Here is a 144,179-nt window from a genome sequence, read left to right on the forward strand (position 1 = left end):
TTCTTGGCGCATTACCCATACGCACCGTTGCCGTTACGCACCACTTAATATGCAAAGTGTTCTGTTGCTCTGGGCAATTGCTCTCATTTTACTTTCCCAACTTGTTTCTCCTCTTGCATATCATTAACAGGATCAATGGCTGCCAATAAGCCAGGACTACAAAATAAAAACATGTCAGCCAGTCATCCCGAAAGAAGACACGCAAGATTAACTTAAATATTCACCAACACGCTTAGTAAGAGATAAGTAAACAATAAAGTGAAACTTAAGCGCAGCAGAAAGTGCTTGTTTATTTATTTTTTATTTAATTTATTTTATAACGATACAAAACGTTTTTATGAAGCCTTGCCACCTAAATAACCCTTAATAGGAAACATCTAGTAGACCTTATAGACATACAAGCAAAAACTTAAAAACTCAAATTTTCTAATAAAAACGTTATTGAAAAAATGTTATTTACAATTAAATAATTGTACATACTAGAGTGGAAAAAGGCGGCACGATAGAAAGGAGTTCATTTATAAAGAGAGTGAATAGTTAACAGCTAAGACCTAGGTACTTGTAGAAGTATAAAGGAATTCCAGCTGAACAATACCCTATAACTTATATGTACAAGTTTGTAATTTGTTTTTAAGCAATTCGAAGGTAGCTCCGTAGACCCAGATGCCCTAGATCAGTAAGCCAATGTGATTAAAATTATATAGGTACGTCTGTTTCAAGAGCTAAGCTTTATAGAATTGAAGATTGCTTCTGTTGCCTGTTACATGAACATTATATAGTTTACGTCTATAGTTGTAATTTAATTGTTGTTACAATAATTTTCTCATAACTTTTCCAATATTCATGAGACAAACTTAAGCAAAATGTTATGCGAACTTCCAGAAATTTGTGTAACATTTTCACTTGCCATTATACAATATTAAGTAATGCTAATAGTATGTTAGATATCGACAGCTGAGACATTCCCGATGCCTTGGCCCTTTTGCAATTTGGTGCACAGATGTTGGCAATCAATTTCATATTCAGACAACTGATACTCGTAGTGAGCAAATTTCTAAAGAAAAGTTCGGAATTTTAGCTTGAAAGTATTTTAATATTGAGAAACAGACGAACCAAACCCAATCAAAGCAATGTTGATAACAATGGATGCTAGTTGCCTGGAGAAAAGGCTGACGCAATGCTGGGGTTAAGTCAAGTCCATGATGCGATTAGACTGGCCAGCTCTCAAGTTGATGCATTCAACTGAACCAAGCTGTCAACGTAGACAATATTGAAGACAACATTGTAGAAAGGGCGAAAGATTGCAGGCATGCCATTGCCAACAAAGAATGCAGCACAATTGGGCATCAATCATGCGTAAAATTGATTAGTTCTACTTTGAAATGTGCCAGTTGCTGCTGTTTTTCTGTAGCTGCTGTGGGCGTCTACAAAATATTGCAGCCAGCGTCGAAATGCTGAAATAATTCTGTGCGGCCTCCAACAACAAACTTTATAACGAAAAACACACATGTCATGTGCACAGTTGACATACCTCATTGTTATTAATGATACCGAAGAGCAGCAGCTTATGCAATCGCACCGACACGGCACTCGTGTGCTGGTCAACCACAGCCATTGCTTATGTGGATGTGCCATGATGGTTGACGCATCCCACAAATGTCAACTCATGCATTGCGTTCTGTTAAATGATGGCATGGCTATGAACACTAATGGAGCGTGCACCCAAATGCAAGTCATGCCTCCAGCAAAACGGGAATTGTGCACGGAAAGCCACTATTCTATATGAATGAGTATATATTGTCAACGGGCACTTAATTGGCTGTATATTCAAAGTTTTTATAAATCTTCGTCTCTTTCGTAAATTGTGATCGATCCTTTTTGTTTTAGTTTTACAAAACATGATGTTTTCTTTGAAGCAAACATTTCTATGGGAAGAGTCTGTAGTACGTACTGGAAGAAAACTACCAACCAAATCAACTACAGTTATAGTTGACAAAGGAAAAGGTATAAAAATATAAAAATCTATACAGGCTGCAAGCCTTTTGTTTGGTGTCCGGGGTAAAGAAACAAAGAAACACTTTTATGTAGCATACTTCCTATATAATATTCGATTTATTATATTGAAACCTTCCTAGAAAACTTCGTATATAATATTCGATTTATTATATTGAAACCTTCCCAGAAAACTTCGTATATAATATTCAATTTATTATATTGAAACCTTCCTAGAAAACTTCGTATATAATATTCGATTTATTATATTGAAACCTTGCTAGAAAACTTCGTATCTAATATTCGATTTATTATATTGAAACCTTCCTACAAAACTTCGTATATAATATTCGATTTATTATATTGAAATAGCTTCAAGAGAGGTGCTGGCGAGTACTACACTAGCATCCAATTGCAATTAATTAGTCCTCGCAACAACCTTGAGGCTTAAATGCTAAAAGGGTGTTGTTTTTTAACAAATAAAAAAAGGTTCATTAAAAACTGAGTATGTTACAAGATTATAGCAATCAGTGGTCATCCATTCGGATGATTAAAGATTAAAGAGCACCGATTCCAAGTGGCACAGCATGGCTTTGTGCCGCCAGCTCCAACAGCTTAGCAGCAACTTGCTGACAGGATGCATTAACTTGGCTAATTGCCGCAAGTTTACAACACTAAGCTGGCAGGCAAAGCAACGTCGGCTTTTGAAATCAAGGCGCCAATGAAGAGAGTGTTTTGTGCAACTGCCAAGTTGCCATTTGTTTGTATATACACGTGTGTTTATATATCTTCTTGACACTTTCTGCAAGGTTGCACTTTGACAATCCATTGCCAGCAACAACAACAGCAATAGGAAGCACTCGTACTTGAATGTACGTGAAGTAGCAATTTCCGCGATAGCATCCCTTTGGTATTGCACTAAAACTGGCATTTCTATATTGTGCCGCCTAGAATGCGTTGACTGTGCGGCAACTTGGCTGCAAGGGAACATTCTCGAAAGAGCTGCAGCTGCCGTTCCAGGTTCTGATGTGAAAAATATAGTCAAATGGCGCCGCGAGCGACATCGAGTGCTTGTCGTAGTCGCTGGGCGGAAATGCACTTGAAAATGTGCACGGATTTCCGGCGTGACAATTTCTGCCACCGTTGCCAAACACGTATACGCTCTCCGTCTCACTCCCCTTCCCCCCTCTCTCTATATCTATCTCTCTCTATCTCTTATCTATCTATCTGTTTATCGCTTTCCCCATCACACTGAGACGCCATTATTGCACAAACTATTGCTAATGGCATTTGCATCAGCGCATTGAGTGCATTGAGTGGCCCTTCCGTCAAACGAATGTTGCATTTCCTGGCTAATTCAATTCGGTTCAAAGGAAGACTTTAATTCCTTGCCTCTGACAGGACATGGCTTAACGACGACACATAGCCATAGCAGAAGTGGCAGCTACATCCAGCTATATCCCACATATTTCAACACCTGCTTGTCTCTTTATGGCTTTGTTTACACCAGCAAAATGACAGGCTGCTCCAGTTATGTAATTTATGTCCATGAACAACCAACACACCCACAAACACACATACATGCTATACACACATTCGCCATCCGCGTGGGCGTTGCGTTAAAACCAAAAATTGCGCACAAAAGCATGCATTAAAGTTTTATGTGTCGCTCATACGACATGTTGCACTTCCGAGTCGCCGTTGCTGCTGCTGCTGCTACTGCTGCTCCAGCCCTCTTGCTTTCCAAGTGTTGAAGTGTGGACATCGTATGCATACGATACTAACGTTTTACACCACTATTTGTGACTCCTCGGAGATTGCCAAGCAACAGGGCAACAGAGTCCCACCAGCGCCGACAACCACAACTGTGGCGGTAGCTGTAACAGTTTTTATGCCATTTTTTATAATTTGGCTGACAAAGTGCCTGCAAAAGTATGTCAGCCACTTGACAACGTCTGCGTGCATATTGAAAAACTTATTTCTTTAATTTAGTGGAAAATTACATGTGAGTATGCGGTGGGGTAGAGCTAGGATATCTGCGTGAAAGCAATACAAAAACTTTATCGCCAGCCTTAGTCGGCTAGTTAGTTGGAAGGTTGGCTTCCTACATTAATGTCTCATCAAAATGCATGGTTGATGGGTTTCTGAGCAATTATGAGGATTTGGTATTCCTGTTGCAGTACACACATATAAGCCTGAAGCGGCAATAAAGCCACATCAACTATAGAATTTTGCACAGACACATGACGTGGTACAAAAAGTGGGATTAAAAATAGGCATTGTATGAAAGCTAGGAAAGAAAATATTAGTGGAATGCATAAACCGATCATGCATTCCCACTCTCAAAAACTCTGTACCCAATTCAAAACAACGAAAAAGAGTTCGAAACATATTTTATATCAAAATATCTTCAAAATTGGTTTTTAATTAAAAAAATAAAATGTAAATAGTAAAACAGACAATATATAGTACATATAGCATAAACTTAGTATCATATCTTTACATTCTTAAGAGTTATGTCCATAGCGTTTTATCAATGCACTAAAGACAAAGAATTGCTAGCTCGGAATAGGCAGATATTATGTACATTTTAAACTACATATAACTTTATAGTAAACCTATCATATTTCACATGAGGACAGAAGAGTATGTACTAGCAGAATTTAATTGTGAAAGTTGGGTAAATAGTTGGAAAAAATACGGGAGCTGTGAAATAGTGCATGTGTAAAGCACATAGATCTAAATACCGACTTTAGTTAATATAGCTTTTATGCTTTCCGAGATTGTTGCGATCATACAGACTGGTGAACAAACCGAATGAAGTGTTCTCATACTAGTACAGGATACTAATACAATTGTGTTATAGTTATAGTATCTCACTGGCTTTCACTGTATATACTAGGAGCTTTAGAGGAATGACATTTAATTGTTTAAAAGGAAGGATATAGGAATCAGATTGCCAATGAGAATGTTGTTGTTTTACCCATAGTTGTGTTATGAGCCACTATGATGAAAATTCATTTCCTTGTACTATCGAGCTTGCGTGAGTCCCAGTGATAGAAAAAAAGACCAGCCATTAATCACTAAGCCATCATTGTGAACTAAACCCATTAATAGGCCGCACAAATGCCCATACGCCTGCATCTTGTATGGTATCGTTTACCTTATTCAAATGAAATCATCTGAGTATGAGGTCGTCTAGACACTTTTGATTACGTTTGGGGCTCTGAAAACTCTTTCTCACAATTGTTACGTAACGTGATTATTGTTGTTTAACTTCTGAACATACTGACTATACCATTTGTGCATCTAAGTATGTATATCTCTCAATCATTCTTCTTAACATAACCTTTGCCTAAAATTATACAATGGGCAGAACGCTGGCCTGTTTCAACAATTGTATCCATCTTTTTAGTCGCCTGTCTGTCATTTTATCAAAAAAATCTACCACAGAAGCCACAAATGCCTATTATCAATACACAAAAAATGCTGCAGGGCAAAATGTGAGGCAAGGTCTGCTAAACATAAATACATATTTAGCGTGTCAATGGGCCAAAAACCACAAAATCAACAACAGGCGTCGCTAAAACAACACCAACACAGCTACTTAAAGCGACAATACTGAGAAACTCCGCCACGCATATAAAAATGACTGGAATATACAAATATTGATTATATAGATTCTTCCCTCTTCCCGTAAAAATGAACAGTGCGACTTTTCGACCATTAAAATAATAACAATTAAAGCACATTGGAGAAACATCGTCTCAAATCCCGTTTAGGCATAAAGAGTTCTCATAAAATGTCATTAAATTAATATTTCTCCCACATTAGTGCACTGCTTCTAGAACAATCTCTCTATATCAGGAAGTACAAAATCATTGAAATCTAAACTTTTTTTGGTAGAAACAATTGCTTAGTTGTCACTCCAAAATGGTATTTGTGGAGATTTTCACATTTCTGTGCATTTCTTATTTCTGCTATCAATTTGTATTATTTGTTGTTATGTACTATAAGAGTATCTGTTAGCAAAAAGGTGCTGAGGATTCCAGGGACGTTGCTTTTGTTTTTCGTTTACCCTCGACATCTCGTTTACTCTCGTTTACATGTGATTATGGGCACAAATGTCGTGTGTTTGTCAGCCTGGTTAGCTGCTAACGTCACACAAGCATTTCCACGCCCTTTCCCCAACCTTCCTCCTCAGATGCAACCACACACAAGTGACAATCGCTTGCTTCTGATGCTGAGGCTGATGCTGACGTTCGAACGCGTCGTCGCTGCCACTTGACTCACGTGCGTGCCACAAAGTTTTCCGCTTTTTGTTTTTTATAATTTTATTTCTCCCAGCGCCGCGTGTTTCATGCAACTTTTTACACGTGCTATTGTATATCACGTTTAGCCGTCGTTGATGCTTGACGCACGCATACGGATGCATACAAAAAAATACTCACATATACGTACGTGTATGTATATAGTATATATATTTGTATAAATACGGAAAAAGCCGCCACAAATAAAAAGCAATGAAAAGTAATGTGCATATTTTCATGACAGCAAATAATTTGCATATCAAGTACGGCCGACATGCGAACATTTTTTGCCAACGGCAACGGCAACGACAATGACTACGACAATAACAATAGCAATAGATCTAGCAAAAATGTATTGTTGAAGTGTGCTTGGACGAAAATTTATACAAATACGGAGAAATCAAATAAAATATTTTTATTGTTGCCTTGTGAGTGTGGAGGAGCGAATTTTTGTTTGCAGAATGTGTGCAGAGTTGACTAAAGTTTACGAGGCAACATGAAATATTTAACATTTAGCCAATTATATAAAAGTTTCACTAAATGTACCTCCATTGTACCTCCTTCATTCCTTTACTAATTTTTCTAATTTGCATTGCAATACTTTCATTATACAAATTTGACCTATTTACATACGCTTTTAAGATTTGACTTGTTGTATTTATTAGCCATGAATACATATTATTATCCTCTTACTTTTAGGAGCGAAACAAGAGTGCAATGCTTTAGCTGTGCTCCCCCAGCACTGAATAATCATACTTTTAAAATGTTGTAAAACAAATAATATGTACTTTCTACTTACACTTTCTCCACTTTGCCCAACGGCCTGATGTTTGTGCCTTTTCGTGCTGTACAGAGTTCAAGCAAAGCAGCAACAACAACTGCTTGTGTAGAGCACGGATATAGGCTTTATTTATGGCTTTAACTCACTTTACAATTGACATATCACGTTGCTTCTGGACACACAGGTACTAACAGAAAAAATTGATAAGATATGAGTAACATATTCCAAAAATTAAGGAAGCCATCACTAATAATGGGGAATTGGGAACAACTATCTCTAGTTTGTAATCACTGGATAGAAAAAGGGTGGCAAGTCATTTGAATACTGTTTATTGTAAACTTAACATATTTAAAAACATGTTAGTTTGGCTGAAAGTAATTAAAAATACTTCCCACATTGTTCAATGTAGAAACCAGTCCCAACTGTTTAGTGTCTCACAACAGCTGTCCAACCTCGTTCACATCAATTGACAGCTTAGAATTTTACTCGTACACACACATTTTTAGTTCTAATTTTAGAAACTTGCCCTACCTACCTACTGGTTAGCTAAATATATAAAACATACAAACAAGCGGCAGGTAATTAATAAATTAAAAATAAATACCGCGAACGTTAATTTGATTACAACTTTAATGTTGCCTGCCTCACGTGTGCCCACTCATAATTCCCAACAGACCTCAGCCGCAAAACCAACAATAACCGCCAGTAAAAAGCACAAGAACGGCAAAAAGTTAGGCCAAAGTCGGGTCACAGCCCAAATATTTCCTGTACGCACTTGAGGGAATGTGAAGAGAAATGCTGCAAAAATATATATAAGAGTACGAGCAGAATAAAATCCACAAGCACCGAACAAAAATACGCCTGCAGTCATGCAAAAATTTACTGGCTTGTTGGTTGGTTGGATGGCTAGATGGTCGGATGGTCGGATGGCTTGTTGGCTTGCTGCCTCGCAGGTTGACTTCTTGAATATTTTTGTGTTTTGCGTAGTCGCCACTGAAGAGTGCGCCGACCGAGTTAAGGCCAGCCAGCAGGCACACACTGTTCGTGAAACTTTGTTTATTTGACATATACTTTTAGCACCACCAGTAGCAGAGGTAGCTACAACAACAAAAAGAATAACAGCTGCAGTAACAACAAAAAACCATAAAATAATAACCGCTACAGTTGGTATAACTAACTTTGCCTTAACAACAATCAAGCGGGACGCACCTTCCCCCACTCTGCCTGTCCCCATACCTAATAGTTTTTTGTTGCATAATTTCAAGCATATTGTGCAGCCAAATCAAGTTACAGTCACTTGCTATATACTAAGTTTTAGTCAAAGGGCGTCCCAATGGATCGCAAACAGGAGGAAGAAAAGTGTTCCACTAGTCTTTACCCTGTAACTATTTCATTACAACGAAAGGGAGTCATTGGAATTTGTTATTGAAATGTTCATTTATTTAAATTAAATTAATTACAAAATTACAAAATAAATTAAATTATTAAATAGCATTTCCATTAAAAATAGCTTGAAAGTAAAACGGAATATTTAAAATTAAAATGGTAATCCAACGGACAACATTTTCTTTCAAAATGATTCTTTACAGAAAGTCGAATTAACTTTCGCAGTATAACAGTAATTTAATGTGACTTGTTATCACAATTAAAGCTTCCTTTTGGAACGTATTATTTAGTTGGCTTTATTGGTTGAAATTTGATATTCCAAGCTCGGGTTAAATACCTGTTGGTAGTAATACACTTATTCTCTTTCAAGTGTAAATATTTTTAAGGAGCATACTCTTTTAGGTTCAGCAGTTTAGTGTACTTTTAGAGCCTCTTGTATACGGGTTATAAAATATATGCAACATTGTTGAAAAGGCTTTAATTTGCTTTTGCCAACAAAGCTGGTAGGAATGTGTATGCCCCTTGGGTCACAGCTGCACAAGAAGTTTTTTTCTTAACCATAATGAGATGGGAAGCTGTAAAGAACAGATTCTCACACACTCACATGGCCTGCTTCCATTTAATTTAAACAACGTATGCGTCGGCTTGTATAATAAAAAAAATTGTAGTATTCTTTTTGTGCTGCTCTTGGTTGCATATAATCCAGTATATAAGCACTTCAGCCCTTGAGCCAGACTCAGAATTGTGTAAGCGCAATTGCCTTAACAGAAAACCTTGAAAGTTTCAGTTCCTTTTTAAATTGCGTATTGGGCTTGCTATTTGGAAATAAGCTCGAAAGCTAATCAAATATAAATTTATCTATAAAAGTATAAAAATTCAATCATTATAGTCTTAACATCAGTTAGCAACGAGATAAGAGCTATTATGTTTTAAGTATAAATAATATTAAGTTATAAAATGTTTTAAACTTGAACAAGTATAGTCAAATTCTGTATAATTATTTATGTGAAAAGCAATTGTTATTAAATTAGTTGCGGAGATAAATATCATGCAAAAACATTTCCCTTTGGTTTAACCGTTTATTAATGTACATAAAGCAACCTTTGTGGTTCAATATCTCTGTAGCTCAACTGAAAATCGCAGTACCATGAATACCTTTTCAATACCCCAGTTTTAGGAAGCAAATATGTTGCATCCGACTAAAGGGCAATTTGCACGTCACTTGCAAAAATATTTTTAAAAGGCACAAGCGACAATTCGGGGCGAGTAAGGAAGGAAAACATTACCACAGCAAAGTGTGTGACCATAATGCTTTTATATATGCATGGCCCCAATGCTAGTAGCAAATGCAATTCACACGACATACAAAAAGAAAAAACCTTCAGTGTCGTAGCTTTTGTAATGTCCCTGTCCCCAGACATCGTCGGCATTTATGCTGTTGTTGCTGTTGCTCTCTCTGTAGTTGTTATCTTTGTGTCAGCACAAAGGCATTTCGTTGAGTGTGCGGCAGTAGCATATTTTGTTTTAGTAGCAGTTTATTTAAAAAGTGTTGCCATACCCACACACACGCACATGCGCACGCATATCAACACACAGAGCGCACACACTGTAGCGAATACTTTTCACCTTCACTGCGCACAAATGTATGCTATGAAAAATACCAACGCTGTGTAAGACGAAAACGATGATGGCTTAGCTCAAGAAACTTAAAGTAAAAAGGTTTAAGATGAGCTCCATTCTCCATGACCGTTCCCTAGATTCAAAGAAAGAACGTCCAAGTCCTTGCCTTCATGCAAATTAATTCGTATTCCATTACCATAAAAAAAAACAAAATACTAATACAACCAGACAAATAAAGAACTCTAGCTGATAACGCAGCCATACAGTCACCAGCTCGAGTAATGTCACTGTCCAATACTTTTAATGCAATCGGGCCTGACATTGAGCGCCGTCCTGGTGCTTGTGCACATGACAGCCATTTACTATCTTGCAGATAATTGCATTTGAACGTCGCCATCGCCACAGCTGCCTTGAGAAGACACCGCTGGGCGCTCCACACTTCATCAAATGGAAGCGTAGCAAATGTCACTGAACCTTGAAAGCTCTGCGCAATTATTTGTTTTGCTTGCTACCAGTTGTCGCACTATTTAAATGTGTTTGTATCTGCGTTTGTGTACAAGTAAAAGTGGGTGGGTCCAAGTACAACAGCAAGCTTATGAAGTGAACTTGATGATTGCCAAGCCAGGGCAGTACACTCGCATTTGGCTTTGGACGCTCACAAAACGCGACAACATCACGTACACAATTGCGGCAACCAAACACAGAATTGCTAGTGAAAGTGCCACAACGACCCCAAACAGCCCACACCATCCTGTCTATCCGCAAGGCACCACTTTCAATGTTGGCTAGTAATTTCTCCCTTAGCTCACTGTACTGCACTCTAATGAACTAGTTTCATTGTTCCAATTCTACAACGGTCAACTGTTTGTTAAGATATAACTTGGCATTAAGTAAAGATCGTTCATACTCTTCCTATATCATATCAATTTGTCCTTTCAAAAATGATGAAGAATATTTTAAAATTTTAACATGTTTATTTTGTTTACCTCGTTAATATATTTCAATATATTCATTTCAATACGTAATTAGAACGTACACTACAATAGAAGTTTTGAGAGCTGCCATTTTATTAAATAATATAATTAGATCTGACATAATATGAAGAGAATTACGCCGAGAACACCACAAAAAAAAAAATAAATAAAAAAAAACCATTTCAATTTAAACAATTTCACGTAAATTACACAACTCTATCAGCAAGGGGGTGTTTATTCAGGTGGCAACACTGAATGTAATTGCATGACTCGAGCACGCTTGCCCTTTTTCCCTGAAGTTCCTGCAACTTGGCTGCTGTGTCACGCTTAAAAATTTACATTTTATGTGCATTGCCAGCGCTTCCTGCTGCTGGATGGCCAGACCATAAAGTAATTTCTTTAATTCCATTAGTGTGCCGGCTACGTGCGTAGCATTTGAAATACTAACCTTAGCTCCACAGTAGAGTGAGTGCTGTGGACGAGACTGGCCATGATGATGATCACAGCATGGCTCGGCTGTTGCAAATTTGTGCCAATTAGAAACGTCTTGTCTCCATGGGAGGATTCCCTGTTGCGTAGTACTGGCAATGAGCACCGTCAACATAGCTGTTGCCAAAGCAAATCAAATGTTTTCCAGTCTCAGATGGCTTTTTGCTGTCTTCTTCTTTCCCTTTCCGTTGCGTACATATGTTTGACATGCATAAACTATGTATATTTAATGTAAGGTCTGGACTAATAATACTAGTTAGTTTTAAATGCGTTTTAGGGCTTGCACATCAGCCTCATATTCGACTGCTGGTGTAACTTGAGTTGGACTTCTCCTACAATTCAGATTTGTGTTGCGAATGTGTTGTGTAAGTTATAAACGTATTAATCAACAACATTGGAATATATTTTGGAATATTTTTGCATGTAGTAGTGACTAAAAACGTGTCTAATAAAACACAAAGATATGCCCAAGAACACTTGAATTTTTAAAGCTGAGCAAAATATGTGTAATAGCCAACAAGTCTTCGTTAATGTTATATATTTCCTGTCCTTATAGCTTTATGCAATAAATCAGCATTGAAAATACTCGTATATTATGATTATATTTTGTGCACTCCTAGTAGTCAGTGCATACGTCTCAGCCTTCTTTGAAAGGCCGGTAACTCGTGTTAAATGACAGGACTGCAAAGAATACGCTATTGCATTATATTTTCAAAATGGCGTTGCTTTTGAATAAACAGAGCAAAAGTAAAAACCGCTTGTTAGTGACAACAAAGTTCATTACATAAATAATTTAACGCTTCATAGCTGCTGCGGACAACGCAAAGTTTTCATGAGTGCAACGCTTGTGGTTACCAAACCACCATCCCCACAGCATGTGCACACCGCCTGCATTAACTGTTTCCCACCGGCCCGCTCTTTATTACCACTGGCAAGCTTTTGTGCATTTTATTTTTGCCATCGCGTGCAGCTAAAGTGTCAGACAATTGCGGAGAGCGGCCGCATTGGCAAACCAATTTGGTTGTGGTTGCCAATGTAAACGCCAACCGCCCACAGTTTTGTGCCAAGCATTGGACCGGTCTGTTTTGAGAGCCCACACCACACGCCACACACCACTGGCCACCACTCCCCCAACATAGCACACGTAGTTACATGGATGGGTTATATCATCAGAATTACTCACATCAAGCGGTTCATTTATTTTATGTTTTAGCACGCAGCGATACGCAAATATGCATACAAATTGCATACATTCCCACAGTCATAATAATAATAAAGAAAATAATAATAATGTCGTCATATATGCTATGTTTCTGTCATACTTGTATTTCCGATATTTTCCATTACTCGACCTTCACTTTTCTTGTGCGCTAACAATAACAAATGACTTTCTGTGCAGCGTCCTGTTTGTAGAGTCATTTCTGTGCTGGCCTGCAGCTTATCAATTTTACTTTTAACGTCTTCTGCGTTTTACTTTAGCCGTCGAAAGCCAGCAGGTGAGTCCCCTCTATCGATTTTTCTGTTAAACCGCCATTTTTAATGGCTTTTCATTACTTGCGTCTGCCTGGCGCTCTGTCTTGCCTTTGCGTTGTATGTTTTTTTTCGCTCGTTGCTCTTGTTGTTGCTATTGCTGTGTTATGTGTCCATTCATCAGTCTGAGGAGGCGATACGCTGAAGGGGAGCATCGAGCTCCGCGAGTTGATTAAGAGACACACAGTAAAGACTTTGGCTTTAAGCAGACTTTGACGTCGTCGCGTCAACTTCAATTTCTCACGAATTTAATTATGAGTGCGCGCACATAATTTTTGCTAATTGTTAGGCTAAATTATTAAATATGTCACGTTTTGCCGTGAAAAAGAGGCCTCTGGGCATAGACAGCTTAAAAGCTTAAAAGCTGCGAAATATTAAAACTCTTTCACCAAACGCCTGTGCACCTCAAATATCATTATCCATAGGCTACGTGTTAACGGATATCTAATTTAATTTGGAATCAGCTGGCTATAACCAGTGCGTACTGCATTTAAAAAATGAGCAACATAGTGGCACAAAAACAGCACATACTTACACACACACACACGCAGAAGGTGCGAATCTTCACGATGCGAAACATTTATGGCTTTATTTTGAACTTATTGGGCAACTATATTTTAAAAATAAACATTTCTCCATTGATTTAAAGATCTCAAATATAATAGCGCTAATTTAAAAGGTTTCAAAGCTAAAAAGAATACCTGTTGGACATCGTGAATGCGAACTACATTTGCGAAAAATGAACAACAACAAAAGTTTTGCAATAATGCGATTAATACTCGTGATAAATTATCGATTACAGCATCTTAGAGTGGCTTCTTGCGTAAAATCTATTTGCTTTTAATCTTGACAAAACATATAAACAAACAACTTAATTCACAGATTTATATTAGAAAGAAAGCTTTTTCTTAGTTTTTATTAACTATTAACTAACATACTCTCCTTGTTCTTTGCCGCTGAAGAATCGAAAGGATAAGATCGAAACCCGTAAAAAAGGAAATAAATATGTAATAGCAAGCCAGTACAGAAGTACAAGTATATACCGCTTAGGTACACACTTGGGATAGAAGAGCCAAGATAGAGCTGCTAACTAAGCCTACTGTGGAAAAACAAAAGGCACATTGCCGATATAAATAATGCAGACTAACATTTTGCATGTTAGAAAGCCTCAAGCACACATTACACATACGCAGCGTAAGCCGTGTGGCAGCCCATAACAATAAACCCCATAACCGGCCACAAAAACGCAAACGGAAGTCCACAGTGCGTTAAAAATGTAGGTAGGAGCCTAGAGAAGGCGTCCAGGAGGGTGATGGCAACTTGCAGTCAAAGGCGACGTTGACGCTGACGTACTTGTAGACGCTCATGTCGAAGCCGCCTCGGATCCAAAGCATTCATCATTAAATATTTACACTTTCATAAATGTGTGAGTGCATTCAGACTGTTAAATATTTTATGATGATTTTGACTTTGTAGCCGCGGCACACTCATACACACACACACAAACACAACCATTACAAACAGGCAGCAGGTACAAGGCACAGTTCGACAACTACAGTCGACGTCTCTTTAAAAGCGTGCAGAGGTGGAAGCAGCTCTGCTTTGCTCGTACCCGAGGGCGAGGCGGCAACCATGCAAGCGTGAAAATCGCAGCAACAAGCTGCAATGAAACGTTGTTTTTGAAAGAGTGTGAGGTTGTGAGTGTGATTATGTAGGTGTAAGCTTTATATACTTGTCAACGATTTGGGCGTCGCTCCGTTTGCTGCCCATGCTAGAATTTTAAGATACGAGCATTTGGTGCGTAATTCTAACATTTCCTTTTATATGCTGTGCCGAATGTTTGCTTTTGTTTCTTTTAAATATGCGCTAGCTGATTTAATAACTATTTATTTAATAATACGTATACAGTGTTGGTGTTGTAATAGAAGTATGTAACAATGCGTGTGTGTGTGCGTATTGTACTGTTGGTGCAGCGATCGCTGTGTAGTGCGATGTGAATGCGCTGACCGATGCGAACTGACTGACTAACAGGGCGTGGGAGACCAAACAGTGTTGCCCTCCGATTGACATACATAACACCCCTTAACACCCAGATGCGTCGTAGTACTGCGGGGGTTGTCTGTTGCGTCGGGACCGGCGCGGCGTAGGTGGCAATGCCGGTGAATCCGCTGGGTTTGATTCATCCTCTGGGGTTTGTTGGCTGGCGTGTCCAGTGCCACTGAGCTGATGTCTCAGGGAACTCGGTGAAACATCTTCTTCACGATCATTGATTGAGATTTCATCATCTCCAGAATTATGAACTGATCCTAATAGCTCTCGGCTGCGTATCTGGTCTTGATGTCGGCGAACAACTCGTGCATCATTTAGGCGAACGTTATATGAAATGGGCCCAGTTTGTTCGGTAACCATTCCTGTAATCCACTTGGGCCCAGAAGAGTAGTTTCTGGCCCAGACTGGGCTGCCTGTAACAAAATGCTTAGTATTGTTGAGGCCACAAGTCTTACCGTAAGCTATTTCTTGTGGTTGTATTTTATCGAAGTATGTCTTGATTTGTCGATTAAACAGTAATTCCGCTGGAGAACGATTCGTTGTTGAATGTGGGGTAGTATGCTGGTTAAACAAATATTGAGCCAACGCAAGGTCAATGTTCATGTTACGGTCGCATTTCTTGAGGTAGTTCTTCGTACTCTGCACCATGCGCTCAGCTTGACCGTTTGTCGCAGGATGAAATGGTGCTGATCTAATGTGTCGGATTAAGTTATTATCCATGAAAAACTTAAATTCTTCGGAAGTGAATGCCGTGCCATTGTCCGAAACTATTTCGTCTGGAACTCCGTGAGTTGCGAAGAGTTGGCGAAGGAACTTAATTGCAGCAGCAGTAGATGTAGACTTAACCACAGTAACCTCAAGCCACTTAGTGTATGAATCGACCACCAAGAAAAAGGTGTTGCCTCGGAATGGCCCAGCGAAGTCGATGTGGAGGCGGGACCATGGACGCTTGGCAGATTCCCAGTGATGCGTAGTTGTTTTTGTTGGCTCGTTCCTGTGTTGCTGGCACGGTATGCAGCGTTTAACCAACAACTCGATTTCGGCATCGATGTTAGGCCACCACACGTAGCTACGTGCTAAGGCCTTCATTTTAACAATCCCTGGATGAGGGGCATGCAAGGCGTTTAAGATGGCTTCCCTACACGACGACGGTACTACCACACGGTTTCCCCAGACCAGGACTCCTCTATTAGCTGTAAGCTCGTTTTGGCGACTGCTAAATGGGTACAATTTGTCGGAGCTCGGAAATTTGGTATTCGGCCATCCCCTTAACACCCAGTTGAGAACTTTTGATAGTTGCGGGTCTTTAGCAGTTTGTTCTGCAAGTGTATGAGCGCTAACGATAGGTGTGGTAGTCCACTCAATCATCATAATTTCTTCAGTACTCTCAGGCTCGTGTCGACAAGGCATTGGACAGCGGCTTAGAAAATCTGCGTTGCTAATTCTGGTTCCAGGGCGATGAATAAAGGTAAAATCATAGGCGTGCAAGAAAATTGCTCGGCGTAGCATCTGATTCGAAATTACGTTTGGAACTGATTTTGCAGTTGTGAAAATCCCTAGTAGCGGACGGTGATCCGTAATTAATATAAATGAACGGCCGTAGACGTAGTTGTGAAATTTTTTGACTCCAGCGACAAGTGCGACCGCTTCTTTATCAATTTGTGCATAATTTCTTTCCGCCTTAGAGAGTGTTCTTGAATAAAATGCAATCGGTTTCTCTGCTCCGTCTGGCAAGCGGTGACTTAGAACAGCTCCGATTCCATAGGGCGATGCATCACATGTCAATAACAGTGGCAGGGTGCCATCATAGTGTATTAGCACATCTTCAGACGTTACCAACTGTTTGAGTGTAGTAAAAGCGTCTTCGTGTAGGCGTTTCCATTGCCATGGCGATGACTTATCCAGCAAACGATGCAACGGCTCTGCGATGGTAGCCTTATGCGGCAAAAATGCGTGGTAAAAGTTAAGAAGACCTAAGAAAGCCTGTAACTGTTTTTTATCCTTTGGTGCGGGAGCGTTGTGGATTGCCTTTACTTTCTCAGCTGATGGTCTTATACCGAAAGCGTCGATTTTAAATCCCAAAAACTCGACTGAAGGTACTCCAAATTGGCATTTGTCCTTACGAAGGCGTAGGCCTGCTCTGTCGAAACGTGCTAAGACTTCCTGCAGTCTTTCCGCTAATTGTTCTTCCGATTTACCCATGACGACAATGTCATCGAAAGAAGGCAATACTCCAGGAATATTTTGTAGAATGTTTTCTATGCAGCTTTGAAAGATTCCCGGTGCTGATGATATGCCGAATTGTAGTCTCGTTACTTTGAATGCACCCTTGTGCGTAGATATGGTTTGCAGCAGAGCCGACTGGTCATCGACGGCTAATTGTTGATATGCCTGCGCCAGATCAATTTTGGCAAACATTGAACCACCTTCGATCGACGCCAACAGCGTGTTAATTGCAGGAATTTGGTGGCAATGGGGCTTTATGGCTCTATTAAGCGTGGATTTGTAGTCGCCGCAAATGCGAATAGACCCATCCTTCTTTATGACGGGTACCGTGGGTGTAGCCCATTCCGAATATTCCACAGGCACCAGGATTCCTTGGGAGCAAAGGCGATCAAGTTCTTCTTCGTACAAACTCTTGATTGCAAATGGAATGCGTCGTGGTGGCAGTCGTAGTGGCGTTACGCTAGCATCAACTTGTAAGGTGACTGGCGGTCCGGTGTAACAACCAAGGTCAGATGAAAATAGATGCTCGAATTTGCGCAATATTGATTGGATGCTGACTCCACTACCGATAGTATGAATTCCTTCGATTCGGATGCCTAGTGGCTCGAACCAATTGCATCCCAGTAGGTTTGAGCCGCCACCCGATACAACAATTAGTGGCAAATTATCTATTTTTCTGCAGTCGTAATGGATCGACGTGTCAACGACCCCTTTTACCGGTATCGAGTTGCGCTGGTAGTCGCTGAGATCCACATCACATTTGACGAGGTTGGGGCAACCTCTAGGCCAGATGTACCTGTATGTAGCTTCTTTAATGATTGTCACTGGTGATCCTGAATCCACCTCAAATAGACAAGTTCGACCATTAATGACGACAGATGCAGATTTCTTTTGGCTGATTAACGGACGTATTTGGTGAACGCCAGACCTTTGGCTTTTTGCTTGGCGTGATGTCCGTGCGCGTGTTGACTGGTCGCTTGGAGTTGGGGATACTGTTCCCGATGACTTCGACGAAGTCCTGCGTGTGCTTCTGCAGACACGTCGTATGTGGCCCGTTCGACCGCAAGAATGGCAGACAGTGTCGCGATGGGGACACTGTTTCCGGAAATGTCGACCGCCGCACCCAAGGCAAGGCTGGCGGGCCCCTGAGGTACCTTGACGAGCTTTGGGTCGACCAGTTTGAATACCATGGACATCGTTACATGGTAGGTCGTCGCGGCTGGAATCGCCCTGATTCTTCATGGCCATAGCGCTAATTGCTGCAGCCTCGCTGGTTACCGCACGCTCCATCACACGTTGCAATGTGAGGTCGGTCTCCGCCAGCAGGCTTTTTTGAAGATTGTCGTCCTTCATTCCGCAAACAAAACGGTCCCGCAGCATGCGGTCTAAAGCAGCTCCAAAATTGCAGTCTACTGCAAGCGTTCGCAACGCTGCCATGTACTTGCCAACAGACTCGTCCAGTTGTTGGTCGCGTTTATGGAAATGGAAAAACGCAGCGATTTCCGATTTGCGGGGAGATAAATGATCTGTCAGTACTTTGTAAATTTCCACTAGCGTTAAGGTACTGACCTGTTTGGGGGCTGCCAATGACGTCAGGAGTTCGTACAACGGTGCGCCCGCTAAGGTAAGGAACGCCGCCTTTTTGCGCGTCTCCTCCGTGACATCATTGGCCAGCAGGTATAACTCGAAACGTTGCATATATGTGGCCCACTTGTCGGGTTGACTCAGATCAAATGGCTCCAGATTTCCTACAGCTGACATTGTAGTGCGTTTCGCATTCCTCTCTTCTGAATTGGAAGTAGCAGTTTCCACCTTTTTAATTACCGCAGAAACACCAGCGACACGTGGATGTGTGGCTGCTCTCAGTTCGTCTTCTTCGTTTTTTATTTCAGTGTCGGCGCTTGTGTCTGAAGCTTGGGCGACATAACCTTTGTTTTCCATGTGCTCACAGTCGTAGTGAGAGAAAACAACAATTGATATATCAACGAATAACGGAACGTGTAGATGCGTTGTTGTTGCTAACTCCTACCGCATACACACGCTGTTTGCAATTTCCTTTTGTGCTGCCGTAACGGAATCTAGCAGCGGCGTTTGCGACAGCAGAAATGTATGTATACGCAATTCAACTAGCACACTTTAATAATTAAATTTTTTGGGAGTATCCCATCCTCGTCGCCAGTTTTAAATATGCGCTAGCTGATTTAATAACTATTTATTTAATAATACGTATACAGTGTTGGTGTTGTAATAGAAGTATGTAACAATGCGTGTGTGTGTGCGTATTGTACTGTTGGTGCAGCGATCGCTGTGTAGTGCGATGTGAATGCGCTGACCGATGCGAACTGACTGACTAACAGGGCGTGGGAGACCAAACAGTGTTGCCCTCCGATTGACATACATAACAGTTTCATTACTCGAAGAATAAAAAAAAGCCGCAGCAGCAGAATTCACTGAACCATTCAAAAAGGTATGCATAATTGTTTGAGTCTCGGACGGAAAAAAGAAAACAATTACGATTAAACTGGACTTTATTTGCACCTAAAATATGCAGCCCGTTCAATAGAAAACTTGATTCTGGCAATGAATTCGCAAGTTTTCAATGCAAAGCACCTTTATTGCTTGTCATTTCAAAGAGAAACATTTCAAATTAAGCTATATTGAAAGTGCAATATAAATCAAGTTAAGATACATTTTAAATATCAAATTCAAAACTATCAGAAATACTCTTTAATTTATCAGCTTCCATTATCTAAAACGCATTTATTAAATTTTTTACTTTTCAAAACGGAGAATTTGAGCCGTTAAACTCGTTTATGTTTTGAAAATAGTCATAAACTTGTAAATGAATTTAAACGAGCAATATTGTGTTAAGAATCAATCGTTTCTTCCTGAAATCATTTTTATTGCAAGCGTCGATGTCCCAGAAACGTTTTCATGGTCGCTTATATAAATATGGAATATATATATATTATAAGTTCATAAAATTGACTTAAATACTTTTTAAGGTTCTCTTTTCCTCATGGCATGTAACTAACTAAGACAAATTAAAAATAGTAAAGCAAATGTCTTTACTCTGCCTTACAGTTAAAACTTAATTGTCTGAGCTTGGTGCCCGGACTATCAAGTCATTCAATGAAAACATTTTGTATTTAATTCACATCTCGCGGGAAATACAACGTCTTCTGCAAAAATAATAACATGCCCACCATCTTTATCTATAAAAAAAAAATTTTTTTTTTTTAAATTGTGACACGAGAGGTGATTATTTATTTATTTATTTATAAAAATCAACAAATTTACTGTCAATAAATAATTGGTAATATTAGAAAGTAAAATAAAAATATTTATAGTATTACATTATAAGTTAAACTTAAAAGATAAGAAAGCCTAAGGGAGAGCTATACAATGACGTCTATTAATGCCTCCGACACGTTGGGGGAATTTTATTTGCCAGTTGGCCAGCTATGCCCCGATTCACAGCCAAATGTGGTCAGAGACATTATAGACCTAACAAACTAAACAAATAGCAAGTAGAAGAGAAGAATTAATTCTACTTAAGAACTAATTAGAAAAAGTAAGGTGTAGAAAGAGGAAGAGGAAAAAGAAAAAATAAGAGGGAAAGAGAGATACAAAGACAGAGAAAGAGAAAGAGGTAAAGAGGTAAATCTCCAACCCGGTGGGGGAAAATTTAAATGCCAGTCCGGCTAGCTATGCCCCGACTCACAGCAGAAGTGGTCAGAGATTTTCCCGAAGATAATTATAAAGAATAATCTTTACCGAACAGAGAGAGAGTTCTGTCGAAAGTAAGTGTGAAAGATCATTATAATTACTGCAAATGACCCGAAAACGATTGTGCAAAGCGTAATCGGTTGTGCATCTAGCCAATATGAACGGCAAATAATTCCTTGTTGGTCTACAAGGAACTGAAAAATTAAGGCGACCTAAGAGGGCAGAGGAGTCAACCTCACCGATAACTAACTTGTGGAGAAAAACTATTCCAAGAACAGTCCTACGATTTTCTAAAGATGGAAGGTTTATAAGTAATAGTCTACTTGAATACGATGGCATCAAAACATTAGGATCCCAGTTAAGTCCGCGTAAAGCAAACAGCAAGAATTGCTTCTGAACAGATTCAATACGCTCCTGATACTTTCTATACTGTGGACACCAGACACAAGAGCAGTATTCAAGCACAGGGCGTACTAGAGACGTGTACAGAAGTTTGGTAGTATAAGGATCAGTAAATTCCTTGGACCATCGTTTAATGAATCCAAGTACACCCTTAGCTTTATTTACAATGCTAGAAATGTGAAGATTGAAGTTCAATTTGGAGTCAAAAAGAACCCCAAGGTCTTCAACAGTCGATATACGCTGCAATGGCACATTGTCAATCGTATATGTGACTAAGAGGGGCAAAGTTCGATGAAAGGTCATGAACTTACATTTAGAGCAATTGAGGTACAAGCGGTTTACTATGCACCAAGATTGCATGCAGTTCAGATCATCCTGCAGGCGTTGAAAATGAAGAGGGTTTTTGTAAGATAGAATAAGTTTCACATCATCAGCATACATAAGTATATAAGAGTGTGACAAGATAGAGGGGAGGTCATTAATAAATAATGTAAAAAGTAAAGGGCCAAGATGACTACCTTGAGGCACACCTGATGATGCATAAACGGGCTTAGAGATATGACAACAGACAGACAGGTGGACAGAGTGTCAAAGATCCCTACAATTTTAAGAGAGGGAATAATCAGAATATCCGCAGATAAAGACTTAATTACTTACTTACTAAACACGAGCAAGTTGGTCAGATAGTATGGTTCTACACAACCAATGAGGTAAGCTTATAAAGCTATAAAATTATTATTTTTAAAATCAAGTTAACCTATTCCCCATACATTTGAAAACACAATAAATTCTCAGCGAATATAAATCATAATGCTAATGGTTAACCAAATTGAATTTCTTGATATTTATGAAGTTTTCGCTTATGAAATACTCAAGTAGTAATTAAATTCCTCATAAATTTTGTACCTGTCCACAATTTGTCATTATAATGTTTCCATTTCCACTCATCTAACCAGCAACTGCAATAATAATGACAATAATAATAATGGTGGTAAGCAGAGCCAGCGAAAAGGCAATAAAAAATTCACATCAACATTTTGTTCATTCCTTGCTTCCTTTCTTCCTTCCGTTTGTTCTTCCGAGATACGCATGGCAGTCAAAATGTCAGGCAAACCGAAACCGTATTGTATTGTCACATGGGCTGATTAAAATAAACCACCACCCATACACCCACATAAACACACCTGGACGCACCCGCACGCACCCGCACGCAATGAGTCAACTGACGCACCAACATACACATATTTACGTAATCCTTATAGTATACAATTAAACACACATTGCGACGACAAAGGCAGTGACGCAGTCGATTAATGTCAATGGCTGACTGACTTGAAGTGCAGCCGCGGACTCCTTTCCTATCTCTACTATCCTTTCATGTACCATTATTTTATAGGGAAATGTGTATGTCCTGGGCGCTCGTGCGCTTCCCTAATTGAATATAAGGAAACCAATAAAACTACGTTCAAAGGCAGCATTAAACAGCAGGCCAGGTCAAATTGCCTTGCTTCGCAAATCTTTGGAATTGCTCCATAGACGGTAGAAAGATCGAGGCAGATGTCGTCCGCTGCTGGGAAATTGCGCAATAAAATTGCATTGTCTTTATTTTTAGTTCCAGGCCCCAACACACACACACACACACACATACGCACTAACCACCGCACATAATGTTTGACTTAGAAAAAGACACACACACATATCCATACGTATAGTAGAAACATGGAGCAGAATGTGAAATTAAAATTTCATGTCTGCAAAAGCAATTCTCGTATAAAAGACGATACCACTGCGATAATCAAATCACTGTCTCTTGTGTGGGCAGGCGCCATTCATTCTTGATTTCTGGAAGCAGAGTGCACGGCGCAAATCTTTGGGAAATCTTTTGCCACGCACTGAACTTAAATGTGGGGCACCGTCCCATATCGGGTAACAAGTTGAAGTTTTCTTTTAGAATGTCGGCTTGTAGCCAGGAATTTCTCTTTGAATGTTAGGAGAAAGGCGAGCTCAAAATTAAATTGAAAGTTTTCAATTTCCCTTAAAGTATTGAGATACTACGAAAAAGACCCGGACGGGTTTAGTACAACTGAGTATGCTGAGTTACTTGAAACTGGCTTACAACTACGATAATATTTTATATTGATACCCGCACTAATTTAAGAAGGACTTTGATTACCATGAACAAGACGAGTGAGCCATTTTTTTAAGTATAAGCATACATGATACTGTACCTAACAGTTTTTTAATCTAGACTCAACATAATAAGCAGTTGCGTAGTATTTGTTGCCAATTAGCTGAGTTAATGATAACGTGCATATTTCCCAGATTCCTATTTCCGGAACAACTTTTATTTATAGATATACTTGTGTAATACATCCAGCTTAAATGTTTGGATTTCTGAATGTGCGGGGCTTAGATCACAGAGCTGGTAACGTATTTTCTCCATCATCACTAAGCTGTGTAGGATGAGTCACCCGCAGTGAACCTTTGCCAATAATAATGACATTAAATATCACTATCAACTTATTATTATGTGTGCTTGTTTTTTATTTAATTTCTATATCAAATACCAATTTACCTTCTTACGAGAGGCAAAAAAATAAATTGATATAATAATATAAAATAAACTCGCAATTAAACACTACCAAGAACTAATTCGAAGTTGTTACGATATTAGAGTCATTCTAGATAAGCCCAAGTGAGGGTTATATAACTACTTGTGTAATATATGTAAAAGCTGAAAATTTAACGAGCATATTAAAAGTCGAAAAATACATGCACGAGAAATTGGTTGCGGTAGAACAACCTGTTCCCAGGGTTGTCAATCGACCTAGTGCTATGAATTATTTTAGCCTGTACCCAAAGGGTAAAAGGCTATACTAATTTTGTGCGAATGTATGTAACACACAGAAGGAGGCGTGGCAGACCCCACAAAATAATATATTTTTGATCAGGGTGACAAGCCGAGTCGATATAGCCATGTCCGTCTGTCCGTCTGTCTGTCTGTATGAACGCAAGGATCTCAGAAGGTACAAGAGCTAGAATAACCATACTCGGTATCCATATTCCCATAAGCCCTAGGCAGGTCCAGTTTAATTTTTTATTTTGATACACACCCCACTCCCCCGCAATTCATATTTTTTCCATAACTCCCGTAGTTCTTGGAATTTCAAAATTTGGTAACTACATCCCATTAGTGATTATGTGTCTGTGTGCCAAGTTTCATCATGATAGGTTTATTCTGAAGAAAGTTATAGCCGTAAATAAAATCGCTGCCCATGCGCATTATTAAAAAATTTTTTTTTCATTTTTTCCTTTTTGGTGGGAGGTACGGGGTATTTAAGAGTTGAGCTTGCTCGACTTTAGCATTCTTTTCTTGTTTTCTTTGATTTATATGGGCCTGTTACTATGTAATAATAATAGTTTTATGAATAATAATATTTGTAATAGATCCAGGGACCGCAAATAATGATTATTTTGTTTTTTTTTTAAACGAAAAAATCATTCACTTATAGTAACTTTGAGAACGCGAGGAATTCACAGATATCATTTTTTAAGGATTATCTATGCATTTTTACTATGATTTATAAATTTTAATTTTTATTCATTCGCTCACAATTTAATGATTAATTTTGAGTTTTACTTTAAAACTTAACCAATAATCATTATTGATGAGCAAGAAAATAAAAAAAATTAATTAATTCAAAATGTTCGCCCTGACTCACTGATTAAGGATATGTATAAATGATGTCCTTAATCCTCATGGAATAGACACAATTTCAGCTTGAGTTTTATTTTTGATCAACAAAATAAAACTCAAAGAATAATCATTATTTTATAAGTTTTATTTTTTTGCTCATCAATAATGATGATTGGTTAAGTTTTAAAGTAAAACTCAAAATTAATCATTAAATTGTGAGCGAATGAATAAAATTAAAAAATAATCATTACTTTGTAATTTTTTTAATAACACTTATAATGATTACAGTCCCTAAATTGATCACATCCAGCTTTCAATCTTAGAATATATACATACATATATATTGACATTTAGATGAAAACTAATTCCACAATCCATCCGCTTTTGGGTAAACATAATCAGCTGTAAAATGTTTGCCAATCGAAACTGACACCAAATGTTCAATTTCTGTTGTAAAAAATGCATGTGCTATTGAGCTTTGCAGCTGTTCGGAATGTGAGTCCAGCTTTTTACTGCACTGCTCATAATTACGCTATACTCTGCCCTTAAACAACCTCATTACCATTATTAAACATATCGACCACTATACTATATGCATGGATTGTATCTGAATGAAGACAACCCTATAATAATGGAGAAAGAATTTGTTGATAATCCAAATACATCTTCCAGTATCGAACTTTAGGCTCTGTGATGTAATATCCTCGATTTTAATTAAACATTAAAATATATGTATGAGGATTAAAAATAGTGGCATGATTTATGAAAGAAGAATATGAATATAAATCAAGAAGGGAATGCTAGTATCGAGCGAGCTAAACTCTAACTCTGAAATACCGAGCGCCCTTTTTTTTAGCTTAGTTGTTTTAGAATAACATGGATGCCAGGTTTGATTATTCTAGCTATAATAGTTTCTGAGATACGTCGACTCATACATATATTGTATGTATAATTCATACAAATCTATAGTAATGCTATTCGTTATTAGTCTTTCCAAACGACTCTTGCTTTTCAAGACACTATTTACCACATATTGAAAATATGAAACAAATACTATAGCAGACTTCCCAAATTAAACTTGCTTCTCAACACAGTAGGTACCACATTTTGATTAGATGGAAAAAAACTGGCAAAAACCACAATAATTTTATGAATAGAAACTTTTAATAAAATTAGTTTATGCCATTGCATGCAGAAAACTCTTTATCAATTAGCTCGAATAGAAGCTAAAGTTTGAATGAATTCAAATCTAACTTTCGGCCGAAACCCGAAACACAAACTGAGAATAGATTTCATTGCGCTCAGAAGAGCAAATTAAATTGTCACGGTCGCACGGTTAAAAACAAAAACAAGCTAATTAATTATTGCAGTATTAAACATGATACTGACTCACCTTCAGGATTGACACAAAATCAAAAAATCAAAAAAAAAAAAACACCAAAATGTTGTGTTTGTCAAAAAAGCGCAATAATTGAGAAAAATCGCGACAATTGACAACTCGTTATCGAAGCGAACTAAATTAATTTTCACACGGCGTGTTAATTGATCTTTCGCTAATTATGCAGTTTAAATGCGCTTGTTATTTGTTTTCTTCAATTGTTTATTATTTATTTGGTGATGTCGGCTTCGAAAACTTTATATGCAAATCACACAACAAGTCGGCGGCGACTGATTCGAAACATTGGCAGCCGTAACTTCAAAACTGGCGAGAACGACTGCAACGCAACGCCTGCCACAATCGACATCGGGCCGTAGCCGAACACGCCAGACCGACGACGACGACGACGACGACGGCGCCGAGAAACGAAACGATGCGACGGCGGACGAGGACGAGGACAAGGCAGGACATGCCATGGCAGGAAACCGCTGCCAGTCTGCGTGCTCGGTGTGCGACGTTGCGCATGAAACTGTTTTTTCTGGCAGCTTTGGCTGCAGTCAATACTCAAAGGCGGTTCGCTCGTAACTTCCTGCGCACAAGTTCGAGTTGCAAGTTGGTCGAGTTCGTCGTCGAGGGTGCCTCCTTCGTCATGGCTGGGTGGTAAACACAACATGAACGCAAAGAAAATGACGTAAGTTTTGTTTGTCGGCGACACTTGTTGGCATTTTGTTGTTGTGCCTCGCACTGAGGGTGAATGGGTGTGCATCGCATTGCTGGAAACGGGCTCGATTCGGATCAATGAATGCGCAAAAGAGTGTTAGAGGTAAACGGCTTAAAGATGGCTTTCCCCACCACTGCTCTGCAGTTAACCGAGAAAGGTTGCAGATTGTCGCCCAAAAAATGAGCAGGCCAATCACCAAATGAAAGAAAATTACGAATGCAATGTGTAGTCTTAGTCTTCCCTCATTCGGCAGATGACAACATCAATCTGATTAAGTAGAAAAGACTTAGTCTTAACTGTCGTATTAGTTCACTCGCTCTCTTCATTTCATCTCTATTCAAGAAAACATAAGCTCTTTCAATTACCGGTGAAGGGTATCAAGCAAAAGTTATTTTAGAAATTTTAAATATTAAATTAGTTAGGAATTGGCTGTTGGCATTCATTTTAAATTTTCAACAACACAAAAGAGAAGAAATACAAGTAGCTACGTTCGATGAAGCTGTTGGACTATCGACTCCAAATCCTGACCTCCTCATTTATAAGCAACGCTCACAAATATGTTTACTTCGACATACTTTAAGCCACCTTTCTCCACCTTCATAGTTACACTTTCTCTCTTGGTCTTCCATTGTGGCAACAACAAAGAACCCTTTGAACCCACTTTCTCGGCCACCCACCACCTTCGAACTTACCAACACCCGCCCATCACACACTTGCCATTTCATTTCCACGTGGCGCGCCCTAAAAAAACCGAAGACTACCGCAATCCCAAAAACGTGTGTAGTCTCAGCAGCAGGACAACACAACCAAATTGTTGGTGGTGCGGGGCAGTCCAACAAGTTCGGCGTCGGCCGTAACCCAGTAGAGACACTTGGGTTTTGTGGCTATCTTAAAGCTTGGCAGCCAGTGGATGCGGGCACATGTTAGGTAACCAGGCGCCCCTCGCCCAGCCAGTAAGTCGGAAAGTGCAGCAGTATTAATTAAACAGCCGCAGCAGCAGTGGCAGCAATTTGTAGTGCAATCGTGTGGGGACGAAAAGTGCCGCTTTACCTCACCTTTAATATTTTGGGGTGGGGTTACGGCAATTAGTGACCATTTCAGAGTGCAAAGTTGACTGCAGATTGGATTAACATGCCGATATCGTGTGTCAAATAAACTCCCCTGCGCTGAACCGAAAGCTGAAAGCGCGGTCATTAGCACTTGTTTTCTGGCCAAATCCTATGAGTATGCATGGCTTGGTAACAATTACCTGTTGCTTAAAATCTAGGACATTCGGATCAGAGTGCAAACTAGTTGCAATGTCTTTAATATCATTATTTAGATTACTCGCAGCTTAGCTTTTTCTACTTAATTAAGCAAATTAAGGTATTTTTTGAAAATACACATATCAATTTCATGAATTAAATCGTAAGCAGAATCTTTTCTTTTAGCATTGGTCTATCGTATTGCTCATTAGATCAGTGGCTATATTTAGTTTAAAGGTATACAATTATTTTGGCTTCTCCTGTTGGAATTTCTCACATAAAGAAGGTTTACCAAAAAACAAATCAAATATATTCTAATCGCTTATTGTAATTGCAAAAACTATTTTTATTTACACTTTTCAATTTCTTTAATTATTAATTTATTAATATTGCTTATAGTCGTATAAAGCATCATGGCATGAACCACTTGCCATACAGCAACCAGATTAATAATCAACTTTTGTCAAAAATAAATTTTTTCTTCTCTTTTTCTGTTTTTTGCTCTTAGTTTCGTTCTCTTCCACAAGTTTTTTAGATTTTAGTTTTTATAGGGGGACATGAGTACAGACTCCGGTCAAGCACCTCGGAGATGAGTGAAGGATATCAGCTTGCACGCTGCTGGACAAGTTGTTAACCTCAACATATGTCATGGCCTGCGTCAAAGGATATCGATGGTACAATTAAGCAGTCAAACAATGTAAAGTATTTCAACTACTATTTGTTGTTAATTTTGGACACAAATTGTAGATTAAAATTCCCTTTTTTTGCACCTTTAACTGAGGTGGCAAATACGAGGAACTGGCTGTCACTATGCAATCCAAAATCGGAACACCCACAAATGTGAAAAAACGGCTAAGAAACTCTAAACTGCCAAGCCGACTTCCACGTTGCATTACGTAGGCCCTACTGTAACTCAAGATTAAAGGAAGACCATTATACTGATCAGTGGTCACTGCCCTCGAACTGTCTAAAGCCGTCACATCTTTGCTTCCGATCTGTCTGCGTCCTGCTCTTGAATGATGTTTTTTTTAGCTTCCTGAACACTGCCAGGAAGAATCAATTACACCGACTCCAAACTCCTGCCTCTTGTATCTTAAAGATCTACCTGCTTGCAACAGATGTGCAGACTGAGATCACTAACCATCTCAAGTTACACCAGACGACTCATCACTTCTTAATGCCTTAGCTTTTTTGGCCCTGTGTTGTTATTCTGGTTAAACATCTTCAATAAAATGCGAGGCAAAAAGTTTGCTCAGGGTGTGACTGGTGTTGTTACTATTGCCACAAAACTTGCAGTTGTTGCCATGCTCGGTCAGAAATACAGAGGCCAGCAAAAAGAATATCAAATTTTCACAACAAAGCACTCGCCTCAGCAGATAAGAAAGAAATATTGCTTTTCAGGCTAGCTGTGGGGCAACTTGTAGATGAAACTACGATTTCTTACATAAAACGAAATTCCAATTTTATGGAAATAGTATTTTCCAATGGGTTTTTTTCTATTTGTTATGTTTTGCTATATTATTGTCTGAAGTTGTTGCCAATTGATATAAACGTAAGTATAACCGTGAAGTACGCGGTTACAAATTTGTATTTGTATGCAAAGCGAGTCACTGGAACGCTTTAACACAAGAATGCATGAATTTTAGTTTGTTCAATCGCAATTGTTATGGATACAGTTCTACTATACAAAACAACAATTTGGTAACCTCGAAAAGTTAGATTACAACGCAGTTGACTAAATAAATTTGTTTATTAAAAATAGCTCTCTTCTTAGTTGAAAATGTTAGTAGTTACCCTGTTCATAACTAATTATTTGTTATTTGCAACAATAGTTTCCTCCTCAATTATATTATAACTTGTCGGAAGTAAATAAGATTAACTAATTAAACCCTGTACTCAAAGTGGTAGACCCCACAAAGTATATATATTCTTGATCAGCATGACAAGCCGAGTCGATATAGCCATGTCCGTCTGTCTGTCCGTCTGTCTGTCCGTCTGTCTGTCCGTCTGTCTGTATAAACGCAAGGATCTCAGAAAGTATAAGAGCTAGAATAACCAAACTTGGTATACAGATTCTCCTGAGCCCGAGAAAGGACGAGTTTGTTCATTATTTCTGATCCACTCCTCCATTCCCCCCTATTCGTGATTTTTTATAACTCCCGTAATTCTTGGAATAAAATTTGGTAGTCACATTAAGTTAGTGATTATATATCCGTAACCAAGTTTCATTATGATAGAATGATCGGAAAGAAAGTTATAGCCATATAACCTGGCCCAATGCACACATACATAAATATGTACAAGTACACAAACACACATAGGCACGATTCTGATGTAAATGTAAATGTATATATGCATGTATTGAATATTTTATATTTAATTTAGTTAACTAATTAAATTAATTTAGTTAATTAATTAAATTAATTTAGTTGATTAATTAAATTAATTTAGTTAATTAATTAAATTAATGTAGTTAATTAACTAAACTAATTTAGTTAATTAATTTAAATAAATTAATTTACAAACTAAACTAAATTAGTTAATTAATTTAAATTAATTAATTTAGTTAATTAATTAATTAATTAATTTAGTTAATTAATTTAAATAAATTAATTTAGTTAATTAATTTAAATAAATAAATTAATTAATTAATTTAATTTTTTTTTGTGGGGTGGTACAGGGTATTTAAGAGTTGAGTCTGCTCGACTTTAGAATTTCTATCTTGTTTTTTTTTATAAATCTGTTAGTTTAACTGGTCCTTATCCTTTTTGAGTGGAGAGCAAGTCGTAATAAAGAGTTTCACACCTAGTTCGAGTCTCATTGTTATTGTGTTCTATTTTTATTTATCAGCTAATTTCGGTCAAAACGTTTTGAAAGTGTCTCACGGTTTCAGTTTCTTCTGAATATCCATAAAAATGGAAAAATCTCAATAACAACAAAAACCAAAAACTCCATTTTGTTTGAAGAAAACCAGCCACTTATCTTACATTAGTCTGGATTTAAGTTTTTAGCCATACTATAAATGATTTGTTTTGAAATTGTTAAAACGACTCTTAAAAACGTTAAACATTTAAAATGGTAAATAATAATTATTATAATATAATATTAATTATTATAATAAAATTAACTGATATATGCTTTAATTATAAAGAGAAACCATTTTTAAATAGGGTCAATATCAATAATAAGTAATAATGTATGCCACAAATTTATCAGATATCAACAGTAATGGAAAAGATGTAAAGCCGGTAAAAAGTCTAAGATAAATATATTTATTAGCTATAGATTGACTATAACTACAAATGTAACCTTTTGAAGGACTACTTCTAAAATAAGACAAATTGTTGTCCAAATTTTGTAACATTGACAAACCTATGGGGCCTTTGGCTGTTTTCTAATATTGGTAAGGTATATTAGAAACCCAATTTACAGGTTTGAAGCATTTCGGTGGCATTCTTAGGGTTAACAAAGCAAAGTGTCTTGGTTTGCCGAATTAGGCGAGTGGATTATGCGGAAAGCAGGGCGCGCACGCGCTATTGCCTCATTCGGTATGCAACAGAGAAGCGCAGAAAAATTAATATGCACGACTAGTATGTGACTAAGGGGACGGTGGGCGAGGCGTGGGCGTGCGAACCGCTTCAAAGCACATTGGGCATTTCAATCGCGATAACACAGATGCCTATGGCAATGGCCGGTGATGACGATTATGATAGACAGTAAAAAGTACTCCCCCCGAACGGCCGGCATTGATCGCTTACCAATTACAGAGCTGACGCCAATCCAGTCCACTCAGAAATTGGTGTACGTGAGGTAAGGCAGGTGCGCACATTCTGGACATTGACATTGAGGAAAGAGCTCGATCGGAACGCCTTGCAGACCCAACGCAATTGAAAGTGCTTTATATAAGTGGGCTGATTCTTAGCCTGGTACTACTATTTGTGTAAGCAAACGAAAGCACCGCTATCCCTCGGCTTAGTCCCCCACACACAATTGCATAATTAAACATTGGTGACGGAAATTAAAGTCTACCTCAATCGATTGGAAAAATAATAGTAAGGACACATGCAATCATGTAACAGCCAGAACTGTACAGAGCTCTAAAATACCTTTAAAGGAAAAATAAATACCATTCTAAAACCAATGTATTCTATTTTATTTAGAAGATTACACAATTAATACTTGTAATAGTTACAGGTTATTATATGTTAAGCAATCCAGCAAGCCCGACTGAGACTCTTCACTGAGAAGAGTCAAAAGAAGAAGAAGAGGGAACACCTTTCTGCAGCTTATGGGCTTAGTGCTGGAGTCAAAGCATCATCAATCTGCATAATAATTCCTCGCATGTTTCCAGGCTGAATACTCGCCCGCTTTGCTATTAAATGGTGATAGCAGTTCATCGTAAGTTGTATGCGACTCTACTCACTATAAATACCTTTCAAGACGTTTTCTTTATAATCAAATGAGCGTAACCGATTTACAGCTTTCAGTAGTTCCGCACGAATAGATAGTCCATTAATATTTTACCAAGCTTTTTACAATCATAATACTTGTATAACGATGCAAATCTGCGTCCTACATGGATTCTTCTATTCTAACACAAACACCATCGTTTAACTTTTTAAGAATTGACTGAAACTTGATATGGTTTGAATACTTGTATGAACCGGATCGGTAACTGTATGTATGTCCGGTCGACAAAAGTGTGAGCACCTAGCACTATGAAGTGTACGACCGATTATTGTACCTGCCAAATATATCTATATAATAACTTTCATAAAAGTCGGTCGAACGCACCACAAACACCATAATACGAGATGCTTATATACAAGTGTATATATAAATAACGTGGCTTTAGAAATGTGGACAGTATTGACTGAATTCTGTAGAGGGGAGAAGGAAACAAAGATCGCAAAAATAAATTTAAATAAAAAATGAATGCTTCCTTCTCCCGGCAAATCTAAAATACCCTTGTTAACCTTCAGAAACGAGGTATATAAATAAAATTGTTGATCAGATGCGGGAAGTAATTCACTGAAAAAGATATGATATTGGAGACAACTTCGCACTAACAATCGCTTACAACTTTTAGGTTGCATAAAACTTAATTTTAATATTTGAAATTTTTAGCATTCTTTTCCCTCCCTGTATGCAGCTTAAATCAAATTCTAAGCAACTTGATTTACAATTTTTTCTTTTCGTTTCCAAGCTCAGCCTAATCCGACTCTAACATTCCTATTTATCTTTATTTATTAAATACGAACTATTCCTGCCACCTCCCTTGTACAAATCGGAAAATTGCTGCTTCAAATTATATTAAATGGTATTCGGCACAGTTACGAAAAGAAACAGTTGTAGAGAATTGTACCCAAATAAATGAAATCAATTCGTATGAGACATGGCGTGGCGTCTGATGAGCCTTCTGCTAGCCCTCCAGCTTTCAGGGCACAGCGGAAAAGTCTACAAGAGCCGAATAACCATATTTACGGAGCGACAGGATCGCGAATGGCAAGGCGTGAATAGTAACACGGGGGATAACCATGGTGGCTGGTTGGTGCGCATCATGAACGGCAATGGGTTCTTTGCATGTGGCGGAGCCTACTATGCACCCCTAATGGTGCTGACCTCGGGTACCTGTATACACGACTACCGGTACGCTTTAGATGGAGCCAGTGCCGACACGCCGGCAGTTGCAGATCATGAGACGGAGAACTTCTCCCTCCTGGATACGGTGCACACGCCCGACGACTTCAGGCATACTGAGAACTTCATGGACATTGCGGTGGTCCAGTTGGGAGCGCCCATACGAGGGGTGCTTACGGAGTTCATAAAGCTATGCACTAAGCCAACTAAGGTGGGAATGAACATGTCGTCCTATGCATGGGGGTATGGCAACTTAGACGTACAGCTGCCAACAATAAATCCAAAAAAGACATATGTGCCCGTCGAAGATCTAGGGGAGTGTCAAAAAAAATTCTGGGAACTGAGGCGGAAGCCAACGGCAACATCATTGTGTGTTACGCAACCTAAGGACAAGATGAAGTGCCGCTACGATCCTGGTGCACCTTTAACTTGGAGAAATGAACTTTGTGGAGTAGTGTCGAGAGGTTCGAGGTGCTGGAACACATCCTACCCGGGCATCTACACCGATATCTATAAAGTCAGGAAGTTCATTGAGGATATTGAGGAAGGGATCGAAAATGGCGATATTGTACGACGACGAAGGAGAGCAGCCAAAGTCACACAATTGACTACAATGAAACGACTAAACAGAAGAAAAAGGGCAACCTTAAATAGGGCCCTAAAACCGTATTATTGATTTCTAAACAAGAGGGAACGCTACGGTCGAGCAAGCCCGACAGCAAAATAGCCTGTAATCTCCACAAAAAAGGGAAAATTCAAAAATATTTATTTAAACAAAAATTAAATTATTTACAAAAAATGCAATGAGTTCATTAAATATAATAAAATATATTTAATACACACATACATATCTACAAAAGTGAAGACATGTTTATGTACAGATTCAAGACCATATATTTACATTATCGTGTCTATGCGTGTTTATATGCGTCAAGGCAGAGCTTCGGCAGAGAAAATACTTATTTATTTATGGCTATAACTTTCGTCATAATTAACCTATCGTAATGAAAGTTGGCATACGGACTCATAATCACTAACTGGAGGTATTTGAGTAGAAAATACCAATACGCGGGTTATGGAAAACACACGAATTGCAGGGGAGTGTGAGGGGGGGTGTATCAGAAAAAAACACAAACTTGTCCTTTCTCAAACTTTGGAGAATCTGGTTACCAAGTTTGGGTATTCTAGCTCTTGTAATTGCTGAGATCCTTGCGGTCGTACAGACGGACAGATGGTCAGACGGACAGACAGACAGATGGTCAGACGGACAGACAGATATGGCTATATCGACTCGACTTGTCATGCTGATCAATAATATATATGCTTTGTGGCGTCTGCCACGCCCCCTTCTGTGTGTTACATACATTTGCACAAAACTAATATACCCTTTTACCCTTTGGGTACAGGCTATAAAAAGTACGACCACTTTGGAAAGAATATGTTGCTCGTTCTATTTCTGGTCATACATTTCCTAAGCCATATAAATAATGTAGTGATCAGGCTTAGTGATTGATGCAGATACATATATAGATAGGCGGATGGATGAACTTCGTGGCGTTATGATGATTATACATTCATGTACATTAGTATATATGCATCGATGTTTCAAGCTTACGCATCAAAATAAATATACCCTTACAACTACTACCTGTGAATGGTATACAATTTAAGATCACTAAGTTCCACCAGATGTCCGATTTGTTACAGTTCATGCTAATATATGCATTAAATAGCATTGTAACGTGTTCATTATTCCAGCAGTTGCGAAATATTTTTAAAAATCTGCAGCTATTTCCCAATGGAGCTTCGTTACAACTTGCTGATCTGTTTGCTCGGCGCCCTTACTGCCAGCGGCAAAAAGGAGCTATCCAGTCACCTACGAATCCAACCACCCATTCGATCAGAGAATGTCAACGGCTACCTAAAAACCAGTGGAGCCCAGGTGGGCCCTTGGGTGCTACGCATCATGAAAGGCAACAAGTTTGCCTGCGGGGCGTCCTACTACAGCAGTCTCTACGTGCTGACCTCCGCGAGCTGCCTGCATCGGTACAGGAAGAAGCTAGACGTTTTGAGGGTCGAGTTCGCCATGCCCGAGCCGGACAGTTCCGAAGGTGTGGCGCTCATCGACGAAGTCACTGTACCCAAGCAGTATAGATGGCCCGAAAACTACATGGACGTGGCAATGGTCAAGCTAGTCGAACCCCTGACTTCCCATCAATTTCAATTCGTAAAGCTCTGCCAAAAACCACTTCGTGGCTATAAGAAGCTAACGGCTGTTGGCTGCGAGGCGAATCCCGATCAGAGAATGCAAGTGGAGGAAGTATCCGTGAGGACGAGATCAGAGTGCCTTTCTGACTACGAGACAATGCGCTTGTCCGGAACCGTAACATGCGCCGAAAAACACCAACAACCAACCAACACCAAGCACTCCAATTACGGTTTTGGCTGCCCTCTCACATCCGGAGACGATCTTTGCGGCATTTCTCTCATGGGTCCCCGATACAAAAATACCCTTTTCACCGACATAACTCAGGTGAAGAGCTTCATTTCGAAAGTTGCTCACCAAAAGCGCCGACCTAGGACTCATAAAAAACGAACTAAGGAAATTAATATTTGGCGAAAATGAAATAAGTACTGGATGTTGTAAATAGATCGATCTATGTATATTTTTTTGAGAGAAATAACTGAATAAAATATCAATACCTGGGGTTGACCGCAGATTGTGTGGATATTATGGCCTCTATGTAACACAAGTTGCATTTTAGCGAGTTATTGATAAATGTGCGAGTATGCATTAAATAAATACATATTATAAAATAGAAATAGAACCTATTCATAGTAGTCGGAGCTATTAGAGATAGCTGCACCAAGTCATACATTTATTTAGAAATGACTTAATAAGTGATTCCAGATTCAGTTTAAATAAATAGTGTTAAATTGTGATGAGAAGATACATAAGCACATATACTAAGCAAGGTTTTAACATTTCCAAAAGTGGAGTTTATGAAAAGTGCTTCAATACTCACTTGGAGTTTTTCACTCTCCAGTGAAAGCGTAAAATAATTTTTAAAAAACAATTAGAAACCCGTATCTTAAAAAAAATCTTAATAAACCTATTCTTATTAATGTAAGACTATTAATAGACTGTTGAAAGAAATTCCAACGTTATGGCGGCCTGTCTTTATCGCCAACTATATACTATAATTATTAAACAGCGATGAGTTTTTCTGTAATATAGTATTCTCTGATATCAGATTCTGCGCCGGACTCAAAGCATTTGAGCGATGCAAAATGGTAATAGCGCTCTGAAAACTTGACAAAAGTTAATCCAGTAAATATAAAGAATAAATACTTGCTTGCAAGCAAGTTTTGTACGCTTTGTATGTTTTATACAGTAAAGATGTTTTAAATATAGAATATCTACAGCATCTATATTATTTTTGAAATAGCATTTAAAAATCAATTTAGATTCAGAAAATGATAATATTAACTCTTTCCTCATACATATTGTCATCGTTGGGATTTTACAGTATACGGGGAGAAGAACTTCTTAATATGATTCTCGGATGTGAGATAACAGCACACAGCAGTCAGTCAGTCAGTGTCTTAACTAATTAGCATAACCTCGACGCAGTTGCCAGGAAGTGCTCAGAGTGTGATGAGTTCAGCGGCCAGCTTTTGCACTTGAAACCCAAATTGCGTAGTTCCAGTTCCCGAAATACTCGCGAGTGGACTCAGTTTAACCTGAAGCTATATTTGCGAAATGCCGAGAGTACCGCTAGGTGCGCAGGTGCGCGTGTGAGGGTCGAGAAAACGGGTAAGCCCGCTAGTGACGTCACATGCCGAAACAAGTTTTGTAAGCACCGTTTTGCCGAATGATTAAGAATGATTTAAATTGTATTGTTTATATAAGCGAGTGAGTTAAATGAATACAAGTATGCATGTAAAGTAAGATATTATGAAACTAATGGCATTGGACACAGCAGCAAACTCAGCCCTGGGCTGTGGCAGCAGCCCAGCAGAATGAGTTCGCATACACCATGGCCGATTTGGGACTGCGGCTAGTTCTGGTGTTGCTGCTGATGCAGCTGACAAGACTAAATGGGAGAATCTATCCGGATCGCATTAGCACGGACACCAAGAAGGAGACACGTCAATGGGGCGGCATGATGGCCAATACAGGCACCAACCTGGGCGGCTGGCTTTTGCGCATCACGAGCGGTTTTGGAAATTTTGCTTGCGGCGCTGCCTACTACTCCCCTCTGATAATGCTGACCTCAGCCAATTGCATACAGCCAATTCGATATAGCTTAGAAGCTGCCATTGTCGACGTCACTGCCATGTGCGAGCGAGAGGACACCTACGCGGTCATTGACACTTTCTATTCGCCACCCACCTTTCGAGTTAGACAGACCGAAATGGACATCGCTGTGGTAACGCTGCAGGAGCCCTTGGGAGGCAGACTCACGGAAATCATCAAGTTGTGCTCTACACCCATTAAAGAAGGCATGTCTGTGGATGCCGTTGGTTGGGGTTTCCTTGGCTTGAACTATTGGCCCCGTCTCCAATTCGCAAATACGAGCTCTGTGGTGGTTGGGAATTTGGATAGTTGCCGGGAACAATATAAGGACATTCGCAATATAACTGATAGTTCGTTCTGTGTTACTCTGCCTGCAGATAAAAACGACTGCATCCACGACAATGGATGCCCTTTAATTAAGGAAAACGAACTCTGTGGAATTGTATCGTATGGCGGCAGTTGCCTAAACACCACTTATCCAGGCATTTATACAGATATCAATGCGGTTTCTGATTACATAGAACGAATTGAAAATGATGTCGTAGCGGGTGTATTGTCACGTCGTAGAAGAAGAAGACGGCGATCAATCCACCAAAAAAAAATGTACCATCAAATATTAAAATATGCAAAGCAAAATACACACAATCAGTGCAAGTGTGTTGAAAGATCAGCACACCTTTTGTACATAATATAATTAACTTATACCTACACAATCAGTTTTTTTTTTTTAAATTTGGTTTTCTTTCCCGTACGATAATACAGATGGACTGACGAATATACGGGCTTGATGGTATCAACTCCTCTTGTTCTGCTAAACAATCCTCCTTCTAGCGCTAATATATCCGTTCTCCCATTTGGTACAGAGTATAATGTATTTGATAAACACATTTAAGGGTTAAAGGAAAAAATTCGAAGCTATCATTACTTTTTCTAAATTTGAAACACGCAAATATTGAAGGGTGTATCTACTACCTAGACCTGCATAACTTCATCTTTGAGACCATTACTACTTAAGTAAACTTAAATTTTAAGCAAACCTGGTTTCAATATTTACAGTGCAGGATACTGACATATCACTGCAGTGAACTACAAATTGTTTCAATTCTTACACAACTAGTATCTGCAATGTTCCACAACAGTGACTTGCACGTACTCGATACTGAATAAAACAATATAGCCAGAAATAGCCAGAAGTAAATCAAATAGTTTTGTTTACTACACGTGGTTTGCGGAATTGCTTTATTTAAACATATCTCCATTGATCTGACTTAATGAATATATAAGCAAATCTATTCCAGCGAAGAGTATACATAAGTATATTAAATATATTCAAAAATATTTTAAATAACCATATTTAAAATATATGAAAAAAAAAAACTTGTACGTGTACAACTGATTACGAACATATGTTTGAATTGCATACATCCGGACGAATCTAGTTTAAGTTTTAAATTATATATATTGAATATACTTTTCGAAATTCGGTTACTTTTGTCGTGCACTCGGAACTGGCTGCTATGAAACTTGACGAGGATGTTAAAGCATAGAGCTTGTGAGCGTTGTAGTACAAGTAAGAACTAGTTCCAATCAACCACGCAGTGAACTAAAAAACCATTTGAACAACAGCTGTTACGGAACTACCAAAAAACCATCTCTCGCGAACGCACTGTTTAATGCACATGTTGCTTTAAGAAATTAAAACACAACAATAACAATTTAAAACACAATGGAGACGGTTAAAGAACTAATACAGTTTATGCAACCCAATCAGAGGCTCGATTTAAAGGCCGTGGCACTGACGCATGTGCTAGGTAAGAAAGGGAAATGAAAAGTCTAATTACTACCAACTATACACGTGTGGTTTGTTTACATTTTTCGCAAAGGTCTGACTGGCAGCGCCGAAGGAAAAGCGGCGATACTCTCGCTGGATGACATGCTGATTGCCATTTTCGGCTTGACCCACGACAGCAACCAGACTGTGGCTAAGGATGCCGTACTCAGTTTGATAAATTTAACAGCCGAGGAAGCAGGCGCCATCAAAATATTTGATTTGGCCAAGCAAACAAAACCCGTAAGTAACCTAACAAGACAGGAAGGACCTTTAAAACTGTGAAGATATACTCCTGCAGATATTTCCCTTAATCAATGAGGCAATTCAACACATATGCGACGAGCAGGCTGAACTTGCTGACGCTTGGTCCATGGTGCTGAGCAATATGACGCGGGTAGAGTCGCTGGTGCACGAAATACTGGATACGCTGGAGCGCGACGAACAAACACTTCCCAAGCTAGCCAAGGTATTTGCCCAGTTAGATTACAATAAGAAGAAGTCTAAGCTGCACTATCTCGGGCCCATCTTCTGCAATCTCACGCAAACCCCACGCGGTAGGGAGCTTTGCTGTCACTCGAAATATCAGTTGCTAGAGAAACTGTTACCATTTGCATCCTATGAGGAGAATGTTGTGCGACGTGGTGGCACGATTGGTATCATTAAAAACATTTGCTTCGATCCAGTTTACCACGACATAATCCTGAACGATAACGATGAGATCTTGTGTGCTATACTGAATCCGTTGTGTGGACCTGAGGAATTCAGTGATGAGGAGAACGATAAGATGCCTATTGCACTACAGGTGAGAGATTTAAAGACAGAAAAATTTGCAACAAGATACTTTCGACCTTAGAGACCCGTCGTTCAATAGTATACAAAGCCATAGTTTCTGTTAAATCAACATCGTGACAGTAGTCCGATCTGCCATAAAGTTGTCTTTTTGGTTCCTAGGTAAATTTTCCAAAACATTTGCAATGGCAAACTCGCCTCTTTCAAGTAAAACCCCTTTATTTGTACTATCGTCTGTATTCCCGAAATATTATACTTACGCAATAATCCTTTTTAAAGACTTCAAGCTTTTACTTGTTAGTATTGTTAACTAATGTCACAATGTAATGTTTTAATTTAGCATAGAAAATGATATTTTTCTAAAAGTCATCGGTTATTGCAAGTATATCTGAAGAAACAACGTTGTATAATTTGATCAACCAAATTACTTTTCTTATATTTCAGTATCTGTCAGAGAGTAAAACACGGGAAACAGATCCTGATCTGCGCCAAATGTTGCTGGAGTGCCTTCTACAGCTTTGTGCGACGCGACGTTTCCGGGAACATCTTCGCTCTAAGGGGGTCTATGAGATACTGCGGGAGTATCACAAGTGGGAAGCAAAAATTGGTCGCTGCAGCGAGTGCCTGCAGGCTTGCGAGAATGTGGTGGACATTTTAATCAAGTGAGTTCGTAAATTTTTTAAAAACATTTATCTTTTCAACTCACACGCTTTGAATACTTTTGTAGAAATGAGGAGGAAATCGGACTGGACAACTATAAAGCCCTCGAAGTTCCGGCTGACCACACAGAAAAGTTCTTGCAAGAGGATGCTGATTATGTTAAGAGTTTAATGGATTGATGTTTATATCGTAATTATTTTGTATATTGTAAATATATTGCTGTAGCCTAAACAAAAACTCTGTTTGCTTTTTAATATATAGTATGTATGCAGTTTTATTCAGAAATGTTTCAATGCTTTGTGAGTTTTGCTCTTCACATACCCCTATCCTAAAGTAAAACACACAGTTGTATGCTCGCATTTAAATGCAAAATAAACAATTTGATTAGTTTTTAGTAGCATTTTGCTCAGTAAAGAGTTTATCTAGTGGTTTGCGCTTAAAGTTTTAGATATTTGTATATATATATAAGGTTTACTTATCAGCTAAGTACATTTGCATTCAAAAATTTTTAGCAATTTTTTATTAATATGAAACTTTTATGTTTTTTCACTTTGTTTGGTCATTTGTTCTCATTTGTGATGAAAACAGCATGTGTTAATAAACGAATATTTCATTAGTTATTTGAGTTCTGCGAAGATGTAGTAAATGTCGCTCTAAAATTTAAATCGCCTTCTTACATACGATTATTCAAAATGAAGAAAAGCGCGCGTCAGTAATAATATAAAATTAATATAAACGATTGCATCAAATAGTTAAACTATTAATATATTGTATGAAAAGTTAAAAAAATAGAAGCGCCGTGGACAGTAGTAAATTATATCTTACTACTGTTTTTCGTATTGAGCGCAATTTCAAAAGTTACATATATTTTGAATTTGGGATTTTTAGAACAATGTCTGGGCTGTGAAAAACAGTTGCAGCTACAATTGAATGAAGATCTACATTTTGTTTGAGTTTAAGCCAATAGGGTGCGGGTTCCTTCAATTTTTGTTTGGTTTGGACATGCCAGCACTTCAATTTATGTAATTTAGTTTTAAACATTAGCTTAAGTGTGTGTTGCTATGTGTGTTTAATATTACAAGCAAGCGACTTCAGCAAATTCTTGAACTTGTTTTGGAGTGGAAAACCTTTCATTACGCATACGTTTTTAATTTGCATACAAACATTTTGAAGTACAAATATATTTTTGTTTAGCTTTTTGGTTTTGTGCTGCGGAAACCATTGCAAGCTCGCTCAGTGTGTGCAGAAAGAATCGAATCTAAATGAAATCAATTGTTATTAAAATACATGGTTTCATTAACAACAACTATCGTATATTAAATGCTATGGTGTTTTGAATTACTGTTGTTGTTCTTAACTTGCTCAGTAAGCGATTTGCACGTCGATTTAGTATTTTGATTTGGTCCTATTGGTTTTCGTTATGCTCGGTTCATGTTATTGCAGTTAATGGATTCGTTTATGCTTAAATTTATAATTAAGCGTTAATGCTACATACATACATTTAATTTCCAGTAACTCGCATGTTGAACTTAATTGTTAATAAATAGCTTGTTTTCTTGTTAACTTATAACTGCTTTTCGTTTTAAATTCCTGCGTGAAATTTAATTTATTTTTACACAATTTCCTATCAAGTTAGCCTAAAAATTCAGCGTCTTCTAATAAATAATTATTTACAATAGTCGTCGGTGTCGTCGACGTCGACGTTGGCGACATCCTGAAGGCGAAAACGTATTTAAAACTATCAATTAGGTGTGGGCAGAAAACAGTTTGCGCATCTTAGCCGAGGCCCGCACACACATGCGATGTGTGCGCGGCCACGCTTATTCTGGACACAAACCAACCAGCTAGTGCACCGTGGTACTTAAGAGCTAAACATAATTTAATTTAATTAAATTTAATTGCAATTGAACTTGAATGTGTTTTACTTTGATTTGATTCCGACTCGGCTCCCAGTTTCTTAGCAACGCTTAGGATTAGCATAATCATGGTAAATAGTTTTAATTTAGTTGTTGCTTTCGCCTAAATTTAATTCATCAATTATTGTTAAATAATTTTTAGATATTCATTTATAAATCACATAATTGCTTGACGAATTCCATAAAAATACGTTTGGATTAGCTTTTATTGCAGAGTGTTGTGTGAACTGTAGATTGTAGGGTGTACAGCCTCGTATGTGCTATGAGTATAGTACAAGTATATGTACGTGTAGAGTGTGTGTACGTGTCTGTTCGTGTGACATTTTTAACGGTGCACTTTTTAGACACAGAGACATCAAGATACTGGTAGAGAGTGAGAGCGAGTGCGGTCTATGTACGAGTATGGGTTTTGTAAACTTTTGCTGCGCAGCAGTATAATTAAATGCTTTTGCTGATTACTTTGACTTTAGTCGAATCCATTCGGAGTTCTTCGGAGTTTTCTGCTTATTAGTGCCCTCCAATCCGCACACAGTGCTACCTGGCGGTCAAGTCAAGGCGATTCCGCGCAGCCAGCAGCAGCAGAGCAGCAGTGAGCATATGTCGCAACAGGGATTCCGCACTTGCCACGCGATGTTGCTGTTGGGGGGAGGCTGCGTTGCACGCGTCCGCGTCGCTGCAGCTCTGTAGGCAACCGTGTACGTATCTGTGCGAAAAAATTATGCAAATTATTATTATTATCATTCTTTATTGAGTCGGAAAATGTCATTATTAGATCAAGCATGCATAATGAACGTTTTCTCATTATCCGCACAGATAGTATTCCTAGCAGAGAACTTCTTAACAGACGCAAAGTTGATAGCGACTTGTCTAATACTGTTTTGATTATCCTCTTTAAAAGCCTTTTTGTTGCTCTGGGAGAGTCTCTGACTAGCCTAACGTATTTGGAAATGAACCTTCTTCGCACCGGTTCATAGAGTTTAGTCTATAAACAATTACTTAGCTTAATTATGTGATTGATAATTAAGTAAGTTCTTTTCTTAAATATTTTATTTCTAATTTATACCTTTTAAGTGTTACTCGTAGGTCGAAAAGGGCGTCTGATTTCATTTGGGTATGAATCGAAGTTAATGAATTGAACGCTGACCAAAGGAATGATTTATCCATACATATTATTTTTATTCATTGGAAAAAAGTATGCACGATCAACTTGGGCTCAGTGGTCCAAAGCTAGCCCAGTACATCTTCAAATGGTAATGGAATCTATTTGAAAATGTCCTGAAAATTCACTAAAATAAATTCTCAGGTTTCCTTCACTTGATTAGACCTGACGATAAGGAAGACTATAAACCATAAGCGAATGAAAATTTCTCACTATATAATGTACTTCATTTATAGTATGAACATACGATATATCAGTAACTGAAAACCTCAATAAGCTCGAACGTTAAGATAGAAAGTCTGACCTATTTCGAATATTGCACTTTATTTGCTTGACTATTGCGTCGACCTACCTATTATCATAGTAGAATTTGCCACAATGTGACATTCTTATAATTTCGGTATCTGTCGTCAATGTGCCGCTATCCAAGGCACATCCGCGCACTGTTATCGTCTCGCCGGTATCATCTGCACAAAGGAAGAAAAAAAGGTGAATCCATAGCTGATATTTCGAGTCCAAGCCCACGCTTACCATAGTAGCCGGCAATCTTAATGCAGGCTGTGGCCGGAAACAGTCCGTCCCGACCCTTCCGGCCGCCCATACACGGCGATTCGAGTATGGCCGTGGAGTAGTTGTTATGAAAGGGATCGTCGCACTCCTTATTGGCGCCATTATAGGAAACACACTTGAAACAGTCTATGCAGAAACCTAAATAAAGGGATACTTTTAACAGAGCTGCATATGAATAAGATTTAACCTGGTAGCCAGGTAGAACTTACCACTGCTGAAAAGCAGGCAGAGCAACAGCACTATGCCACTCACGATTTCCATTGGCGCGGGCGCTGCCATTCCTCCGTCGTTGGCTCAGATTATAGAACAGAACTCACGTTTGACTCACGATATGACATTTTAGGCGCTCCAACATTCTGTGCTGCAAAGAAAGAGACACAAAACCACATTAGGGCTGATTGATGACAGGCACCATTATGCATGTATGCATATACACACACACACACACATATATATATAAGCATACAAATGAGTGTTGCTTTTGTGTTGAAGAACAGGACAAAAAAGAAAAATCTTGCAACGCAAAATTAGCAAATCAATGAGGATGCCAGTCCCATCAGTATGAGTATGGGACCTGCTGATGATTTTTCATTTTCAATGAATACATCACAGTCTATTCATAACAAGAAGCCAAGAATGGCAACTCATACATACATATCTGCCTGTCAGTAATGGATTTGCGAGCTCAACGCCTGAACGAGTTGCAGACAGCTTGTGCTCGTAAAAATCAAAAGCCCATTGGGCCTCTCCATAGCCGAATCCGCAGACCTGCCGCGAATAAAAACCGTTCACATTCGAGCAGCCCATAAAAATGCTTTTCACACTCGGATGCCCCCCTCTAATGTGGATAAAACATGCCCACCAAGAAGCGAAACCCAAAAAATGGCCAGTCAGTCAGCGGGAAAAATTAAAGGCTATAAATTCCACAACGGCATTTCTTGATATAATTTTCGTACAGCTTGCCAATCGCTTTTCTCCTCTCCCACCAGAGAGTGGTGTCTCTCTCTCTCACTCACTCTCTCGCTCCACCATATGCCGGTCAATAATGCTATTCCCAAAATGTAAATAATTGCTTTTCAGTTGATTTTCGATTATCGAGTGAAGGCCCAACTGAGTTTTCACCAACACCTCTCAGGTTTCTGTTTTGTTGACAACTGATTGAGACTACTGTTAGAATATAATAAAACTTTTTGAGTTCGTTTTAGCCACATTATTTATATGGCTTACAAAATCGACAATGTCGACGAGTCCCTCAATAAAGTGTTCAAATTTGTTCGTTGCCAGTACTGAGCCTAAGGGCTATTTGAAATTGGGGCGTAATTCTCAACAAATAAGAAATGTGTGCATTCTTGTAACACGAGAAATATTCGTATTTGTAGGACAGCAGAGAGAGGCAGAAAGGTAACGCCGATGCATCGAATTAAGCACACTCTTTAAAAAAATATTCATTTGAATTAATAACTTGAACATTTTGCAGACAACATTCTTGTATACAAAATATCTATGTTTAAAATCCAACGAATTAAATATTAAATAATATATTAAATATTAATATTATTTACAGCCTTGGTTCTAAAAATACACCAAGAATGAAAGTCTATTTGCTTGGAGGAACTATCCGAATTATCATATCGGGCGTAAATTTAGAATTTAGAATGCTAGAATGCCTAATTACTATGGCAAGTTCCATAATTACAATTCATCTTATATGAAAACTCAAACTAGCTTAGGGGTGCGAAATAAAATATTTAATAGTTAATAGTTCAATAAGTTAATAGTTTAATAGTTCGGGAAAATTACGATAAAATGGATAAACCTTTGGCTTGCGAGTAATTTTTGGATTTCTCAAATAATATTGCTGTCGCAAATGCTGCTTTCAGGACTGAGAAGCTAAACTTAAAGCTGTTAATATATTTAATATTGAACATAAGTTTTGCGTAACATTTTTCATGTGATAAGCTCCGCTTGTCCTTTATACAAGTATGTCGACTGCCTTTTCGAAGGGGTATAAAGGAGAGGAGAGAAGCAGCCAAAGGCTAAATGCAGTCCACAATAAGTTGGTCCTCTTCAGCTTTTCGCTTCGCCCGACTGACTGCTGCCATCGCCGCTGTCTGCGCTTTTCTTTCTGTGGGCGGCCTTTTATGTAGAGCAATTGTATCATTTTATGTTCAGCTGGGATAGTAGAAGCATGGCAGCCAACAGCCATCGAGACAGCCTTTGAGAGTGGGACTGCCTTGCCAATAACTAGGCCTGCTCCATTTTCCTTCACTTTTTATCGTCCGGCATCCTATTGTCCTGCTGTCTGGCTCATCGCCCGAGGCGCATTTGCGTGAGGCTGCTTCCGCTCTTTCGCTTATTTAAACAAATATTGCTGAGCGGCATTCCAGCCGCAGGCTCATTAATATCAAACAAATAAAAATGAAACAGCGTCGTCGCATGCCTCTTTTTATGTTTTAAATAAATCAAATTCATGGCTGATCTTGGTCCTAAACACACACACTCACTCACATATACTATAGATGCCTCACTCAAATAATCAGTGGACTTGTTAAGGCGTTTACTGGACTGAGCAATCAAAGTCCGCTGCCTGTCCTGAAATATGACACGTAAATATGATCTATGTCGGTGTTAGGGGGGTAACGTATCGCCCATAAAAACAAACGGCATGACAGAAACAACAGTTGCGAAGTGGAAATATAAAATATGTGTATAAATACAAACAACACACACTAATCGATGGTCAGTCAGCAACACCCACACAACACATTGGCGTTCAGAAAAATAGAAACAGAAATATGAGTTATGCAACAAATTTCATGCCTAAGAGAATACCCTCTTTAATATTTATTTAACTTTAACCATAACGTATTGGGTTGCTTCCAAAATCGTAACTTAAACAAACTCATAAGTATATCTTTCTGAGCTCTGACACCGAAATATTAAAGTGGGATTCATTATCACCTTGAAGAGTTCCGAATAATTGTTTTCCATAATGTGTTCAGTTGTCAATTAGTCCGGTCCCACTGTGAGGGACATCTTATTTGTTTTTTGTTTTTTTTTTTTACTTTTGGCTCAACATCAGGACCTTTAAAATTGTACAAAGTGGTGCTTGACTTGACTTTTATTTGTCTCTCAGAAAGCCACAAAGTCTAACTTTCTGCCCCTTCTATCATACATCGCGTTTGTATTTTTTAGACAGGTCTATAATGATAATTTAGCCAGTCTGTAGAAAATATAGTAATGGTGTTGATATTTTTAATTACGTTTTTGTTTGTTTTTCTATTTGTGAACTAAGAATTATTGAAAAACGTATGAAAATTTGTAATAAAACGAGTAAAATGTTAATCCTCATATATGCCAGCTATAAATAGTACGTAATAAGTATACGATAGTATACGATATATATAAAAAGAAAAAGAATATTTGTGACAAGAAGCATGGTATTTTCACACCTCTTTCTGCCTGTTACATACACTTGTCATCTCTACCCGTTGTAATATTTTCGACATATTTACAGTAAGCCGAATATAAGTCTCTATTCAACTGACTTGCACTGTGTGCACTCATGCCCACAGGTCTATGCTCCACTCCCATTGCATTTGTTTGTGCTCTGGATGCCACGTCCACAGTCTGCCAATTTGAATTTCGCACAAGTTGGTGAAGGAATAAATGTGTTGACGCATGCAATATTCACTGACCATTTCGACACCTACCATATCAATATATTTTAGTTTGTTTATTGCATTTCGGGCATACGCCTGGCTTCCATGAAAATGCTCAAATCATTTAACGTTCAGTGCTAATTTATATTGCGCTTTTCGATTGCAACCGCAACGCAATCAACTTTGGATAAATAAATGCTTGTGTACTGGAATCAGCAAGTCAAATACGTCGAGTGCCTGCCTGATCTCTCCCCATTTCTGCTTAGCTATCCCCTCCGAATTCTCGTAGCTATTTGCATAGCCTTCAGCATTTAAGCAAATCAGGTTCTTCTAACAACTTATATTTACATATTCAACCCTTCGGATGACATTTTGTCTGATTTCAATGCGGTTTTTTGCATTAGATAGAATAGGAAAAATAAAATTATACTATTATAAAATTATACAAAAAACAATGTTTTCCATTTCCACATTATTGTTGTTTCTGGGGTCGAAAAATTTCTGTAAAGGAAAATAAAAAAAAAACATGTTCATTTTATTAAAGCCTAATGCGACCCCACATTTATAGCATTTTTAGTTGTATTTTATATATTGAAAAAATGTAATACAGAAAACATCGAATTTGCTTGCACGAATCACAAAATTGGCGCCAAAAGTGATCATAATTTCAATTCACTAGCTTATTTCAGTGCAACCTAATTAATTAATTAATTAAATTAAATTAATTTAATTAATTAACTAAATTAAATATAAAATATTCCATACATGCACACATACATTTACGTTTACATCAGAATCGTGTCTATGCGTGTTTGTGTACTTGTACGTGTATGTATGTGTGCATTGGGCATGGTTATATGGCAAGAATTACGGCAGTTATAGAAAATCTTGAATAGGGGGGAGTGGGGGGTTGCATCGGGAAAAATGAACAAACTCATCCTCTCTCGGGCTCAGGAGAATCTGTATACCAAGTTTGGTTATTCTAGCTCTTATACTTTCTGAGATCCTTGCGTTCATACAGACAGACAGACAGACAGACAGACGGACCGACGGACATGGCTATATCGACTCGGCTTGTCATGCTGATCAAGAATATATATACTTTGTGGGGTCTGCCACGCCTCCTTCTGTGTGTTACATGTACACTCGCACAAAACTAATATACCCCTGTACCCTTTGGGTACAGGGTATAACTAGAGTGGCTCAAAGTAAGATACTGAGGATAATCTTTAATGTCCCTTGGTACATGCATACATGGTACACTATGTACATTGAAAAGAACTTAAGATCCCTAAAGGTGGCTTTTGTCATCATTTTGTGTTTTCCTCTATTTACAAATAGATTAAACTGTCAACATAGCTAGTAGATAATTAGTTTTATAATAATAATTAAAAAATGGTAATTATAGATTAATTATAGCTTTTTCTTTCATACTTATTCTTTCTGTTTTCATGATTTCCAATGCTCTTGTCAGTCTATGTATATCAGTACACTGTGTGCATTATTATTGAATACCACTTAATGGGTAAGCAAGCTAAACAAAATATATGAACTCTTCTGACCATTTGAATAAGTATATTTCTTCTTTTTATTACTTTACCGCTTATCTTAGATATTTAAATAAAGTTGTTCTTCAATGCAGATCGAAATATACATAATTCAAAAAATGGCACAAGAAAGAGTCCAAACATAAATCTCTTGTTGCCTGTGGCACAATGAGGGTCGCTAATCGGTTTTTTCTTTTCGCCGTTCGGGATCATCTGAATTTGTCGTGTCGACCGCCTGCCTGCCTGCCGTTGAGTGCACATTAAAAATGAAATATGAGCAAAGTACTCGAAAACAAAAAGTCAAGCCCCAACCCCCCGATATGGACTGACAAAGTGGCCGGCTCAATTGTAGGTCATTAATTCCTTAATCCCAAAACGCTGCGAAAATCGTCCTGTTGGCGGGTAAGGGGAAATGCTGGTCATTATGTGCTACACGCGCCTGTATTTTACATTAATTGTAGGCGCCGCTCACTAAGTCTGCTCCACATGGTGATGGCACCACCTGCAGGGCATAATGTGTCACAGGAATTATTATTATTAAAGCGATAAGAGTGATGCCTGTCGTTGTGTGTGTATCGCGTCAATCAAAAGGAATTGCCTACTTATGAGGGCGCGTGCCTTATAGCCTTAAAATCTTACAATTGGGCACGTCAAAGAAACACATTTGACTGCGTGTGTGTATTGTTAGTTATTACTTCTACGCACAACATATAAACCAAATGATTTATTATAATTTGCGCTTTTGACAATGATAATCTTTACACAAGACGTCTTCGATTTGCCTATGCCTTAACTATGAACGAATCTGTGCACTCGCAGTCCTTATTATTTTGCATACACAATCTTATCGGCAGAAGCACCCCTACGCTCCCAAAAACTGACAAGGGTTCAACCCTTGAAGCCAAAAAAGCAAACTCCAGGGCAGACAAGAGACAAAAAAATGTTGTCCTGAGGCTTAGACAAAAGTTAAACGCCTTCTGCTCACCAACTGACCCCGGCCTTTTCCCATTTTTTGTTTACAGGCGCAAATGTCATTGTGCCCAAATGGCTTGGAAAGTAAATGTTGTCGCACGTTACGAAAAACGTCCATTTATTTTTAAAGCTCGCACGAACTTTAAGCAAAGTTGCAGAGGTTCTCCTTTATTTTTGAAATGGCGTTAATAATTTTTAATATGACTTTTTCCTTTTTTCCTTCTGTTCTTTGTGAGTTTGCCGGAGTTTCAATTTTTATCGAACAATTTTTATACCCTGTACCCAAAGGGTACAAGGGTATATTAGTTTTGTGCGAGTGTACATGTAACACACAGAAGGAGGCTTGGTAGACCCCACAAAGTATATATATTCTTGATCAGCATGACAAGCCGAATCGATATAGCCATGTCCGTCTGTCCGTCTGTCTGTCCGTCTGTCTGTCTGTATGAACGCAAGGATCTCCGAAAGTATAAGAGCTAGAATAACCAAACTTGGTATACACATTAATTTTTTTGCATTACCTTTTATCTATATATTTTAAGCATTCATATACATACACATTTAATATCATTTATATTATACCTATTTAATTGTTATTTATAATTGGTTGTCATGCACTTCATATTTTTCCACGTTCGTTTTTTTAGTGAATAAATTATATTTTATAATGTTTTAACTTAACTTCTTTTGATCAATGCTAGTCATGCCGCCCCTGTAGGTCTCCCGGAAATTTTAGGGGTCATTCTAATAGTTAGTCTTTATTTTTTTTGGTAAGGAATGACCATGGTAGGGAGGGCAGTTCACCTCATTAACACCTGAGGGTCGCAATTTTCGTTTTATGTTTGTTTTCCCTCTTACTATCCTGTGTGTGTATTACCGCAACTTTTCCGCTTGTCTGCACGCATCTTTTTTTAAAGAAATATATATGTATAGGCAAACCATAGGCGAGAAGCAAGATCACCACCCCACTTGCCGACGAGCCAGAGCCGGAAAAATTTCGCGTGCGCTCTCTCCTATGCCCACCATCTAGCCTGGATAATATACGTAACCCGTTACAGTTATGAATTATAATATACAATAATATTAGAGAGTGGACGAGTTTGTTCATTTTTTCTGATTCACTGATTAATTAATTAATTTAATTAATTTAATTTCTTTTTTGTGGGGTGTTACAGGGTATTTGAGAGTTGAGCCTGCTCGACTTTAGCATTCCTTTCTTGTTAATAATGAAGACAAAGGACCATTTAATCAGCACAAAAGTAGATGAAAGTTTAAATTCAAATGTGCATTATGTGTACCGTGTATATATTTAAAATTGTCTATTTATTAATTCCATTAGGTGAGATATTTCGGCATTCCTATATCAGACATTTTTTTCAAAAATATTTGTAATAATCTTTTAAAAGGCTGTTTAAAATACTTAACCGAGAACGACCATGTCAGATCGAAATATCATAGGCTGTCATGGAAACGATATGATTCACATCATATGTATTTTTGTGTGAAAACAGTGTTGTTTTGATTCATAGATCCTAATGAATATTGCTATAATATCTGATAAACTCCAAATAAGTAGATGCTTTCATAGGAAATTATGGGGTATATACAAGTAGTTTGCGGCCCATGGGAGGTATTGAAAGCAAACTATGACTTCGGCTACGCCGAAGATAGCTTTTCATTGTTGTTGTTGAAATATTTAATAAATTCATCAAACATTTTTTTTCGTGTAAAATCTCTCTTCTTCCTATTAATTGGCCAATTATAAACCACGTTTGGCTTTTACTTCAACTGTTTCCTTTTAGAAAATCATTTTTTGCGGAGAGCTAGTATTTATTTCATCACAAGCGTGACGGATGGGGCGTCAGGACACATGGTGGGGTGGATATTTTTTTGGAGGGCTGAATTTCCTAGGGGAAACAATTATTTTCACGCAAATATGCGCAATGGAATTGTTTCTACAACGCACACACATACTGATAAAAACTGAACTCACCCTCGACTTTTCTGTTGTTCCTCTGCTCAGGCATGAATTGGGAATTGCAAATGCAATGCATAGTTGTAGTTTACAGTTTTAGAAAATTAAAAAAATATGGCAGGCTGGCTGAGCTACATTTGCGGCAGTGAAGTTTATTTAAGATATTGCAATGCAATAAAAGGGAAACTTACTTTGTATTTCTATTTTATTTTTTAGGCGGATGCCAAATCAAAAGATATGAAAAAAAACAATATTCTGTGAATTTGGATTGTATTTTGATGATTCTTCAAGGGTAGTGTCTGATGACAACTTAGTAATTTTATCATTATTTATATTTTATTTTATTATTTTGTGAGTGGTACTCGGACATACTTGTATGTTACATTGCAAAGAGCAATAAATTTATTGTTAAGAAAGTAAATAAATTTTTTCCGGTTAACAGTTGCCTGTGGCTATTTATGTCCGATAGGCTGGAAACGCGCAACTGCCCTTTCACGATTTCTGGTGCCTTGAGCCCAGGACCCGCAGCTGATGTCAATAACAGAGTTATGCATTATTAAGCCTGGGCTTAACTACATCAAAATGGGTCTTATGTATTAGCATTTTTATGCTAGCTTGTGAATCGTTTTCCTCGGGGCAGAACAAAAAAAGTAATAATGCCTGAAAATGGATATTTTTCATTTCTGTAGCTAGGAAAATAAAATGTGTTGAAGTAAAATTTAAATATGAATAAAGTATCTGAACAACACAAATTTTGATGCTGTTCATTTGGCTTTTCAGAAATGTGAAAATATGAACAGGACAACGTAAAAGGAACATCTAAATTGTTTACGAGAATGCAAATAAAATGGATTTAGAAATGCACAGACGTTCATAAAATCTATTTTTTCAGAGTTTAAGTTTGCCGCATATTTTGTAAGCTAATTCTGTGGGTACTAAAATGAAATGCTGTCTGACTGGGTATTAAAATGAATTATATCTGTCTCCGCCTGGAATATGTATGTGGCAGTGCGCACAAAACCACCAAAACCACTAACACTGCTGCGATTACTGCTACCAATGGTTCATAGCATACCTTTACCGCCTATCTACGTTTTGGTTGCCCTGGCAGGATACTTGTATGTCTGGTGCTTTTATAGTCACGGCTGTAAATCAACAATGCGCCATGTGGGTCCTGCACTTTAACCTAAAAACAATCCAATTACGCCAATTGTCGCTCAGCCCTGATAGTCAAATTTTATAGCATGCTCTCTCTGCTAATTGTTGTGGAAAATGCTGTGGCTACGCGTGATGAGGGCGAATTGGAAATATCGAGAGCTGGCTATTATTTCGGGTTGATGGGGGTAGGGCAAGTTTTGTTTTGAAATAGTAACTGCTGAAATCATTTGAAAAATAAAGGAATACAACAAGAAAATATATATAGTACATATATTAGTATAACCACAGAAATGATTTTGATTGCTTTACTTTGGATACTAAGAATGCATAGTGCCCCTTTACTCTTGTCAAAACCCAAAGCCTTATTCGTTGAATAAATGATCGATAATCTATTTTTTAAAGATTAACATCTGCGCACATCTATTCTAACTCCTCACCAACTTCCAAAATAGCTTAAAAACAGAAATAGTATAACAATGTGCTCTTTCGTGTCGAGGTCAAACAGTATAACATTTTTGATAAAAATATATTTTCCCTAAGAGTGGCAGTAGTAAACAACATACACAAAAATAAATCCCATAACTAAAATATATCATTTAAGTCGAACAACATTACAACTATAATTTCTTATTTGTTCGACACAGAAAGAGCTCTAACTTGGAACTGAAGCTGAAAATGTCTGCCAACTTTAAACTAGAGACTGCATTCAACGCTGTTCTGGTCGTTAGCTCTCTTATGGCTTAAGCAGGTCATCATGCACTTTGGGAAATGCCGCTTATCCGTGCAGAATGGACGGTCATCGCTGAAGGCGTGCCACAAAGGCAGCGCCACCCAAATGGAACTGCCGGAGATAAGGAAAGACGAGAAAATGGCTGTTGCTTTGGTTATTGTTGCGATGCTGCCTTTTAAGGCGCTTAAGATGCTTAGCTGCGAAGCTGGCGAGCTGCATGCAAAGCAGCTCAGAGACGATTGGAGCTGGCTGGCGACCAGTGAACTAATTAAGTATTTAATGAGCTGGAAAAGTGTTGGCAGCTCTTCATGGACCCTTGAATGCATGCAATGGGCTGCCAACAGGGCAGAAGTAGCGAATATGTATGTGAGTGCATCAATGTATGTTCTTTCCCATTTGATGTTCGATGGCACTCAACCGCAATTGGCCGAAGGACAACAACAACAACAAACCACAAACCAGCCAGCAAGATGAAGGCCTGTTTCTGCTTCTAAGTCTGAGTGTATTTGCCACTCAGTAGCACTCGACCCCTTTGTTTGTGAACTTTTGTTGCCGCTGCTCCTTGCACGGCTCACTGCCCAGGAGCCGTTGTGCTTTTTGCTGACCAAAAAATATCGAGAGGAACAAATGGGGTTCATTCACTTGCTTGAGTGGCGTAGTCAAGCGGAAGAGGTGCGGAGGGAAGGCATGTGGCGACATTCTTGGAGGCGAGGTATTTCCCCAAGTCCAAGGTAAAAAAACCTTGCTATTATTGGTTTGCGTTGTCTGTCTAATAATGTTGTTGCTGCAGTGTAATTTATCGCCCTTTTCGGTCAGCTTACATCTAATTATTGTGTTATCCCACCGTGTGCTAGCCTCGATTACTGTCCCTGCCGGTCTATGGCCTTCATGGACGCGTTACTTATTCAGCAGGGCTCGTTGTCTTTGCAAATTAATGAATTAAGCTTTACAGTTTTATCGTGTAGTCGAGAACAGAAGCGGCTTCGAAATTTTCGAGCACCGCATTTGGCACGCAAAAATGTTCTAAATTAATTGCGCTACTCGGACTTTGACTGCCAGCCCTGTTCGTCTAGGTGCGCTTAGCTCGAAAGCTGGGTGCGGCTTTTCAGCTAATTAACAAAAGAACAAGGCACAACAATGGCGCTTTGTAATTAATTAAATGATGTTTTCAAAAACTTTTGTTTTAGTTCTGTCTGAGCATGAATTTTTAAAGGGCTTCGCATTCATTTATTTTGATAGTGTCAGGAAATGCCTGTACTTGGAAAATAAGTGTTCGTGTGCCTGGGCGCAACAGGCAACAATGATATTGGCACTACATTGCACAGTGGTTCGGATTGACTCTTTCTTTTCGAATCAACTCTTAAATAGAACAAGAATATTATATTCGAATTATAACTATATTTATAATGTAATGCAAGGCATATACAATTTTAAGACAACTTCTTTACCTCTTCCACATACGTGCAAAACGTATAACTCAAAAATCACCCACATTTTAGGGCCTACAATGCTTTTTAAGCTTAAGTTTCTTCCAGATAACATAAATTAAGCGTGTTTGGTTTTTAAACCGTATGCATATCTTCTGTTTATTACATACCCAATTACTAATATTAATTAGGCCAAATACATGTGAACTTAAATAAAGAACAAAGAGTGCGCTCACATGTCTGCTCAGCAAATGCAAAATCTTTGAACATAATCCTGGTGCTTTGGTAAAAATAGCAACAGAGGAATCGCTAAAATTGAAAAGGAAGCTTAAGATTTTGCTAGCCATTTGTTATTTGTACATTTGTTATGTCTGGACATTGACCAAGTTATAGCAGAATCGATTAACAGTCTAGAGTTTTTTGGACTGCAAGCCAGAAAAGGAACATTTCAGGCCAGTGTGTGTGGTGCATTGTATGTGGAGGGCATTTGTGGTGTTCGTTTAAGTAATTGATTTGAAATTAAAAGTGCGCATGACTCCCAAAAGAGCAAAGGGAATAGATGCCGACGCAACTCACACACACACTTGGACGAAGAGTGTTTCCACAAAGGGGTAGAGGAACTTAAAGCGAAGTGAGTCTTAAAATATGTGTGTTTCGATAAATGTGCGATGACATTTCTTTTTAGACACAAGAGAGAAATTACTAAAAACAGTAAACATTTTGTGCACATCAGTCTGTAGCAATAAAATGCCCCAAGCCTGGCTTGATTATTTTATTTTATTGACTATCGTGGTTGTTTATATGTTTAATGTAATCATGTGTAGCAAAATATTATGGGTTCGTCTTTCAAGTCCACGCGCTGTATGTATAGTATGTGAACATTTAACAAAATGCCTTACTAGCGAGACGTCAAACCAACAACTACATTAGAAAATGCATTTCTATACACACTCATCGTCCTTTGAGCTGTTTGGAATGCAGTGAGAACAATTTATTGATAACGAAATGCCTGAGGAAAGCATTCGATGAGTGTGTGGGTGTGCGTGTGAACTTGTATGTGCATGTGACACCAATTGCCATTTGCAAGTTTTGTAGCAATCTAAATTTTTAAACAATTCCATGAATAACAAAACAGCAATCAACAAAGACCTTAGCCGTCTGCCCATCGAACCACTGAACCACCCAAAGCCGCAGGCGCCCAGCAAAAGGAAAAGCTGAAGCTAAAGCCAAAGTCGAACACGAGGCCAAAGTTGTCTATTAAATTCTACATCCTTTGTGAAAAGTTCAGCCAAGAAGCCCAATTTAAAGTGGCATGACATACTGACTTACTGCTTGACTGACTGACTGAGGAGAATGTTGAAGATGGGGAAGTAGTAGCAGAAGGGGAGGGGTGAGGAGGATGTGAGTTGTGTGAGGACCCAGGAGCCACATAACGGCAATGTCGTATTTTTGAGGTGAGGTGTTACCTGACAAGCCCAGCAGCAGGAAGTTCAGGCAACAAAAGTTTTCCAAAATACAGTCCTTTGTAGGCAAAAGAATATTACTCTCACATTGTAGACTGCCAATGTGAGAGTAATTTTCCCAACCAACAAGCCAATTAATTTTATGTAGTCACCACATCAGTTGAGGCAACAAAACAAAATAAACACAAGCTGCTGGGGCAACCAAACTTCCAACACATTTGGGTGCAACAAACAAAGCGGAGGTGTCGAAACTTAGACTAATTAATCGAAAGAGTTGTCTAAATGTTTGTAAAGTTATTCATATGTATGTGTGCGTGCGAAAATTAAAATTGTACGCATTTTAACAAATTATGTGTGAGCCCACATGAGTGGGTGTTCGAGCTTTCCATGTGCTTGGGCAGACCTACACTTCTAAAACTCAAGGGTATTTCCAAATATGTAAGCGAATCAAACAGGATGAGCTTCAATTTCAATTAAATTAAAATCTTTGGTTATAAGCCAAAACTGTATTTTAGGAGGCTCGGAGTCATGAGGACGAGCTTAAATTTCAATTAAATTAAAATCTTTGGTTATAAACCAAAAATGTATTTTAGGAGGCTCGGAGTTATTGCAGCAAAGGTGCAAAATGGAAATCTGATCACAAATAAACGCAATTCAAATACATATTAGCTGGAAAGGCATAACATTTATTTTTAAAATTTTTAGGGGGAGTTGTGACTGGAACAAAGACAGACAAAGAGACTACCTTTTACTTTTCTGTGATGGGTCTAAGAAAGCAACTACCAACAGACATACACTTAATAACGAATACAAATTAATTGCAAAGGAGACACAAATTCCAAATTATATTTATTAATTTATTTTACATTGTTTGGCTTCATTTTTGATTTTTGATTACGTTACAGCTAGCGGTTGGTCTTTAAAAATATTCCTCAACTTGCTACGAGTACTAGAAAGAAAACACAATTTTTGAAGAAAGAGTACGAAATAATGGTACATTACATATTAGAGATTCATATACATATATGATGAACAAGGCGAATGGATACTTTTCGCGATTCCCACTCATACTGCAGGGTTGAAGAGTATACGAGTATAGCTTTGGTGCGGACCAAGATGATTGTGTGTGCCTCCGGGCGTTTTTTTGCCTCGAAAATCTGTGAAAGTCCTGAAAGCTGTCTTTGATTCTCTACCATGTATTGCCACGGTTTGAAATATAATTGCTTTTATAATTAATAGCGCACGTGCTCACAATAAAATTTTAATGAATGCTTAAAAGATTTTTTAAGTACATATATATGTAGGGATCTTTAGTGAGTTCCCTACGAGTGAGTAAAAATCTGCTCCAGAAACTCCGTCAATAATAAGTACACCACACGTCGTCGTTTTAATCAATTGAGTACAATATTTATTCATGTGCAAATTAAATCAAATTAAATTAAAGTTTATTCATAACTTGTTCACAACGTCTGCTCGCTTCCGAAGTCAAACTCTTACTCCTAAAACGATATACTTTCTTAGACTACCCTGGACTGACCACCCCGATAGTCCGATGATTATCTGCTGGTTCAAGAGCTGCCAACCCTACATTCGGCCGTCCTGATTCATTATTCGACCCGAATGATGGAGACCACATTTTCATATACTCTGCCAGCGTATTGGTCTTTAATGGCCCTTCACCATCGCCCACTTTCTCAACAATGTACCGGCCATGTCTTAGTTTACGCGTCACAACATAAGGACCCAAGAATTTTCCCTTCAGCTTCAATCCGGCGCCAAATTGGGTACGCTTGATAGCGACCATATCATTGACTTGGTACTCTTTTTCTGGCTTTCGGGACTTGTTGAATAACTTGCGATTTTCATCTTGTATTTGTGCTATGTTCTCTTTAGCTGTCTTGCGAATATCTTCTTTCTCCTGCTGCAACTCCAAAATATACTCTTCCTCTACAAGCTTTTCTATATCACTGTCATACTTGGTTCTCATTTGTATGCCTGTCAGAATCTTAAATGGAGATATCTTAGTACTTCTCGGAGGGGTGGAATTTATAAACGATTGTACCCTACCTACATGCTTGTACCAGGCTTTCGGATCCTCTGCGCAAAGTTTGGTTAACATAGTAGTGACCACCCTATTAATTCGCTCCACCTGTCCATTACCACGCGGCACTCCTGTCGCTATCAGCAAATGTTGGATACTCTGTTCCTTACAATATTCCTCAAACACGTGTGCAGTAAATGCGGTACCTCTATCGGTGATCACGCGCTTTGGGTTTCCAAATACTTCGCCCTGTTTCTGCAACTTGTCAACCACCTCATCGGCGCCTGTACTCTTTGTTGGATAAAGCCAAACAAATTTAGAAAAAGCGTCGACAACTACTAAAACGTGGTTATATTGTTTCCTAGTCAACTCCATCGGTCCGATATGGTCGATATGATATGTTTGCAAAGGCTCATCAGATTTGTCGATTACATTCAAAAACCCTTCTTTCTTTCCAAATTTCGCGTCACTCACAATGCACTCTACACAAGACTTAACAATCCTATCTACTTTCCCTAACAACTCTGGAATAAAGTATTCTCGCTGCACTAAATCGGTAGTTCTTTTAACACCAAAATGCCCTTGACGATGAGCTGTCATTATGATTTCGTTTTCCATCCTGGTTGGTATTACAATCAATTCCTTAACTGGGTCCTTGTGCAAGATTTCATACTTCAAATAAAAGTCGTCGTAAGTACCGGACTCTAACACTTTACAAATTGCTGCTATCCACTCATCCTGACGCTGAGCTTGCTTTATTCGGTGTCTTAGTGAATCTGCCAACAATAAACAATGCACTCTACTCAATGCATCGACGTGTTTCATTTTTGTCCCTGAACGATGCTCAATTTCATAATCGAAGTCCTGCAGAAATATGGCCCAACGAGATACCTTCACTGGAACATCTTGCTTCTTCATCGTTAACGCAAAAGCATTACAGTCAGTAACGATCTTTATCTTTCTACCAAGCAAATAAACTCTCCACTTCTTAAGAGCCTGCACTATAGCGAGTACTTCAAGCTCGTATGAAGGATACTTTTCTTCAGCTGGGGTTGTCTTACGACTCATATATTCTACCGGGTGGAGACTTTGGTCCTCCGAGTCCTTTTGTAAGAGTATGGCACCATACCCATACATACTTGCATCGCAATGAACTTCTGTATAGCCCTTCTGATCAAACAGTTTTAAAACAGGGGAACAGGATAAATAAACTTTTAACTGATTGAATGCTGCTAACTCTTCCTCGCCCATTTTGAAACAAACATCCTTCTTCATCAGATTTGTCAGTGGTCTGGCAACGACAGCAAAATCCTTAACAAATCTACGGAAATAAGATGTGAGGCCCAAATAACGTTGAACTTGTTTCCGGTCTCTCGGAATTGGAAAGCTTTCAACTGCCGAAGTCTTCTCTTTAGATGGTCTTATTGTTGAATTTTCTATTATGTAGCCCAAAAAATTCACCTTGCGCTGTAACACCTGAGATTTTCCCCATTTAATGCGCAATCCTGAAATCTCTGCGAGGCACAATACCTTCTCTAACTTTCTGAGTCCTTCTTGCTCATCTTTTGATGGAATAATGATATCGTCCATATATAGGATCAATGTACCGTCGTCTATCAATGGTCTTAGAACAGCAAATATATACCTCATAAAGACCGGGGGTGAATTAGAAATCCCGAATGGTACGTAATTAAATTCATATTGTCCACTTTGTGTGACGAAAGAAGTATATTTACGAGAATCCTCATGTACCGGGACATGAAAGAAACCATTAGACAAGTCCAATGTAGTGAAAATACGTCCTTCTTGAAGTTTGAGCAAAACATCATCAATTAACACCATTGGAAAATTGTCGCGAATTATCTTCTCATTAAGTTTTCTATAATCGCAGCAAAGTCTTTTTGAGCCATCCTTCTTGGCGACAAGCACCACAGGGGAAGCGTATTCGGACACACTATGTCGAATTATCCCCTCCTTTAACCAATCCCTGATCTGCCTATCGACTTTCTCATTGTCTACGAAAGGTAAACGTCTAGGTCTTTGACGGACTGGTACTTCATCTGACAATATTATTTTCATTTCGACAGGGCTTCTTTCTGGTTTTACTGGGCTATAATTTTCTACCAATCTCCCTATTTTTGACTTCATATCACGGTTCAAATGCGACAGCTCTATTCCTCGTGAAAACTCTTCGATAACATTGGTAGACAGTATTTGACGGAACGCATTTTCCAAATCATTTATTGAACTCGCTGATTCTGAAGGCCTGGTCCCTTGAGTATCACTATGTTGAGTGAACTCTAAGTCACGGCTTCCCTTTGCCAAACTACTGCTAATTGCTTTTTCCGATGAACTGATTCCTTCCATAACCTGGCACCCTTCACTTGTCGAATGAAAGAACACTCCTTTTTTTCCTATGCTCGCACTGACAAAATCGAGAACATCACTTCCGATCACACCTTCGTACAGCGTATCATCGTCACGGACTATGTGAAAACACATTTCCAAAGGAGCATCGTCCAACTTAGTGACCACATTAAACGAACCCAATGTATAGATTTTCTTGCCTCCTATTCCGATCAATTCTTTTACATCATTTTTCAATGCAACTGGGAAAATCTTTCTGTAAACTTTCTCGCTCATCGTACAAATATCGCTGCCAGAATCAAACAATGCAGTGATCTCTATATTACCGATGGCAACATTTTTAAAAGCCCGATTGAAACTGGTCTGAGAAAATTGCTGGACATTCGACATTTTCTTCTCCCTTTCCATTCTTGGACCTTTTGCTTCGCATTGATTTGCCTTGTGGCCTAGCTGATTGCAATTGAAACACTTGACGGCATTTTCTTTGCAATCCTTTGCAATATGGTTGTTACCTCCACATTTGAAACAACGCCTATTGTCCTTGATTTGAATCGAACTATTCTCAAATTTTGATTTTGTCTTTAGTGTACTTCCTTGATTCGAACTGATCTTTTCATAAATTTTAAGTTGCTCACGAAACTCCTTGAAATTGTTTGCTTGGTATAAGCAGCTCTTGTTTTGCTTGGTATCTTGAATGCCTTCAATAATATATTCAATAATGCTTTCTTCATCTAACTGGGATTGACTTGCCAAAGTACACATACTATAGAAATATTCAATTAAGCTTTCCTTATGACTCTTCTTCCTATTTTCCAATAACTTATGGAGCTGCTTTGCTGTTAACTTTTCACTAAATTCACGTTTTAGTGCTTCCTTCAGAGAATTCCAATCATTAATACCGGATTGACTACTCAAAAATAATTTCGCTGCACCTTTTACTAATGTCCTGCCATAAACAAACTTTTGTAAATCATTCCAATTCACTGTTAAAGCATTAAGTTCAAAATCATGCAACCAATCATCAACTTCCGGAGAGCCATTGCCAGTAAATGCTAAAAGGGAATCTTCGATGTCTCTTAATGTGAACGCCATATTTACCGAACTATCCACTGCTGCTTCGTTTACTGGATTTAAAACTTGAGCGTCTTCTGTCTGTTCGTCCCCAGTTATGTTAATCGTTTCTTCATAAATAGATTCCTCGTTTTCGTCTTGATCGAATCCAAAATAGGACAATAGTCTTTCCTGTAAAACTGCTTTAGCGCCTGAATGCTTCAACTGTAACTCTTTCAATTTTTCCTTCAACTCTGCCACTGTTAAGCTTAAAATTTCGTCGCGTTGCATATTACAATATTAGCTTATTTTAAAGTCTGTGAATTAAATTTACATTAAATAAAGTTTAAGTTGAGTCCGCTTGCTTAATTTGCTACACCATGCATTTCTTCTATATGATCAATACTTGCGTATACAGACATCATATGTGAATACACACAAACAGATGGTGCTTTTTCTTCTTGGTCTTCTTTACGTCGTTCGCAGGGAATACAAGCCGCACGTGGCCGTGCGAATGGCCACTGGTATTGTTCGTCGTCTGTTGCTTTCCTCTATGTTCGCAATGCGGGCGAAAACGAATAATGTCGGTTTTCGCCTTTCTTGGTCTGTAGATCCGTCGTTTTCTCCTTTCCTTAACGTTCGCTATTCTTTCGTTCGCCTTGCACGAAAACGAATAGCGTCGTTTACATCTTCTTTACTCTTTACTTTCGTTGTTTGCTGATTTCCTCTACTTTCGCAATGCGGACGAAAACGAATAATGTCGGTTTTCGCCTTTCTTGGTCTGTAGATCCGTCGTTTTCTCCTTTCCTTAACGTTCGCTATTCTTTCGTTCGCCTTGCACGAAAACGAATAGCGTCGATTAAGTCTTCTTTGCCTTCTATTTTCGTCGTCGTTGTGATTTCTCTCTGCTCTGCTTCTACTGTTTGCTACAGTACCTTCGTCTTTGCGTCGTACTGTAGCCTCGTCGTATTTTAGCTCTTCGTCGTTAGCTACTTCTTCGTTCTACACTTTGGACGAAAACGAATGGCGTCATTTTACGTCCTCTTTACTGCGTTTAGCAATGCTGATTCTCTGCATCTGTTTTCGTCTGATCTTCGTTGCGTCGTTCGTGATAATTTCACAATGTTGCGCAAAACTTAGTGGTTGGCAACTTATACATACACGTACACACACATTAAATGCTTCATTTGTACAATTTCTTAATGTTAATTTATAATTTGCACATTCACTTGTGGTTCTATCCCGGACGAGCCCCCAAAATTGTAGGGATCTTTAGTGAGTTCCCTACGAGTGAGTAAAAATCTGCTCCAGAAACTCCGTCAATAATAAGTACACCACACGTCGTCGTTTTAATCAATTGAGTACAATATTTATTCATGTGCAAATTAAATCAAATTAAATTAAAGTTTATTCATAACTTGTTCACAACGTCTGCTCGCTTCCGAAGTCAAACTCTTACTCCTAAAACGATATACTTTCTTAGACTACCCTGGACTGACCACCCCGATAGTCCGATGATTATCTGCTGGTTCAAGAGCTGCCAACCCTACATATATGTTTTTTGTAAGTCACTTTCAGCGAGTGACTGAAATGAGCTTGAAGGGATTTTTATGCGAAAAAGTAATGGAAATCGAATAAATTTAGATTAAATACTTAAACTTCAACATTCAATATTTATCACAAATTTAATATAGAGTGTAGATGGAACGAAGCTTCATTCAAAATCGTTTCGAAACCAAATTAGTATTTGAGACTCTTCCTATTCATATTTGTAAAGCTTAGATGGTCGGCAATACTTTTCTGTTCTGATAAAATGCAATTTAAATTATTCTTTAATGTTTCTGCAACTCATCTATTCACATATTCATTCTAGATAGTTCTAAATGCGAACAAAGCATAGGACATGTACAAACGTAAACGTTTCAAGGCATTTTGCAATTGCTCCACACTTCACAGCACTTGGTAAATGCAATGTGAAATGACATGAGGAAAATGAATCCCCACAAGGTGCACATTACCCCAAAGCCCTATTTAGTATGCAGCACACGTTTCTGATGTCGTTTTTATCTTACTAACATACTATAGTATATTCATAGTTTGTAGTACCTTTCCAAAGGCAATTCTCATTTGCTTGCATTTCAATAAAAATTGCTGGCATCACAGAAACAAGAACGAGCAAGTTGCATTGTTTTTCCAAGGAATTTAGGTGAGAGTAAGCTGATGAAGCTGCAAGAGCGGCAGGAGCAAGAGCTGCTCATGTCTAAGCAGGTTACCGTGAAGAGCTCTTCAATAGCAAGGAGAAGTGGCATCAACAGTTAAGGGAATGTGCTGCACAACTTATGCGGGGGCTATAAATTCAACTATATATTTAATATATAAGATTTACACCCACACATGAAAAGGCCAGTGAAGTGAAAAGTGGGAGCAGGCTCTGCTGGTAGCAAGAAGGTTTGCTATATCTTTACTCTGTAAGCCATAAAATTGTGCTGCGCTTAGGAATAAATCTCTGCTCCCTTTTCCATGGAATTTGCATATTCACAAGGGCCTGAACGTCCACATATTGGCAATTTACGGCAGTAGAACTAATATATATTTAGATTACAAATAAATGGCACTGCACTGCACAGCCAATTAATTTCACAAAATTGATACAATTTAATTTAAGTTTTTAGCGCACATAAGTAGGCAACCCTTTTTGTATTGTATTCTGCTCTAGTGGCTGTTGGTTGCTGAACAAATAAATACAAATAAGTGAGAACTTTGCATTTGTTTGTTTTTATCAATAAATGAAGAACAACAGCGTTTTCCATTGAAGGAGAAGGTAGCGAGTCGGCACGGCACTGTAGCAGCTGTGTCTTTTGTCTGTTCCGATTCAGCGCATTGCGGAAATAATTTCTCATAGCTATTTATATTTTTTGCTTTCTTTAACCCTGATTGGCAGCATGCGCTTTTATGAAAATACTTACACTAAGCAGAAAAGGTACTTTTAAATCAAAATATTTTTAAGAAGTGCCATCCGAAGGATCTCCCCACAAGATTTAATATTTAAATTAAACATATCGTAAATATTGCATTGTTTATTTACAGAGATTTAAGTATATCCAATACCTATGTATACCTATGGACAATATTTGTACTCTATGTTAATTTGCAAGTAGCTTAAGCTGCCATATTCCCAGCAGAATACTATTTTAATAAGTTATATAACAAAATTAAAAAAAAACAATATTTAAAGTCCGGCGTTTACATTACACCCAAATGCGTGTCCAGTTTTGTATTTTCAATATAAATATGAATGTGATTTTGGTCATATCTGCGAGTTATTCAGTGGAGTGGCCTAACATTTCTGTGGCTCACCATATTAGTTTTAGGTTTGCAGGCATTTCTGATACTTTGTCTGTTGTTTTATTTCTTCACTTGAAATCGTTCAATCGTTTTTGCAACCCTTTATTTTTCCAAGTGTAGACATTTCATTTCTCACTTTTTTACTTCTGTTTCTGATGTCGTTCTTGGCAATTGCCACACCCACAAGCTGTAATGCAGGGCACAGTCCAAAACTTTGCCAACTGGCTGTCACTTTGATGTCTGGCATAAACAGAAATGACTGCAATCTCTCATCAGCTCCAAAACAAGTGCTCATCAAACAAAGTGCATTCCCTCGTTTTGCTGCAGACTGAACCCAACCCATTTCAAAGACAACAAAATTCGGGTACTGAAAAAACCAAGCCTCAAAAATTAATAGGGCTATTCATTATTCTAGTTCGAAGCTCTATTTATTTTCATGTTTCTCTCCACCAAATGACTTAATGTGTTTAATCTTATTCTCTTAAATATATAACTCAGTCGAGTGTAGTTCAGAGTGAATTGCAAAGCTGTTCAAAAAGTGATTCTTGCCCGCTTAACTGCTTAATGAAAAGTGTTCACTGCGGCTCGCCGGCAATGCGATACTTTTCTGGAAACTTTTTCTTGCATGCAAACTATGTACGAAAAAAATCAAGGAATTCTATTGAAATTTATAGCATGAAATAGCCAGAAACAACTACAAAGCTGTAAGTGCGCTTGGAACGTAAAAGTTCTTGCGCTTTTGTGCAAATATTTTCACGGAAGTTGCACTTGCGGTGCCTCTTGCAACAACTTGAAAGCAACAAAAACATTGAAAATATAACAATAACTACATATAATGATGACGTGATAACTAAAATAACATAATACAGCACGATTGAGTTTTGTAATGGGGCTGCGGAATCAAAGTGGCGTGCACAATGCGATGAGTTTTTGGAGCAAAAGCGCTGGCTGCCAAATGGCAATGAATAACTAACTGAATGAATGAGTGAGCGAATGAGAAGTTGTAGAAGTTTGCGACTGTTGAGTAAGTTATTAGTTGGTTCTATATGCAACGACACCAGATGGGTCAACGGAATGAAAGGGACAGGCACGCGAGGCATTCATAGCTTTACATTTACGTGTATGTGGGTGCATTAAAGTTTTGAAACACTACTACATTTTTCTAAAAAAAAATTAAACATCAGGCACAATCATATTAAGTGTTTAATATAAAAAGCTATATTTATTGTCGATATTAAATGCATATTTTCTGCATATTTTGCAAATGCAAGTGTTTAATTATGCGTAATCAAATGTTAATTGTCTCGAATTTATTCGATGAGAGCAAAGTGCTTTGCAATTAAATAGTTGAAGTGTTGATTGTTGCTTTTATTAATGAATATAATCCCGATTCGCCGAATTGTAGTTAAACAAAAAATCACAAAAGAAAATAATAATATTCATCTATTTCTATCTGTTATGATACAATTATTGCTTCGTTTTATCATAAGTATTGCTTAAATCAAGTATACTTGTACTTCAAATGCTTTAAAAGCTTCAAAATTGATGATGCATATATATTCTTGATCAGGGTGCTATGGACTAATGGACTACTGGACTATTTCCCCCTATTTTACTTCAATGTTCGCATACAGTTTATAAAATCACGATTATGTTTTAAAGACCATAAAGATAGAAATAAAGTCCCCGATAAGGGCAACGCAATGCTTAGCCATCCCAACGCCAAAACGCAGCCTGAAAGAATAAATTTAGTTCTAAAAAAATGGGGACGATGACGACGAGTCAAAGCTAAAGTTAAAAGAAAGGGGGCCTCAAGGCAAATGCGTGACAGAGTGTTGCCAAAAGAGAAAAACATCGAAAGTAATGGCTGTTTGATGATTTGTCGGTTTTATTGTTTGATTTCCCTTAGCTTTTACTTTACTGCTGCTGTCATCATTTTTTCTTTTGTACGAAGTGTCGAAACGAAACAACAACAAATACATTGACAGCATGATAAAGTAGTGGAGCGAGGGTGTGTGGGCTACAAAGTTGGTTGGCAGGGCGGCCATCAGTGCGTATGAGTAACGAGTTAAGTATGCATATGAATCTATATTTCTTAGTGATAATGCGCTTTGTAAGCTTTGTACCTTCAACTTCGTTAAAAAAATAAAGTACATAACATGTTTGCTGTTTTAAGAGTTATAATAACTTATACAATAAAATCGAAAAAAATAATAAAGTAGTTATTTCGCAGCTCTTTATATTTATTAGATTTCTCAACAGCTCTACCCGTTCTTATCTGATTGATTAATATATGGTCAGATCTCCTGATTTCTGTATTTCTATTTAAACCATTCTCACACACGCATTCCTAGGTTGTCTCTAAGGCATCGACTGTGGCGACCTTGGGCTACCACAACAAACAGCTAAGTTTCATTCTCTGTGGCCCACAGAAAGTTTTCGCGTTAAATTTCACAGCTTAAGCGTTTTGTGGCTGTGGCTTGTGTCGGCTTTTATGGTAGTGGGAAAGAAAGCTTTAGAGCACGTCAGTAGAATATTGTATCATGCCTCTCCGCTCCATTTAATTAGTATATATGTATAAGATTCACTTGTGTATTTACCGACTGAACGGTTCCGCATGACACAAATCCCTATTGACGGTGCAGTATTAAACATGGTGTATACTATAATAATAATAATACCAAACAAAACAAAGTTATTTTTAACAGACAGCGCGGGTAAAAAGACAACAGCAGAATACATTTTTCTGCCGCTTTATCAGAAATGATAAAAATTAATAAATTTCATTAAATTAAAATTTGCAATGCTTTTGTGATTTACAGTCTGTGGCAGGCAGGGAGGTTGGCTTTGTGGCGGCAGAAATCGCACGTTTGCGTTATATTTTTATTTTATTTCTATATGCTTCACATACGTTCTGAACATACATATTTTCATTTCATCATGTGCATGCCACGCTCATGGGAAGTGACACGTTGATGCTGCTGGGACAACCAACAGTGGCCGTCGAAACAAGGGCCGGAAAAAAATGACAATAATGACTTTAATAATCATAATACCGACGCGACGGGACGATTAAAATACTTCTGGAAAAACTAAAATGCTTTCCCGTTGGTAGCTCTCAAGACAATATTTACAACGAACATATTTCTGAAGCTTTAATTTAAAGGCCGAACCGAGCAATATTTCTAGTATAGTATGCATGGTATTTAAACGACAAATCTTGATGTACGAGGTCTTCTGAATCACCTTGATCATCAACTAGCCGTAGCTGACCATGTGGGCGTGCCACTCCTATAATTAAAGGGATGCATAAAAGCATACTGACCGCATAGTGGCAGAGGTCAGCCTGGTAAACAATTAAAGACAAGTTGAGACTGAGCTGAGCTTCCGTTGCTCCCAACCCTTTCTTATACATCATCTCGTTAGCTGTGGATAGGTTTGGATAGGTCGCAAAAATGGTCGAATATACAAGTATGTGGAGGAAAAGATAGCTGCAGATTCTGGTATGGGTGAGTGCTTGTTAAGGCATACGTAAAACTCATAGTTTGTAATGTTTGTTATTCTTCAAATTTCAATTTTTTCTGCCCCATAAAATTGTATATTTGTCTTTGCAGCAACAGCAACAGCTCCCAGGCATCAGAAAAAATTTCAAAAACAGTTTTTTTTTGTATTTTTTCGGAGAAAATACAAACTATGTTTTAAGTCGATCAAGATAATCTTCTTTATTTTGAGAGTATTGAAAAAAATAACATCATATGTTTTTGTGGGCGATAATACTTGAATACTGAAATATAGGAATTCTTCAAGTCACTGGTGATTGGACAGCAACGAATATTGCTGTTCTAAAAACATTTTCGTTTTTAGTTATAATTAAGTTAATGTTGAAAGTGCACAGAGTTTTTTAAATTTTAAAATAAAATTTAACGCTTGCATGATTAATTCCATAAGCCAACGAATCGAAGTAAGCAGCATAATATCATTCAGGCGTTGGTAAAACTTTTGTAAATTTGTCAATTAAAAGCTAATTTGAAGCCTCTCCACAAGAATGTCATTCTATATAAAATGAAACTAGGTTTTATAATTAAATATTTCTCTACTTGGAAACTTACATCATATGGGCAGCTGTGGTTCATATTGGAGTAAGTCCTGAATGTCTGATAAAAAATGTTACTACAGGATTAAAAGGTTTTAATAAGTATTTGCAAGCATCACACGTTAAATTGTAAAGAAACGCCGAATCAACTAAATATGAACCTGAAATTGTGCAAAATAAACTAAAAACGCGTTGGTAGAGTACTGGGTATACAAAATATTTTGCAAAACAACAACCATAATATCAATTCAACTCAATATGGCTACAAAATATATAGAAAGTACGCGATGAGTCTTTCGGCATACAAACGACCGAAATAAAGCGTTTTTGTGGTGGCCCATTTGTAAGCCAGAAAGCCAAAATCAGCAATTAACTGATTAAAAATATAAACAAAACAAAAAATCCCCATCAGGACTTCCAATACTGTAACTAAATTAATTTATGCTGTATCAGAGCATATGCAAGTAAGCCTTTTTCTGCCGTTGAATTGGTATTGGTGAGGATTTTTGTGTTGGATAATGTGCGTCAAGGGACCAGAATGTGGAAAGGGACAACAACGGACATTCAGCTGCAGACAGCTTAGACTACCTCATAAATCAAAATGTATAAACATTTTTATTATTATGCGTTTTATTGCGGGCGCACATTGCACAGCAAGGGCAATGACATTGAGGATGGCATTGGCGGTAAGTCCCTAAACATCATACATGCTGCCGTAAATACACAAGCTCAAATATTTGTTATGCTTTTAGCAGCGCATCTTATTAGCTCTGTTAAATAATGTGATTAAGATACGCACACACGCATATAGAGACAGACGCATATGGACATGTGCTCGAACTTTTTATACCGGGTACCCAAAGGGTACAAGGGTATATTAGTTTTGTGCGTGTGTACAGACCCCACAAAGTATATATATTCTTGATCAGCATGACAAGCCGAGTCGATATAGCCATGTCCGCCTGTCCGCCTGTCTGTCTGTATGATTGCAAGGATCTCAGAAAGTATTAGAGCTAGAATAACCAAACTTGGTATCCAGATTCTTCTGAGACCGAGAAAGGACGAGTTTGTTCATTTTTCCCGATGCACCCCCCACTCCCCCCCTATTTACGATTTTCTATAACTCCCGTAATTCTTGGAATTTTGAACTGGTAGACACATTCAGTTAGTGATATTATATATATGTACCAAGTTTCATTATGATAGGGTTAGTAGAAAGAAAGTTATAGCCATATAACCAGGCCAATGCACACATACACACATACAAGTATGTACAAGTACATACAAATGTATGTATGCATGTATGGAATATTTTATGTTTAATTTAGTTAATTAATTACATTAATTTTATTACATTAATTAATTAATTTAATTAAATTAATTATAGCCTGTACCCAAAGGGTGAAAGGCTATACTAGTTTTGTGCGCATGTATGTAACACACAGAAGGAGGCGTGGCAGACCCCACAAAGTATATATATTCTTGATCAGGATGAGAAGCCGAGTCGATATAGCCTTGTCCGTCCGTCCGTCTGTCCGTCTGTCCGTCTGTCTGTCCGTCTGTCCGTATGAACGCAAGGATCTCAGAAAGTATAAGAGCTAGAATAACCAAACTTGGTTTCCATATTCTCCTAAGACCGAGAAAGTACGAGTTTGAGTTTTTTTTCGATGCACCCCCCCACTCCCCCGCAATTCGTGTTTTTTCTTATAACTTCCGTAATTCTCGGAATTTTGAAATCAATTTTGGTACGTACATCCAGTTAGTACTAATGTGTCCGTGTGCCAAATTTCATCATGATAGGTCAATTCTGAAGAAAGTTATAGCCATAAGTAAAATCGCTGCTCATGCGCTGCCTCTGTCGGCAGCGCTGCCCGCAGCTGTTGTTGTTGTTGCTGCTTTGGTTCAACTTTGTGCTGCATACATACACGCATATAAACACGCATAGGTACGTGATGTAAATGTATGCTGTTAAAACTAAACATAAACATATATTCTAATTTAATTTAATTAATTAATTCATTAATTTTTTTTAATAATTTAATTTTTTTTTAATTTTTTTTTTTTTAATTTTTCTTTTTTTGTGGAAAGTACAGGCTATTTTACTGTCGGGCTTGCTCGACTGTAGCGTTCTATCTTGTTTTTTGTTGCATTCCTTTCTTGTTTTTACTTTTCAAACAGCTCCAGGCAATGACTTAACATAGGGAGATAGAGTGAGAGATTGCGTGGAAATCAAAAACTTAAACCAATCGGGAAGGATGCAGGTTTTATGCACAATAAGCCCAGAAACTGGCATAAATTGCAACTATCCGTTTTCTCATTAGCTGCAAGAACTCTATTATTCCTATAATATGATCATTTTAAAGAGTCAAGTAGGTCCCAACCAAGCAGGCAACCAAAAGAACAATCAAACAATCAATGAGTTTGTGAGTTTTTGAGCCTCGACCGTAAGAGAGGTGTTGTGTCAGAATCAAGCATCAAGAAATCAGATCACATTGTCGGTAAAAGTTTGCATCACTGTTGGCTCTCGTCGGGGGAAATGGACCGGATATTGTACTCGTTTGGCGATTTTCCTGCTGCTTGGTGTAAGCTTTATGAAATTTAAATAGAAATTTCCCGCTTAAATTTATTGAAACCATATTGTCGCATGCCCTGAGTATTCAAGCGTCAACCATTGGAATATATATGTACACATCGGTTGCATTGAATTGCCTCGGCACGACCGCACGACCTGCCTTACACAGGACGTGGTCTCTTAAATGTGGGCGTATCGCCATAAATATTTGCGATGTTGAAATTAAATTGAATGCTGTGGTAGGTCCAATGATTCAATGCGTAAGCTTGTGTGAGAATTCACATGCTTTTTGTACATGCTTTTTGTACTTATGTCGAAACAACTGATAGCAGGCTCAGTTATGCAGGCGTCTGTTGCTGACACTATGACAAGCCGAGAACTATTTGACTTGTTGTGCATACTCACACGATGTACGCCGCTCAACTAATAAGTATACTTACCAAGTTTTCAAGTTGCCTCTAATATCCCAGTTGCGCGTGGGGCCTTCCTGCAACGATTAAGAGAAAATTCAAGAAAATAAGTATAAGTAGGTGACACGCATACCAGGTAGGTAAAATGCATGATTATTCAAACTTTATATTTAACAAGGGAGAACGCTACAGTCGTGCAAGCGCGATAGTAAAATACCCTGTACTCTGTCAAGGTGAACTCATTGCCACACATATTTAGTTTAAATTTGATTTCCTTCACAGCTGCTTCCAAAACTCGGCCCATTGGAGCCTGGCCCCTGCAAACCTGGAACAGCAACAATTTAATGAAGAATTAATGGCACATTCACGCCAGCTGTTCTTCGTACTCGGCGCCGCAACCAATCGGCAACTTTTCAGCCTCAAATAAATAAAGTAAATAATTAGCCAGCCATTGACTGGCGTACAGGAGAGGACTGTGGAACGACTATGGCACGTAAACAGCTCTATGGCTTTAAGAGTTCAACATTGTATATTTATTTGCTTGTGTCAGTTGCCCTGACTGTGCTGTCAGAGTGTCAGATTATAGATTTGATGTGAGCACTTTGAACATTTTCAAAGCCAAAAGTCTATTAGCCCATTAATTGTTGAAAACCTTTTCCAATAATTTGAGACTAGGAATATCTATTTAAATAAACAAGACGTTAAACAACTGACATTAAATTGCAGTTACATCGCGATTCAAGGTGCAGCTAAAAAGTCTAATCTATTCAGAATATATAAATAACTCAAGCACTATTAAGATGTACTTCAGAACTTCTGCTTCGTTACTTGGGAAATTGGGGCTTATTCTGTACCATCTAAAATGAAGGTTAAACATTTTCCAAATATGTATGACTATTATTTCATCATTTCCCATCTGCGCATTATATATAATTGCTTCCAATACTAAACAAAAGCAACTTATACTCTATCTAAATAAAAATTTAATTTACTCACTCGTTCCAAATATAAACACAACACCTTTAAGCTAACCAAACGCAAAAAGCCTTTTATTTACAGCAAAAAAAAAAAAAATATATATATATACAAGTATATATATAAAACGAAAGATAATTTGGCGCCTTCAATGGAAAACATTAGCTAATGTGTAAACAAAAGTGAAATGCGCTGGAAAAACAAACGGAGCCGCAAACGGGAAATCAACACTAAATAGAATTGGCCGAGAGGCAGCATTTAATGAAAACAAGAAAACAAAAGTTTCTTACAGCAAACAAAAGGCAGCCATAAATGAAAGAGCGCTCCATGAAAAGAGTATGAATTTGCATAATTATTTAAAGTAAAATTCCTTCACGGATACGACAATGGCGGGCTGCGTTTTATGTGTTCTCATAATTGTGCGACAGTTTGTTTATATTACGTGGCAAAGTCAAATGGCGAACAACACTTTGCCAATGCCAGCACATCCGCACACACACGCACACACACACACATAGAGACATAAGAGCCAATCCTGGCAACGTCATTTCCGCTTCCACACTGTTCCACTGGAGCATTGTAAATCCTTTTATGAATAACGTAAATCACTGCAAATCCATAAAATTGCAAAAGAAATACGAGTTTGTATGTACGTGCAAAAATGAGTACGCGTCAAGCACACGATAGATACACTTGGAAAAAATCGATGTACGATGTTGGATTCAATTCAATTGCTTCAACACTGTTGTTTTGGATCATTGCGGTCATGCTCACATGTTTAGTTCGCAGAGTTAAACGACTATTGTTAGACTGTCGCTTTTTTGAAGACTCTGGCAATAAACAAGAAACAAGTTTCTAAAACCCATAACATATTTATTTTTCCACGTGTACCTACAATATAACAAAGTGTAGCTTCAGCAAAGGGTTCGTCTGACACATGGCATGTGTGACCGTGTGGCGTGTGCGTGTAGCCTTGTGTCTGTATGTGTCTGCTGCTATGCTGTTGAAGCAGCTTGTTAAAGCCTCAGGATTTAGCTCATCCCATTAAATAGCTGGAAAAGCAACAGCGGAAGCAATTTCCACAATGCAAATTTGTTAGTCAAGTTGCGCACTTCCTGTCATTACCACTGCTAGCCCTCACCCTCTTACCCTTTCTTACCTATTCGGTAAGATATGAGCATTCGTTTGTCAGTCAAATTTAACAAAATGTTGCGCTATAAATAAGTGTTTATGCCCCCCTTCCCAGCTCATCTTGACGCCAATGTTTTGCATATTAACTAAGTCCATTACATTTGATTTATCTGGTGGCGCTCTTGCCTTTTCCTACCTCCACAAATGGCTGGAACGTGCCTTTGTTTTCACATTGGCCTTCTGGCAAAACTTTTCGACAGGCATCTAGTAAATTTTCAGAAAATGTTATGCAAATCAGCGCAAACTTTGCATCTTCAACCAAAAACCATCAGTTCAACAATAAACAATTTCAACGACAGAATTCTATATGGTCTTGGAAGCAGCTGCCACCTGCGGCCTTTGGCTGATGTATGTGGAAATTTTACCAAGGATCCTTTGCAGAGATTGGCTTTGATATATATTTTTGTTTAGATCATTTCTCAATGGTAATGGCATCGCGTTGCATTGAAAAATCTGACTCTCTTAACCCATATCTTCCGTTTTGTGTGTGTGTGTGGTGGAGTTTATAAAAACCATGTTTTGTCTTAGTATTACAAATATATAGCAATAGAAACATTCTCCTCGTTGCTATGAGGAATACTATTGGGTCAAATAGGTGACCTTCCACTGAAAGGTAATTAATATAATGTAATTATAATTGAGACTCATAATATTTCAAGTAATGAGAGCAAATCTGTGTTTAAATTTCAGGAAATGGAATAAGTATTTTATAGCAGACAAAAATCGAAGTATTTCCTGCATTCTTTTTTATAAACATTTCATGGAATATATTGCATTCGGTCTGCAGTTTTTGGAAAAAAGGATATGCAAATTATTATTATGAAGATATAACCATATCTGCCTGTCTGTTTCATGGAATACTCTCCATATTCTTTCAATAAAAGCCAGATGAAGCCCTTGCATTTAATAGTAGCCACAGGAACTATCAGCCTTCCAGTAAAATTAATCATTTTCATGTAAAGCTTCGGTATTGGAGACAAAGTAGTAATGTTAGAAAAGTACTTTTCTAAGGGTATATTAGCTTCGGTCTCAAAGCATAGGGCTAGTTCCAACAACAAATTTCTGAGAATATGCCCGTGCTACTATTAAGAGCTGTTCTTTATGCTGTCAACAGCTTTATTTGAGCACTGAGCATAGCTTTTGCTTTGTTGGAGCTGACGTCAACGGTGCGTTTTATTAATGACTGCAATTTAGACTCCCATTATTCCTTGTCGCTGCCACTCAAGTATACACAAAGCTTAAACACTAATATTACACTACGCGAGGGCCTCCTAGTGGTACTCCTCCTATTGAGTGGGGAAACGGCAACTAACTGACTGTGGCAGTGACAGCACCGGAAATGATGTTGTCACCAACTCAAATCGCTTCATATCCGTTTAGTGGGAAATGAGTTCTTGGACTCACCTTTAAGCTGCTGACTTACTTGTTTTATCTCTAAAACGGCACGTTTTGTTCAAATATTCTTTTATGGTCAGGTTGTCAGCCGTTGGCCACTTTCAATTATATACAATTTTTAGAAAGGGTTTAGTGTGCTGCGCTATTTGGTCCTGACACGTGTTGGTTTTCTAAGCCGGAACTCATTGTATTCCTGTCCACAAAAAGAGGTCGTGTCTTAATATGTGTGTGATTGCGAGCAATGCCAAAACAGTTTTGTCTTATTTAAGTGTTTTTTAAACTCTAGGTGCTTTCTCAACTTCGAGTATTATTGTCGAGGTCGGCAGATACGTGTATATAACATTATTCAAGGTTCTTCATTTACTGTACTTCAGAATATATTAACTTTTGTAATTCTATTCTTTATGTTTTAAAGTCGAAAAAAGAAACATCTAAACATTGGACAATGTAGTTTGTGCTTATCAAACTTTATCGATATTCCAAAACCATCTTGAAATAGTTATAGTTATCTTTTCAATACATATCATCAAAATTTGAATAATCAAAAGCTTCTCGTATACTTGTACCTTTTATCATTAATTTAAATAGGATATGAGAAGGGTTATAGTTATAAGATTTTGACAGAACAGCCTTAGCTGTTAAGATATTAAGTCGGACTCTACAATCCGTCATGTGCTTGGTGCATAAAGTGAAGCAAGCCACTTTGTGGACATACATATTTGATATTTAAAGACAAATATTATCATTAAATACATTTCTCACTTGTACTTCATTAAACAAAATACGATAGTGTAAGACCAACAGAAATGTGTCTAAAAATGATTTTATGCAAATTTACGTATATTTATCGTTAAGCAAATGAGCAGCAAGTTGTTCAATCTATTAGGCACGTCGTTGTAAGGATTTTGTGGCTAATTACGTTTGGAGCGGACATTAAAGACTTTGTGTGAAAAAGTGAGAAGTGTTTGGAGAAGAGGCAGGATAGGGATAGAAAGGGCAATAGTTCTTGAAGCACCATCATGTGGCCAAAATGTTCGCACAGCATACTCACATCCCTAGTTGACCGTAAAAAGTTTAAAAGCGCTGACGTTGTAGATGGAAGAGTAACAAGTAGCGGAGGAGAACGGAAACGAAACGACACAAGGATATGAAATACAACAAAGGCGTAAACAAGCAAAACAAACAAAATAGAAAAAGTAAAAAAAAAAAAAAAACACACAACAAACTTTTGTAATTGGGCAGAGAAAAGCTTACAGAAAAATAAATCCAAACCAACCACGACACAAAAATGCACAGTCTGGAAGGGCGCAGGTTAAAATGAAAAATTGTAGCAGTTCGCTTGGATTTGGCTTTCCAGAACTACAGCAACAACAACAACTGGTTGAAATATCAGCAGCAACAGCTTTTCAAGCAGTAACAACAAAAATCGAACACAAAAGAAAATAGATATTTTCACTTAAATAACTGCGACAACACCGATATAACTATATATGATTGGTATGAGTGTGAATATCAATACTCAGTCATCAGTTTGTCTTAAAAGAGAGAATGCTATAGTAATGCAGGCTCAACTCTTAAATACCCTGTACCCACTCCCACAAAAATATATAATTTATAATTTAAAATATGTATGTTTTAAATTTGGATTTTGGATTGAACTTTGAATTTAATAAATTTAATAAAATAAAAGAGAGACACTATAATGATGAAACCTAACGCTGGGTTACATGAGCCTAATGATCAAGAATATATGTATATACTTTGTGGGGTCTGCCACTCCCTCTTTTTTGGTATACTCTATACTATATGGTATACTCTTTTACCCATTGTGTACAGGGATAAAACTAAATATAAGCGTGAAGTAAATGAGGAAAGCCTAATAGCGATTTTTGGCTATTGAGAATGTTTACATGGTCCATGTTTGTCAAAGTACTTATTTAACCCAGTGCCGACATGTGCTTTGAAACTCACAATTTACATAAGTGTTTGTGTGCAATAGGCTTGAATAAATGTATGTAAAAGCCAGAATCTACAACAGTGGTTTCTAACTTTCTCCTTTTCTGTCTGCCTCTTCTATGCATTCGTATAACATGTTTTATTGATATAGGGTGTTTAACTTTCGGACTTGGTTGACGCTACTACGATGCTCTCCTGCTTCTATTATCTGTGTGCATGCCTCGCCAACCACATCATTATTCATTTTTGGCTAAGAACAATGAATAGGCTCTGTAGGTTGCAGGCACTCCATTCGGGGCTAGTCAGCCAACACACACAGCTTTTATGATTTTGTTTAAAATAGCCCTACAAAAAGAACTCATTAGAGTGCTTACTTTACTTGGCTTTGCAAACCTAGGAGTGAGTGTCTGTGCGTTAAATAGTGCATGAAAATTTCGTTTAATATGTGAATTGTGTATTTCCATAGCATCAGCAATGCCTCCATTTGTCAATCGATAATTTTGGGGAACCAATTCTGTGATTTTCTTAACGTGTTGTTCATCAGTCGTCCCTTACGTCACACTTGTACACAGAATAGGAAATCGGAAATTAAGCATAATACTGTAGTTAAAGTAAAGAAAAAGGCTTCTAATGTAATTAAATTAGTAATATATCGAAAAATTGTGAAGTAAATGTATAAAATAAATATACAGTTTCTGTACCATAGAGATAGAAGTCGGTCGGGTCAGTCGGGTAAAAGTTGGCCGCACTCAACTCTAGCGTTCGACTAATTGTCTATTATTTTTTATCCCAATTTCATGGGCATGCGATTAAGTTTAATAATAATAATGTTTGTCAAAATAATTTTACGGTATACCTTGCCTTTGGATGTGTGTAGAATGGCGGCAAGAGCATACCAGCATAGCAGAATGTGTTGGATTAAGTGCAGAAAGTTGTTGCTGTTTTAGTTGTTGTGGTGTTTGCAAAGACACATATGTATATTTTAAGGGGAAGGTGGAACAAAATGTTAATTCGAAGAATAACAAATATTACAAACTAGGAGTATTATTATATTACCCTAAGAATTTCAATAATTTGCGGCAAAATGTGTAACTAATTTTTCCTCCACTTATATTCGACCATTTTAGGAGACCTTTCCAAAAGTACCGCTAACAGCTAACAAGAGCTGTAGACAAGGTGATGTATAAGAAAGCGTGGGGAGCAATGGAAGCTCAACTCAGTGCTTGGTTAAGGTGTTTAACAGTTTTAAAATAAAGTGTCGCAGAAATGCGAGTTCTGGTTAGGCACGTAAAACAATACGTATGGGAAAAGGGCACCAACAACAGAGCGACAACAAGAGCAGCAGAAACTTGACATGTATTCTTATCGATAAGCAACACCTATTTTGGCGGGCAAGCAATAACTCCATATACGTTAATCTATAATCGATAAACACTTTTTATATCCTGTACCTAAGGGGAAGAAAGGGTAAGCTAGCTTAGCGCGAATGTATATAGCACACAAAGAAATTATATACGTGTATAGTATATATATTCAGTATACAAAGTGTAAATATTTATAAACACATATTTAAGCTTAAGACTTAAGAAATATGTGAAATACATAAAAATTTTTGATTAACACTGCACTGTATATTTGCACTGCATTTGTGCGAGAGTCTTCATCTTCTCGCGTTAGTTAATTTTACTCCACAATAGTTTATTTTATTGCTTTTTACACTAATAGCCGTAACTAAAAAAGCTTATTAGCAAGGTGCATCTACTTGGAGTTGTTCTCTGAAATTAAATGTGTTGTTCAACACTCTTTTCCTTCACATTTTGTTGTTGGGTTTCTTCAACTGACAAATTAACTTACTGGCGTTTCATGTAATTTGTAGTTTTTTTATTTTGTCCCCGCGTTGAGCGTCGTTTCCTTTGAATTTGCCGTTGTTGTGCTGTGCCCAGCGGGTGCAGAAACTTGCACAGAAGCTCTGCAGTGGTCCTTTGTTCATTTGTTTGTGCAATTCCCCGTAATGAACCTGTAAATGTTTTCTTTCCATTCCGATCTCTGGAGCTGTATCCCTGTCATAACACTATCTGCTTGCTTAAAACTGTTCCGTAAATTGTATTCGAATATTTTATGTTGCATAATTTTTGGGGATACTACTTAATGCCATCCATTATTGTTTTTTATGGAATACTTAAATTTTATTAGTCATATGCCTGGAGTGTTTATATTATCCTTGGCCAATGGTAAATATATCTGTAAGCATAATAAGACCAAAAAAGGTTGCGCTCACACTGACACTCATGTGCATAGAAGCATACACACATAAACGTCGGTCAAACTAAATATCAGATATGCAAAAGTTAGTGGACCATGAAAAAGAAGCTTCATCAATTAACCCAAGCACGTACTAAATTTTTATCGAATTGGACACGCAGCAGCTGGAGACCGAGCCTACAATCAGAATAACAATAAGAAAAGCAACAAACGGGACAAAAGCAAACTCAAATACAAGAATAACACTGCAGAGCAACTATTAACAAAACAAACAAAGCCAGAGAATAGGGAAAGGACATCAAAACAAAAGGCCACAGAAACAGAGCATTTTTTGCTTACACACGCTCCATTTTTGAGTGCGTGCAGATACAATGTGAGTCAAGAAAAACGTAGACAGGAATGCTCCAAACAATGACAGCCACAAGCTAACAAAATAACAAACAAGAGAGAACCCTACAGTAGAGGAAGCGCGACAGTAAAATACCCTGTACTCCCCACAAAAAGGAAAAACAAAAAAAATTATTAAAATAAAATTTAATTAATTAATTAAATTAAATCAAAAATTTGAATACATACATTCATAGATACTAAAGTGATGACATGTTTATGTACAGTTTCAACAGCATACATTTATGCATGTATGTATGCAGTACTTGACTTATTCCAGTCAAATCAGCAACAACAACAGCTGCAGAGCTTCGGCAAATAATTTTCTATAATTTTCTTCATATTTAACCTATCGTAATGAAACTTGGCATACGGACTCATAATCACTAATTAGAAGTATTTGCCCAATCTAAATCACACAATAAACCATGTGAATTGAATTGAATTCTCTTTTTTCTGTCATTCAACGACTAAGCTAACCGATCAATTCTTAGCTCCATCACCGATTCTTGGCCATGTATCTTGCTGTATGGTATAGCAGGCGAAGAAAAGTGGCATAACACTGGACCTCTACTGAAGACTAATGAGCGGCACATACTCCAAGAGATTTACAGACTATCAGCTACAAGCGGTGTGTGTGTGTGTGTTTTGTTGGCTAGCAATGGCATAAAACTGTCATTAGGACTGCGACATCCACAAATGCTGATAGGCATTCAAGAGGCATAAAAGCAACTTTGTTTTCCATCGTCAAAGTGTTAAAGTGAAAACGTGGACAGCATTTGAAAAAGCTGCAACGACCGTTTCCAGTGTGTCATAAGCAGTGCGAAGCAAAGCTGCGTATGCGTAATATTTGCAGTTAAATGCAGGTTAATTGATTTGACCCTCAACTCCCAAGCTTGCAGGCCACAGTGTCAGCCACAAGCATCGGACCAACAGTTTTTTCTGCTGCTGACATGCTTATGCTTAAATGGCATATTTATGCGTCGTGGCACTCCAAGTTTATTTTGTCGTTATGGAGAAACAACACACATATACACACCCACATAGAAACACACACACACTCAAGCACATTGGCTCACTCATGAACGTCGGCGGGCGAAATATGTTTATGTTAAGTGCGTTTACTGCGTCGACTATGTCGACTTATGCGCTACTGTTGTCTATCCTAATTGCATTTTAATGCCTCGGCATTATCAGACAGCACCGCCATTTACGCTCCTGAGCTTGCCTGATGACGCATTTTAGCAGCAGGCACATACAGGTATATAGTAAGGACACATACTCATAGATACTTTGGCGACTCAGCCAGACACCTCCACCTTCGTCATAAGACAATGCCGTGTAAGACAAAAGCAGCTTATGAACAGTTTATTAGCAAATAGACCGAATGTATCTACTAAACATGGCCATAATCAACTATCCAGTTCTCACACATTGTGCACTTAGTCGCTTATTAAAAGTTGTCTTATAAATGTTGTCAAAAACTCGAATAATCAATGTTATTTAAATTTTGAAAAGTAATGTGCATTAATGCAACATAATATTGCGATTACCAACAACTGTTTAACTGTTTAACTCAATATGAACTTGATTATTATTAAGAGCACTTTCTTAAGATCGCAATCTGCTTACTTACATTAATTTACGTAATGCCAACTCATCAAGTTAGTTAGCACAAAATAAACACTTAGAATACAATTAACCTGAAATTGATTGCAAGGCGCCCGTTTCGCCCTCCACTGCTGCCTCCGATAAATAGAAAAGCAATTTAGCGAACGATTCCGGCTAGACAGTCAAGAGCTTTTCTGTTTAACAATTGGCTTAAATCAGTTGGCCCACCACTTGTTAGAAAATTTGGCAAACGTACAAATTGTAAGGCCTGCCGGCAATAAAAGAACATCACAAGTATTTTCTAAAATGACAAAACTTTTTTGAGGCATACAAATGATGTTTAATCCGGGTAATAATGGCTCTCCTTCTGCATCACCACATGTGCGTACAGCCAAATAACAATTGCTTTTTTATCAGCCAATAAATCGGCAGCGAAAATGAATAAATTGGATGATATGCTTAGCTTAGTAATGGAAACATTCAAATTAACCACGATGAAGAATTATACGAATGCGGATCTTAATATTGAAGATAGAAACTAGCCTTACAGAACGATATTTGTCAAGTGCAACTCGAATTAATATAAGAAATGTTTGATAATTTTAATCAATTTAAATTTATTTTTTTTAATTTATCTATTTATCCAAATTAATATTAATAAGGATAAAAATGACTAATACTTGTATATCATTACAATATTATCTTTGTTTGTTGAAAAATATTAATACTACAGACCAATTAAAAAGTTATATCAAAATTATACTTACTACTTTCTTTAATTTAGAAAATATCAGACATAATACATAATACATGAGGTTTCACTGCTAAAATATTAGAAATCAGTCAAGTTCAAAATGTGGTTAAAAACTAGTAAGTATTTTCTCTTAAAAGTCATAATTATACATTTGATTAGTGCGATAGCTTATAGGTTGTTTTCGTTCTTGTAGCGATAGGTAAGGAGGAAGAACGCCCGAAATGAAAAATATTTTCCATGAATATTTTTTTGCATATCGGAGATATGACTGAGATATTTGATATTTTAATTGAAGTGCTGAAATATTTGTATCCAACTGGAAAATCAAATGTCCCTACTGTATCAAATAAGCGCTGGCAGCACACGACGTATACCTAATTGTTGCGGAAATAGTTGGAAACGCATGGCGTAGAACTGAATTAAATATTGTTCCCTTTTTTCTGTGGATATTTGGCACGCTGCCAGAAATGCAGACACAGCTGGGCGGGCACCAAACCATGGTTGTGGGAGTCCAGCACACTTTCTGGCGTTTGTCTGCACCATTTTAATATTTAAAATATAATTTACAAAGCCCCGAATAGAGTGCCACGCCTAACGCTTAAGGGCTTGATTGAATTATTTAACAGATGACAATTATAATAGTGTAGAGTAAAGCTGGGAAAAACCCTCACATGCTCATGGCAACCACAATACATGAACGCACGCAAAGACTTCAATAAGCCTTGAGTGGATTTCAATGTACACGCGGTTCGTTGGTTTCAAGTTGAGGCACCTAGGCAGCATTAAAAATGTAAATTAAAGTGTATCCAGGCAAACTGACTGGCTCACTGGATCACTGGCTGGCTGATTGCGAGGGCACAGGCTCAGGTAAGCCGAAATCGTAGTCGGGAGCATTGTGTGCATGAAAGCCACTCTTGGCGAATGCTAATTTTTGTCTTTGAGGTGGCACGCGTCTAAAACGAGCCCCCAAATTTTGCAAACATTATAGTCAGCATAGCTTCGGAATCAACTTCAACAGAAACAACGAATATGGAAACAACAACAGAAGCGAGCAGTATTAAAAATATCTTTTTATGTTGCACACACCGTCAAGGGCACACATTTGACATATATGTGTGTATTTGTGTGGTTGTAGTGTCGACGAAACCTGAATTAAATGCACAAAAATAGATCAGTTTATTTAAATTAACTTGATATAGCGATGAGTCACTATATGTAATATGTAATATATGTTGTAGGATACGAACCTACGTAGTAGCTCTGGTAACCCCATCAATTATATCCCTAAACTCGTCCTTCTCGTTATAAATCTTGGTATGTATTTGGAGGGATCATCACACGTTACAAACAAAAGGGCTTGGGGATGGATATAACTGTACATTTCACAAAAAGAATATGAGCAAAGGAATAAGATTGATTTTACATTCAGAATAGATAGTACAGTTTTATAGTACAAATTAAAATATAGGATATTGTTTGCCATCAATCACTTGTGAATATGTTTCATACGTTTTACCCAAAGCTAAAAAAAGTAAAACAAGAACACAAATCATTTAATTCGAATATCCTCCCTATCTGCACTTTTGACGTAAATAAAACACATTTTTGTTATATAACTCGAAGGCCTGCAAATAGAAGCCAACTAGAAAGGACGATGCAATGAAGCAAGCTCTTCCGTAAAATACTCTTCACTGTAAAAACTTCTACGGACTTGTACCGCCTCTCTGGCCATTCTTTCCGTATGGAAATCGGGACATTTTGAATTAGGAACAACGCATACTATATACTATATTACAAAGCCATTTTTCTTGTTGTATAGCTGACGGTGCAATAATCAATGTTAGTTAATAACAATTTTAATAGCTACAATGTCATCATCAAAATATAATATAGGAGTGGTAGAATCTACTAGAGTAGCCCTGTTATACAGTAGCCCTGTTTATGAAGTGACAGTGGCAGATGTGGAAGTAAAGTGACAATGAAAGAAGACCAGTAATGATACTCATTACTCATCAGATCAGTGAGTCGGGTCTGAGTTGTTGAGGAAGAGGGACGTGCTGAGAGTGTGCTCGTGCGTGTGAAGAGTTAAACGAATTTTGAATATTAATTATACAAATAAAGCGTTAAATATACGAAGGAGAGTGTGTAATTTACTTGGAAGAAGAGCTCAACCGTTTGCTGCCCTACTATCTTTGGGGCTCAAATGCTTGCCGACCTACATACATATACTTTTTTTTACTTAATATAAATGTACTATATTTATTAATTTTTAAAACTGCTTTTTTCTATTCTCGGTTCTATTGTTGTATTCGTATTTTTGTACCAATTATTTCAAACCTATTTTTTCACAAATTTACATTTATGTATAGCCTTGAACCATTACGTCATATTTAACGACTCTGGGAAGCACACAGCACAGCACGATAAAATAATTGCATACACACCATCACATTTCCGACAAATCAAAGTTAGCCTCTGCCTTCACTTGGCAATTACAGTGCTTCACATTTTTTGATTTTCATGCAAAGCGTTGCCACACACCGCGCTGAATACTCGCCCTACTTTAATTCAATTAATTATTCATTAGCTGTGCTTTATGAGCCAAGCCACGGCACGAACTTAAGTCCATTTTGAATATGGAAAATGAAGAACTTTGAAAAAGCCCTAGCTAAGCAAATTCTCACATCGTATGCGGGGCGCCTTGCTTGCCATCCTTGTTTCACAGGCAACACGAGTTGGGGAAAAATTAATACAAGCCACAAAGCATAACGAAAATTTGTAGCTTAAGCAGCGTCTAAGGAGATGGGCTGGCAAAAGCAACAATTGAATGGTTAGTACCATTGGGCAACGAGCCTTGTTGGCGAGCAGAGCACCCATAAGCCTCAAGAGCTCCCACGAGCCCGAGGACAACGACACCGAAGTCCTTGTTGACAAAGTACTGCTATTGTCTAAGGCATAGCCAGTGAAAACTACTATACTTCCCATAATTGCACTGCACAAATTATTTCATGGATCTAATATAATTCAACACTAAAAGGAAATCGAAGATTCTGAATAAATATCAAGGCTTACAAGCCTAGTCTAAAGATAAAACATTTGTTTTCATTCACAGTAACTGCCAAAGAAAAAATATGCATATACGTTTTGCAAATTTGCTTCAAACAATTTTTCCAAGTGTAGATGATACGCGACTTGACTTGATTTTGATTTTTTATGCCACAAAACAAATCACCTTCGTCTGCGTCTGCTTTTTATATTACAATATACTTGCGGTTTGCGTAGAAGCAGACGAGGATAATGAGCTGGTCTTTGTGAATTTTTCAGTCTATAAATGAAGTCTCTGCCATCGGCATGATAATTATATTTATATTGGCACGTACTCCATGCTCTCAACAACAGGCTTTGCTGAACAAAAGCCAACATTAAAATGTTATTCACATTTCAGAATTAATTGTAAGCCACCGCGGTTAACGGGGGAATGGGAATGGGAAAACTGAAACTTTATTAAGTTCCAATTACAAATGTTTTGTCATTTTGTTATCATTTTTGATCATAACCCATTTGCATGGGCATTAGAATACGTTTAATAATAACATTTGACAATGGCATGATTGCTCTGCAGAAGTAAATGAAGTCATTTAAAAGAGATCAGAAGTCCGTTCGTACAGTCATCGACGGGCCAGTGTACTATAAATATTTGTTCTATGTGCGTGACACTACTACGAAGTATTCTTCATCTGGTGCTTCTGAAGACCCTGATTAATTACCATCATAATCTGGTACATATTGTGTGTACATACACATCTACAATAGAAATGAGTTTAACAAATCTGAATATCTGATAATTTCAATATAAACACAGGTCGAGGCTTAATTCGAGTTCACTAATGTAAAATGCACGCCCCTGGATGTTAGCTTTGCGGACTTTGAATATTGGTACCTCAAATCTGTTAATCGCACCTTCAAATATAGCCAAAGGGTAAAAGGGAATATTAGTTTTGTGCGAGTGTACATGTAACACACAGAAGGAGGCATGGCAGACCCCATAAAGTATATATTTTTATGAGCAGGATGACAAACCGAACCGTTTTTTGTGGAGAGTACTGTTGGGCTTGCTTGACTGTAGCGTTCTATCTTGTTTTAATATCTGATAATTGATTATCCTTCATGTCACAAAATACACTCGCTATACTATATATACCCGACTGTCAGCAAAACAAATGTTTGCCAAAAGAATCTTCTGTGGGTTGATGATTGTTTGTTTGTTTGCACATTTGTTAATTGAAGCACATACTCGTAGAGAGAGAGGGAGAGAGAAAGAGTGAGAAACTAAGGCGGCGATTGACGAAGTACTAATGCAAGTGTCGCAGGCAATAAACACACTTACTCAAATGCCAAGAGGGCACAATAATATGCAGACAGATGTCGTGGGCAAAACACATGCGTTTCAATGCGGCGGCTGATGGAGCTGCTGTTTGCTGTTGGCCAGCAATGCCTGACACTGAGCAATGAGTACAAGGTTGTCACGAAGTTTATATATTTCCCATACAGTCGAGCATCCTTAAAAATAATTGTGTGGAAATCGCCAGCAATTTCAGTTTCACGAAATATAAGCGGAATAATGCTCAATTATACTTACAAACACAAATTAAATATTACACAATAAATAAATAAATTTATGTATCGATATTCACCACCAACTTCATTGGCTGTGGACTATTATTGAGGGGCACTTATCATGTTATGATTGATTCAAATGGTTTTCCGTTTCGTAGAATTTGGTGTAAGACAGCTACATACATAGCAGCTATACATTCTCTATGACTTGGCTGCCATGTGTCTCAATACTTGAGCAAACGACAATATCGTTATGAGATGGGGACTGTAAGGGCGACATCTAGTCACTTGGCATGCAGACGGCGCTGCGAGCCACAGCTGTGCCTGTGGCTTTTTCCCATTTGTTTAATTTTTTGTTTGTCTTGGTATTCATGGAAGCGATTGAACCGCAAACTTCGTTGACAGGATGTGGTGACTAAGGCCTGGCAGAGGAAGCGAAATCAGCGTCTTTGCCTTTCGACACACCTTGTCGCGGTCGTCGGGCATCCGCCGTCGTCATCGGCATTGGCGATGTGACAACCGTTGTTAATGATGATGATGCCTTGGCTTCAACTACTTGGGCGACTCGACAATTTCTGCACCCACTTGAGCGCGCTTCGTCGGCGTCTGCCTGCAAGTGTGGCAATATCAGTGCCAACATATGTCACTCTGTCTGTTCGTCCATCCATCCTTCTGTCTGTTGGTCTGCCTATCTATCTGGTGGTACTGACTGTAAAATAGTTTGCGGCATGTTGCCAACACGAATGCCTTTAAGGCATCTGCAGTCGCCGACACGTGTTTGTCGGCATGTCAAGCTGTCACATGCACAACACCGCACAATACACATACATATAATTATATACATAAATGACAAAGCAGAATGCCCACAAAATGTGATGTGGCTATGAATTGAAAAATGTTAACAAATTGTCACATGCAAGTGGTTTGCTTGTGTTTGCTTTGAATGCTTGCAAATCTTTTTTTCTTTTTTTCTAGCCATTATCCACTCATGCTTCTCTCGCATAACAAATGTGGCAGATGTTCGGCCTGAAAGTATGCAACATTTTTTATTCGCTACCGTTTTGTTTCGTTTTGCGCCCTGTACCCGATTTGTAAAAGGGTATACAAGTTCAGAGAGAATATATGTAACAGTAGAAGGAGGCGTTGCAGAGCCTCAAAAGTATATATGTTCTTAATCAGTGCGGAAAGACTAACCATTGCGTTGTATAGTAATTCTCAACTTCCATACGAAACTCCATGTGCGAAAACATTTGTAGCAAGTATGACGACCCCCAGCGGCACTTCCTATTCTTGTTAACTTTCTTTTTACTTCTGCTATGCTTACACACCAGCGGCAGAAGATTTTAGATACAGGGTACTTAGCAGTCGAGCTAACTGCATTGTAACGAAATGCTCTTCTTGCGCTTGCAAAAGAAATAATAAAAAGCGAAAAGCTGCACAATTATGTTAATTGAATTCAATGCAAACACATTCAAATACCAGCCAACAAAACTTCAGACCGAAGTAACAGCTACAAAACATAACAGTACATCATGCTGCTCGGCAACAACTGTTGAGTAGTCGCGTGTTTCGTCTGATGGTTTAGCTTCGTTTTTGTTATGCATTTCAGTTTATATCCCTTTTATTTCGGGCAAATGTGTGTGTAATTATTCGGGGCTTGTATGTGCGGGTGATTCGCCCCACTGTTATTATGCACTCACGCACACCAACACATACTCAATAGTACACATATGTGCGTGCACACACGCAGTCACACTAAAAAGGCTAACTCCGAATATGCTTTGCTACGTGACTGCAGACCATTTTTTTACACAGCAGGGGCGCAAGTGTAATGTGAAGCCCATGGGGCGTATGCGTATTATTGTTGAACTCAACATGAGTTGGAATAGAGAAGGAACATACCTGCCTGTAATTTTATTCGTTCCTGCAGCCATCGCATATTCCAACGATCTGTTAATAGCTACCCGAAACCATACCTTTAACAAAAAAAACTTGACCGATTTTAGCTGTCACTTATATACAAGTAAGAAAGAAGTATACAACAAATAAAACCATTACTACGAAAAATATACAGTTCTGGAAGTATAAACTCAGAATGTAAACACTTTGTATAAACATATGTATGTACCAGTATGTCCATGTAAAAGGCGAACATACTTCTATTCAAGACGTTAATTTAGCTTTTTTCGTAAATCCAACCAAATCTTGAGTAATTTGTTATATTTGTTTAATGAATGATTAAGAAATTTTTATGTGCGTTTTGTACTTTGCACTTTTTGCGCTCACGATAATTGTTATTGTCATTTTAGTATTACTGACTATGTATTGCTTTCCATGTGCTTTTCCAAAATAATGGGCTGACACACAAAAAGCAAAATTGGCAGACAACTAAATATGCCTAAATGGCAGACACGACGGGCGTAGCAATAATTAAGCATTGGTGTTAGCATGTGGCAATGCGGGGGAGGGTGCTCATGCGAATCAATGACAGGCGAACACTTCACAAACAGTTCTAATTACCTGTCGCTGCTGTCATTAGACGTCATGTGTGTGTTTCCAGCTATTTATAAAAGGGGAGTGAGAGGGCCACCATACTTTAATTAAGACGCCATTGCTAACGAGTACGCTGTACCCAAAGGGTAATAGGCGATACTAGTTTTGTGCGAATATACAAGTATGTAAGAAGCAGGCGTGGCAGATCCCACAAACTACAGATATTCTTGATCAGATTGACAAGACGAGTAGATATAGCCATGTCCGTCTGGCCGTTTGTCCGTCTGACCGTTTGTCCGTCTGACCGTTTGTCCGTCTCACCGTTTGTCCGTCCGTCTGTATGAACGCAGGGATCTCAGAAAGTACAAGAGCTAAAATCACCAATCCACATTTTCCTAAGGACGAGTTTGTGTGGTTTTTCCAATTTTTCAATTTTTTCAATTTCACTTCGTCCTAATCATAGCTCTAGTCCATCCTCAATTTAAGGCTAAAATGGTTTGAGTCGGCAGTGTAAGCAAGCTTGATCCAAATGTATATCAATTACGAAGTGCATAAATGTAGTTGAGTGGTTTACGTCTATTTATTTAAGTTTAAGTTTTTTAAATATGAAATAAAATAAATCGTTATTGTTTTGGTAAATGGGATTTGTCATTATTTTTCAAGAGCATGAAAAGATGTAAACTCACTTGTCTGCCTTTTAAAATGTATAAATTATACAAGTGATGGGCATACTTTATTCTTTATCACTTTCTGATATATAGGGCTGTTCAAGAGGCGCCTGCCGTTGATTTTTCCGTTGTCGCTACTCAGAGTTAAGTGTCGACTTGTGATGAGGAATGATAAACAAGTACGCGTTGCAAATGCGAGATTGCTTCAAAAGTTTATTATACAGAAACACACACATAGGCAGATGCATTATGTGTGAGGTATGTGCTGTAGTCTATACAAATATAATGAAAGTTTTTGATTTTCAAAATATTACTCATACGCAGCGTAACTCACTCATTCGCACACACTTTGACAAACTCGCCGTTTTTGGCGACAGAGTAGGTTAACAGAGCAGGTTCCTCACGCACATAACTGTAGGCTCCAACAAGTTCACTCCTTGCTTGACGGAAATAATAAATATAAAATTAAAAAGCGCGCAGAATACTTGCAAGGATATAAGTATATCTACTCATGATATTCTCCTTTCCCTGTATAAAATTAGTTCACTTCGGCTACAAACAAAACCGCAACAATGATATATTACAAAAAATGGGAAGGAATTCCCTAAATACACTGAATTAACAGCAATTTCTCCATTATTCATATAGGTCCACGATTTTAGAAACTATGTTAATTAAATTTTTTTTTAGTTTCTATAATTTCCCTTCCATAGATTAGTTAATCAGAAATCCAATTTAAAATAAATTATGAAGGACCCAGATTCTGGAACGAAGAACAGAAACTGCAATCATATTGGAGAATCAATCAAATATCAAGGCTGCTTATAAATCAGAACTATACATTCAATCCTTTAAATCATTTCCTTGCTATCGAAATGTATTTTTTCCAGCGAACAACTGACTGCCGTCTATGAGTATAAAATTACTTTTACTTTCGTTTGCCTGGCGGCAGTTTCTGAGCAATGCGATGACGCGCTTAAAGGCAATTGTGTTTGCGTGTACCATGAACGACAAAAAACCAATAAAGCTTTCTGTTCCCTATTCATGTCGCTATTACTATTGTGAAAGTTGTAAAAAATCCGCACGCACGAACACCGACACCCACACATACTGGTACACCCAGCGCACGTGCTTCTGTCTGTGCGTGAGTTTGTTTGGTTGTTTGCACTATTCTTTTACTATTTACCTTGCTATTTATTTTATTTTATTTCTGGTTGGCTCTTTCGCCTATTAATTGGCTTCGATTATTGCTCTTTCTACACACATTTCACTTCACTGCTGACACACATGCAAATGAATTCCATTAAAAAGCACAGACACACTGTTGCTCCTTTTTTTGGGAAAACTGGCCCACAATGAAGTTTACGTTTTTCACTTTACGGGACCATTGCAGACAAATCACGTATTCCGCGAATTTCCACTGCGTACAGACGCGCACGACAGCCGCATAATAACTGAAGAATCGCATGTAAGAGGCAACTGTTGGTGTGGCAGCAGCAACAACAACAACAACAAGGAGCCATTGGCCGCATTCCAAGTTTGACGTTCGCAGAGTCTGCGCAGTGGCCTGCCGCTAAATAAAAACAATTTAACCCCTATGTGGTGGGCGAGAGTTGAAAGTATATACGTTGTTCTTATTATCAACATTTCATGTACAGAGTAGTATAAGTATGAATTCGTCACTGTAATACTGTAAACAACGCAAATCGTGATTGGACAACAACAAAAAGTTTTGTGCTAAAAAATTTTGCTTTTTATTTGTACTCAAGTTAATATTGAAGGTGCACACAGTTTTTCTTTAGAAAATTGTGGAATACACCTTCATGTTTACCCGATTAATTCCATAAGCTGTCCAATCGGAGTAAAACTTTAGTTTTTATGTCATTTAAATAGCTGACTGGAACCTTCTCCAAAATATATTTTATAACTAAACATAGAGCCACCTAACAACTTACGTCATATAGGCGTGGTTCACATTAGAGTAAGGCTTCAACCGTAAAACGGTTTGTATCAGTTCGGGCGCTGAAGAAATTGAAAATGAACATGAAATTGTGCAAAATAAATTTAAAACATGCCGAAACATTTGTCATTGGAACTTTATAAATATTCACTGTTGCCGGCACGTATTTGTAAATGCGATTAACGGACTTAAGAAAGCAATACAAGTATTCGAAGTCCGCAAAGCTAACATCCAGGGGCGTACATTTTATTTTAGTAAACTCGAATTTTGCTTCGACCTGTGGCTATATTTAAGCTATTAGATATTCAGATTTGTTGAAATTAATTATCTCGTAGATATGTACGTACAAGTATATACACAATATGTACCTGATTATGATGAGGAATACTACGTAGAAGTATCACGCAAATAGAAAACATATTTAAAGTGCACTGGCCCGTGATGACTGTATGAACGGATTTCTAATCTCTTTTAAATGACTTCATTTACTTTTGCAGAGCAATCATGCATTTGGATGACAAGTATTATTATTAAACGTATTCTAATACCCATGAAAATGGGTTATGATCAAAAATGATAAGAAAATGATTCACATGCTAGAGTGTGCCCCACTCTTATTTGCGTTGTACCCGGTTTATTATTATTCCTAATTCCGTAATTACCAAAAAAAAAAAAAAAAAAAAATTACAATTGCTTGCTATAATCCCACTTCTATTATATTTATGATACCGAAACATTTCTAATTGAAACTTTAGAATGTTAAACTTTTGTCGATACGTATTTCGAATCATGGACTTAAAGTAATAATATTTTAAGTCCTAAAACTCGAAGACCAATGGCGTGCATTTTACATTAGTGTACTAGAATGTAGCTTCGCCCGGTGGTTTTGTTTTAAATTAATTGTATAATAGAGTCGTCATCCAGGATAAAAATCAGATACAATTTAGAAATACTCCTATCTGTTTTAATAAAAATGTTTTCCCAAATTTACAATCCCACCATCAAAGGCTGAACGCAGCCCGGAATCGATTGATCCACTATGTGGCTGTTCCTTGGATTTTCATTTCAACCGACTGTTTCAATCCTAGCTTACTGCACTTTAATTTCTGACTATTTGTGTGCTTCTATACACGTATATACTGGGGCGCAGTTGTTAAATTTTACTTGGAGCACAGACAAATAAAAACGAACTGAGCGAACTCAACCACAGCATTACTAGGTGGGAGCTGTCGTTCTCCATAGAGGGAGGACAGACATTGTGGTACCTTCCCTTTCCAAAACTCCACTATTCAGTGTCCGGTGGTATATTTTCTTACTTTGTGGGCCTGAGGCACACACTTATGTACGCCAAAATTGCTGAACGACAGCTGCAGACCCAAAAACATCAGCCAAATGAAAATTGGGCAATGTGGCTGGGGGATTCTTGTTATGTTTTAAGTAAACTCATAGTTGATTTCGGTATTAAATGTACACATACAGGTAATTCGAATAATCAATTTAGGTAAATAAACATTTCAGTGTAATCAAAATGCAAATCGAACATAGTTGAAAACAAATTGCAAACGTTTGTCTTTTGTTGGCTGTGGCATAATAAAGGTCAACAATTTGTGTTTTTTGTTGTTGCGGTCTTCGTCTGACTTTGTCGTTTCTCTTTCGCATTAAAAATGAAAAATGACGAAAGTACTCGAACAGAAATGTTCAAGGCCCATAAGCTCCGATATGCCTTGACAGAAGTGACCAGCTTAATTGTAGGTCATTAATTCCTTAATTCGAAAACTCTGGTCAATTCCTAGCATGGGGAGGGGGACGCATGGTCATTATGTTCTACACGTGCCGGACAAGTATTGCTGGCCATTATTGTAGTGCCACATAATGTAAAATATTATTAAGAAGCGCCATCCACCAGATTTTATAAGTAAAATATATAATATCATTAAAAATGTATTTCATATGTTATATTTAATTCCAAAATGATGTAAATAATTTGTATATTTAGATTTAAGTGTGTCCTATTTCTGTATACTAGAAACTCTTCTTATAATCCCTTTATATTATAATATGATAAAAAAATTTTCTCATATTTTATATTTAATTCCAAAATTATGTAAATCGCTATAAATAAGGGTTTTATAAAAAAACTGAAATATAATTAAGGCGTTTAAATAAATATCATCTACTATTAATGGACAAATTGTGATTGTAGGTGATATTCCTTCTATTGTTGTTTCTTCCACTAAGAAATAGTAAACATTTCAAATGAAATACCGTCACCATAATAAACTAATTAGAATTGCCTTTTTCCACAATTCTCCAAATACCTCGGCAATACGAACGCTCTTAAGCCACCCATTACACCCTCTTTTACAGTTGACATTATTTCTTGTTTACTTATGAATTTTCCATAGGGCTGGTATTGAATATCAAATTTTGGTATCAGAGAAAATCTTCGCTTCGGAACACAATTTTCTTCCATTCAGTATTGTAAATTTTAAGTAAAAAACATTCCTGTAGTAACGATTTTACATTTCCATTTCTGGTAAATTAATTAATTTTTTCGCTAAATATTCTGTACATTTTTTCATGTCGCGTTAACGTTAACGTTAACGGATAAATAGTTTATTTGCTGCCGTCTTTTGTTTTGCTTTTTGTGAAGGAACACACTTGTTTAGCTTTGAATAACTTTCATTCAACTATTACGATGGGTAAGTGAACAGGTTTTTGTGGGAAATTTTTCAGATGGCTGGTATACCGCTACCGGAGAAATGAGCTCCACACATCCATACCGGGGGCGGAATCCTCGCGTACAAACATATGAATATGTATGCGAAAGCCCATGCAGAATTTGCATAACTGCTATGGCATGGACATGTTTGCTGTTGTTGCTGAGTGCTGCGAATACAGCGAAAATTGCAATTAGCATTCACAATGTACAGTTGCTATTTATACTTGTTTAAAAGCGTTAAAATAGCAGACTAGTTATGAACTAAAAGGTATTAGCTGTAATTTCATTGAAAACATTATGCAATCATTTTGTGGGGCAAAAACGCAACTTAGTTTGCTTATTTAAAGATTTTTATTATAAAACTTTTTATTCAAATAATATAAATGTTTGCACAAAACTGAGGAATGCTAAGTTAATTAGCTGACTCCACAAAAAGCTTGAACTTTAAAGCCATAGAAAAAAACATCTTAGGCGAGGTGTGCTGAGCAAATTTAAATCTATCTCAATATTAATTAAAAATATTTAACAAAACAATATTGATTTTGTAGATTCTTGGACTTAAACAAGATATGAATAATTGTATATTTCTGGAGTAAATTATTAGTAGTAAATAAAAAAATAAATAAAATATATAAAACAAAAAATATTCAGAAATAAATAATAAAAATTTGACAGGGCAAAGCGTATTATTCCTAACCCTTATTTTATTTTAATAGCACATTTACTATTCGTTGTTTACGACTACTTCTGGGCTTTTATGCTCACACGCGTCTTTTTAACGGAAATCGTTTAATGACCCCACACTTGAAATAGGTAGGACACACGCAAACCAAGACGTAGGCCATGTTCTGCGTCCTAAATGCCCTGAGTGCCACTGCGTAACAATAAATGGTTCTCATTTAAGTGCTTATTTATGGCATGTTTTTAGGCATTTGATTCTATGTGTGGATCGGCTATTGGCGCGCTACCTTTGTGTTAAGCAGTTGAACTCATTTTTCCAATCTCAACCAGAAACGGGCCCAAAGAATCGATAGACTGGACATAGCGTTGAAAATTGGGCTCACTTTTATCATTCAAGTTTAAACTCAATCAACATTTTTTTTCCATTGATCCATTTAGGTACAGTATTCTTTTATAAATACAATGTATCCCACATTTTCTGTAAAATATTTCTTTCCATTTCAAAATTAAACGCTGCTGGTTGTATCCGCCTGCCCTTCGCCTCGTGGTCATTAGGTCTGACTGTTTGTGGGCTATGTGGCGATGTCCAGAAAACCGCCAAACCACTAACACTGCTGCCACTTATACCCACAATAGTTGGGATCCTGACTTCATCGCCTTTCCAAACTGTAGGCTTCCAGCACGTTTCAGCAGCATTTGTGCCTGTGGCTGTAAATCAACATACGACATGTGGGCCTTTGCCTTCTGCAACCTAAACAGTCGAATAAAACCGCTTGTTGCTCGCCATTTGTATGGTAATCAAATTTTGTTGCTTGCTTGTTCTGCTAATTGTTGGAAAGAATGATGAAGCTGCTCATGATGAGGGCAAAATGGAATTAATAAGTAGAACCCAAAAAAAAAAAAAAATTGTTCATGTGTACTGAGGAAAAGACGCTTTATGTGAGCACTGAATGGTGAGTATATGAGATGAAAAAGTTGATGCCAAGGTGATTAAATCTACTTAATAGTCATATAAATCTGAAATCGACCACAAATTTATTAATTTAATTTATTATTTAATCCTTAAAAAGCATGGCTCTCATGTGTGTGTTTGTGTGTTCCCTCCTTTCAATATTCATGAGCAGCCGATTATAATTGAACGAAAGCCAATAACAAATGTCAAATTTGCCAGCAAGATGACAGACCGCTTTTGCTTCTGAGCCTGCGAGTATTTGCCCCTCAGTAGTACTCGGCCCATTTGTAAGGACATACATAAGAACGTCTACTACCTACCTGCCTCTTTTTTTGTGCTGCGAATATCGAGGGAAGCTTTCATTCACTTGCTTAGACAGGCGAAGCCAAACAAAGAAGGTGCAAGGGCAAAGTCTTGGAGAGAAGCAGAGTACAGAACTACAACCAAGCTAGTCATTCAACCATGCGAAAGGTCAAAGCCCCCGCTGGAGTTGTTGTTGTGGCCGTCGCTGTTGATTCCTCTGTTTTCCATTTCCAGTTGTTGTTACTCCGTTCACTGTTTCGCTTGCCTGAATCTTTTTGTCGCCCTTACATATACTATACATGTTCATATAGTATTGTTATCCTGCCTTGAGACAATCTTAACTGTTGCAGTTAGGGCCCCATGTATTTCGGAAATAAATCAATAATACTTTACAGTTTCGGCCCGAGTAGTTTAAAGACGTTCTGTATTCAGTTGATTCTCAAATTCATTCGTTTCATATACTAACCATAACCATAATACTAACCAACAAATACTACCGATACTTAATACTAGAATATGTAAAACATGTAGTACTCTCTTACCTTAATTATCTTAATTGGTTAGGATATTCAAAACATAATTAACAGTAATGCGGACTTAGTTTAGAGCTCCAGTTTCTGCTCACTTAAAAATTAAGTATTACAAAGTGAATTATATTTGTTTATACTTTAATCTTTTCTCGTTGGCCAAATATAGTCCTAAATATTTATACTGTGACATGGCTGCTCACATTTTATTATACTCTATACATGAAATCTACAGGAGTATATTAGGTTTGCGCGAGCTGAAAAATGTAACAGGCAGAAGGAGGCGTGGCAGACCCCACAAAGTATATATACAAGTATTCTTGATCAGCATGACGAGACGAATCGATCTAGCCCTGTCTGTGTGTCCGTCAATATTTTGACACTCGGTTACTGCAGCTCTGCCGGCAGCGCTGCCCGCAGCTGTTGCTGTTGTTGCTGCTTTGGTTCAACTTTGTGCTGCATGCATACACGCATAGACCCGATGATGTAAATGTATGCTGTTGAAACTGTACATAATCATGTCTTCTATGTATATATTAAATAAATTTGATTTAATTGGCTTGCTCGACAGTAGCGTTCTGTTGTTGTTTTCTTTACACTTTTGAACTATTATTAATTCATGTTATTCATGTTAATTTTTTGCAATCAAAAGAAATTGAACTAATTTTTTTTTTGTAATTTTTCACCATTCTTCATAGTCGAATTGTAATCTCAATCGTTTTCAAATGCGAAAGAGGCAATGATTTGAATGGCTCTATATGGTACAGGTCAATGGTATAACATAAGGTTTGGTATAAATTTGAGTTTTCCAACTTATGGCAATTACTTCACACTTCATAGCCTTTTGTAAATTCAATGACAAGAATGAAATGAATGAAAGAATTCACATATCAGCCCAATACTGTCTTTTTTGTGTTCCTGTAGCACACAATTCTTTCCTATACCTTGCATTCCTCTTTACAACCAACTGCCATTTGCTTACATTTCAATAAAACTGCAGTCACCAAAGCAACAAGAACAACAGAATTGCATTGTTTTTCCAAGGAATTTATATGAAATATACATGAGACGGTTAGTTGAGTTTATAAGAGAGAAAGCTGAGGAAGCTAGAAGCCAGAACAGCTACTCATGTCTACATAGCGCACAGGGTATTGCGGGAGGAGCTCTCCAAAGGCATCGAGGAGTGTGGCACCAGCAGCTTGGAAAAGTGCAAGTAAAACTTTAATGCAGTACAATTTATGCTGAGGCTATAAGTTTAGAGCATATATTTAAAATGTAGGATACACATCCACGAAAATCTGCTAAAGTACAAAAAGGTAACTGAGAAAGTTGGCAACCACAAGCTATAGTATAACTAGTGAATATTGCAACTCCATTTTCAATATCAACTTAACTATACTTACAAAAACTACTACCTAAGCTTCAATGATTGTCGTCCGACTCCTTTGCTCAGGGCGTCGTTACACTGTATACAATTCGGCAACCATTTTTCTTTGCGAGCCAATTCCATTACGGAAAAACAAAATCCTAAGCCTAATTAATAAACAGCTGCAATTTGTTTATTTACCTGAAATCTTTAAAATCTTTCTATTTTTAATTTCCACCAGGAAACCATGCAATATTTATTTGATTGCATAATTTGCAATTAACCTCCAACCAGAAACAAAAACAGGAAAAACAACACAGTGCCTATCATAAAGATGCGGATGTAGTGCTATTACTTCAACCAACTGTCTAACAATTGATGAATCAACTACATTGGAAATAAGGATTTTTTTTTGTCTATTTTTATAGCATGGAAAATTCGAATATTGTATCATTCTGAAACGTAGTAGAGGAACCAATGCAATAAAGCCAATTATCAGAAATGCAATGTAGAGCAGGGCTCAAACGTAGCTAAAAGAATTTAATAAAGAAAACTTGGAAAATACTAAATTTTTTAAATCTTGCTACTCATTGACTTGTATGCTGAAGCGGTGGATGCTAATGTCTTTGTTGCGCAGTCCACAGTGCGTATGAGTAATGCGACGTGTTGGCGCGCAGGTAACATGTTATATCATAAAAGAAATGTATTCATAAAACACACCTTAAATTCCATGAGTACTCGTAATTTATATTGCTGAACATGCTCCTTATACGCCATCCTATATGCCTCGTGGTCGAAATCATATTACACAAACGCCACATTAGCAAACTTTTATGAAGCACTAACTTAAACAAAATTTTGCAGATTTGGGAAAATTTACAGTATCGAATTCAATTTTTTAATATGTGTGTATGCTTACATAACCATAACAAATTCCTGTTATTGTTATTACTGCCATCATTTTTATTTCACTACATCTCTACCCGGTATATAATCATGAAATGAACAATATTAAGGTAAGAAAACCACATGGCAAGGGTGTGGGAAAAAGTCGACGTATAAGTTGTTGTTATCGGGGTCTTGTTGATTAATTATTGCTAGGGTACCTTGAGAAAATTTAAAAAGCTTGGGCTAAACAATTTAATACGTTTATTTTGAAATCATGTTCCAACAATACTTGTAACAACCAACTGTAACTAATTTGATAACAGCGCATCAAAGAATTTGAAAAAAAAACCGTTTGCTGCCGTTGAATCCTTTTCTGTCGGTTTTCATTTCGGCTTTTATTCGTCAACAGCCAGCAACTGGTAGCTTACGATACCTCATAAATCAAAGCTCATAAATTTTATTATTATGCGTTTTATTGTTGGCGTACATTAAACTTTTCGGTGGTGCCAATGGCGATGTGGCTGACGTAAGCGGGTCTTCAAATCCCCAGACATCATACATGGCAGCGTAAGTACATAAGCAAGTATATTTATAATGCTTTTAGCACCGCATTTTATTAGCTCTGTAAAATAATGTGATTGGGGTACACACATACAAGCATACACTGTAACCATGTAGTCATACGTTTGTGGCATTCAAAAATAAAAAACCGCAGCGAAATTTTTAAAAGACAAATGAGCACTGGGAATTTAAATTATTTATGCGTACGAGGCGCGGCTATAAATTTATTGCTTATACTTATGTACGAGTATATAGAGAGAGTGAGGAATTATGTGCAAATCAACAAATGATAATAAACGTATCAGCATTAAGATGCTGCATAAGTCCACTTGGTTGATTTTGCATTCTATTTTAGCCAGCAACTAACATTTTGCATTCTTTTCTGAAAAATCTTAAAGATCGATTCAGAACTGGAGCTCCTCTCGCATCGAAAGGATCTGAATTGGTGAGGATAGACCTGGAAGGAATGCCTTAACATAAAGAATTTCAACCTCAACATATTTTTGTGAATTACATTAAGCTTAAAAGACATAAGGAACAAAAAGAAACCGACAAAACTCTTTAGCAGTGGAAGTAGGAGCCCGTCTATGCCGCTTCGAACGCAATAGGGACAACACAACTTATTTCCGTTTACAAGCCGACAAGTTCGTTCTTTTAGTAAAATACACCTACAACGAAATTCAAGTACATGTACATTCATAAGTGAAATTCTCCCATCGAGTCGGATTCGTTCTAAGATTCATTCAAAATTTACGTTGCCCTTTTTAGTTTTTAGCTCCCTGCAGTGAGCAGTGCACTGTTACATTGTTTTCGAATAGAATAATATATATATATTAAAGATAGCCCTTGACTTCGCTTCAAATAAATAAATAATTAAATGCGAAACTAAACTACCGCGAATTTTATTAGGTTTTCAACTTTTCATAGCAAGGAAGCGCCTCCTATGTGTTGCAATTTTAAAAGCGCTTGATTACTAGTGGCACAGGGACATATGTTAAAACAACCAATTAATTGAATTAATATTTAAGTGTTGCTTGGGAGAAACCGAAACAGCATACAGAGTGCATTGTCGACTTCCATAAGTATGCAACACTTTTTGTCGTCAGCCACATTACACCGTTGCAGGATTCCTGCTGGTAAAGTTGTTGTTATGTTTGCTGCCATATTTGCTGCTGCGGCTTCGGCTTCTTGTTGTCGGCTTGTCATCTGGCTGGTATTAATTAAATGCAATTTGAATGAGAATTTCTCGTGCCTCGAACAAGCGCACACAGAAATATTTATTGCTTGAACTGTATAAAATGGCTACAACAAAGTACTACAGATTTAAGGACAGTTGTACACACAGCAGGACATTGCGGTGGATACAGGATATGGTCACTTGAATGTGCGCATGCAGCCTTTAATATTTGCGTGTGTAATATTTAATTGAATGATGTTTTTGCTGAATTAGTGCATCAGTACGTGTTGATCGACTGTAACGATGTACTATATTCTTGGTTGGAGGCGCCTGTTGCTGACACTTTCGCATGAGAAGATCTCATTACATATAATGAGGATAAGTTATTCCCCAAATGTTTATACCCTGTACCCGTAGGGTAAAAAGGGTATATTAGGTTTGTGCAAATTATGTAACATGCAGAAGGAAGCATCTCCGACCCCATAAAGTATATATATTCTGAATCAGAGAAATCGATCTAGACATATCCGTCCATCCGTCTGTCCGTCTGTCTGAATGAACGCAAGGATCTCGGAAACTATAAAAGCTTGAAAAACCAAAATTGGTATCCAGATTCTCCTAGGTCCGAGAAAGGACGAGTTTAAATATATTTTTATTCTTTGAATTTTCCCTCCCTTCCCCCGCTACAGAATTTCCTCAATGCCGCCCACATTTCAAAAACCTAAACCTACCTAAACCAAACTTTGCACATTTAATAATTATCTAATTTTAATTAATAATTAATACTTTTGTTTCAAATTTCATCTAAATCGGTTAGTTATATGAGAAGTTATTAGCGAAACAATTTCACTCCGGTACTACGCCCACAAGCTGCAGCATCAAGTTCGCTCTTCTTCCTTTTGCTTCTGCTATAGGCGCATATACCTCAGTGTCGGAAGTTTACCTGGGTACAGGGTATTTCACTGGCGGGCTTACTCGACTGTAGCGTTCTCTCTTGTTTTCATTAAAAATATATTTACCAGCTGTTTCACTCGAATGCATTTTCCCAAGAATTCCTGCACCTGTGCTGCAAAGAAAAATAACAATAATAGTAATCAGTGTTTTCCTACTTGGATCAAGTGTCAGTTATGTAAACCGCACGGTAAGAATATAAAAGTGAACAAAGTATGAGTTTAAAAATACTGTCAAATATGTTTTTCATCATTTCATTTAACTACAGTAGTTTTGTTAATGTATGTTAATCTTAAGGTCTTAAATGTTGCGAATATAACTGTTTAAAGATATTAATGAGTTATCAAAATGTAATCATTTAAATAAAAACAACTAGAGGCTGTAGATAATCTTAGAAATACATAGTCTGTGTTAATTATTCAAGGTGCCCTGATCGTTGTAAAGCAAATATATTATTATAATGTATATTATATTTATATGTAATTATAAAAGTGAATCTTAATAAAGTTCCAATAAGAAATGTTTCGGTATGACAAATATATTAGAATTATGATTATAAAAATTTTAAATTCCGATTTACGAGTAAAAATGAACCGGTTACAGCGTATATAAGAGTCGGGCGCACTCTAGCGTTTGAATCATTTGGTTATCTTTCTTGATTATAAACCATACGCATGGGCATTAGATTACGTTTAATAATAATATTTGTCAATCAAATGCATGATTGCTCTGCAGAAGTAATTGTAGTCATTTAAAAGAGATCAGGAATCCGTTCATACAGTCATCGACGGGCTAATGTACTATAAATATGTTTTCTATGTGAAAATACTACTGCGGAGTATTCTTCATCTGGTGCTTCTGATAATGGTGATTGGTTACCATCATAATCAGAAACATATTGTGTGTACATACATATCCACAAAAGAATTCATTTTAACAAATCTGAATATCTGATAATTACTGGTTGATGCTAAATTCGAGTTCACTAATGTCAAGTGTACGCCCCTGGATGTTAACTTTGCAGACTTTGAATTTTGCTAATCGCGCTTACAAATATTTTTCGCTAAAAGCGAAACTTTATAAATACCAGTCACAAATATTTCGATACAACAAATAAAAGTGGACTTAAGTCACACAATATTAAATTTATTAGGCACAATTTCAGGTTCGTATTCAGCTGTTTCAGCGCCTGAACGTATACAAACCGTTTCTTTACAATTTTACGGTTGATGCTTGCAAATACTTTCTAAAGCCGGGTAATCCTTTAGTAAAATTTGTTTACAATACGTTCAAGCCTTATTAACCACAACCATATAATGCACGTTTTTTGGTGTCTCTATGTTTAATTATTAAACAAATTTAGGAGTTTTTAAGCATTTCTTTCTTTCGAGAAGCTTCCAATCAACTACATAATTGTATTTAAATGACATAACAACTAAAGTTTCACCAATGTGTATTTCACAATTTCCTATAGCTGTATGCACTTTCAATATTAACTCGATTATAAATAATAAATTATAATTATAAATTATAATAAAAAAAAATGTTTTTAGTGGAAAACAAGTGCGAAAGCTAAGGCCGTGTGTCCCAACTTTACAATATAGTATAGTAGTAGTATATATTGTATATGTGTAGTGTATGTACAGGGTGCGAAATCTTTTATGTCGGTATATAAATATTTAGTAGTAGCACTAGTTGTGATCTGTGTTCCAAATCAGCGTCTTCACTGCAAGCGAAAGCTCTGACCTGATTTCTCCTACAATCTGTATCTCTCTTAAATTAATCGATAATACTTGGGACAGTGGGTGGCAATTTCTCCAGGAATATAATTTATTAAAAATATGAATAGTCAACTGTATAAGTTAATCTGTAAATTAATTTTAAATTAAATTTGTAATTTCAGTCAAATTTTAGCATTGGCGCAGAACTTTCTTGCCGTACTATAATTCCATCATTTTCAAATTGTATTTTAAAGTGTTCAATACAAAGCATAGTTCGAAATTTAACAAAATATGTGTCTGAAATGAAATATATCTAGGAACTTCCCAAAGCCCGCAGCACGGTGTTGCAGAGAATTAAATGTTACGCTTAGCAAGGGACATGTCTATTGCATCATTAATAATAGCATTTGGTTTTGACAGATTTCAATCACTAGCTCAGGTTCCACACCCCACTCCGGCTGTCATACTGCTATGGCAGCCGAAAAAAGAAGACAGCGAAGAAAGCAGATGTTCGTATATGCTTGGCCTCGACCGGATAGCAAGAGATTTGCATAGAATGGCAATTGCATAAAACTACCATTAGGGCTGTGCACACAAACATACACAGATCCATAGACATTCAAGTGAAAGACTACTTTACTTTTTTTTACGCATCGTCAAAGAGTTACAGAGAAAACGTGCCCAGCATCTAAAGAAGCTGTTTTTTATTCAATGTAAAGCTCAATGCAGTGCTAAAACCTATACTCAGATGTGCAGCAATAATAGATTAAATGCTATTTAATATTTAATTTCTATGCGTCTGCATCGCTGCAGACAGTCATAATTAAACAATTACACAAATAAGCAGGTCACGGTGTCAGCAAAAGCTTGTCCCCATCCGTGCTGAAATGTTTGTATTTAACCCTGGATGGTTGTTCTTCGTCGAATCGAGGAGGCACATTTTGTAGAATTTTATTGAATACTTAAGCTGTTTGTTTTGTGCTCATTTGAATAGTGCAGATGACTAGGCCTTCCGCAAGTAGAAGCTCTAACAATTACTACTTTAGTAAAAACAAGTTTTTTTAACAAACAAATTTAAAATAATGTTAATGAAACTAAGTTTTTTGTTAAGTTTTAATTATTTCGTATACAATAAAATGGTTTCGCCATTACAAGGAGGACTACTTGAAGCTTAGTCGAAAAATATGTATGAGGCCGTTATGTGTTGATTTGAATTGCATAATGAATTAAATAAACAAAATTTAAAAACTAAAAATGTTGTGCTCTGCTATCAATCAGTAACAGTTTAAAATCGATCGTAGTCGTTTCGACGAAGAACAACACTACGGTTGTAAAATACGTTAAATAAGAACAACCATCTAGGGTTAAAGGTGAAATTATGCGTCGTAACACTCCGCCAAAGTTTGTTTCGTCGTTACGGATAATAAATATGCATACCCATCCATATATCCACTCATGAGCTATGGCGACCGTAAATCTGTTTAAATTAAGTGCGCCTACTGCACACAGGTGTGCCTACTTGTGCGCGTCCTTTGTTTATCCTAATTACATTTTAATTTTAATGTTCAGTAATTGGCAGTTTTATCCATAGTATATTAAATAATAAGGAGTGTTCAATATTACAGCTGTGCGAAACCGACAGTAACATACCCTATTATCAAGAAAAACGTACGCAGTGGATTACAAGTGTTATAAATGCGCATACATACTTTTATGGCTAATGTTGAGAATATATACCAATATATATATATATATATATATATATATATGGGCATGAACATTGTGTTAATATGCTCAACATATAACTCTTGACTAGCCCTATATTTGGTGCTAAGGTTGATTTTGGGCAACGGGACAAACGGGGCAAATAAGTTGTTTTTGCGGCCACTAGTTCGCTGATGATACAGTGCCACCTTTGAGAAACTTGGCTTGCCAAAAAGAGACCAAGGCTTGACTTTCAAACAATATTAATATTTCACATTGGAATATTAGGCAGTTGTCATTATCGAATAGAACAAAAAGAATCAAAATATCCAACATTATAACTGAACACACTGTAAATTAATAAAGAACAATTAAATTCATAATTAATGTGTCACACTAATTTCCTATACTTTAACTGCTAACTGGTTTGATTGCCGCGTTTCTCAATTCGTTCCAAGCAGCCAATTGAAAGCTCCATTGTCAAAAATTCCCACTGCATGGCAGTGCTGTAGAATTCTAATCAATACTGCTTCTTTTAAATATTATGGCAAGCCGGCAATACGTCAGATACAGCTGAGTGCCTATCAAGCTATAGTTGTGTGAGAGTAGCACACTTTTTGGGACTCGCCGCAACATTTTAATATTTAAAATATTATTAAGAGCGCACAAAACTTAGCTGCTAGCCTGAATATTTTAACAGATAACAATAATAATAGTACGTATAAGTAATGCTAAAGGCATAGCTCAGGTGAAAATCCTTTAAAAATACACTTTCTACACTCGCAAATTTATGCCAAGCACAATCTTTAAACGCACACATACACTTCGATCCTGAGTGGATTTCAATGTTCGTTGGCTTAAAGTCTAGAAATGCAAATTCAAGTGTATCCACACACTGTGGCTTGCTGAATAGCTGACAGGATGATTGTGTAGCCACCAAGCCAGGTAAGTCCTTAATCGGAAACAATGTGCAGATGACAGTCTCTGCTCGCGAATGCTAATTTTTAGCTTTTAAACGCCACACGTGCCCGAAATATACAATAATTTTCATCAGCTTAACTGAAAAAGTATAACAAACACAACAACACTTAGAAAAATGTCAACAACCAATAAATATTCTTTAGCCGCATATATGACAGATTTGAACAAAGTTGTGACTTCCGTTTTCTTGTTTTGAGTCCAAACTAATCTTCAAATTAGAAATACAAGCTTTCATCAGAATAAGGAGTGATTTATTATATGATAAGCATCGCTAGTAAACATTTATAATTATTCGTAACGATGCAATACATAATCCTTTGTTTATAAAAGGTTTAATGGAATGGAGGTTGATATCGCAAGATATTTATTCTAAGTAATAAAAGAGTTAAGAAATGAAGAATAATCAAGCTCATGAACTGCAACTTCGGTTCATACACTTATTACTATCAATTGTCATGGTGTAACTTTAAATAATGTTGAGACATAATATAGTAAGGTACATAATGCAATACTCTTGATCTTTTAATGTACCCTTTCACCGTCCGAGTACAAATTACAAGAATTCATTTTAATGTTCAATCCCTGAAATAGTACATATAAGCAATTATATACTGACCATCAAGAAAAGCCGCACCTTCCACCCACAATTCACAATCAGCTTGTCGTTCACTTGGATCTTTCAGTCTAGGTTTTTATGACTTTACATGTAAAACATTTCCACATACAATGTATACTTTAATTCAATTCAATGTTCATTAGTTCCACTCTATGCTAATTGCAAGAGCCTGAAGTAAATTTTAGCATGCACAGTAAGGACTTTCTGTCGTTTCATAAGAAAATGTTCAAGTAGCTTGGGGGCTGCCATCTCTGATACGGGGACAAGGGTGGGGAAAAATTGAAACTGTCCAAAAAGTAAAAAGCAAATGCGTATCTTAGACAACAACTAAGGACAGCCGACAGGTTAGACAATTGAATAACTGTGTAGGTGTAAGCACCGGGCAATGACCTGGCATCTGATGAATTCCCACGGTGTGGACAACAAAGGCGTGTTGTTCTGATGATGTCTAGACAATGCACTGAAATAAATTGAAAGTATATATACATGCCAGTTGTCAGATTTGGAATATTTTTTTAACATTATGTAAATCACCAAATATGCGAACAGACGTCTATTTGCTTGAATTCCCAATTTATTATTTATAACTTTAATAGATTTGTAACGCACGCTTCGAAAGCCACGCAATAAAACCAATAATCTGCCAATCACGAATCTGGAAAAATTTGCAATATTTATATAACACAAGAACATACATTAAGAACATTTGAACTTTAATAGCTAGGCACACCAAACTTAGTATATAGACTTGTCTTATTCATATGTCGAGCAAGTTTATTACAAACCCTACGTATCCAAGTTATTTTATACCTACAAGCGGCGAAAAAACCGATCGATGTATCAATGCTAGTAAAATAGCTTAATTGCTTATGAGGATCTGTTGGTAAATTTGGCATTTATCTCAGTTCTCCCCTCAATACCTAAATACCTATATTTGTTGTATTTTATTCTATTCTCATCATCTGAAGTTAACCCCTTTTGCTAGAAGTGCAGATCAGAGACGGTATTAGGTCGTTGTTAATGATTTTGATATTTAACACCACATCACAAAATGTCTAAACATATCTTCTTCGGCTTCATTAACATCTAATTATTGTTTTTTTTATGCAGACAATGATGACATTTTACTTTTAAGCTTTTTGGTCATTAAATAAAAACTCTGCCAATTTACACTAATCAAAAGTACTTATAAAATTCGTCATAAAATCGATTATACATGTATATACATATACTTGTATATACATAAAACAGTTGTTCACATAATAATGCAATGCAGTGTTTCCAAATGGTAAACATTTTCAAAATCAGTGCTATAAAATATGTTTGTTTAATGAGCTGGGTTTCTGGCGACAACATATTCTGCAGAAATGAACCTCTTGCCACCATTATTGTATTCTGATGCCACCGAAATACATCTGTGAGTATAGTTGAAAATAATAGACAAATTTGAGAAAAATCGGTTTCAAGATGCATAATAGCCATATATGCTCCATTGTACAACATTAATGGCTTCAACCGAACCAGAACAGAAAATTGCAAATATTATCTATTTGCATACGCTTTATTTTAGTTAAACCCTTCTTATCCCCAAAAAAATATCCACGAGATTGGTATTTGCTCCAAGCAACAAGTCCTGCCCAATGCAGGCGAACAAAAGCCGACTGTAAGCTTGGAAATTGTACGAGGAAAATTTAACCTTTCCCACCCAAACGTCTTGTGTTTCCTTTGAAATCCTTTTCTTGTGTCCCACCTGAATTAAAAAGAAATAAGCCAGTGAATCAAATCGAAAGGACAATCCAAGGCCTGCTGTCAGCTCAATGCCGCTTTGCCATTCAAGCGCGACAAACAATGGTAGTAAATGCAATTCCATTCGTATTCGGATGCATTAACAAAGCGACAAAATATAACCGAAGGGTTTTCATATTCAATCTGATTCTGATCAATGATGTCATTTTCTCATCACGCATACACGGACATGCACCGTCAAGCGGAAAAGCGAATAATTGTAACAAGAAGAAAAATGACAAGCACTACATAGTTTGTATTCTGACACACACACACAACATGTAGAAGGCAAAGCCTTGTCAAATGCAAACAATTTTGAAAATTTGTTTTCAATACCAAAAGCGGGAATGGCACCTTTTATTAAAATGAAATTTAATTCAATTTTTGTTATCTTTTACGAAGTTCCATTATCCATTTATGTATGTATGTATGTGTATTAGTATATTCCTTATAGGCTCCGAAACCACTTAACTGATTTTAATCAAATTTCGCGTCAACATTCAAAATAGTCCAATGGGTGCCCCGGTGAAGTTTCGTGGCGATTCGTTAACCATCTTTTTCTGGCTTATTTCTACTCATTATCATTGGTTTGGCAATCATTTTTTACTCTCTTTGTCAGTGTTTCATTCGTAAATAAATAAAACAGTAAAATCGAATACAAAAAAATGCCTCCAAAAAATCATCTATTGGTAAAAAAAATCCACAAAAAAAGGGCGAAAAAAGTACAACTGAAAATGCCGATGATCGCGAATCACATGATGCATGATCTTCGCGAAAGAGCATCCACGTCTAGAGCTAGCCGGATGCGCTAGTACATTAATAAAGCTTTTTTACACGAGCTCATCAAAATTTCACTTTTACATGCAGAGAAATTCTGCAAAAGCTACGACTTTTAAATTTTTTATTAACGAAATACATTTAGTAATCCTTTAATAATTTAATAATTAAATAATTAATGCCCCTAATGTAGGTCATGGGTTTTCCAGGGCCTTACTCCGAGTAAATCACACACTCACTTTAGTTTATTTAATAACTTTATTGTGTAATTATAATAGTTGGTTAGTTTATTTATTATTTAACATTTGTTTGACTCTGTCTGATCTTTTTTGCACGAACAATACTCAATACTTCTTTCCGCCTCAACAACTCAGGCCCGACTGACTGATCTGATGCTACTTATGTTATTCCTTCGCTTCCTTTCCTTGTCATTCTCTTTGTCTCTCTACTTATGCCGATTGTCATTTCCTAAACAGGACTATTGTATAACAGGGCTACTGTATAATACTCTACCACTCCTACATCTATATATATAAAACAGTTTGTCCTGACTGACTGACTGACTGATTGGTGATCAACGCACAGCGCAAACGGTAAAGGCTAGGAAGCTGAATTTTTGACTCAAGTATCCTTTCATAGTGTAGGTGTAAGAAGGGAAAATAAGCTCCAAAGTTTGTTTGGAAATTCTGCATTTTTCCACCGATCAACTTTAAATTTTGTTTTTATAATTTATAAAAGAATACAAATAAAACTGCATACTTGGTTTTTTGAAATTTGCCTTGGAGTTTATTAGGGTTTTAATATTTCTTCCTTTTTCTTCATTTTATTTTGCACACACCTGTTTTTAAATTGACGTTATATTAAAACAATTATTTTTCGTGACTACCTGTTGCCTGAATTATCACCTTTTATTGAATTCTTGCCATCTTGTATTTGGATACCATTGTTGCATGTCCAATATTTTATATATATTAATATATATTTATATATATTTGGCTTTACACTGCAAAACAGCTCTTAGTCTGGTCTCGTCTCCCAGTGATTGCTCTTTGCTGATGGCGACCTGACAGTTTCTGGCTTAAATAAAAGCTACCATGACTGCCATTGCTAGGAGTAAGAGTGTTGCGTGTGTCTGTGTCGACCTTCTCGGATTAGGCAGCTAATTTAAATTGGAAAATGAGTTGACAAGCAAATAAATTGAATTTGAGTGCAATACATGCAGATGATTAATAAAAGCCATTTATGAGGCGGCTAAAGCAAAAGTGCCAAAATGGATTTGTTCGAAACTTGTCTTGCGTAAATAAATAGGTTCCCCCAATAAACACATTAGTTAAACGAACAAAATGTATTTAAGATAACTCTATTTTGTGCAACTACAATACTTCAAGACTTCTAAAAATCGAAATATTGTCCCTGTTTGGTTATTACTTATAACCTTATACTAAGTCAACATTTACAGAGCAAAATGTATTCCTATTCTTTGGATATCTTCATATTCTGCGCTCTTAGCAGGTCCTTAGACTCGCACAATCCGATAATAATTTTTACATTTCTTACCACTTCATGGGACAGTTTCTCCATTTACTCATATTTGAAACTAATATCAAGTGATTTTAAAAAGATGTGATTTTGTTCCATTATTCCAAATATAATTCGGGGTAATCTGATCTCTTTTAAGTGCAACCTATTTCCCCAGCATCCTGCGATGGAATTGTACACAAAAGCGTCCCCAAAATGAACAAACACGTAAAAAGTTAACTAAAATTTAAAATATAAACAACGTACTACATGCAGAAGCTTCATTACAATAACAACAACAACAAAACCAGTAAGGCAATTCAATGAACAAATATTTTGTTCTTTTTTATTTTCTAGCATGCATTTCATGCACGGGAGAGTTTTGAAAATGCACCGTAATTGAAATTCAAAAAAACGAGCACGTTGGCGAGCACAAAAAACATAACAATATTAAACACACGTTGATTGTTGCTATCTTTATTGTTTATAAGTATTTTAAGAAATAGCGAAATTACGAGAAATGCCTTTGTGTTCGCGATGTGTGTAGAGAGGCTGAAGGGCGAGTTAATCAAAAATGCAAATTATTTACATTATTGATATAAATTTAAAAATTGGTACTGTCAAATTTTGCGCCGCTTCGTCTCTTCATAGATACAATTAAAAAAGGAAACAAAACAGAAATATACCTGTGTACATTCAGGAGATACTCTTTACTAATATTGCACACAATCAATCAGTTGTTGTCTCAATTGTACGATAGATATGCGTCCAAATCGATAATTTCTCTTATCATAATATGTCTTAAAGTTGCTGGCTAAGAGCCAAAATACTAGCTTGAAGTTCAATCCCCAAGAATTAGTATGCGAAATTCTTATTATTACACTTATTTAACTACATTTTGTACTTTTTTAGAAAGCGATATCAAAACTTATTTGATTATTTAAAATGTGTCTTCGATTTTACATCGATTTTATATTCGAACTCAAGTATGTCCATACATATATGATGTATAATGGGAAATTTTATGGAATGGATAAAACTCAACTCGTACTTTCTCGGACATAGAAGAATCTGGATACCAAGCTTGTATATTCTCTTATACTTTCAGAGATCCTTGCGTTCATACGGACAGACGGACGGACATGGCTATCTCGACTCGTCTTGTCATACTGATCGAAAATACATATACTTTTGGAGCATATTCGCAGAAAACTAGTGTACCCAATTGGGTTAGGGTATAAATATATTTTTTACGTTACGAGCTTAGTTAGATCTTAATCAGTGCTAACCATATAGCTAAACCATATTCACGTCAATTGTCGGTATTGTCAGATTATGTTGTGCATTTTTGTTTACACACATACAGTACAAGTATACAAGTATATTAAATTGCCGTACACTATGTTGGCACAGTCAAAAAATACACTTGCCATCTATTTACCCATGTGCCACAGGCAAGTGTCAGTCATTCGCATGTTTGCCAATAGACTCAGCCACGGATTGATGGGTCTGTTTATTTGTTGTCCGTCGCTCTGTCTATTTACTGTTTGGTTGCTTGTGTATCTGTGTGTTGGCTTTGCAGTTACTTCAACAGCTGGCAGCCAATAACGGACATTTTACAATTGAAATACAACTGTCTGAGTGAGCGGAAGTGGGAAACAAAGACAAAAGGAGACGAGCTGTCCAATGTTCCTAGAAGAACATTTGAAATGCTCGAGTGCCAAAGGGACTCAATGAGATAGCGACAGTCATCAAAGATACTACACCATGAGTGTTAAAGAGACGGAAGATGGTGATTCCTTACCGGCCACCAACTCCTGAGCATACAATTTTCGTGACCATACAGTGAAGCATCTCTAAAGATTAAATATGAAATTAAATGGAATATTCTTCAATGGGCATGCATAGAAATCTTTTCATTGTTAAATTATTAGAAATCGTTTTTTGGGTTTCCTTTAGAGAACAAAAAATATATCGAACTTTTGTTAATTAATATCATTATTGCATTATAAAACCTCGGGAAAATTTCGACAACGTTATTCAGAGACTTATAAAATTCAATAAAACAGCTGCCTGGGAAACAGCTATGACTATGACTTTGCCACTTTTAATGAAAAGAGTGTAAACTTTTCTTGCATTCACAAAAACAAATAAAGTGCAAAATGGATACGACGCCCCCTTAACAATGTCACACAATGTCGTCACTACAAGTATATTGCTGGCGAATGAAGTCGTCATGTCTGGTCTGAAAAGCTTCAACTCCTTGGCAGACTTGACATTATTTGGTTGCCAATGCCAATATCTACACGTGTTTGTTGGCATGTCAAACGGTCGAGAGCATAGGCATATGTTTATTCATTACTATACATATCCATATGTGAATCCATATATACGCATGAAAAAACACAATTTCCCACAAAAATATTTTGTTTTGTAAATTAAAAAATGTTGACAAATTGTCAAAAAATAAATGATTCGCCTTGTGTGCGCTTTGTGCGGCTTGTGTGAAGCTCAGCAGCCATTGTAGGCATATATGTGTATATATAGTTTATCAGAATTAAGTTGGCGTATCAGCGCTTATCATTTGATTCATCACGCAAGGTATCAATCATGTTTTTGTTGCCACCTGTGCCCACATTGCGTATCATGGCAGTGAACGATTGCTATTTGGACAGAGTGTGTAGGGCAAAATGCTAAGACAGAAGAGTAAACAATATCAAGAGTGTACGTGAGCATTCCTTGATAGTGGAATATTATTGGATTGAATGAGTTTTCTTCATTAATAACGTTCTGTTTCATTTAAAAAAATAGCACAAGCGCCTTCAGAAATGGGCATTCAAAAACAAAATTACTGCAACACTTTCTGTATTTTTCACCTTGCAAAGAAAACTGTATTAGATATGAAAATTCAGTGAAAATAAGTGCAAGGAAAGCAGCAGCAAGCTGGTCAGCAACAATATTAGAGCCACGTTCTAAATACTCCTGCTGGCTTCACCTGCTTTTTGTTACACATTCCAGTCGAATGCTTTTTTATTTGAGACAAATGTGTGTGTAATTATCCTAGGGTGGCATATTTGGGCTTGAAGGCTAGCAGCATTGCAGGCCATGTGTTTGCGTGGCAATGGGCGCAACTTTAGTGCCAGCGAGTTGCCTCCACGATTATAATGATGGTTGTTTGATAAGCTGTACGCACGCACACACACAAACACACATACACACACACAAACGAACACGCACACTACGACTTGCACACACGAGCACGTGCACGCACGCAGACACACTAAAAACGACAACTCTGAATTTGGTTTTCTACGTGACGGCTGGTAATTTTTCTGACACGACACACACACATGCACACATACATACGCATGCTTACAGCCACACATACTTGCACAAATAATACACGGCATATACCGCGTATATGTAATGAGAGGCATACGTGGCGCATTCGTAAAGTGGCTCACAATATGCGCCAGCTTGTCATTGTTATTTCTGTTTATTTAATTTTTTTGGGCAACACTAACCAACATGACATTTGCGCCAACATGTCCGTCTGTGGCAGCTGCCTTGGCCCTTTTATGGGCCAACATTTCATTGTGGCGCCATAAACCCGACCGCCTTCCTGCACTAAAGAAAATTTGTCTCACATATTATAATAAATCTTACGGCAGTGCTAAGATTTTTCTTCTGATAACTCATTGATGATAACGGTTTTTACACACTTATTTATTTAGTAGACCAGCTTTTTTATTTATTTTTTTAAAATTGTGGTGTCAATTAATCTCTATAGTGTTGATACTGATTATGGGTCATATTTCACTTTCAGCACCGAATCGAGGCTCAAATAAGGAGCAATTTTTCGAAATCAATATTTCTAATTTCTTGATAGATTGATAGTATTTATGAGTGTTATGTTTGTGTAAGATACAATTCCAAAATTATCGTAATTCGATTGTACCTACTACTTGTATATTTCTCCAGGTGTATGTGTGAGTAATTTACCTTACGCATATGCTCGTCCATATGTTTCTGTATGTGTGCCCTCCACTGTCAATTCATTTGTACGACTCTCTCGCCTGGTAATGTGGCCCATCTGTAGTTATTCTTTTTTTATTATTGTTTTCCCATTTTGTTTATCATTAGTGCACCCACGCTTCCATTGTTTTGCTTTCACCCTGTCATACCAGAAACCATGCAGCGTCAATGAAATGCAAACATCATAAAAGCGTAAGTGCGATCCGCTCAGTAGAATCGGAATATAATTAAACTAGTATATGCCAAAATGTTGCAGATGAAGGGCATCAGCCGGACAGACTCATAACAATATATATGTGTGTGAATAACTAAAGGTTTGGCGGACTGGTGGCTCAAATCGATGACAGACACTTCCCATTATCTGTCGTTATTTGTACGTGGGTGTGTATTTGTGAGAATTGTTCAGATTTGCATATTGATTTACTTTCAATAGCTCGCAAAATGATTTTCTGTCGGCATTTTCTTGTACATACATAAACATGAACTACAAGAAAATGTTCTTATATCCACAACGGGTAGGATGCTAAAAGTTCCATACCAGTATGGGTAATGAATTGTGCAATGTTTATTGCAATGAAAATTATAATTTAATGTATAGTATAAAAGTTACAGTGCTATTTTTATAATTTGCTGTTGGCAGATGCATTTTTTGCTGTAATAAAACAAGAAGGTGGCAAATAAATTTTAAGACAGCCGATATAAATAAACTCGCTTGTCTGTTGCCTTTAGCGATGAAAACATATAATTAATGGGAATGCTTTAATCGTTAGCACTTGTCGTTCTCTGATGCGCGTGAAGAGGCTGTTGAGTGTCGATTTTTGATGGCGGATGATGAGAACGCGGCTTTCAAAGTGACGTATCCTTAACATTTAATTGCAAATACTCATACACCCAAACCAACCCAAACAGCCAAATAATCGAGTATGCGTGTATGTACTTGTAGGTTTTCAAAACCGTTAGTATACTCGCATCTGAAAGGCACAACTCTGGCTTTTTAAATTTATTAAAATATTACTAATTGTGCCCCGTAAGCCACACCAGCCTTCACGCATCGACAAAAAGCATTTGTTGCCGACGAAGAAGGTTAAAGTTTATTTACATGCACACAGTTGTGGGTTCAGAGCCGTTTAATACTACGCCTACATTTTCGCTGCTGGCTCTGTCGTTTATTGCGGGGATTTGACCTTGGCAACAACAACAACAAAAATAAAGGGAGCAGAAAGGTTCAAGCATTTACTGGATCTACAAAGCACGCGAAGTATTTCAATAACAACGAAAGAGCCGCTCCTGTACACACTTTCCATTTTCCAATGCGGAATCCAAAAACGGGCTTCAAGCATTTCAGATTTCGTATATTGAGAGTTAAATTAAAAACTGGGCAATACATGAAGTATGAAAGTTGAATGCAATTTTTGAGTACGAAATTAAAATGCTATACTATGCCCACCTCAACAGCTAAGATCAGCAATATCTCTTCAGGACACTTATTTTCCTTTCCAAAACGGTTCTTGCAGCTTTCTACAAAAAGGGCGCAAGCATGGACATTGGCGAACATTATCGCATTTAAATATGATTGTTGTAATCATTTTTTTTCACTTCATACCTTTCTATTGGATTGGGAACTTTTCTGGTTACTACATTATTTATTTATTACCTTTATTTATTAATTAGCATCGATTTTTTTTACTTTTGCACACACATTTCACTTCACTAGTGACACAGAAATAAATAATTTTGATTGAATAGCTCAGTTTTTGTTGTACACCTCGCGTTTTCGTTGACGTCCGCGTTTACGACTTTTGTTTCACGAGTCCATTAGGAGAACTTTGCGCACTCCGTAGCCGTTCATTGCATTGCGCCGCACCCGAAAGCTGCATTATAACTGAAGATTCGGCTGAAACAGGCAACTGTTGGTGCGACAGCAGCAACAACAACAACAGCAGCAGAAGGCATCGTGACGTTTGCGGAGTCTGCGCAATGGCGTGCCGCTAAACCAAAACAATTTAACACTTATGTGGTGTTCGAGGGCAACGAATACACCTAGAATTCAATTTTAAGAATTATCAAGTAAAAAATGTATTTAAATTTGATAAATATCTTAATTTTGAACAAATAATTGGCATTTGTTGATTCAAAGTTTATTTCATTCAGTTCATTTAGGTTGGTGCTAAAAGGTTGCCTCAGATACGATAACAGCTTCTTAGCTTTCTGATATGAAAATAGTCCTATTTTTATGCGAGCTAAGTTATTCTTTTTATGACTGTTTTTGCGTTAGTGCCAGAAAAAAATGTCTTTCTCACAGTGGAAACCTATCAAGGCATTATTGTACGACGATCTATTCAAAGAAATGTTTATTTCCTTCCTTGTGCCCATCAACCAAAATAATTTTTTCATAATCTCCATTAAGAAAGTATATTTTGAGGTAAATAAGATAAGAAATTAATCATAAAGTAAAGAAAAGAAGAAGGCGGAAACAAAATGCAAGCGGGCCCACAATTAAAGGGGCGCCGGGGATGCTTCTGCATTTAGTTTTTATACCCTGTACCCGTAGGGTAAAAAGGGTATATTAGGTTTGTGCAAAGTATGTAACATGCAGAAGGAAGCATCTCCGACCCCATAAAGTATATATATTCTGAATCAGCATGACGAGAGAAATCGATCTAGACATGTCCGTCCGTCTGTCCGTCCGTCTGTCCGTCTGGATGAACGCGAGGATCTTAGAAACTATAAAAGCTAGAATAACCAAAGTTGGCATCCAGATTCTCCTAGGTCCGAGAAAGGACGAGTTTATTTTATTTTTTTTAATTTTCCCCCCCTTCCCCCACTACAGAATTTCGTCAATAGCGTCCACATTTCAAATGCTACCTAAACCAAACTTTGCACACATAATTTATATATAATTGTCTACTGTTGTTTTTATTTTATTTTATTCAATTCGGTCAATTCTAAGAAATATTATTAGCGAAACAAATTCTGCCCAGTACAACTGCAGCAACAAGTTCGCTCTTCTTCTTCCTATTTTGCTGCATATAACTCAGTGACGGAAGTTTACCTGGGTACAGGGTATTATACTGTCGGGCTTGCTCGACTGTAGCGTTCTCTCTTGTTTTGGATGTCGCCATCTTCATTGTGTAAGCTTTTCTTGCTGTTGATCTGTGTGTGAGTGTATCTTTATGAAGCGCAAGTTTATGACTTTTATGTGGAAAACGAACTCGCCCCTCACGGCCTTTGACAGCAAGAGCTGTCTGGCGACTCCACAGGGATGTTCCTTCCGTCAACCATAGCATTATCCTTATCCATCGTCCATTTTGCTGTTGTCCTGCTGTCTGGGACATTGCCCAAAGCGCATTTCGTTCATTTATGTTGGTCCAATAGCAGCAATCGAATGAAAATAGAGAAGTCTGGCTGACAGCATCTTTTCTTTTCTTTTTTTTTTAAGGAATTTGAATAAAAAGTGCCTGAGTTTGAATGCCATACTGAAATACTGTCTGGCCCACTGTCTGCCATGATTTATGGTACCTAAAATGTACTTATATAATCAATGTGTTAGTCGTTTCCCTATAAAAGGAAAAGAATAGAAGCAGGGCTTGCAACGTGGGAAGATCAAACTAATAAAATCAAAAATCACTCATCTATGCTAAATCAACACACACCCACAGATACACATTGAAAGTCCGCAAAATAGAAAAGGTTTCTTTCTTATGAGAAGACCTTGTAAATATTCTCGTACATTACGTAAAATAGATCAGGGACTATTCGGTCAATAATGTGAGGGCCTTTTCATTTCCTTGATTCACTTTCTTCTGGTCGTTCGTATCCAGTTATATTGTGAGTGTACATACTCATTCATACATACATATGAAACATACATACATATACCGTTAACATATGTATGAAAAACATGTCGAAGGCTGTCCAATCCTTACCCTCTGCTTACCGCCTGCCCAACCCTTTTGCGTTCCCACGACAATTTGTGCCATTCGTTGGTTTTAATTTAATTAAATTTCAAGCTTCACAGTATTTCAGAGACCCCACACATATGCACGCATACCGGTACTTGAAATGGAAGTACGTATGGTTCATTCCATGTCCCAAGCAACAAACTTCGCCATAACATTTTTTGAAGTTGAAGTCCAACAGTGATGTGTCCAAGAACTTTCCGAACAGTGTCATTCCCCACATACAATATACTCCCAGCCAATTGTATTAACCATTTTCATTTGCCTAGCAATTGCCTTTTGACTGACTGCAACTTTTAATTCGCAGGAAACAACTTTTAGTGCCGTTTTTGACGAAATCAACCATAGCACAGTGGCTTAGAACGATTAATATAATTGGTAGTGCTCTTGCATATTACAGGCAAAATAAGTGAAAATGCTTTTAACACTATTGAATTTGAAGACAAAAGCTAAACATCTGAGTAGTAACATATTGTAAGATATGTTTTAAAAATGTTTTACATCTTAGTGAGTTTCAAAATGATGTTCCGCTACATAGATGGGACTTTGAAGATTCTATAACAATCAATTTTGAAGCTACTTATGAGAGTAGACAAAAACATATGTTTATGAAATTTTACAATTAAATTGCAAATTATTTTCATTATAATATTTAGTTCATGCTCACTAAATTAGAAAGAAATATGATCTACGATTTTTTACCCCAAGTACCCAAACGAATGAAAGTTTTTCCAGTTTAATTGAAAATCAATTGCAAACTTTTCCTTAAACTTAAAATGCAGAGTCGTTGATGCCTGTTGCGCACAGCCGTACATTCATACATATACTCTACATACTTATATATTCTTTAAATCATGCAATTATATTAAAGCTGAATTCCTCTGGAATTCTAAAAGGTAATGAGGAAACATCATCTAAAATGAACAATCGATGGAAAATCAAGAAAACTATTTGCAATCGTTATTTAATTATTTTCTATCTACTTCTGTTTTTTTGTAGTACTATTAATTATTATTATTGGCATTATTTACATATATGGCTGTATAAGCAAGAAAATAAGACTGCAAGCTCCATCACACTGTATTTGTAGCGGAGCAAGAAGAACATATAGACAGGACGAACAAAGCTGACACAGCATTCCACGTAATTCAAAACAAGCTATAAGGAAACATTGTATTGGCCTTTTCTGTCTTTGATGTTTAATGTAAAAATGAGCTGAATACAGCCTCAAAATATAAATAAATAAAATGCACTTTTGTAAATATCCTTTATTTGTTAATATAGATATTTACGAATATCTATATTAACAGAAGATATTTACAAATATCTATATTAACAGAAGAACGAAATGAGTCACACAGATTTCATTTTAATGGCGTAATTAAATTTGATTCAATCTGAAATCACTTAAATTAGTATGGCATGGTATGTAATCGTGCAATTCGTACTTCACATAAACGCTGAAAGATCTTTCTGTTATATTTATCTTGTATTCTGTTTATTCGCCCTTTTCATACTATAAGCTGCTCTGCCAGCCCTGGTATATAATTGCGCATCGACAAAAGTCACAGGCTATATGGGTGGCACTCATTATGCGCGCCATTTTGCACAATAATTAGCAGGGCATGCCGGAAAATTTGATTATCACACACACGCCGCCATTTCCAAAGCGTCGACAAGCGGCGTAATTGGACTGCTTTGAGGTTAAAGTGCGGAATGCCGGGACCCACATGTCGCATTGTTGATCCATGCTTATGAATGTGTAACACCGCAATCGCTTTGGGATTAAACGCGGGTGCAATGCGAAAGGTAGGCCGTGGACCAAGCCAGTAGTTTTGGAATTTTAGACTTTTCCACATAACCCACAAATATATGAATTGAAGCGAATGGGCGGAGAGGGTGTGGCGTGGCATACTGACAACTGCATTCAATGTTAAAAATCGCTAAAACATTACAATCGAATAAAAAATGGAAGCCTAATAATGAGGAAAGAAATTTTACTAATCAAATTTGTATTTCAGTTTCATTTACATTTAAACTTTATGAACTTTTAATTCAGCTTGCTAATTCTGCGCTTTCGTTGTTTATAAAACCTGATTCTGTTACGCTCGGTAAGATTAGATAAGGTTAGTATTCCGAACAAGTGAACACATCCGCATGACCAACACATAAATCTATTCCGGCCACGAACACCGGTATCCTGAACAGCTTATGTGTGCCGAGGTATCTGGTGCGTGGCCATTAAACGTTTCCCACTGAAAGAGAACATTTCACCACAAGTGCAAGAGTAGCCATTAACAAGGAACAACTAATTATCACGCAGAATAAAACCTATTGTTGAAAATAATACGATGGGAATAATTTTAGCTTTTTTGGACATATCGCCCTCTAGACGCCGTGTACAATTTCAAATATATTTTCCGGCTGGCATAATATACCATGAATCCTAAAAGTAGTTGCAAAAAAAATTGCTGATATTATTATCTTACTATGTTAAGAAGCATATTCGAGTGCCTAGAAAACTCAAAATGTATATAGGTCATTAACAGCCGTGGTGGTCTGGAACGTACCAATTACATATATGGAATTATTACTATACATAGATTCGAAACAAACAACAAATTTATTAATTATCTTATGAAGGTGCAGAGTCTACTATTGAAAAGTAAATATATTTTATATTAGTATGGTGGTAGTATCAATCTCCATCTGTCCATGAGTAATTAGCATAAATATTATAATTTTCACCCATGTTATGAACATTCAATTTTTGTTATATACTTGTATATATGCTATGAGCTCTTCTGCCAGTAAAAAAAAAGGTAAGCTTTCAAAAAAGTATGAGGCACAAGCAATGTTAGAAACATACTGAAGGGGCGCTATGGTTTCCAGGCAATTAGAGCACAAAACTTTCCAAAAGAGCACGGTCATGGACAATAGAGTAGAAGACTGGGTGTGGGAGGGCAGCGCGTGTTTTAAATTCAGGACAATATTGGGTTGTCTATTGTGTCTATTGTGTGGTCTGGCAGTGCCTTTTTTAGCTTGATACGTTGGGTGAGCATAGGATGTGTGCAGGGCTGCTGATGTCGGTTAGAATTAGTTTGTCAAGACACTAGACTACTACGAGGAGAGCGAATATTATTTCATGTACTACTTTATACAACATTGTATTATTATTATTATTAAAATAGTATCGCACTACCTATATTAATCTATAATCTATTTAAATATTGCAAAGAAATTATCCATAGATTCGATCTCACATATATCAGTATGTTTACTTGCTGTTAAGCATGTCTTGTCGTGTGTTATTACAATAGCATTAGCTCTTTAATAATACTGGTATTCGTTCAACTTTTCCGTGCAGAAAGTAATTTTGAGAGCTTAATTCAATCAACATCCATTGCAGGCCATTGCATTAAAAGTTGTACATTTTGACACTTTCTTCCTTTATATATGTATTTGTCTCCATTCTTGAATTGTCGTTCCGCCAACTGTAAAATTCAACTAATAAGGCAATAGGGACACGTGGTGGTGCCACCACATTACTCAGCTGAATTATCGTGCAGCACCCACAAATAAAATAAAATGGTGGTGCGAGCAGGAACAAATGTTCAAATTATGAACTACACAGCATTACTGGAGTAAATAAATTATGACCATCAACTTGACTTCTTGTTTTGACCACTTTGCTCACTTTTCATTTTTATTGTGACAAAAAAAAAAAGACAAAAAGCCAGACAACGTTCAACCGAAAGATGGAAAAAGACCCAATTAGCTACCGTTATTATGCCACAACCAACAAAAGGCTAATGTGAAAAAGTGTTGCTTTCTTTTCTAATTGTATTCTGTTTCTTTCGGGGCACAACTTTATTACAATTTGTTCGGGCAAGGAAAGAAAATAACTAATAAAGATTTTGGTGTAAAATAAATACTTCTACATGCTGAACTTCTCTTCATTGCATGTAGACAACCAGAAAAATATTCAAATATGACGCAAGCTGTCCGCTTTTAAAAACACGATATATTTGGATGTGCCTTTGGCGTTGCTGTAAACTTTTAACAAGGAGCTGGTTGCTAGCTAGCTGTGGACTTTCTTTTTGCCAGCATCTCAGAAAGTTTAGCTATAAAGCACATAGAATTACAAAAAGTGGGGCAAACTATATATACGTACGTTTAACGGCTTGATTGTCTGCAACAAGACTTGATGAAATAAGCCCTATTTGTTGGGATACATAGTTGAGATTTACCTTCTGAGATCCATTTTTAGGACTTCTTTTCGAGACTGAAACGAATGTTTTTTTGGGATCCAATAAGACAAAAGAATTGAGTTTTGTATTCTGAAATATGTAATGCGTGTCTTTTTGTAAAAGTAGGCTAGTTGCAGATACGCAGATGGCTGTGTTACGACAAGATGTTGGCTTTCCAGGAACTCTCCTGAGCAATATGTTCAATTGCATTTATTACATTTTCAGGGACTCGTAGATAAGTGTGTTTGTTGATAGTACGATTTGTTTATATACTCGTATAGCACATGATTCATATATGTTCCTATCTTATTAAGAGACACTCGATTTGTTATTTGACAGCACCTGCTATTTGCTTGCATTTTATTATACCCTGTACCCGTAGGGTAAAAAGGGTATATTAGGGTATATTAGTAAGGACGAGTTTATTTTTATAGCCTGTACCCAAAGGGTGAAAGGCTATACTAGTTTTGTGCGCATGTATGCAACACACAGAAGGAGGCGTGGCAGACCCCACAAAGTATATATATTCTTGATCAGGATGAGAAGACGAGTCGATATAGCCATGTCCGTCTGTCCGTCTGACCGTCTGTCCGTCTGTCTGTATGATCGCAAGGATCTCAGTAAGTACAAGAGCTAGGATAACCAAAATTGGTATCAAGGTTCCTATAAGCCCTAGGCAGAACGAGTTTGTTTATTTTTTCTGATACACCCCCCCACTCCCCCGCAATTCGTATTTTTTCTTATAACTTCCGTAATTCTCGGAATTTAAAAATCAATTTTGGTAGGTACATCCAGTTAGTACTAATGTGTCCGTGTGCCAAATTTCATCATGATAGGTCAATTCTGAAGAAAGTTATAGCCATAAGTAAAATCGCTGCTCATGCGCTGCCTGCAGCTCTGTCGGCAGCGCTGCTCGCAGCTGTTGTTGTTGTTGCTGCTTTGGTTCCACTTTGTGCTGCATACATACACGCATATAAACACGCATAGGTACGTGATGTAAATGTATGCTGTTTAAACTGAACATAAACATGTATTCTAATTTAATTTAATTAATTATTTTAATTTATTAATTCATTCATTTTTTTAATAATTTAATTTTTTTTAATTTTTTTTTTTTATTTTTCTTTTTTGTGGAGAGTACAGGCGTTCTATCTTGTTTTTTTTTAATTATCCCCCCTTCCCCCGCTGCAGAATTTCGTCAATAGCGTCCACATTTCAAATGATACCTAAACCAAACTTTGCACACATAATTTATAAATAAATATCTACTATTGTTTAAAATTTTCTTCCTCTTTTTGTTGCTGCTTTGGGCGCATATAACTCAGTGACGGAAGTTTACCTGGGTACAGGGTATTACACTGTCGGGCTTGCTCGACTGTAGCGTTCTCTCTTGTTACCCTACGGGTACAGGGTATAAAAACACACGATCTATTTAGTTGAGTAAGCTTACAAAGCTGGAGAAGCAGCTGCTTGTGTCTTAAAGTCCCAAAGACTGGAGAGGCGGCACAAGTCAACTATTCACACTTGGTCTCTAAATTGCAACTTTATTAGATGTAGATTGATAGGGATAGAATGCCAAGTAGTAGCTGGATACGCTGGCAGCCTGTATCGTTTTGTGTTTACTATTGAAGCCATAGAATTGGGCTGTGCTTAGGAAAAATTGTGTGCTTACATTGTACGAGAACAGGCACCTGCAATTGCATTTTAAATTACGAGTACGCCCATTAGATGGAAATATACACACTGTGTTTTCAGTGTTTTCTTTAATTTTCAGTAACAGAAAATGTGAATATATATGTTTGATTATTTGCATTTCATTTGCATGCATTTAACGCTGGTATGTGTGTTTGTGGGTATATATTTGTAGTAGGCTTCTGAATAACAGCAGCAACAACTGCGGGAGAGGCTAACTCTCTAAGCGATTTAAAAATATTTATAAACAAAACTTGCCACATGCGGCTGCTTTCATCCACTCAAATATTCTTGCATTTTAATCTTAATCTTTAATCTGACCAACGACAGTCATTTGCTTAAGCACTCTCTGTAATTTTTAATTTTAGAACGTAGGCTCGGGTCTCCTAAATAAATATCAAGGCAAAAGCAAAGCCCTTAAGCAAATAACAGCAAATTATTTTTCTAGCTCAAAGCCATTTTTTAATTATGTGTGTTGTGGACGGATTTGCTTGAATTTTTATCAGACTCTCAGTGTTTGTTTGCTTATATTTACTTATAGAGTTATAATATATAATAGAGTTATGACTGCTTAATAGATATCTCTTGTTTGTACTCTCGCGATATATTTTTCATACGTATAAGTATGCATAAGTATTGATATGCCAACACAAAGTTATTATATATTTTAGGTCCGCCTTTATTGTTTGGTTAAGTGCAAATAACATAAACTATATATAACCATCAAAAACAATAAAGATGTGCAGTTCAACTGGCTTAGTAAGCAATACTTTAGTAAAAAGTTTTTACGAGTACATTAAAACGTCGTGAAAAACACGTGAAGCAACTATAAATATTTACACCAAAGGGCAACGGGAAGAAACTATGGGGAAGGCTCCAGTTCTAGTACTTTTGTAAATATTATGTGTACGGAAATTACATTTGCGGTGCCTTGAGAGGCAACTAAAAATAGGAATGAATAAATAAATATAGTAAATAATTGTATAAGTACGTGAATGAATAAGAAACTAAAATATATAGTGAATAAATTAATAAGTGAGTGTTTAAAGTAGTAAGCCACTGTTAATTGTATGTATTACTAACCGGCCACTAAATAATCAACTAACTAATTACAATCAAATTTTCGAATGAGTGATTCAAACATAAAATTGTTTTCCTATCCAAATTAATGATTCTCAAAATATCGCCATCTCTGTCTAAAAAAAAGTTTCTTCACATACACAATTTTTTTTTCTGCTTTGACAAGAAAGATAACAAAAACATATCAAAGTTAAAGTTTTTCGAAGCCTGAAAGCAATTGCGGATGTCTGGAGTGTCAAAAGTTTCGACATCAATAAATAAAACATCACAGAAGCAAGAGTTAGAAATTCTGACTAGAATGGCAGAACTTTTAAGGTTCCAATGGACTATGGCATTACACACATATCTCTACTTAAATCTTATGAAGAGAATATCTTTGACAATATTTAGAGTGCGTATAAGGTACGCATTGTACTCATATTTGCGCACAGAAAACAAGTCATATAGATATGTAGTACATTAACGAAATAGTTCTTCCAATTCCTTTTGGAATTTAGCCATCTTAATGTGTATTTTATGACTCATTAAAATTACACTTACTATAGACCCTGTAGTTTTAAAGCCAATTTATGCAATTATGTCCTTATATTAGGTGGTAAAATTATATGAGTTAAGTGTTTATAAAAGTTTCCCTACTCTTCAGCCTTTAGACCTGACGAATTACTTGAATAAAATGTAATTTAATTTGTCGCTTGAATGCCCAGTGCCACTCTTTTTCTTCATTATTCTTTCTTCACTCTTTTTTAGACATTCAGATAAAATAAATAATTTCAATTAATATTTTTCAAAAAAATGTACATAACATGCCCTTCATACCCAACTCAGTGAGAAGACTGACGAGTCACTACTACTTTAAAAGCCATGCTGAACTCTACGACTGAGACAAAAAACGAACTGAAATAAAATGAGGTCGTCAGAGGCAGTGAAACCGAAATGCTGCGGTTGCGAAATGCTCTACGTCTCGTTTTTGGTTGAATCGTTGGTTGGACTGGCACGTAGCATCGAAATGGTTCTGAAATTTGGTTGCAGCTGCTCTGGAAATAGCTTCAAGGCATGAATACCTTATATGCCATTAGACTGCAATGGTAAAGGAGAACGGTGACAACTAGAGTGTCTGGAAAGTGGGATAAATATGATGTGACTCTTGTTTAAATATGCATGAAATTTGAAATAACACATGCAATTTACTTAATTATATTTGCTTTTTGAAATGTAAAATACTGGTTTTATTTTTAAATATCAATTACAACAGTCAGAAAAATTTTCTTTGCAAATATTATGTATACGACAAGTTGTATACAAAAGCAAACAAAAACGCTCTTTTCGTTGGTAAGAGCTTGGCTTCTACCATTAATCTTCCACTCTTTTTTGCTAATTTCTTGTCAGATACTGAAAACTCACATACACTCATAAAATTGTAAATATTTTCAAACGAGTGAGCGCTTACATAATATAATCACATATATAATAAGCTAAAAAGCTGTGACTTATAGGAAAAGGTTCGTAAGCATTCTCTCAATTTAAATTTTAAATATAATTGTCTGGCATACCTACTTTCCCCATTTGATGAAATTACATGAATTACAAAAATTAAGGAAAAAGACATGTGGCTTTGGGAAAGCAAATTTCAAAACGTTTAAAAAGCAAAAAATTTAACAAACAAGTAAAAACTAGCACTTATTAAAGGCTGAATGAGAGATGTACTAGAACCGTCAGTCAGTAAGCAGCAGTCATCCCGAATTTCAAGGCAACAATACCCCCAAGAGGACAGATCGAACTGCCACCTCCTACGGGTATACGCAATACATATGCAACGATTTTCGCTTTCAACCCCGTTGCGCTACGGGGGAAATGTTACGAATGGTGTTGCTGTTATTATTGTTGCTATAGCTGTTCCCGTTGCTGATGTGGCTACTTGTGTGGGGTTGCCTGCAGCTGGATGACATTTTAATAGAATAAAATGGAAAAGTTCTGTAAAAATTGGCACACGTAGAGGAGCTGAACATTCTGGATAATTATTTAATTGTTGAATGTGTGTTTGCTTTAATTGCACGCGTATATATTGGCCATTGTAAATTCTCATAATATAGTACAATAGTTGACCACACTGGAGGACATGGCGTTGGATGCAGAATATGGTCACTGAAATGTGGACATGTTCTTATTAAACAGTTGTATTATTCAACAGAATGATACGCTAACACTTAAAGGACGCTTGTGTGCAGCTAGTTGATTTGCCATTATAGAAAAATAAAGCGAGGTTCTTCGAATGCTAGCTCATCCTGCAGGCACTCTTATACACTCTTATATTTTTGTCATTTGTATTATTTTTTTTTAACAAACACAAATGTGCCCATGCACTCGAACATCAACAGAAAGTAGCTTAAAAACATTTTACACTTTCCTTCCAAAATCCGCATAACCTAAGCCACAGGGATGAGGTTCATTTGCTTAAATTATATTTACCAACTTTTTCACTTTGCCTCAAATGCCTTATCCCAGAAGGGCACACGCCTTCTCAGTAAACAGAAAGACGAGGAAATGAGTGGGGGAAGGAATGACTGTGCAGGTTCATCAAAAATAAAAAACGAATAAAGCTGAAATTTAATAATTTATGGTTTCTTTAACAACCACAAAGTAAATCAAAACACTTTATACGATTCTATACATTTCACAGACTGTCTTGTGCGTGTGCGTTCCTTACATGTTAAACAGTTGACGAAAAGAGAAATTTTATGCCCCTCCATAAAAATATTAGGAGTTACTGTTACAGTACTTGTAATTGCAAAGCGTACGTTTATAATTTATTAAAGTAATACAACTTAAGAAAATGGGTATACAAACCAAACTAACGACACATATTTTACAAATTTTCCCAGGCATTGATTAGTTATAATTCAAGATTATATTTCAACAAGACCGTTTGTGAACTAAACACAGTGCTATAACTTTTGGATCGTATGCATGAAATGGAAGCAAATCCATATCGACTCATCTTGCCATGCCGATTACACTTATAGCATTGGACCATCACGCCTCCTTCTGCCCCTAAAATACAGGAAGCAAACACCCTTTCTTGAGTTTTCTTTGAGTGCTTACGTTTACTTTGGGTTTCATCATCAACGGCTTACACTTTGCTTTTAATACAAGTAAATTTCAGAAGCAGGACTTTGTGGAATTAAGCTACTTTTTCGGCTGCCGTCCCTGTCCTGGACAAATTCTTTTCTTTGTCAGCAGCAGCAGCAGTAATCGTGCGGCACTTTTGCTGACATTTGTGACAAGAAATGCTTGGTTTTCATGGCAACCCAGTTACATTCTTACAAATGTTCATGTGGGCGCTTCCATATCTGTGTATCTTTCCAGCAAATAAAACACATTTAAGTGGCTGACATACGTTTTCCTTGTCTGTTTGTCGACGGAAAATCAGATTAAACTGAATCCAAAGAGTCGTGTTAATGACTGCATCCCGTGCATATTTGCATGGAAATGGCCTCTAAGCTCATAATGCCATAGAAACCACGATTCACCAGACCGCATTCACCATCAAGGTGAACACGGTGTAAAAGAAATTCTCGAATTCTACGGAGAAAGCGCGAAATAGCGACCACAACCCTGTGCCATAAGCCATTTGGAAAAGCAACAAATTAAAGAAGATTTAATAGAAAATACAAGAAAGTGGCTTTACTCGTCAGGAACAGTTACGCTCAAATAAATAAATGAAATAAACACTGACTTTGTTGCTGGGACAACTATGGACAGATAGTGATAAATTTGTCTAAATTATAATTTTCGATTTGTATAAAAAAAAATTAAAAATCCCAAACGATGGATTAATTTTCTATTGATGTAAAAATTAAAGAATCCCAAACAATAGTTCAATATAATAGTAAATAATAACGGGATTAATATTCAGAAAGCCATTTTGGTAAGTAAAGTTTCTCATTTTTTACAATTGTCTGACCACACCCTCTTCCATTTTACATTTTCATTCCCAATCCAGCGATCTTTAAAAATATGAACAAGTCTCCAATTTATCAATGCCTCGTGGTCTGGCTGTCGCATATAAATAAGTGTCTTGTACCCATCCCTGCTCAGCCATATACCACTGTTTTGCATTTTAACTAAGTCTATTACTTATGATTTATCGTGTGGCGTTTCTCCTCTTCTCCTCTATGGTAATAGCCCATGCTGGAAGAAAGCCTCGTTTTCTATCTTGGCGAAACTTTTCGACAAGCATCCAATAAATTTTAAAGAAAAATATTATGCAAATAGGAGCCAACTCTGTGGCCCGAGCTGAAAATTCATTAAATCAAAAACTTTTCGGCTAGCACAACTTGCTTGCGAATAACTGGCCCATTTCACCGACAGCATTCGAAGTGGCTTGTCAACTATTTCAGACTATTTTGCATAATGTGCCGCTCTCCTACAGGTTGTTGGCACCTCAGGCAGTTGGCACTCTATGAAGGAAAGGTGCATAAACTTTCTAACGACCTTCTGCCTAGTTAGCCCACGGCATTGATGTCTCTATTTGTCTATCTAATTTATCATTTTTAATGACTCTGTGACCCTCTTAGCTGTTTCGACGTCTTGCGTTTCCTAGACAAGCTGGCTCTTCTAAGTCCTGCCTGCTGCTTAAGGGATTTGGATTTGGAGTAAACTAAATAGACGGAGGCAGAGGCATTCTCTCTTAGGTAAAACCGAAAACAAGAATGGAATACCAATTATATACAAGTAAGTGGCAAACCTCTAGCATTCGACTCCTTTTTTGTTAGCCTAACCATGAACTTGGCTTCAGAGGCTCCAATAACTGCTAATAGTTGAAGTGGCAACAACAATAACGTTTGTAGCATCAGTAGCAATTGTTGCAGCGACAAAGCCAACAAACCAGCACAATCAAACACTCTTCAACATACAAGTATGTATTGGAAATTTCACTCAAACCTTTGAATACTTCATTGATGAGGATTAATACTTGTACTTTTTTTAGCTCTCGAATATTTATTGGAACTCTACAGACTGGTTTGAGATGCCGCAATAAGACTTATTGTTGCCTTTTTCATTTGCCTATGCTATTATTATTATTAATTATTTCATACGCACACACAAATATCGATTAATTACAACACGTTGGAGCGACTAAAGATTCTGAATGCAAAAACTTCAAATAAAAATCTAAAATAGTTTTCAAGGTATTTCTTCTATTTGCAATGCATAAGCTGACTCTCAGACTAGGAATTCTAAATGTTGGTTCTTTTCTTCGTAATTTCTCTGCTTCTCTATTATTTGTATATAGTTTCTTTGTATTAGTTATGCGCAACCATATCAATATTTTTGTCGACTGACCCATCCACATATTTTATATTAAATATGTTTGAATAATATGTATGTAAGGACTATTTGGTGCTTGGCTTAGTTGGCTTTGCCAACTTTAAAGTATGCTCGTGTTTGTGCTAAATAGAGCTTGCAAATTTTGCTTAATTTTTTGACAGAGTGTGCTGCACAACTGGAACGAATGTCCTGCGCAATATGGGCCAATGCACATGAATAGGCTGCATATGCATACTGCAAAATCAGTAAAGAGGGATGGATTGACAATGCAGACATGATTATGCCTAACGAACTATCAATGGCAGCACAACAAATGGAGGCACTTAAGGTCGAGTTCATATGTGTGTGTCTGCAAAACAAGAAATGAGGACAAGTGTTCAATTGCAGCTACACTTGTTGCAGATAATTGCGTTCAAATTGAAGTGATATTGTGTTAGATGGCAACAGCATTGAAAAGAAGGTCCACTAGCAACATATGTAGAAATGGAAATGGAGGAAAGTTTAGCATGTGTTCGATTAAATCTTGTGATGTGATGGATGTGATAAAAGTTCAAGTTTCCCCAAGTGTAGAGCCTTTATTTTGAATTCGGCGGAGATTGGGAAATATTTCCTAAAATGTTCTGAATCTGACTAATTTCGTCCTAAAAACGATCGTCATACCTTATCGAATATTTGTTGTTGTCTTTACACACTTATTAAATATAAGATGCATTTGAGCCATTGTCATTATTATTTAAGGGGTGCTCTCTTATTTTATTTTTTTATTTAGTGTCTAATTGGATGGCATAGTAGTGCCTTTTGTAAAGTCTGCTTGGCCCCTTGACGGCTTTTCATTTTGCAACGAATCGTTCCTAAAAGTATTTTGGGGCTAAGTGGAAAGAATTGTGCAATGGAACTGCAACTAAATGGTTTTTTTCTGTAACTGTTTTTGGTAATTGACACGGTAATTGAAGTAGCAACGCGCGAGGCATTAGACCTTTAAACTGTCTTAGACAGATGCCAAATATAAAAACACATACACTTACACACACAAGTACTCCAAACTCAAAAACAAACGAATGTGAAATTGTGCGTTTCCTTCATATTCGACTTTTTTGTGACCTTCTCAGAGTGCGGCTCACGATGCGCTTTCCATGAGCGACAGAGGAGCTGGTTTATCTCTCTAGCCTAGAACAGTTAGAGCTGTTGTTACAGGGAGGGGGAAGTGGCGCTCAACAGAGCACTTTGTGGCACGTGCTCAGAATTGAAGGACTTTGAATACAATAGAACGCAAGTGCGACTTGCAGCTCAACCACATAACAGCATTCAGTCTCAGGACAACAGAATCAACAACAAGAAACAACAACAATAGTAGCTGCATCAGGTCGTATGATGAAAAAAACATGATTTTTATACAGACAAGCATCTCTATGAGTAAGATGGGAAGTATGTTATAAAAATAACACAAGGATATTCACATAAATATAAGTATTTTTAAAAATAATTGAGAAACGAATAAGAAGTAAAAACTCGAAGTTATTCGAATGGATAAGCTCTCGATAAAACATTAAAAGCATTGATTTCTAAAGCAATGACGAAGCTAAAATGAAAGAAACCCCAGAGAAGAATCTATGAGTATTGTAAATATAACTTCCGCTTCTGTATATATATTATTGATATTATTAAGATATTTACTATTATTTTGTGGTCAAGATTATCCTAGTCTACTTATATAAGTGCTAAATACATATACACGTATATATGCTATGTTTGTTAATAAGTGGCAAGCACTTTCTTGCAATAGTCTAGATTATAATCAGATTATTTGATTGTTTAAATTTAGAAATAAATAATTTGGTCACATGATATAAATACATCTACAAAACTTTTCGTAAAGTGTTGAATAAAATTTGGCGTTGTTATCTGTTCCAGCTGCCTCTGAAACACGTCGAAAAATTCAATTTGGTATTCATTTGCGTGCATTTCAAAGCCCACATCGCCATATGTGCGGACTCACGTTTGATGCTAAACCAACATAAATGCTTTTGTTTGTCTACATTGCAGTGCACATACGAGGACCCAAAATTAAATTTACTTTGTACTCGCGTAGTTGTAAGGCAACAACAAGAACGACAACAACAAGAACGACAACAACAATTCAACAACACAACAATGGCAATATACACGCGATCTCGTTGGCCTTATTTTTTTACAGGAGGTCTGTCCCTGCTTTTCATCGTCTACATCGTCGCACTTGTCGACCCCAATGTCCCTTCAGCACATCCTTCAGCAGCTAATCAACACTCTAGGAACTACTAGTATACCGTTTTATACTTATCGTCTGAGTCGTCGGTCCCTCCCATTTATTGTTTTTGTATCTGCAAGTACGAAAATTGTTCTTCGCTTCTCTCGTAGGCTTGTGTGCTTTTTATACTCTGTACATAAAATGTACAAGAGTATATTAGGTTTGCGGGAGCTGAAAATGTAACAGGCAGAAGGAGGCGTGGCAGACCCCACAAAGTATATATATTCTTGATCAGCATGACGAGATGAGTCGATCTAGCCCTATCTGTCCGTCCGTCTGCCCGTATGAACACCTGGATATGCAAGTTTGTTTTATTTTTTTGATTTTCCCCCCCCCCCCCTTCCCACTATGGGGGTTTTCCCGATTTTCCATTCGTATAATCGCCTATATCTCGGAGACTATAAGACCTACGGACACTAAATTTTATTTTCAGATGCCTTATGTGAATACGCAGAAAATATGCATTTTGGAATTTCCCTCCCTCCCCCCTCTCCCATGCAAATTTTGCAAATACCCCCAGTTAGTAATTATGTGTCCGTATGCCAAGTTTCACTATGATAGACCGATTTAACAAGAAGTTATAGCCATAAATATATTGGCTGCTGCAGCGCTGCCCGCTGCTGTTGTTGATGTTGCTGTTTGGTTGACTGCTAACATGTTTACACAGACACGAATTGATGCGCATAGGCATACATACACTCACACAGACGCAATCGCTTTGTATATGTGCAATTATATACCCTTTACGTGAGTTCGAATACCGAGAGAGGTAAAATCGATCAAATTTGTTTTTAATTCTCTTACTTTTTTTTTATTTCTATATTTATTCTAAACACATGTACAGAGTATTTCAAAGTCGGGACACCCGACTTTAGCTTTTTTACTTCTTTTTTTATACCCTGTACCCAAAAGGGTACAAGGGTATATTAGTTTTGTGCGAGTGCACATGGAACACACAGAAGGAGGCTTGGTAGACCCCACAAAGTATATATATTCTTGATCAGCATGACAAGCCGAGTCGATATAGCCATGTCCGTCTGTCCGTCTGTCCGTCTGTCCGTCTGTCTGTCCGTCTGTCTGTCCGTCTGTCCGTCTGTCTGTCTGTATGAACGCAAGGATCTCCGAAAGTATAAGAGCTAGAATAACCAAACTTGGTATACAGATTCTCCTGAGACCGAGAAAGGACGAGTTTGTTCATTTTTTCTGATCCACCCCCCCACTCCCCCCTATTAACGATTTTCTATAACTTCCGTAATTCTTGGAATTTTGAACTAAAATTTGGTAGTCACATTAGGTTAGTTATTATATAACCGTATACCAAGTCTCATTATGATAGAATGATCGGAAAGAAAGTTATAGCCATATAACCAGGCCCAATGCACACATACATATGTACAAGTACACAAACACGCATAAGGCACGATTCTGATGTAAATGTAAATGTATGTATGCATGCATGGAATATTTTATATTTAATTTAGTTAATTAATTAAATTAATTTAGTTAATTAATTAAATTTAATTAATTAATTAATTTAATTACTTTTTTGTGGGGTGGTACAGGGTATTTAAGAGTTGAGCCTGCTCGACTTTAGCATTCCTTTCTTGTTTTATTTAGATATACGATTATGCGATGTACGCAAGGCTTTGCTTTCAGAGAAAGGCTGCTTTATAAATTCTCATTAAAAAATGTTGTTTTACTTTTCATTTCAGCATATAATAAATAGTTAATTACCCTTAACTTTCTAAGTGCTACACATAACCTGGATATTGTATTCTTTATACATTACACACAAATAAATAAAATATTCTCGTAATGCTTTCCACATTAAAACTCCCAATAAATTTCGCTATGCATGCGACGGTGATGGTTGGAATCACCGAAATGAGTCTGTGTCTGCCTAATGTTAAAATGCTCCATAAATTGTAAGTAAATCTTGTCCCGTTCCCATTAATACATTAATTCTACTTGATGTCGATGAGGGAAGAGAGGCCTCTAAACGGCCTTGCTCGTGTTGAATGTGAACTTAAATTGCATTTATTTTTATGCATTATTATTTTTTTTTTTAACTTGTCGGTTTTTGTTCGTAAATTCTTATGGAAGATTAGGGATATGCGACTGCAAAAAATTAAGGACAATTTGACTAAATTATTGAGCAATGTTTTTAATTGCATTAAGCCGCACTATCACTCTCTTTCTCACTTCTCTCCAGGACATCTGCATTTGGTGCTTCTTCATCTACCAGCTTTCTATCTCCTGTTGCTCCTTGGTTCACAAATTTGGCCATCTGCTAAGTTGTTTGCTTTGAGGTGCCCTTAAAATGTAACTTGCTCCAAATTTTGTTTTGTGGGCCAGCTTCTTAATGCCACCCATTATTGCCTATCTTATAACACGATTACATTTTATTAGTCATATCTCTAGAGTGTTTCTATTAGCCTAGGCCTAATATGTGTGTAAACATAGCAAAACATATCTATATGATAGTTGAATCCACACAGACACATTTGGTCACTCATCTCGGCACAAACAAGGATGTTTACTTTGGTCAAGCCAATGTCCGAACAGGCTAAAGGTTGTGCGATACGTAAACAAAAACAAAAATAAACGCAACTTCGATTGACCCAAGCAACACGTACTAAATTTTTATTGAAATGGACATGAGAATACGTGAAGAAAACAAAAGCAACAGACAACTGGGAGACACAAAACAACAAAAGCACTGTACAAAACTATTAACAAAACAAACAAAGCCATAAAGCAGGACATAGAAGGTAAAATAGAGCCCAAAGCAGCGAAATCAAGGACTAAAAGAAACAGAAGCATACAAACAGGCGCACAGACTCTCATACACGCGTATACGTGAATGCGAGCAACGAAAAACGTAAACAGAAATGCACAAGCCTTGTCGACCTTAAAAAAACAGAGAAGCAAAAAGCTAAAACTTCGAATGTACAGTGCGAGCTTGATATAAAAGCCATATTATTATAGAGGTAGCTAGATGATGGAAGATGCTTTTATTTGCTCAATTTTCTTTCGGTCTCTGTGGATTTTTTGTTTTACAAAAAATTTCAAATACTGAAGCCTTAAGAAAAAAAATATTTTAATATGCATATAACTCGTATACTCGTACAACTTATGATTGTTTTATAGATATCTGGACTTCAGAGATCTTTGTTGTGTTTTCAAAATATTACTGGCATTAAAGTGCTTCGCTGCTTTTAGATATTCTGATATTTCAAAATCTTATTAAATGCTTAAACATTAAGAGGATTTCAGTCTCTGGAGAATTTAAGAAGTTGAAGTGCACAATTCTCTGAGGAATCCAATAGATGATACACGAAGTCTTTATTTGTATTACGATAGTCGCATTTAAATGAATGCAATTTTGATGAAACATAACAATTTTTCTGAAAAGAACCCTACTTAATAATAAATATTACATATACTTGTAGTATGTACATACACATTATCCTCAAGCTCTTAAATAATAATTACGTTACCACAATTGAAGAGTGTGTTGTGAATCTTTTTTATAAGGTGATTCTTTTGAATACTTAATCGAATATGGAGTTTTGTGATGTTAAGTCATTTGGTATGCAGATATAAGCAATGGTCTTATGTAGTCATTTAATTCATGGTACTGGGTCCAAAAATGTTCTAAATAAAATACTGTTTCTTTTTGTATCCAAGTGGTTAGTTATCCATTGCGTAAATAGAAGGCGCTGAGCATTAGCCATGTCAATTATACCATTAATAACAGCATTTGGTTTTGGAACCTATCAAACACATTCCTAACCCCTGCCTGGTCATATATTCCGCTACGTGCTACGGCACCCGAAAAGAGGCGACGACGAGAAAAGAAACTTATTGTCCTTCGGGTGAAGAGTAATGACCTGGACATGCAGCATGAGATTTACAGTCAATGAACTCCGAGTGGCACGTCTGTATGTCATAGTGTGGCATAGCGTTGGCATAAAACTACCATTAGGGCTGCGGCACACACACACGCACACACACACACACATCAATATCAAGTAGCAGACAGCAACTTTCTTTTTACATCACCAAATTCTTAAAGTGAAAACGTGCGTGGAATCCAGATAGGCTCCTATGACGATTTCAATACTTTCCAACGCTATGTTAAGCCTATGCTGCGTATGAGTCATATTTTAATTTAAATACATTTTCATTGATTTGACACTGCAATGGAAACAGACGCGTATAATAGTCTGTATTTCAAGTCCCAGCAATAGATTTAAATCAGTTGCACTGCTTACGAACAAATTTAAAATGTAACAGTTGTAAGGACCGCAGGCAACAAAAGAATTACACAAGTGTGCTCAAAATGACAAAACTTCTGTCTGGCATACAAACGATGTACAAACAGGGAAATAGCGTTACTCTCTACCCCTTGCCAAGGCTGCTATATTTGCCGCATGTGCGCCCAACCAAATGGCAATTGTCCTTTTATCAGTCAATAAGGCGGAAAAACACTAGCAGCTGGCACTAAGAAAACAAACGAGAACAGATTCAAAGCAAGTGACGTCCTAATAGTTTGTTAGTGGAGAGAGCTTGAAATTTTTATGGCTATTCCGACCGAGGGGGAAAGTAAAGCACCAATCAAACAGCATGATTTTTAAGCAAATTGCATATTTTAATGACCATCGAAAATACTTTTTCTCTTAATTATTCTTTATTTAAGATCTGTCCTTAGTTGGACAATTCTTAAATTTTATGACAACTTGAAACTTTGATTATGCTTCTGCGATGAAGATTGCAGGGATTCAAAGCAGAACCAACTCTGGAGTGAACTCACATTGTGTGAGTCGCTGAGCGAAGCCAGGCCACACTAAATAATGAGTGCGAATGGGAAGGTCGAGGGGATGAACCCTCTTGAGGCTCCTGATGTGCTGGCTGTTCTCTCCATGAGAAGTTGGTCTCACAGACCGATGCAATGCCAAGGTCCCTGTAAATGCATGTAAAGGGGTGCGAAGAAGTTTGTTCTGGTACCGCTGTACAATCTCTACATTAGCTCGGTTGGCTGTCCCCCACAGTTGGATGCCGTAGATCCAGGTTGGTTTCAATATAGCCTTGTAGATCAGTAGTTTGTTGCAAATGCTCAGTTTGGATCGGGGTACCAGTTTTGAGAAGCCAGACAAGCCAGAAGAGCCAGAAGAGCCGGTCCAGAAGAGAACCCTTTGGATCTAACTTTTCAATAGAAAACCAAAACAGAAGAGAAAGCCACAATAACAAGAAATCAATCTTATACGATCCAGCAGACAGAGGAAAATATCATGGTTTTAGGAGCCCATCTAACAAAAACTCCCATTGTACTGATGCTGCGATGCAATGTAAACATATTTGTTGTGGAAATAGTTGGCAGCACTCCGCGTGGAATTGTACCGAATGTTTTGGCTTTTTCTCTTATTTTCTGGTTAAATGGCACGCAGCCAAAAATGCAGAAACGGCTGGGCCGCAATCAGGCTATACACGTATACGTATTTGTGTGAGTGTAGGCCACATTTTGGTGTTCGCCGCATCATTTTAATATTTAAGAAAGGCACGAAATGCGCGCAGCTCTTTACGGCTAGACTGAATAATTTAACAGATTATAATAATAATAAAAGGCACAGAGTAAGCCTTTGAAAGCATAGAACGGGTGTCATGTTAGCGTAAGTGCTTCGCATGTAAAAATCCTTTGAAAATAAACGCACAAATACACATGCGCCTGGCAACCAATACAAGAAATACACGCACACAAGCACAGACTTCAATATGTTGAGAGTGGATTTCAAGGCGTAGTACATGGCTCAGAGTCTAGGTAACAAGTCAGCTTTTAAAATGTAAATTAAAGTGTATCCCGGCCTTTTATCTTAAATGTCCCATGCGTTCGTAAAGGGCGAAAACTCCCCAAAATATGCAAACATTTTCATCGGAATAGACGCGGTATCCATTTAAACAGAAACAACAGCAGCGCCATGAAAACAACAGAAACTTTTATGATGTCAATGCCGTCAAGTCAACATAAATTAGCCACATATGTATGCGTACGAGTGTGTGCAGGAGCGGCAGCAAGGACAACAAACTCATAAATTTTCCTGCCTGAGCAGGCAAAAATTCCAATTAACTTCCTCCGCAGTTGCAGCACAGCTGGCAGAAAAACAAAAACAAAAAGAAATTAGTAGGCCCACACATACTCGTATGTACGGCCACCAACGAATGAAGTTATTATTGTGGTGTTTTCTTGTTCCTTCGGCAATCTTAGAAAAGTTTGAAATTTCAGTAGCAGCTGAGTAGAACACTAACTAACCGAACGGCCAGACTTGCGAGTTCTCTGCATGCAAATTCTGCTTCCATATTTTGCTGGACAGACCAAGCATTAAATTAGCTTGCGAAGAGTTTTTCACAGCCGTGTCTATGTCGACATCTGCTATCAAGGATATGACATTCCTTGATGGCGCAGAAAACGGCATTAGGATAATAGGTGTAACACACTGAAGAAATGCTGAAAGATCGGCGTGAAAGCCAAAACCCTCAAAAATGAGTTCATTTTCTAATGTATGAGTGATGAGTTGGTCAACGGACTTCTAAATTGTTACTGACTTTGCAGGCCAATATAGTATGTTGTGATACCCATTATTAAGCTAGCTAATCCACTAACTCTTTGCTTTTAGTGCAAGATTAGTGAGTATGAAATAATTAAACTTGTAAAATACTCATTTTTAACTAAAATACCGTTACCCTTACTTTCAAAAATTGTAATGAGCTACAAATTTATTTTGATATTGCAGTTCTTCATTTGTAAATAGTTCTTTGACAAAATGACGCCCTCTTTGAATCCAATGTATTATTCATTATCTCTGATTCCATTATTTTTTCGTTTCATAGGAATAAAGGGATTGGCAGATTGAGAAACGTTGCTTGCTATTAATACCCCTTATAGCGGAAGAACATGTCTATAAAAGTCCAACACAATGCATTAGTCACACACAGAAATATATACTGAAATAAATTAGATAAGCTCAAATAGTGCTAATAGGACTTTTTTTATTTTATTTGGAATTTTTATAATAATAAATTAAAAAGGAAAAACATTTGTTACAATTCGCTTTCAAATTGTAGTTAAATTCGGTTTTCGCTCTTTCCTTAATGTTCAGTTCTGATTTGTTTCTTACTATTGTATTCTCTCTCAACTAACGAATTCAAAAACTATGTGTATGTAGAATATTTCTCAATTTGAATACCAGGCTAGACATTTGGTTCTGCATATGATTTTGCTTTGTAATGTCTTTATTATAAAGGTGGATTGTGTACTTAGAAGCAGGCAAGGGATCATGGACTGGGCTTAATCTTTGTTCTAAATTGTATTGCAAAATATAAACCGAGCTCTGCCAACCTATTGATCCTTAATGTATATTTCAAGAAAGCAAAAACCACCAAATCGAATCAATAGGACCCAAAAAGACAAGCCGCCTGCCAGCATGTCAAAAAGGGAGAAAAAAGTTGAGTGAGAGGTTTTCTTATTAAATATGGCACCGATAAATGATGTTATTTTCTCAAGTGCCACACATACATACATACTTGTAATTTCAAATGAAAACCAGAGCTGCGCACTAGTTGGTATAAATTGAAGTGTTTTTGAGAAATCTACTTGTTTGCTAGTCCATGCATTTAAAATAATTCAACATTTCACTTTATTTTATACTTTATATTTCATTCGACATGATGTAACCATCGAATTAATTTTCCCAATATTTCAAGTATAGTTATCTCCACATTCCCTCAACTCTAAGACTTTTAACATTTTGTTCGATCATTCTTTTGCTTAAATCACGTGATACCTCTAC

At 37.2% G+C, this 144,179-nt stretch overlaps 5 protein-coding genes across 5 annotated transcripts; 4 read left to right on the forward strand and 1 right to left on the reverse strand.

Moving 5' to 3' along the window:
* The first annotated feature begins 33,923 nt into the window (after window positions 1–33,923).
* Window positions 33,924–34,822, forward strand: LOC115625430 (seminase-like). Its single transcript, XM_030520470.1, has 2 exons — window positions 33,924–34,736; window positions 34,799–34,822. Exons 1-2 carry the CDS (start codon window positions 33,924–33,926, stop codon window positions 34,820–34,822), a joined length of 837 nt encoding a protein of 278 aa, XP_030376330.1.
* Window positions 34,823–35,966: 1,144 nt separating this feature from the next.
* Window positions 35,967–36,886, forward strand: LOC115625431 (seminase). Its single transcript, XM_030520471.1, has one exon. It carries the CDS (start codon window positions 35,967–35,969, stop codon window positions 36,792–36,794), a length of 828 nt encoding a protein of 275 aa, XP_030376331.1. The 3' UTR covers window positions 36,795–36,886.
* Window positions 36,887–38,208: 1,322 nt separating this feature from the next.
* On the forward strand, window positions 38,209–39,178 carry LOC115625435 (seminase-like). The gene has a single exon (XM_030520481.1). It carries the CDS (start codon window positions 38,209–38,211, stop codon window positions 39,160–39,162), a length of 954 nt encoding a protein of 317 aa, XP_030376341.1. The 3' UTR covers window positions 39,163–39,178.
* A 958-nt stretch (window positions 39,179–40,136) lies between these two features.
* On the forward strand, window positions 40,137–41,985 carry LOC115625407 (protein HGH1 homolog). Its single transcript, XM_030520446.1, has 5 exons — window positions 40,137–40,279; window positions 40,352–40,539; window positions 40,598–41,101; window positions 41,533–41,750; window positions 41,816–41,985. Exons 1-5 carry the CDS (start codon window positions 40,195–40,197, stop codon window positions 41,925–41,927), a joined length of 1,107 nt encoding a protein of 368 aa, XP_030376306.1. The 5' UTR covers window positions 40,137–40,194; the 3' UTR covers window positions 41,928–41,985.
* Window positions 41,986–44,198: 2,213 nt separating this feature from the next.
* Window positions 44,199–119,461, reverse strand: LOC115625436. The gene is made up of 7 exons (XM_030520482.1): window positions 119,394–119,461; window positions 104,671–104,717; window positions 74,236–74,282; window positions 45,603–45,754; window positions 45,355–45,531; window positions 45,176–45,290; window positions 44,199–44,367 (listed from the first exon to the last, which is right to left on the reverse strand). The coding sequence occupies exons 4-7, from the start codon at window positions 45,670–45,672 to the stop codon at window positions 44,199–44,201; spliced, it is 531 nt and encodes a 176-aa protein (XP_030376342.1). The 5' UTR covers window positions 45,673–45,754; window positions 74,236–74,282; window positions 104,671–104,717; window positions 119,394–119,461.
* Between the last annotated feature and the right edge of the window lie 24,718 nt (window positions 119,462–144,179).

This window comes from Scaptodrosophila lebanonensis, unplaced genomic scaffold, assembly GCF_003285725.1.
Source record: "Scaptodrosophila lebanonensis strain 11010-0011.00,11010-0021.00 unplaced genomic scaffold, SlebRS2 tig00000072-arrow-pilon, whole genome shotgun sequence".
Lineage (NCBI taxonomy): Eukaryota > Metazoa > Arthropoda > Insecta > Diptera > Drosophilidae > Scaptodrosophila > Scaptodrosophila lebanonensis.

Coding starts and splice junctions, on each gene's coding strand:
- LOC115625431 (XM_030520471.1), top strand. CDS start 35,967: ATGGAGCTTCGTTACAACTTGCTGATCTGTTTGCTCGGCGCCCTTACT.
- LOC115625435 (XM_030520481.1), top strand. CDS start 38,209: ATGGCCGATTTGGGACTGCGGCTAGTTCTGGTGTTGCTGCTGATGCAG.
- LOC115625436 (XM_030520482.1), bottom strand. CDS start 45,672: ATGGCAGCGCCCGCGCCAATGGAAATCGTGAGTGGCATAGTGCTGTTG. Junction 45,291..45,354: donor TAAGATTGCCGGCTACTATG/GTAAGCGTGGGC, acceptor TCCTTTGTGCAG/ATGATACCGGCGAGACGATA. Junction 44,368..45,175: donor AAATTCTACTATGATAATAG/GTAGGTCGACGC, acceptor TTTTTCGCACAG/ATACGTACACGGTTGCCTAC.
- LOC115625430 (XM_030520470.1), top strand. CDS start 33,924: ATGGCGTGGCGTCTGATGAGCCTTCTGCTAGCCCTCCAGCTTTCAGGG. Junction 34,737..34,798: donor GGATCGAAAATGGCGATATT/GTACGACGACGA, acceptor ACGACTAAACAG/AAGAAAAAGGGCAACCTTAA.
- LOC115625407 (XM_030520446.1), top strand. CDS start 40,195: ATGGAGACGGTTAAAGAACTAATACAGTTTATGCAACCCAATCAGAGG. Junction 40,280..40,351: donor GGCACTGACGCATGTGCTAG/GTAAGAAAGGGA, acceptor TTTTTCGCAAAG/GTCTGACTGGCAGCGCCGAA. Junction 40,540..40,597: donor TGGCCAAGCAAACAAAACCC/GTAAGTAACCTA, acceptor ATACTCCTGCAG/ATATTTCCCTTAATCAATGA.